Genomic DNA, 130159 nt, shown 5'->3' with positions numbered 1-130159 from the left:
GTAATCCATATAACTCCAGTGGTTAAATCTAAATCTTCAGAAGTGATATGATGTGTATTAGAATCAGATAAATATTTAAGTCCTTTTTTACTATCAATTCTCCTCCCTGCCCAGTAGGTGGCAATATGCACAAAGAATGCAAATCACTGAAAACAATAGTAGAAGAATGTTAAAGTGGAGATTTATGGTAAAACATGACTTAAATATTGATATTTTTCTTACCCACACCTATCATAACGCTTCTGAAGATTTGTATTTAACCACTGGAGTTATATGGATTATTTTTATGCTGCCTTTAAATGCATTTTGGACCTTCAAAGTTCTGGTCACCCTTTTTGCATTGTATGAACCTACAGAGCTGAGATATTCTTCTAAAAATCTTAATTTGTGTTCATCAGAAGAAAGAAAGTCATACATATCTAGGATGGCATGAGGGTGAGTAAATTATGAGATCATTTTGGGGTGAACTATCCCTTTAAGAAAGCACAAATTTCTTTAATAAATCATACAAATACCTGTAAGGTGGTTCGGGGCTAGTTGTTACACTTTAATTTTTTATCTTTCACATTTATTTTTTAAAGTTATTTTCTGTTTAGGGTCATAACTAATGATCATAAAAAAAATTATACAGTTAATTTAACACAAGTTAATGCTTTGTGACAACATGTCCCGATAAGTTACAATGGAAACCTGCCATTAAATAACTTATTGGATTTTCAGCCAAATTGAATCAGTAAAACAATTTAAAACACAAAGCAAAAGAGATTTTAATTAAACTGAATAAAAAGACATACAAGAATACACTCTCAGGGACTGTTTAAGGTACAATGACCATCACTGTGGTAGCACCCTTGTTGTAGGTACATACATATTTGTACAGTTAAGATGACAAAAGTACTTTTCATATAAAAATGTACCTTTAAAGGAGCACAATAGGCCCTTTGTGTAAAAATGTGTACCCAAAACGAGTTATACATTTAATATAGAAGCACAGAAAAGGTCACCTTGAGGGTACCACCCCAGTGATGGTATTTGTACCTTAAACAATAAAAAAAAATGTTCTGAGAGGGTAGATTCAAAACATATAAAACATGTGACAACTTGCCCCAACTTGAAATTTATGAAAAAAAAAAACTTGTCCTGAGACTAATATTATTGATTCTCAGTTTTCATGCCGAACTGTTGGTTAAATTCACTGTTGGTGGATGATTATCTTGCAATAAAAGGATTTCCATTGTCTTGCTTTCATTGGTAAGAGCATTATCTAAAATCCCTATTGTTAAAACCTCTAATAGATGACATAACTTAGTGTGGCAATGTGGGATTTCATGCATGCAACATTTAGATTTTCAGATAGAGTTCTACTCAAGTACTTGTTGAGGTTAACTCAAACAATAGCCTACACAATCTTCATTTAAAGCATGAAATTATATTCGATTTATATTGAAAATGTAAGCCTGGTAATTCAATAGACTTCATGGTTAATACATTTGAAACATCAGACTGGAAAGCGACTCGGTTACTAACGTAACCTCGGTTCACTGAGAGGAGGGAACGAGTATTGCGTAAGTAGCTTACGCTATGGGAAAACTCAGTTTCTCGAGAAATATTGAAGTCTTTATGTAAAACGCATTGCAGCTGCACAGCAGACAGCAATGAGCGAGGCAGCCCGGTCATTGGCTGTGCTGCGGCAACTTGCTCGAACCAATGACGGGGCGACTCTGAACGCGCGACCAATGAGCGGGCTTCACGCCCGCGCGCTCAGAGCCCGCCAAGATTAGCGTGGCTAAGGCTATATATTAGGTGCCCGTCATGAGAGTTCTTTAGGTTCAATCGACTGAAGCGACTGACCAAGCACAAGCATGGCAGCTTACGCAATACTCGTTCCCTCCTCTCAGGGAACCGAGGTTACGTTAGTAACCGAGTCGTTCCCTCTCGAGAGGTCTCTCCTATTGCGTAAGTAGCTTACGCTATGGGAACACCATGCAAAACGCCGTGCGTGCTGACTTCGCTCTATAAAGCCAGAGGCGGATGCCTGAGCCTTAAAGCAAAGTGATTATCCAACAAGCCGGCCAACGGCGAGCTATATAGTGGGAAAATACAGAGCGCCTTTGCCCCAAAGAGGTCCATGGTGGGGCGCTCATTGTAAAAACACAAGCACATAACTTATGTACTGATTTTTCTATGTATTGATATGCATAAAAAAATCCTCTAAGTCAGTCAGAGACGGACCTATAAGGGAGGAGATAATGCTCAGCATATACATACTCCAGTCCATTCTACAGTCAGGCTGATAGAATGTTGGAATGCAATGAGGGGACCTGTAGGTTATAAAACCTGATAAATGTCGAAGGCGAGGCCCAGCCTGCCGCCGCACAAATATCTTCAATGGGTATCCCACTCGACCACGCCCACGAGGAGGCCATGCTCCTTGTAGAGTGAGCTCTGACGCCTAAGGGGCATTGAAGGCCCTTGGCTTCATAAGCCAGCGCTATAGCGTCCACTATCCAGCGCGATATTCTTTGCTTTGAAACTGCGAGACCTTTAGTGCGGCCGCCAAAGCATACGAGTAATTGTTCCGTCTGTCTGAACGGGGCAGAACGTTCCAAATATACTCTGAGCGCCCTGACCGGGCAGAGTAAATTAGCGTCGCTTTCGTCCGCTGGGGACGATAGCGCTGCCAGAGATATCACCTGTACTCTGAAGGGTGTGGAGAGCACTTTATAATATACCCGTGCTTTGGCCTAAGGACAGCTCTGCAGTCGTTAGGTCCAAATTCCAGGCAAGCAGCGCTTGATGACAGCGCGTGCAGGTCGCCCACTCTCTTGACTGAGGCGAGCGCCAGCAAGAGCGCAGTTTTGAGCGAGAGCTGTTTAAGGTGCACGGTTCGGAGAGGTTCGAACGGGGCACTCTTGAGTGTATCCAGGACCGTGGCCAGGTCCCAGATCGGTACCGAGGGGGGGCGAGGGGGGTTCATCCTCCTAGCGCCTCTTAGGAAACGAATGATTAGGTCGTTTTTCCCTAATGAACGTCCTTTATCAGGATTGTGTGACGCCGCTATGGCAGCCACATAGACTTTGAGCGTGGAGGGTGTGCGGCCCGCCTCCAGCAGCTCTTGCAAAAGGCGAGTACACTTGGTATCTCGCACGATTTGGGGTTCAAGCTCTTGGTATCACACCAGTCACTGAACACTTTCCACTTTTGGGCATATAAGCGTCTCGTAGAGGGCGCTCGCGCCTCCGTGATGGTTCTCAAAACTCCACTATGGAGGTTCTCGGGAACCCGTTGAGGGGCCATGCATGGAGGGCCCACAGATCGGGGCGGGGATGAAGAATCATCCCGTTGGCCTGCCTGAGGAGGTCTAGCCTCAGCGGAATCGGCCATGGGGCAGATTGCATCATCTGCATCAGTTCTGGAAACCACGTCTGTTTTTTCCAGAGAGGGGCTACCAGGAGCACTGCACATTTCACTTCCCTGATCCGACTGATGACCTGAGGTAGCATCGCGATCGGGGAAAAGCATACTGAGGCGGCTCGGCCAGACTTGGGCGAGCACGTCCGTGCTCTTTGAGAAGAAAAGGGGCAGTGCGCATTTTCCCTGGAGGCGAAGAGGTCGACCTCCGCCTTGCCAAAGGTTTGCCATAACCACTGAACCGTCAGGGGGTGGAGAGACCATTCTCCTGGGAGAACCTTGTCTCTGGACAGCATGTCCGCTCCCTGGTTCAGGACGCCTGGCACATGCGCTGCTCTCAGCGAGCGCAAGTGGTGCTGTGACCATGAGATGAGCTCCCTGGCCATAGAGTGCAGGGAGCTCGACCTGAGTCCACCCTGGCGATTTATATACGATACTACCGTCATGTTGTCCGTTCGGACCAGGACGTGTTCGTTTTTCAGGTACAGAAGCCAAGGCGTGTTCGTTTTTCAGGTACAGCAGCCAAGGCGACCGCTTTCATTTCCAGACAGTTTATATGTAGGCGCTTTTCCGGGTTTGACCAAAAGCCGGAGACAGGCCTGCCCTCGTAAAGGGCCCCCCCATCCTATTTTGGAGGCATCTGTCGTGATCATTTTTCTCCGTGTGTTCATGCCCAGACTCACGCCGGTTCGATACCAGTCGACGGCTTTCCATGGCGTCAGGGCTTTTATACAGCCGTGATTTGCTCTGATTAAAATGTGGCCTGAGCACCACACGTGAGTGGGGACACGGCTCTTGAGCCAGCGTTGGAGAGGACGCATGTGCAACAATCGTAGCTGGAGTACAGCTGATGCCGAGGCCATGAGACCGAGCATCCTTTGAAATCGTTTGACGGGGGCGCGCACGCCCGGTCTGAATGATGTTGCAAGGTGTCGAATAGAGAGCGCGCGCTCTGATGAGAGGCGCGCCGTCATCTGCACTGAGTCTAGCACTATTCCCAGAAAGGAGATATTCTGGCTGGGGGATAGCACGCTCTTTGCAAAATTGATTCTCAGACCCAGGCATTCTAGATGGCTGATAATCCAAGATCTGTGCGTCGTTAACTGACTCTCTGATTGTGCTATGATTAGCCAATCGTCGAGGTAATTCAGTATTCGCACTCCCCGCTGTCTCAGGGGAAAGTGCTGCATCCATACATTTACGTGAATGTACGGGGGCCAATGATAGGCCGAATGGTAGTACTGTGTACTGGTATGACTGTCCCTCGAAAGCGAATCTCAGAAAAGGCCTGTGATGAGGCGCTATCGGAATGTGAAAGTAAGCATCTTTCAAATCCACTGATAGAAACCAACCCCCGGGGCGAACTTGCGCGAGGATATGTTTGGTCGTTAACATTCTGAACGAGCGAATCATTAAAGCTTTGTTCAGATGTCTGCGATCTAGGATGGGGCGGAGGCCACCATCTTTTTTCGGGACGAGAAAATAGCGGCTGTAAAAACCTGCCTCGCTCATAGAGGGAGGAACAGTTTCTATAGCACCCTTCTCTATTAGTTTGAGCACCTCGGGGCGTAGAACATGTGACACATCTCTCCTCACTTTCGTCTCGACCACCGCTGAAAAGCGGGGTGGTCTGCGAGCGAATTGAAGTGAGTAACCGTGTTTTATTATGTTCAAAACCCATTTCGGCATGTCGGGGATTTTTTCCCAGGCTTTTGCTCGCACAGATATGGGCTGAATGCTGGCTGGGGGCGTGTCGCAGTGACGTATGGGCCCCACCGGCAAATTGCCTTACAGCTGTCAGAGGCGCGGGCGCGCGCTGAGCAGCCTTGTTTTAATGCCGAGTGCAGGGGTGCAGGGGTGCGTGTGAGATTACAGGCATGCGCGCTATCTCCGAAATGCTCGCAGCATGAGCTGGAGAAATGTTTGAAACTGTATGGACAGTGTTTTCGGGTGGGGGTGCATACATCGTAATAGGCACGCGCGCCACTGTCATAAAGCTTCCCACTCTTAGCGGGGAGTTTCTTGGCTCACGCGTCGCATCCGTGATGCTTGCGGCATGAGACAGAGAAATGTTTGAAACTGTATCGACAGTGTTTACGGGTGGGGGTGCATACATTGTAATAGGCACGCGCGCCACTTTCATAAAGCTTCCGGCTCTTAGCGGGAGTTTCTTAACTCGTGCGTCGCATCTGTGATGCTTGCGGCATGAGACAGAGAACTGTTTGAAACTGTATGGGCAGTGCTTATGGGTGGGGGTGCATATACCGTAGTAGGCACGCGCGCCACTTTCATAAAGCCTCCGGCTCGCGGCGGGGGTTTTGGCTATGCATACAGTGTTTGTGTGTAGGGGTGCATGCAGGACAGCAGGCACGCGTGCTACCTTTATAGTATTTCCGCTTTTACTGGGGAAGTGTTTATAACTGTGGGAACAGTGCTTGCGTGTAGTGGTGCATACATGACAATAGGCACACGATCTACATATATGGTGCGTCCAGCTGGAGCTGGGGAAGTATTCGGCACTGTTTGGACAGTATTGATACGTGGGAATGCGCACTTTAGTGTGGACACGTGACCCCTTAGTGACACAGGCAGAAAATGACTCTTTTTGTGATTTCTGTGTGTTGCCGTTAAAACGGCGTTTGATTGCAGGTGAGCGAGTTCTGTGACTGGCCCATTGACTGCTGTACAGACATTTCCAGCCACCTGTAAGGGGACTGGGTAATGTTTCACACGTTTTAGAGAGAGTGGTCCGGCTTTTACGAGACACGCACTCTCTCTTTTTCTTCCTATTGCTAGGAAGACTTACGAGGCTCCGGGTTCAGCATGATCTTGGGCCGAGGACCCCGTTGCTCAGGCGGCTTCCTTCGGTTAGCGGAATGCGAGCGGCGTCGAGCGTCCGTTTCAGGTCTGCTCTTTGGCTGGGAGACGGGAGGCACCGCCCTGGCTCGCTGCTGCTGCTGAGGCGGTCTCTGGCGGCTCTGAGACGAGCTGGAGCGCTTGGGCAGGAAGTGACGCGTAGCCTGCGAATCCTTCCGAGCTTCAGTGAAGCGTTCAGCAAACTCTTTTAGCGCCGGTCCGAACAGGCCGCTTGGAGCGATAGGCGTGTCAAGAAATGGCGCCTTATCCGCATCCTTCATCTCTGTTAGCATCAGCCACAGATGGCGCTCAAGGACAGTCAGGTTAGCCATGGCCCGGCCGATGGATTGGGCGGTGGCCTTTGTGGCTCGCAGGGCTACGTCAGTGGCGCTGCACAGGTCCTTGAAAGCCTCAGGTTCAGGTCCCGACTCGTCCATGGTGCGGAGAAGTTTGGCCTGATAAACTTGTAGAACAGCCATGGAATGAAGCGCTGACGCAGCTTGGCCGGCGGCGGCGTATGCGCGGCCGGCGAGAGCTGAGGTAGATCGGCAGGGCTTCGAGGGATGAGAAGCTTTGGCTTTCCATCCAGCGGTGGAGGGTGGGCACAGATGGTTGGCCACAGCCTCCTCGAGGGGCGGGGTTCCCTCGTAGCCTCTTTCTCTCGCGCCGTCCACCGAGGAGAGCGAGGAAGAGAAAGAAGGCTTCAGGCGAGCAGAGTGCGGGGATTTCCACGACTTTGTGAGTTCGTCGTGAACTTCGGGGAAGAAAGGGGAGGGTCTCTGTTGAGGGGCCTGCTGGCGCCCCTGCAGGGACCACTCGTCCAGCGGCTGCGGGCGGGTTCTTCCGGAGAAGACCAGTCGAGCCCGAGGTCTTCCACGGCTTTGGACAGGATGCGGACGATCTCAGAGTCCATGCTGGTGCCCGTGCTCGTGTCCGCTAATGTCGACGGCGCGGGGTCGAAGGCCGAGCCCGGCCAGTCGTCGGATGCAGCGTCAATAGAAAGGCTGTCATCCTTTTCACCGTCATCCCCTGACGCGCTGAACGAGACGAGACCCACCGCTCTGTTGGAGGGGTGCTGGTCCGCCTGCGTGAAATGGACTGGTGGCGGGGAGATCTTGGGTAGTGGTGAAGCACGCGGGGACTGGCCCGGCGTGACGTCACTGAATTCCGCGTGCTCTGGCAGCCTCTGTGAGCGGCGCTTTTTCTTGCGCGGCTCGAACGGAGGAGACGGCAGCACGGTGGAAGCAGGCTCATTTGCGGCGAAGGCGGCAAAGCGAGCGCGCAGCTCGGCGAGGCCCAGGGTGTCACATTCGGGGCACCCGCCCTGAATGAGATCAGCTTCTGCGTGGTCAGGTCCCAGGCAGCGAGTGCAGATAACGTGACAGTCCCCGTCAGGAAGAGGGCCTCTGAGAAGGTCTTCGCTGAAGGAGATTAAATCTAAAGAACTCTCATGACAGGGCGCCTAATATATAGCCTTAACCACGCTAATCTTGGCTGGCTCGGAGCGCGCGGGCGTGAAGCGCGCTCATTGGTCGCGCGTTCAGAGTCGCCCCGTCATTGGTTCGAGCAAGTTGCCGCAGCACAGCCAATGACCGAGCTGCCTCGCTCATTGCTGTCTGCTGTGCAGCTGCAATGCGTTTTACATAAAGACTTCAATATTTCTCGAGAAACTGAGTTTTCCCATAGCGTAAGCTACTTACGCAATAGGAGAGACCTCTCGAGAGGGAACTCCAATATCATCCATATAAAACCTATTTATTTCACTGTAAATGGAATTGCCTATGGTGATATTTGGGTGTTAATTTCAATTCATGATTCTGCCCTGTACAGGTATAATGCGGTAATTCCACATTTTCAAAATAGAATTTTGACCGAAATCTATAATATAAGTGTTAGAACTGCGTTTTAGCTTTGTTGGACAGTTTTGACTGGTGACACTTTACAATATATTGTTAAATAGCTCTCAAAAAAGTTAAGAGCTTAGATCCATTAGACACTATATGGTAGCACTGTCCTGTGCATTCAGCACCGACTTTGTTAAAATAATTGTGTGACCCATGTAACCCATCTCCACCCCATTTACTGTACAGACTGTTTATATGGGTCAGTGATTCTCTCGGGTTAACATGGAGATAGCTGTGTTTTTAAGAGGATTCACTTTTTTCCCTAAATGAGCCTTAAAGATTCTCATCCAATGTCAGCCACTGGACTTGGTGTCTTTGGGCAGGAGATCAGCTTACCGGATGCTTTCAAGCTCTCTGTCCCACCTCAACACCATGTGTGTGCCTTGCCAAATACTAAGGGTCACGTTTAAATTACGATAAAAGCGCTCAAGCGGATGATCTCTTTCTGTCTGTTCCCCCTTGAAAGGTGGATGAGTATTAGGACAGTTGATTACATTTAATTTGATGGGGGGATTGTACTCTCCTCTGATTTAATTTGTCTGCATGGAAGATTGTGTTCCTCTCTGGTCTTTAGAATCTAGAGGTCTTTGAGGTACAGTATACATTTCTCATCCCTTAAAATGGGGTTTGGTTTGCATGAGCATTCTTTAAGGACTGTAAGGAGAATTAACGTGTTAATGCATGCAATTAATTAAAAAGTTTAACATGTTAATTTTATGACGCATTTACTGCTTATATAGCATGTAACAAGGTTAAAAATGGGAAAGGAGGAGGAGGGAACCGGCTGAATGATCAAAATAATATTTAATGGAACAAAAAGACACACAACACAAACACACACATGGCAGATGCATGTTGCTCTCTCTCTCTCAAACTGCTGCATCCCTCTGCACTTATCACACTCCTCGGCTGATTAGACAGATTGGGGGCCAGGCGTACATAGTCACTGCCGGAAGGCTTTTCAACACCTCTAGAGCTGGGGAGGGAAAAACAAAAACATCAAAAAAAGAAGAGAGGGAAAGGGCAAGACGGAGTGACAGTGAGAGAGAGAGAGGAGAGAGAGAAAAAAAAACTTGTTCGCCAGTTCTCAGACACACCGTCGCCTAATCCTCGATCACTCTTCCACCCTCTGATGGATGACAGCCACTCCTCATCAGGTGGACCGGAGCAAGTCCTCCGACACCTAGCAGATGGAACGCCCCTCTGAGTTTCGGCAGCCAGTAGTGAGCCTCTCCGCCCCTGGCATTGGCTCCACCTCTCCAGGCGGTCGGCAGCGAGCCCCTCCTCCCCTCTTGGACAGCGGCCATTCCTCCACATCCAGGCGGCTGACAGCAACTCCTCCATCCCCTGGCGGATGGCCGCAGCTGCTCCTTTGGGCGGATGGCAGTGGTGAGGACTCCACAACAGTGCATCCCTCCTTCCTGGGCTTCGGCACCAATGTTACAAGGTTAAAAATGGAAAAGGAGAAGGTGGGAACTGGCTGAAAGGTCAAAATAATATTTAATGAAACAAAAAGATACACAACACAAACACACACATGGCAGCTGCGTGTGGTTCTCTCTCTCTCTAACTGCCACATCCTGCTACACTTATCCCTCTCCTCGGCTGATTAGCCCTCCTCCTCATCACACAGCATAAACCAGCATAATCACTGGTTGGAAGGGCGGAACCATTATAATGTGTTCGTCTGGAGTCATTACACTGACCATTACACCACCACACACACACAGTGCTTCCATAATAAAATTATGAAGAAAGAACCTCTTAATGCTATTTGATGTACAAACAAAGCAAGCCCAGATGGGACTTGTGATTGAAATCAAGTATGTTTCAGCCTATGTTAGGCCCATTTTAATTACCACAGAAGCATGCCAACTTTCACCAGGCAGAACGAGACGTTTTTGAATGCAAGAGCTTTTCATGTGGAGTTCAAAATGGCGCTGTTAATAAAACATTATATTGTTACATATTGTAACCGGTAGAAAATTACCTAAGATGGAAAAAATACATTTTGAAAGAAAAATAAGTATATATAGTGCCAGAGTTCATCACTTTCCAAATCTGCAATTAACCATAAAATATTATGCATTTAATCACGATTAAAAAGACGCATCGCCTGATAGAACAAATTTTTACTTTTATAAAATTGCATCAACCTTCATGTTGATAATCAACCTACCATGTCCTTACATCTACATACTGTAAGGTCGTATGGTTGTCAATGTTTGATGTGTGTGCACAGTGTGTAAACTAAGGAACGCTTGGAAAACCCACCTGGCAGAAGGTAAACAAACTCCTATCAACAGGACAGGCCTATGGAAGGTGCGGGGAGGGGGCAGAGGGCTGGCAGATCAATGCCAGGCATTGAGAGAGGGGACAGTGATACTGTACAGTAACTGAGCTGATTAGAACACAGCCCCATGTGCCTTTGAGCAATCTTTTGGTCTCTGACATGTGAGCCATGATGACTAAGGAACTTTCCGATTCAAAGAGGGAATGTTACATAAAAGGGAATTGTGTAATTTGCATTTTTGTATGTTTATGTTTTATATAAGAAAAAATGCATTTTATAGTCATTTTGCAAACGTTCTGGATCTAAAGTTCTAACTAAAATCTAGTTTTAATAATAATTTTAGATTTGGGAACTGAAAACTGGTTCTAGTAGGAACCGGAATCGTTAAGAAGATTTTTTTTTACAATTCCCATACCTAATAATAATACACAGAAATTAAATGATAACACTTTACAATTAGATATATATAAGAAGAAGAAGAATAGTGAAACAAAGTTCTTAGTTTTCGTGGAAATGGAGAAAGCAGGAGATGCAAACCTTTTGAGCCATCTGCTCAAAGAGCTCCAAGAAGTCCTCCGGCTCGTCCAGGAGGCCCATTATGACTAATGGAACCTGGGGCGGAGCGGTCACGCGGTCCGGGGTCGCGGTGGTAGCACCCTCCTGGTGCAGCAAGCTCCGGAACATCTGCCGGTCCTTCGCTTGGGCCTGGAGGAGCGCAATTAATCACTGCTCCTGTTCGGTGCGCAGCTCAATGAGGGCCTGATGTTGTGTCTCGTGGATGCTGGCGAGGGTCTTGACCACATCCTCCAGAGGTGAGGGATCCATGGTGGCATTCTTCCCCCTTTAATCCTGGGTTTCGGCACCAATGTGACAAAGTTCTTTAACTCTCTGAAGGTGGTGGGAGCTGGGCAAACATCCAACATAAAACACTTTATTGTCATCACTTTTCAGTGTAACAAAAACTTTCAACACTACTGCTTTTCAGCATCACGAACACACATTAACAGGGTGCTTTTCAGCTCAATACAGACACACATAGATTTGTTGCATCTCTCTCTCTCTCTCTCTCTCTCTCTCTCTCTCTCTCTCTCTCTCTCTCTCTGTCTCTCTCGACTGCAGCGCTGGTTGCAGCTTTATCCCTCGTCCATCAACATTGTAATCACCAAGAGCTGGGTGAGATAATTACCTCCAGGTTTCCATCCTGGCCTCACTCCGCACCGTTGCTGCTTGGCCCCACCCTGCTCGCAACAAATAGCATTTATTAACATTATTTTCTACATATAGCCTGCTAAAACATTTTTAACATTAAAAGTTTGTGACAAGGTCTCTGACTTGTGAAAGAGGAAGCAGGTGCTGGATAACATTTATTTTCACACTTTCTAGCTTTGCACCACAATTTGTTTTTCAGCACAGCTTGAATGTTTTCACACACAATCACTCTGCTGCATGTCTCTCTATCTCTCCACTCCGGCTGTCTGGACACCCTTTTGAGCCTTCTCCGGCACTGTAACATAGAACAGCAGTTTGAGATAATTTCCCACAGGTGTCAATCCTCGCTCTCCACAACGCAATGCCCACATCACCACAAAGTTGTAAGTTAACATTAGTAAATGCATTATCATGAACAAATTATGAACAAGCGTATATCAATAATTTTTATTATTAATCAAGATTAATATGCTTAATTCTGGAAAATTTTTAGTTCATTGATAATTCATGAAACCTAATGCTAAAATCAACTTTTGTTAACACATAAATCCTTGAAGGTTTTCCCAGTTTCTCCAAATGTTTCTTTCTATCATAAAGGCAGCCATCCATATAAATTGCCACCTGCTCATGTTTGAGTTATGTCCATTGTATGAGTATGTGTGTTTGAATGTCAGTGTATTGAGCTTGAGAATAATGCTTTCCTTAAAGCCATCTCTGATTTATGAGGTAATTAGTGCAAGGTATGATTGTGATTGTTTGTGACTGAAACATATGTCATAAGAAGAGCAGGTCAGGTGATGTGAAACAGGTTTGTATTTGTGCAGTCTCTCTCTCTCTCTCTCTCTCTCTCTCTCTCTCTCTCTCTCTCTCTCTCTCTCTCTCTCTCTCTCTCTCTCTCTCTCTCTCTCTCTTCCTCCCTCACCTGCTCACACACAAAGAGAGCTCAGTGTTAATTAAAGGCAGGGTTGGCTTACATTATGCAGGCTCTGGTTCTTTTGTGCTGTTTGTTATGAAGAGGCTCTTAGCAGGAATGGAGAGTAAATGTAAAATGGTACACACTCATCTTATTACAGACAACAATTGCAAGAGGTCTAGAAACACATTGAGAACACAATATTGTGATATTACTTATTGTGCAATAGTAATATTGTCACGTTACTGGATGCTATGCACATTCAAACAAGCTAGAAGAAGTTGTTTGTAAATAAATGATGTAGATTAAGACAGATTAGTGGGAAAGGATTGGAATTCATCACAATCTGGCAGAGAGAATATGCCCATTCTAGACAGACCCCTTACTCAACCCATCCTTGTTCTGCTCATTTCAATTAGAGGAATTACACAAGCATGTTTACACACTATATAAATAGGGACATATTCTATTGTTTTTATATAAAGCTAACTATAATTACTATAAACTAACCCTAAACCACACCGTTAACCTAACAGAAAACCTTTTGCATTATTATAATGTTGAAACTCATTATTTATGTTTGGATTGTTTTTCCAAATGAGAAATTTCCAAAACGTCCACAACAGCAGGTTGTGTCAAATTTAGCTCACTTCTGCGTACAAACTTACAGCAAACCCCAAACTATAGCAAAGTGCACACACACACACACACACACACACACACACACACACACACACACACACACACACACACACACACACACACACACACACACACACATGTTGTGTTTCCATGTTTTATGGGGACTTTCCATAGACATAATGGTTTTTATACTGTGCAAACTTTATATTCTATCCCCTAAACCTAACCCTACCCCTAAACCTAACCCTCACAGAAAACTTTCTGCATTTTTACCTTTTCAAAAAACATAATTTAGTATGATTTATAAGCTGTTTTCCTCATGGGGACCGACAAAATGTCCCCACAAGGTCAAAAATTTCGGGTTTTACTATCCTTATGGGGACATTTGGTCCCCACAAAGTGATAAATACACGCTCACACACACACACACACACACACACACAAATGGGACTTCTGAATTACATAGCTGACTGCATGGAATCGCAAATAATTTGTTCTAATAGGGGCACATTGTGAAAAAAAATCATGAATGAATGTTACATTTATATAGCGTGTTTCTGACACAGCACTAAACAAACTTTACACAATGAACAGGGAAAAAAAAATAATAAAATTTTACCGCCTGCACAACTGGGATTTAAAACTGACTAGTCACCGACTATGTTGGCTAGCTACACATTAAATGACTATTCAAGATGCTAGATAACTGACTGGAGGTTAAAAGGACTAAAAACAGAGATGAAAATTAAATTTCATGTTAAATTGTACTTTTGCTACATGGCGATATCTTCTAAGGCTTTTCGAATTTGACCAAAAATCTCTATGGAGAATTGATATAGCAAGGGTTAAACAAATGATGTTTTGCCATACCAGTAGGTGTGGAAACTCTTAAACCATGTGTGTTACAACTAAGCCCACATTCGTGTGTGCCCGCTCTCCATTAAATGGTTTCATGAAATACATTTGAGAAATGAGTTGAATATTGTTTTGAAATGTTTACAAAAATTTAAACAGCTAGTTGCTATTGTAATTCATGATATTAGTGTGTAATATGGATACTGTATTGCTACATGTAACTACCAGTATATGTGCAATCCAACTGTTACTCAGTTGGCTGAACGGGTCTGCTTTGTCATTGTTGATTCTACTGAGAAATGGAAACACAGCATCTGTTCTATGCAAACATACGCTTTGCATTATAAATAAGTTCCTCAGGCCACTGTATAGTGTGAACAATAGCAAAATAATGTCTGGATTATAAAACAGAATTATTCAGAATATAATAAATTTAAGCATAAACAAGTTTATGGATCTGTAAGTACAGTGAGGGCCGTTATAGATGCAGTACACTTTACCAGTCATAAGTTTGGACACACTTGACTGTATTTATGTTTATCATGATCATAAAAAAAAAACATTTGATCTATGCTTAAATGCTTGAAATAAGTTTTGTACGCAAATCTAAACTATATCTGCATTACAATATAAGAAAAGAAAGAAAAAACATCCCAGTGAGATATCTCAAGAAGTTAGACAAAGGAACCTACATCTTACATATGAAGAACCTGAAATATAAGATTGTTTTGATTTGTTTCACAGTTTAGGTTACTAAATTATGTTATTTCATAGTTTTAATAACTTTAGTATTATTAATTGTGGAAAATTGTCCAAACTCTTGACTGAGTGCGCCCTTCAAACATTCACACATGCACAGTCATTCAAATGCAAGCTAATGAAATGTCTTTTCCTGTTTAAGCAGATTATTTAATGACTAATGGGTGCATGCCATTCATATGGGGTGCACACAAAAGGGTCATTTTAAGGTCTCCACTTCTCACAGAGCAAACATAAACAAATGCTATCAGCTGACACGGACTGCAGCATACATACAATCATATAAAAGCCTCCACTACATACATAGTGACACCCGCAAACAACCCCCAGCTATATAAGCACAGTAAATTTAGTCTATGTACACAAAATTAAAACCACCTGCCTAATATTGTGTAGGTCCCCCTCAACCCGCATCTCAGAATAGCATTCTGAGATTATATTCTTCTCACTACAATTGTACATAGCGGTTATCTGAGTTACTGTAGACTTTGTCAGTTCAAACCAGTCTGGCCATTCTCTGTTGACTTCTCATCAGCAAGGCATCTCCGTCCACAGAACTGCCACTCACTGGTTGTTTATGGCACCATTCTGAGTAAATTCTAGAGACTGTTGTGTAACTGTTGTAAAATTCCAGGAGATCAGCAGTTACAGAAATACTAAAATCAGCCCATCTGGCACCAACAACACAACATTCTATAGAATTTACTCCGAATGGTGCCAAAAAAATAAATAAAAACATCCAATGAGCGTCAGTTCTGAAGATTGAAATGCCTCGTTGATGAGGGAGGTCAACAGAAAATGGCCAGACTGGTTAGAAATGACAAAGTCTACAGTAACTCAGATATTCGCTCTGTACATTTGTGGTGAGAAGAATATCTTCTCAGAATGCTTATTTTCCATTCCACATGTCCACTGTAGCGTGTTGTGTTTGGTTACACACACGCGGGAACATAGACTTTCGTGTAAATGCCGCCAAACCTCGCAGAACCCACAATTTTTCAATCTGAATGTGAACAGCAATGAGATTTCAGAACTTCTGTGATGGGTGCGATTATCAGTGAATAAAGTTTATTTTTCAGTTCCTTACACAAAGTGATCATATGGCTTCAGAAGACTTGGAATACTTTTAATTAGGGCTGTCAATCAATAAAAAATTGTATTGAATTAATTACATATAATTTACAGTTTATTATAAAAAATAATTCATATCATTAAAATGCATTACATTATTGTGGTAGACAAGTAAATCTTTGATAAGACAATACAAAAACTTTAGAGGGCAATACATTTATTGTTCATTTCCATGTTATTGGACGTAAGCTTATCGTTGGCCTGCAGTCCACAGTTATCCATTTTGCAATTGAATTTGTCAATCTGTATAAGACAGATTTATTATAAGGACTTTTCTAAGAACGCATCAATGTACATATGCGTCAGATGAATGCTTTTGGAGCTTCTCGCTTTGGTTGTGTAGCATCATAAATGCAGCATTTTTATGTCAAGTTAAACTTGACACATTTAGCTGTGTTTGAATGCAAGAAAGCATTTTCATCTTGTGTTGTTGCTAGTGTCAAGCAAGCCTGAGTGTGGTTTGTTCTCTGCAGCTCCACTTTGCCTACAGCTGGAGTTTTGCTTACTGCCCCCTCCTGAAAACAGGTGGTACTTCAAGCTTGAATTAATCAGATGTTAAGAATATTCCATATTACATTCTGGGGACATGATTGAATAATTTTTTAAAGGTTACATCATTCAATCAACAGCCTTACTTTTAATTGCGTTTTGTTTGTTTTTTTGTCCTTTTTTGGTCTTGTCAAATGTGATCTCTTCTAACTGTCCATTTTTGAAACACTTCTTTATGTTTTTTGGCATAAATACTAGCATACAAGTTTGATGTGAAATGAGGATGAGATTAGTTTTTGGAAAATATGAAGAGGAAAGTTTCATTGTTCCATTATTGACAGGAGAGATAAATGAGCTAAAGAAGGCTCTGATGAGAGGCGGCTATAAGGACCTCAATGAGCTTTGACTGCACAAGCAGCTGGAAGATCAAGTGAAAAGAGAGATGAACGTGCCAGAGAGCACAATGCCGACATGTGGTAACCTGTGTCATGTGACAACCGACTACTCCAAAATCCCTCTTCTTGTTAAATGACATGCATTCCTACCTGATTCAATTTATGCCACATATGGATTTGTGGGGTAATCAATCAAGAAGATGTCACTGAATTTATACCAACTCTGAGTTCAAAGGTACCGGCTTGATAATATATATAATAGTTTTAATGATAAACTTAAAAGACAAACACACACATGACGGACATGTCTGTTAACGATCTCTCTCTCCTGCACGATCCTTGATTAGCCTAATACCAGACCGGGTGTGTAGGATCACAACCTGGCCCCGCCCTCCGCCCTGCCACAATACAAAATAGGTTATTACTAATAAGAAATGGTAGTGTTTACAAACACAAAGATAATACAACAATTCAATAAACAATTATTTGTCTCAGACTTTGTATAATAAAAATGAAATTCTATGTGATTTTTAAACAGTGGTTTTTAACGTTCAGAAGGAGAAAATAATCTCCAAAGCCTAACTGGTTTAAGAGGGTGAACAGATTCATTGAAGAACAGTTCAGTTCATTGCATTCAGTTTAGTTCAGCTTCATATATTGGATGAAATGCATATGTCCTTCTTTATAATGTCTGCCAGATAAGGTTTCACTTCAGACAACAGGCCGACCAGGTGCTGTACCTGTAGAAAGTGTTGGGGAGTAACGGAATACATGCAACAGGAATACGTATTTAAAATACAAAATATAAGTAACTGTATTCTACTACAGTTACAATTTAAATCATTGGTATTTAGAATACAGTTACATTCAAAAAGTATTTTGATTACTGAAGAGATTACTTTGCATTTTATTGTCATTTGTTTCATTTAATATTTAGTCCTTTCAGATGGAAAACATTTAAAAATATAAATGATGCGATACAAAGTGCATTTGAACAGCGGTGAAACATTTTCTTATTGACAAGTCATACGAGCAGACAGAGAATTAAGTTTTGAAGGAGCAGAAGAAATATAAATAAACCTTGTGTAATTGGCAGCTTATGCTAAGCTAAAAATCGCCATTTTATATGCACATGTTACCAGACACGATTGTATTTGTTATCAAGAAAATTCACATTGGAACATAATTATTTATATAATTATATATAATTAAATATTATATATAATTATTCCTTGATTATTAAAGACCCTTGATATTAGGGCAAAAATCATATTCTTGATCATTTTTGTATTGTTTTCCTGTAATAATATCTAAAAATCCTTAAAACAAGATCAGTTTGATTTATTTTGTTTTAGAAACAACACTGCATAAAATATTTAGGTTTTGCAGAGAATGTATTTTTAACATGTGTATTTTGTCTTACTGTGCTGGCAGAGTTTATTAGTCAAAACAAGTGAAACAAATCTACCAGTGCTGACGAAGTAATCCAAAGTATTTATAATACACTACTGACCTTGAGTAATCTAATGAAATACATTACAAATTACATTTTACATTTCATAAGTAACTCCCCCAACCCTGCCTGTAGATGAGAAAAGAAGGGAGTTGTGATCACTACCAAATGTCCTACCATGACTAATCTTTAGGATTAATGGAATATTAAACAAATGCAATTATATTTTTAAATATTTATTTTATTTTCTTTCTTCTAATTTTTATTAAAATCTATTCAGTACGTCCACAGCGTGAAGGTAGGATCTTTATTTATGAATGGACTCTTGTTTTAAAATCTCCCTCTGCTTCCAATTATGACTCCCCTTGAACACTTTTAAGGTGTCATACACTGAGAAATCAACTTTCCTTGATCTTTTTACATATAAGAGGTAATAGTATACTATAAAAACATTCTGCGAGTTTCAGAACTCAAAACTTATTTGTTAGTCTAAAAAAAAGGCTTTATTTAAACCAATATTCCTAAACAACTTCCTCGTCTCTATTACGTAATAGAGATGAATTCATCAGCACAAGTCTGCCTCTGCATTAACAGGTCAATGCCTACTTCTTCAGCTCCTCTTTGGCTCACCCACAGGTTCGGGGTTAGAGCGGTGATAAGAGTCGGCACAGCAGGGAGAATCATAGGGATTATTGGAGCAACAAGAGGTTCAAGATGCCATGCAAAGTTTACAAAACATTGTGCAGTGCCAGGCTGTGGAAAAACAGACTTTTTGCATTTGATTCCTAATGATCCTAACATTAGGAAAGAGTGGCTGACGTTTAATTTAAATGAAGTCCAGGATTGCGCCAGTAAGACATTGTTTATTTGTTAGCTTCATTTTACTGTGGATTATTTTTCAAACAAGACATAGTTCTACACAGTCTTTGCAGAGTGACTTCTAAAACAGTTCTCCCCTTTTCTCCCCAATTTGGAATGCCCAATTCCCAATGCGTTCTAAGTCCTTGTGGGGGTGTAGTGACTCGCCTCAATCCGGGTGGCGGAGGACAAATGTAAGTTGCCTCCGAGTCTGAGACCGTAAATCCATGCATCTTATCACGTGGCTTGTTGTGCATGTTACCGCGGAGATGTAGTGTGTGTGGAGGCCCGCGCTATTCTCCGCGGCATCCATGCACAACTCGCCACATGCCCCACCGAGAGTGAGAAACACATTATAGGGACCACAAAAATACATCAAAGAGCTCATCCTTAAACAGCCTTAAACAGTAAATCCACTAGATAGATAGCCTGAGGAAACCACACAATACTGCAAGTCATACACAGAGGCATTCTGAGAAAGTGTGCTGTGAGTTTTGAAACAGGGTTTGGTCAGCAACCACTTGCAATTTTCTAAGAGTGTAGGTGGATCACTGTCCCCAAGCAACATACGTAATACAGCACTGAGATATGTAGAGAATATATTCAAGAAATATACAAAATATGTAGTCTTCAGTTGCAACTGTGTATATATATATATATAAATAGTTCCCCAAACATGAAAATTTCCACTTTCATGCATGATGTCTATGACTTTCTTTCTCCTGCTGAACACAAAGACTTTTAGAAGAATATCTCAGCTCTGTAGGTCCTCACAATGCAAGTCAACAGGTTCCAAAACTTTAAAGCTTAAAAAAAGCACATAAAAGCAGCATAAATTTATTCTATATGCTTCCAGCGGTTTATACCAAGAAAAGATGTCTGGAGCTTTGAATTCTTGAAGAAAAATGGACACATCCTAGACACAAAATGCACAAAGATGTCAAAAACCAAAGAATTAAATATAAGCAGAAGCAATTCCGTGCAAAATCATCCATTTTCCGTTATGATGACATACATTATCAAGTGTATTGCATAATGAGGAAGTGGCTCATTATGATGTAATCTAGGAAGAGGGGGTTGAATCTATGCAGTCTTTCAGTTTAACTTATCCATAGCCATGTCCCATACTTTACACAGGTCCTCTTCCAGCTCATCCGACAACTCAACTGAAGCATCGCTATGTCTGAATTCTTGATGTGTCATCATCTAAAAGGCAACGAATGCAAATTTCAGACGAAGCCTATATTAATGCTGCTGTTTTGTTTTTCAATTTTACTTTAAGTAATTTGTCGTAGAGATTATTTAAAGCTAATATTTACTAGTTTGTTAGATTAATTGTCAACTTTAATGTGGATTGTGTAAAATATTGAGATCTATGTGCGATTGTAAGCTGTTTTGTTGTTTTGTGTTTTTTGCATTTGTGACCCCGTATTCAAATAAAAGTGAAAGAATAGTTATCTTTCGTCATCTCGTGTTCAAGATCCACCTATGGGAAGGGCATACGCACCTGACATCTGCAGAAGCATCCAATTGCACAAAGTCTGGCTTGACAGACAGGAGTGCATACCCAGTGCTGCTGTAAAGCCCCACCCTGACCTGAGGGCATGAAAGGACCTGTGCGCGCTACTTTCCTCAGTTGATATTCGCTTTTCGCGACCTATGCGAAATACTCACAGCTCGACTGTTTCTCAGGTTTGGCTCAACAGTCTTTAGAAGGACACATCCTTGGATTAGCATTCGCCAGGCATGACTGCCAAAGGAGTTCTGGTCAGTTTGCTGTTTTATTCAGCCTGCAAGCCACCCACGCTTGCAGGCCTTCGTATTTCTTTACAGCTGACTGCCTTTCCTCGTTGCCATTTTCCATGGGGGGGGGTGCATGGGGTTCAAACATGCGGAGGAGGTTCTCTCCTTCCCTGAAAATTGTAGTCATTTTATGTCCTTGCCATGGAAACTCCTGCACCATAAACTCGAAGTAGCTGCTACCCAAGGCAGCGAACTTGAGCATGACGACTCAGAGGGGGGAAATAGTGATGATGCTGCAACTCTGGGACTCTCGTCTGTCAGAAGAGTGCATTCTATCTCCAATGAATTGTCTCTCACTGTTCAAAGAGTGAGCGAGTGTGCAGTATCGCATTTGCCTCAGACTACAGGGCCTTATGGCATCAGCCATCCAGGTTGTGCCCTTGGGGTTTTTGAGAATGAGAATGGATTTGGTCTCTGCATCTCAACCTCCTACTTGATCGCTCTCAAACTTTACAGTGACCTGTGCTTTAAACACATGTGATGCCTCTAGGGGTGGTCATGTTATGAAAAGTTGTATCTACAGTTGTATCTGCTTCCCTGACCAGGTGTTGTGCCACCCAGGAGGGCAGCACAGAGAATGGGATGTGGCTAACTGAACTACGCTCAGCTTACATAAATTATCTAGAGCTCCTCACTATTTGGAAGACTCTAAGACACTTTCTGCCCTGCTTTCAGGGGCATCATGTCCTGGTGCACTGTGACAATACTACAGCGGTAGTTCACATCAATCGCCAAGGAGGGATGCACTCCCCTCAGCTTTACTGCCTAGCCCACAAAATGTTGGTGTGGAGCAGTCAGCATCTCCTATCGAGGGGGAAGAGTGGTGACCCCACCCTCAAATAGTGTGCATGATGTGGGAGAGGTTCGGTCTGGATTCCGTCAATCTCTTCGCTTCATGCAAAAATGCCCATTGTCCTACGTTCTTCTCGCTAAAGGACACTCCCATGGCACATCCATGACCCAAGGTGCTGCTCTATGCCTGTCCCAAACTCAGCTTGATTTTTACCACTGTAGCCAGAGTGTGGAAACAGAGCTTGACACTAACTCTCATAGTGCACAGATGGCCCGAAACACCATGGTTGGTGGAGATAATTCCTCTTCTTTATGCCATGCCTGCTCCCGTTGCACACTGACCTTTTATCTCAGGTTAACAGAGAAATATACCACCCTCATCCAGATACCCAGAGTGGCACTTCCCACTGTGGTGGTCGCCACCAAACAACATGCCAGGGGTTTTCCATGAGGTCTTTGTATGACTGTAAGTGGCACATTTTTGAGAAGTGGTATAATTCACATCATTTGGTGTCATATCAGTGTTCAGTCACTGACATACTATGCTTTCTACAAAACCTTCTGGACAAGGGTAAAACCTTTTCTAGCATCACGGCTTACCTGGCAGACATTTCTGTTTGCCACATTGGCATTCGCAACAGTGGGACAGCAGCCTCTCATTCATAGATACATTAAGGATGCTAGCTGTTCTGTGCCAGTTACTAGAAAGCTTGTTCCTTAGTGGGACCTCTCCATGGTGCAAGAAGCTCTATCACAGCAGCCTTTCGAGCCCTTGGAGAATATTGTTTTAAAGTCACTGTCTTATAAAAATACTGGTGCTGGTATCAGCCAGATATGTCAGTGATCTGTATGCCTTATCTGTTCATTCTTCTTGTACAAGATTTTACCCAGGCATGGGGAAGGTTTCTCTAAGACCCAATCCGGCCTTTATGCATAATTGCTTCCCTAAATTCACGGGCGAGGTGTTAGAGCTCAGCGCTTTCCACCCACCTCCTTTCACATCTCTGGAACACTAGAGGCTGAATGCTTTATGTCCTGTGCGTGCACTCCACATGTATTTGTGTAGGACTGAAAATATCAGAAAGAGCTACCAATTAATTTAATTAAAAATAATAAAAATAAATGTATTTGAATATTTTAACAGTTTGATTCTTGAGACTTTAAGCTTTCAAACGGTATATATTTTAGAGGATTGGTTCAGTATTTTGAGAAAATATTAATAAGAAAATTTAAAAAGTACATTTTAAAGTTCAAGGTCATTTTCAAGGTCAAGGCCACCTTTTGAATGGGAACCACTGGAATGATGAACAGTGCATAAGTGTTAAAAAACATTATTAAAAAAGGCCCCCACTCACTGAAAAAAACTATTTCCACACAGAAATTGCAAGTAAACAGACCATATGTTCTTTCAAGTAAAGGCTACACACAATTCTTGGTGTCTTTAATTAGAAATTCTTAAGTAAAGTTTTCTTTACAATACTGTTTTCAAGTACATTTTATTCACTCTTTGTTTGTTCATTTTACTTAAGTAATGTAGAACTGAATTAAGCCATGTTTTTGAAAGTGTACTAACTTTTCAATGAGTCATGTAGGGTGCGGAAAGAGGTGAATGGGCAAATATAAAAGGGCATATATACAAAATCAAGCATTATTGGAGCTCTAACTGTAGACTTCTCTCTCCTCCCAACATGGAGTGGAGGACATCTGCAGTTTGCATACTACTGTTGGCTCTTATATGTGACTTCCAGGTTAATGCAAAGAGGGGTAAGTGTTACCTTTCAGCTAACCACCTCGTTGAATTTAAATGACGAAGAAGAGGGTAACTATATCTTGTGTTTTTTAAATGTTGTTTTTATTAGCACCTGATCAAGTCTGTGCAAATATAGTCTGTTATATAGTATTACTTTACGCATTAGATAAGGTTAACAACGAGAAATGACTTAAAAGGGAAAGTTCACCTGAAATTTTACATTTTGTCATTTATTCACTCTTGTGTTGTTACAAATCTAAATGACTTTTCTTCCAGATTAACACGGGGAGATGCTTGGCAGAATGTTAACCTCAGACACCATTCAGTCATTGTATGGGAACACGATGCATTGAAAGTGGACAGTGACTGATACACATTCTGCCTAACATCTCCTTTTGTGTTCCATGGTAGAAAGAAAGTCATATGGGTTTGGAACGACATGAGGGTGAGTAAGTGATGACAGAATTTTTTGGGCGAAATGTCTTTTTGAAGACACTGAATCTAAATGTAATAATTAAATTGTTGTATTTTCATTAGGTGTCCCCTTTTTTTTTTTTTACATTATGGTAATTGAGAGATCTTGACAAAAAATATACCTATTGATAGCTTTTAAAAATATTTAAGATTCCATTAAATAAGATTCTAAAATTCAAAATGTTATAGCAATAGATTTATTCCAGATTTAGGGTATTAAATGATCATGCCTTCCCCCAAAAAGGATGTCTGTTAAGTAAAATAATCTTCAATAAAAATGATCAATTATAAACTGAATTTATCTTGTGACATGGCATGATGTTGGGGTTGGAAAATGATACATTATCATCATTACAGCAGCAGTAATATTAGTATCTTTAGTGTCTTTAGAGTGTAGATTAAACAGGAACTAGCTGTCTGTAACTAACAGTTGTGCAGATCATAGTTTCAACACCGTTTAACCTGAATCTGTTACTATCTACGTCATTGATAACTTGCTTTTACAGGTTACTAAACAGTTTGTTGAAGTTGTGAAAAGTGAAAAAAAAAGTCCATATACTTCATTTCATAGTGTCTTTGGAGTTTAGCTTGATAAAATTTGCCGTAACTCATCATGGCTCGCTTTTCTGGTCAGTGCCGCAGTAAGCAGCCTGTAGGTGCTATATTCAATGATGGGCCAATGAACTTGTGTTGGTTTATTCGATTTGTGAAATCACATTCAAAGTCAGTGGTACATCTTCCAAATGTTTTTAGGACAAATGAAAATGTAAGCAAATGTGATGGCCATGTCTTGTTATTGAAAATCATAAACATTTTCTTCACATGTGATGAAGCAAAAATAACAACTCTAGATACAGCGGCCCCAAAAAGTAGTTGGACACTTTAGCCACACTTTGCATTAAATAATTAAATATCAAACAAAGTTGCAACTGATATTTTATTTGCTAATGCAATGAAATGTATACATTTTAATTGTGGCTTAAATGTCAAAAGTAGGGCTGTCAGTGGATAAAACATTTACATGACATGCGGATTAATTAATTAATCGCATATATAATGTTTTGCTGAGAAAGGTCCCCAAATAAAGATAATTAAAAATTATTTATATATAATAATTAAAATAATTATACATTTAATATCTATGGCCTATAATAAATATAATAGTGCTCTCTATCATTTAAAAATTGTATTCGCAATTAATCACATACATTCTTGTAGTTAATCACAATTATTTACAGATTTTTGATAATGCTGAAATTTGACACTATATATACTTTTTCTGTCAAACTGTATTTATTTCCAGCTTAGGAAAGAAAACAAATGAATGTGTAGCAATATAATGCTTTATTAAAATTTTCCAAACAAAGCTTTCCACAGTATAAAGATAGAAATGGGCTAAAATAGCACTAATTCAAGTAACATAGACCAGATTCTGTGGAGGCGCTGCTTTTGAGGTTTTTTGAGGCGCTTAACTGCCCCCTACTGAAATGGCTTGTAAAAACACACTTGCTTCAAGCTTGAATTGCTTCAGTGGTATGACAATGCATACTTATATTACAAAATTTACACAGCGTGATTATTTGCATACATTTTTTAAATAATTAATTGCATAAGATTAAAGTGTTAAATCATCAGACATAGTACAAATATGTTCTGAGACCACTATATGTGTTAGGACAACCTAAAACCTTAAGCAAAGCTGTAAATAGCATTTTTCATACTTACATTGGTGTACATTTGCAAAGTATAATTTTTTTTTCCTCCTGTTCTAGATAGTAACCATGTAAGCAACATTTGCAGCATGTGGGGTAACTTTCACTTCATCACATTCGATGGGGACTCTTACCAGTTCCAAGGCATGTGCGAGTATAACCTGGTGTCTGACTGCCAAAGCCTCAGTCGCCAGTTCTCAGTTCACATGAAGAGAATGGAACACACCAGCGACCCAAATATCAGCAGAGTGGCGGTTACCATCAATGACGTTTCTGTCAAAATGACTCCAAACCAGGTCATGATCAACGAACATATGTAAGATTCTGGTGAAGATTTTGTTTAATTGTAGTCTAGTTAATTTGATTGCTTGATTAATTTAACCTCAAGGCAGCGGTGAACTCACCTGAGTATCTGTAAACGGTATATATACGGTAATTATATATACTGTAATTTCGTTTTTTTTTTTCTCATTCAGTGTAACATTACCCATCCATGTATCTGGCATCCTTGTGGAAGAGAATACAATTTACACCAAACTCCATTCCAAACTGGGGATCAGTGTCATTTGGAACAGAAAGGATGCAATCATGGTGAGGTTATAGAGCCCAATCCAGTCAATACCATTCATATTTTCATAGGGGATTTGATCATTAAAAATATCTTATAAACCTTTAAAGACCGTGAGCTCTGACATTGTTTATTGAAGGTATATGCTTCATATCCATCAGTCTGCATTATTTCAACTTCATTAAAGATGTTAAATATGCAGTCTTGTACCTTTTTCTTTTTGTCTGATTTGCAAATACATTTTTTGCTTCAAATCAATGTTTTTGTAATGTGGGAGGGACTTTCCTATTCAAGAGAGCATTTTATTGGACACAAATGTATAGAGTGCAAAATGAGTCATCGATATTTTTGGTACAAAACCCCCCCTATTTCTCTTCCCAGTCCAGCCCTGGTTATTAGCCACTGGCTTGTAAATATTCAGATTTCACCCACCAGTGATTGAACTGTCTAGTGGCGTAGCACTGAGATCCTTTTACTGAATAAATAGCTGGATTCATCTTAGTGTATTACTGCGTGTTGTCTTGTGAGTGTGCACTCTGAAGGAAAATTACCTTATTTGGCTGCAGTGGGTCGGGGATCGCGGTGTCACCATTGCTTTATTTGGGCCATAAAATGCCATAACTACATCTACATTGCATTAAACCATGTCAACTCTGATTTTGGTTAAACTTTTTCACAGACTGTTTTCACAACATGGTTGATACAGACCAGTAACATGCCTGTTGAAGGTCTGTTAGAAGGCAAAAGTGTTGCAAAACTCCAAAGCTTGTAGATTTGAATTTGAGAACTTGTAAAATCAATATTTGCAAGTCATACACATTATGCAAGTAAAAGATTCCTGTTGCTTTGTTCCGTGAATTTTGTGTCCAAAGATGAGATCAAGAAACATTCATTCGAATCATACATTGCACGGATGAGGAGAAAACAATCGTGCAACTTTTCTCTTGTTAATGTGCGCTGCGCTCATTTAACCATAAACATTTGCTCGTGGAGCTGCTGGCTCTCTTAAAGAGACAGTACCATTTTAGCACTTGTTATGCATATCAATGTAAACTCAATGTAAAGTGCATAAAAACATAAAAACAATTAGTAATGTAGTTAGTGTTAGTGTGTAATTTGTATATATATATAATTATTTAAAGGCATGATACATTATGAAATATTTTAACTTCAGAAAACACTGTAAATATGAAAGAATTTAACAAATCGGCTCTTGCAGCATAATATAGTAGTTTTGATATAGTAGCACTTAATATAAATTAACTTTTATTAAATGATTAAATAATTATTTCTGTAATATAATTATTAAATAATTGTTATATGTGTAATTACATTTTCTTTATTAGTTTCCATTAGGTTGTGAATATTTTCTAAAAATATTTGATTACAAATTTCAAATAGTGTCAGTATTCCAAATGCTATTTCATGACATCATATGAATTGATAGAATGTGAAATTAGATTTTTTTTAAAAAAAGCTAAAATGTGCGTCAATTGATGAAAAGTGACATTTTAAATTAAATTTACAATCCCTCTTACTATATTGTGTGAAGTCATATATATGAATACTATTGATATGTCAAAAGGCCCCCTTCTCGTTTTGCTTAATATTTTTTTTATTTTTATTTTTATTTGCATTCTGCTTACATGTCGTCAAAAGTCTGGTGAGTGAAAATAAAAATGTACTTGCCGATGTTGATTCTTTCTTCAACATGTCTGAAGAGGGTTGCACTTCTAACATCATGTTCTGTGATTGCACTGAATTATAAGGGACTTTGGTAATAAGACATTCTGCTAAAATGCTTGTGTAATTGTAATGAAGTAATTCAGTGGAATAAAATGTGATTTTATTATATACATTATACATTGTGAATAATTTATACAGTGTACGTATATATATACCATAAATACTTTGCAGTATGATTCGTTTGAAAGAGGTAGCTTATGACAGAGGAATGGGTGCCAACCATTTCAAAATTATGAAAAAACTTGCATCACCAACTTGCAAGGTAGTAGATAAAGAGTGAATGATTTAGCATATTGTGCAAACCAGTTAAACTTGGCAAGTGAATATTGCTATATAAGGCAATTCTGTGTAAAACTCTGAAATTCTGCATTTGAATTATTATTATAATAGACTGAGCATTCCTATCTCCTGTTGAATTTAGGTTTGCAGTGATATTCACCATTATATGCTAACAAAAAGTTCAATGGTATTACCATGTTTTTTTGAGAATTTATTTTAGTTGCTTTGGAGTACAATGTATAAGTACCGTTGTATATGAATATGGTAATAATTCTGTACCTGTTCACATTCACACTTATATTGATTCAGTATGCAAATTACGTATAGAGCCAAATGATGAAGATTTTTCTTTTAAAAACAACATTGTGATGTTTATTTTAGGTGGAGCTAGATGCCAAATATTCAAATCGTACTTGTGGACTGTGTGGCGATTTCAATAGTATTCCAGTTTATAACGAGTTTATTCAATCAGGTGAGTTGCTTTCACAGCCTGATTTCTGTCTATACCATTTTATTTAGAATAATTCCTCAGTTACTATATACAATAAAATCTCCGTCAAGTATCTTGATCAGATAAATAACCATCTATATCTTATTTAATATAGAACAAAAGGTTGGTCATATTGAATTTGGGAATATGCACAGAGTTCCCAATCCAGAGCATGTCTGTGAAAACCCTTTTGAAAACAATGATGAGCAAAATGTGCTGGACCAATGCGAAAAACATGTAAGTCACAGAAACTATCCTTATGGATTTAAAGGTGAATTTTTACATTCAAATCAAATTGAAAATCACTCCCACTAATCAGCATCTCAGAATTCCAATGTTGTTACTTAATGTGGACTTCTGAGTTTAAAGATACACCATATCTGTGTCACTACAGCGGGATTCTTGTGCAGAGCTTTTGGAGAATGAAGACTGGTCTTCTTGTACAATGGTTTTGAGTCCTGAGCCGTATGTCACGGCCTGTATGCATGATTTGTGCTTTCATAAAATTAGAGATGTTAACACACTCTGTGCGACTTTTTCGGAATACTCCCGCCAGTGCTCTCATGCGGGAGGGACTCCGCCCACTTGGAGAACAGAGCGATTCTGCGGTAAGAAATGCAAGATGTAGATGTAGAGGAAGTCACAGTAGATGCTTTTATCTTGCCTTTTTTTCTTCCCCTAAATTGCCTAATAGCTGCTCACTAATAGCTGCTTGAATGCTGGTCAGCTAAGAATTCAGCTTTCACAATTCAGACAAAGAAGCACCTCCTTCATGAAGACAACAAAACTAACTAAATCGTCACTTTGGGGACAAGTTTTAATTAGCTAAATTCAATATTCAATACATAAAAACTTGTCTTACTTCAAAGAAAATGTAAATGTTTAAGTTTGCAAGGAAAAGATAGGATTTTTTTCTCATCTTGATAATAATAATAGTTACAGTCAGGTCCATAAATATTGGGACATCGACACAATTCTAATCTTTTTGGCTCTATACACCACCACAATGGATTTGAAATGAAACGAACAAGATGTGCTTTAACTGCAGACTTTCAGCTTTAATTTGAGGGTATTTGCATCCAAATCAGGTGAACGGTGTAGGAATTACAACAGTTTGTATATGTGCCTCCCACTTTTTAAGGGACCAAAAGTAATGGGACAATTGGCTGCTCAGCTGTTCCATGGCCAGGTGTGCGTTATTCCCTCATTATCCCATTTACAAGGAGCAGTTAAAAGGTCCAGAGTTCATTTCAAGTGTGCTATTTGCATTTGGAATCTGTTGCTGTTAACTCTCAATATGAGATCCAAAGAGCTGTCACTATCAGTGAAGCAAGCCATCATTAGGCTGAAAAATCAAAACAAACCCATCAGAGAGATAGCAAAAACATTAGGTGTGGCCAAATCAACTGTATGGAACATTCTTAAAAAGAAAGAAAGCACCGGTGAGCTCAGCAACACCAAAAGACACGGAAGACCACGGAAAACAACTGTGGTGGATGACCGAAGAATTCTTTCCCTGGTGAAGAAAACACCCTTCACAACAGTTCTCTCTCCAGGAGGTAGGTGTATGTGTGTCAAAGTCAACAATCAAGAGAAGACTTCACCAGAGTGAATACAGAGGGTTCACCACAAGATGTAAACCATTGGTGAGCCTCAAAAACAGGAAGGCCAGATTAGAGTTTGCCAAACAACATCTAAAAAAGCCATCACAGTTCTGGAACAACATCCTATGGACAGATGAGACAAAGATCAACTTGTACCAGAGTGATGGGAAGAGAAGAGTATGGAGAAGGAAAGGAACTGCTCATGATCCAAAGCATACCACCTCATCAGTGAAGCATGGTGGTGGTAGTGTCATGGCGTGGGCATGTATGGCTGCCAATGGAAGTGGTTCTCTTGTATTTATTGATGATGTGACTGCTGAAAAAAGCAGCAGGATGAATTCTGAAGTGTTTCGGGCAATATTATCTGCTCATATTCAGCCAAATGCTTCAGAACTCATTGGACGGCGCTTCACAGTACAGATGGACAATGAACCGAAGCATACTGCGACTGTATAATTATTATTAGTAAAATAAATATTGCATTTTTACTATGCAGTGGTAATATATTTCAGTCGTAAAACTTCAATTTCATGCGCCATTTAAACCAAGCTTTTATTTTGATAGATCACTGTGTCCGTTTATCACTTCTACTATCTAACAGAGCGCGCCTAGTCATAATGTGGTGTTTTTAGTGGGCCAAAAGCTTCACACATAACTTTGAAGTGTGAAGCACAAGATAATTAGATGCTTCTTTAATGAAATCACAGGCTGTTATGATTTAATAATCATACTAGGACACATGTACAACACATGGTGACAACGTAGTACTAGCCCAAATGGTCGAAACTCTCACACTGGACTCATCCAGCTGGCTACACTTACTGTTGAAACATGATAATAAATGTTTAATTAGGCATATATAGCTCTCACTTTAAATTAAGTCATGCAAAATGCTTAGTTAGCAATTAGTCAGTGCTTTATTGCAACCTTTATTAAGCATTTATTGATTTAATATTAAGTGTTCCTAAAATATTATTAAACACATTAGACAAGATAAAGCAGAAATATGTATCTAATTTATTACATATTTGGGTAACACTTAAGTCTACTGAATGTTTCTTGAAACACTGTTTACTAGCTATAGCAAGTCAGTTGATTAGCTCATATTTTGCTGTTATACAGGCTATTGAAAGTCTACTGAATGTTTGTTGAAACACTGTTTACTAGCTATAGCAAGTCAGTTGATAAGTCACTTATAGTCAGTTGAGTATCTGTAGGGTGATCATCAAATTTGATATCTTTATAAACTATGAATTTATGCTTAATTAATGTTCTCAGAAAAACTTCTTTACCACCGGTTTGCGTCAAATAAAATACATCAGTTAGGTATGATTAACAAGTTGTTTACTAATGATAAAAAAAACATGATCAAAATAGTATATTTAACTTATTAAACAATAATAAATAATTTTCTACAGTGAATATAAACAAATAACATACTATTTATATGTAGATTATTAATGTATTAATAATGCAGGAACACTGAATTATAAATGATCAATTAACTATCAACTAATGCTTTACAAATACTTTATAACCGTGTACTTATTATAAATTGTTACCAAAATGTTTTTCAAATATTTTTTCACCACATAATAAGGAAGTTTAATTTTGTGTCATTAATGTCAGTACAACTTTCTAAAGAAGTGTAAAAATGTATAGTTTCTATTGTTAGAGTATAGTTAATATATATTTGGACAGTAACAGTATTATTTAATTATTTATATATATTTTTTCTTTAAGAAATTTTAAATTAAAAATATAAATGTATTGTTCTGATGTAACAATATGTTGCTAAAATAGCAATTATCTCCCACGGGAGTTTTCGGTAATGTTCCTGTGTGGTGTTTACATACATCCGCGGGCGGACATTTCTGTTGCCTTGCGGGAATTAAGTGACATTGTACACAAATTTGATAACTCCCATGTTAATGCTGTGGTTATAGTAGCTGGTGATTTTAATAAGAGTAATTTTAAAACTGCTTTTCCCAACTACTATCAGCATGTTAAACATCCAACTAGGGGAGCACATATCCTGGATCACTGTTACAGTAATGTAAAATCTGCTTATCAATCTAGTCTCAGACCAGCCTTTGGAAAATCAGATCACTCCTCTGTGTTACTTCTTCCTACATATATACAGAGGAGTAAACAATTAAAACCTTCGTCATGTATTGTTCAGTGCTGGACGAAGGAGAGTGAAGTGAAACTACAAGGATGCTTTGATGCTACTGATTAGTCTGTGTTCCGTTCAGAAAATTTGGATGAGTATTGTGATGCAGTGACTGGGTATATTGATTTCTGCATTGATTGCTGTGTTCCAAAAAAGGTAACAAAACAGTATGCTAGTCAGAACCCGTGGTACAATGGTGATGTGAATAAGAAAATACAACAGCGGGCCGTGGCTTTTAAATCTGGTAACGCTGCTGCTTATAAGTTGTCCAGATATTCTTTGGAGCGGTCAATTAAAGCTGCTAAACGAGCCTATGGAGCTAAGATAGAGGGACATTTCATGGAGGCGGACCCACGACGTATGTGGCGAGGGTTAAATTCTATCACCGCTTGGAAACCTAGAGGAGGATCCAGTCCCAATGTTGATCCATCCTTGTCAAACAAACTAAATAAGTTTTATTGTCGTTTTGAGATTGGGAATGTTGAACCTGTTGTTTTTCCTGCTTGTAATGAGCAGAGTTTTACCATCATTCAAGAGGACGTTCAAAGGATCTTGTCCAGGACAAAGGTGAGGAAGGCACCTGGACCGGACGGTATTCCTCCTCGTGTCCTTAAACTGTGCTCCGAGCAACTTAGTCCTGTTCTGACTGATCTTTTCAACATGTCACTGGTGAGGTGTACTGTTCCAGTTAGCTTTAAAAGAAAAGATAATTTATAATTCCAGTGCCCAAGAAGACACCTGTGACGAGTCTGAATGACTATCGGCCAGTGTCCCTCACATCTGTCCTGATGAAAACCTTTGAGCGGTTGTTGTTGGATTTTATCAAAGATCAAATCCCTGTGTCTGTGGACCCACTACAATTTGCATATAAGAAAAACAGAAGTGTTGAGGACGCCATTTCCTTTGCTTTAAACTCTGTCTATAAGCATCTAGATGTACATAAATCATATGCTAGAATGCTATTTATAGACTATAGTTCGGCTTTTAATTCAATGGTCCCTACAAAGCTCTTTCACAAACTGAAATGTCTAGGACTCGATGATGCCATTTGTAAATGGATTTTAAATTTTCTTACTAGTCGACCACAAAGGGTCAAAATCAATGGTTGCATTTCAGATGAGCTGTATGTTAGCACTGGTTCACCACAGGGGTGTATCTTGAGCCCCCTATTGTTCACATTGTATACTCATGACCTTGAAGCATCCAATGCTAATAATGTGATAATCAAATATGCAGATGATACAACAATCATTGGGCTGATCAGTTTAAACGATGAATCTCATTATCGTAAGGAGGTGGAGAAGGTTGTTCAACGGAGTAAGGAATACAACTTGCTTTTGAACACTTCAAAAACGTGTGAACTTGTTATTGATTTTGGTCACAATAGGAATCAGGTGCCTATTACTATCGATGATTCAAATGTGCAGATTATTGAGAAATGTAAATTTTTGGGTGTGACTCTCTCTCATGATTTGAACTGGAGCTCTAATACAACTAACATTGCTAAGAAAGCGAGACAGCGCCTTTTCTTTTTACGTAGGCTTCGAGAGTTCACCCAAAATACTAAGATTCTTCTGAATTTTTACTACTGTGTAATTGAGAGTGTTCTAACTAGTTGTATTACTGTGTGGTTTGGTAATCTCACCTTGAAAGAGAAGAAGGCTTTGAACAAAGTGGTTTGTTCAGCCAGCGGGACTATTGGCTGCACTTTGCCGCTTCTGGAGGTTACATATAAAGCTAGACTTTTAGATCGAGCTTTAAAAATTGTTAATGATGATGATTTAGGCCATCCTGCAAGGGCCTTCTTCGAGATGCTTCCCTCAGGGAGAAGGTATCGCTCTGTCAAATGTTCCACTGATCGTCATTTAAACAGTTTCTTTCCCCAAGCTGTGATCACTTTAAACAAAGCACTTTAAATCAGGCACTTTAAATCAATGTATGGATTTTATTGTACGGTGTTTTATTATTGAGTTCTATGTGGCATTTGCTTGTCTGTTTTATGTTATGTCCTTTTATGTGTTGACGTTGCACCTTGAGCTTCTTGCACATTTTCTTTTTCCAATGTGGTTTTATACTGCAAATGGCTAATAAAGTGAATCTGAATCTGTGAATTATTTTATTTATTTTAAAAAAATATGATAATTATTGAGCCCTAATAGAAAAATCTAAATAACTGCAATAATTTTAATGATAATTATACAATTAAAAATTAACATTTCTGTTCTAAATTGTAAAAAGTCATTGTGACATATTTATTTACAGCTGTGAAATGCCCTTTAAATATGGTACATTCTGAAAGTGGCTCCCCCTGTATGGCTACATGCTCAAACAAAGGAACTAACATAGTGTGTGAGGAACACAACATTGACGGCTGCTTCTGCCCACAAGGTCGGTACCAAATTCATACCATTATTGAATCCTAGTCCCACATATACAGCATTTATGTGTTATTTTAAATAAAGAACTACACAAAGTAAACTGTGTATTTATGTTTGTGTATTTGGATGAATATTATCTGTTGTAGGAACTGTGTTCGATGACATCTCAAACAAGGGCTGCATCCCAGTGGAACAGTGCCTGTGCAAACATGACAAAAACTACAAATCAGGAGAAGTCCTCCTTAAGGATGACATGGAATGGTAACACAATACATTTCACTCATTTCACTCATATTTTCATAGTATCTTTTAGAATGGATTCCATTTATGTCCATTCCAACATCTGTCTACTGTTTTTTGTTTTACAGTAGACTACCCCACCACATTCTATGAATTCAGACTATTGAGATTTCTGATGCATGCAACGCATAGAAGAAAAAAATATTAATTAGATTTTAATTGTGTCTGAAAGACCTAAATGAGGCTAAATGGGGGTTCTTACAATTTATATTGCATAGAGTAGCTGAAAAGTACAGTATTTTATTTCATTTCACCGGTAGACCTGAAGGAGTTTATTTACTGTGTATGTTTGTATTTGTATGTAAATCAGCATATGTGTGGAGGGGGACTGGAATTGTACGATTCTACCCAGCCCTGGCCTGTGCGCCGTAGAGGAAGGATCTCACTTTACCACCTATGATGGGAAAGAATACACTTTCCATGGAGACTGCACCTATGTTCTCTCCAAAGTAGGCAAATGTTAATTACTAATTCAATTCTGTAACTGTTGAAGCATCTGCATTTGAAATTATGCTGTTGTTTTACATTGCTCATTATGGAGATCGCCAGCTGCACCTAAACATATTCCACTATTTTTCCAGGACTGTGAAGACTCAAAGTTTATCATATTAGGTCAGATTGCACCTTGTTTTACTCAGAAAACCGACACCTGCTTGAAAGCTATAGTGGTGCTGCTTGACAACAATAAGACAAATGTATGTACATGCCAATACTTCCACAACAACAACACGATAATCAGCTAATTATTTACAGTACTGTGCAAAAGTCTTAGGCGCTTTATATTTTTCACAAAATTATTTGTCTTCAAACAGTAATATTATGTATTCTGCTTTTATTGTATGTAGGAAACATCCATTTTAGATTTCAACAATCCCTTTGCAAATAAAATTCAAAGAAGAAGAACATGAAGACGATGTATTCAAAAAATAATGACATAGATAGTTTTCATTTATCACTTAATGTCATACAAAGTCCAGTAAACATTAAAAAAAAGCTAAATCAATATTTGGTGTGACCACCTTTGCCTTTAAATCAGCCCACAATTCTCCTAGATACACCTGGACACAGTTTTTCTTGGTTGTTGGCAGATAGGATGTTCCAAGCTTCTTAGAGAATTCACCACAGTTCCCCTTCTGTCACTCACTCGACGTTGTGTCGATGTAGTGACACTAGGGGGCTCTCTTGAAAGCCTTGGTTACCTCTTAGTTCAGAAAACATTTATTTGTCGAATGGAGTCATGTGGATTATTTTGATGCACCCTAAATATGTGTTTTGGACTCTTGGATGGCCTGAGGGTGAGTACATTATCAGCAAATGTTCATTTTCTTCAGCTTTAGTGTGTCAATAGGAAATATAACTGTTCGACTCCCAAACATTACTTTTGCAAATAGAAAAGATTAGAATAGAAGAACAGGGAGCCCTGCAACAGATGGCCCCCCACTGAAGATGGTGTCAGTCTGAGACATACATAAAGAGACAGAAGCAGTTGCGACAGCCTAAATAGATAGAAGAACTGTGGAAAATTCTCCAAGAAGCTTGGAACATCCTATCTGCCAACAACCAAGAAAAACTGTGTCCAGGTGTACCCAGGAGAATTGATGCTGTTTCAAAGGTGGTCACACCAAATATCGGTTAAGCTTTTTTATGTTTACTGGACTTTGTATGGAATTAAGTGATAAATGAAAACTATTTATGTCATTAGTTTTGAAGACATTGTCACTATGCAACATTTTTCACATGTGCCTAAAACTTTTGAACAATATACATACATATATCAAACAGTGTGCTTATGAAAATATTTCGTGCTAAAATGTTCAACAAACTTCTCGACCCACATAAAATGCTTCTGTATCTTTCTTCTTCAGCCTCTGCTCATCAGACATGATGGCATGGTACAACACAATGCTGAAGTGCCACTTCCTTACAGCACAGGTAAAAGAGAGAGAAAGAGAAAGATATTTATTTCTTCATGATTAAAAGCCAATGTCCTAAAATGTAATAAATGATTGATTGTGAAGACCTTGACATTTTTTCGTGAAGGGTTTTGCAAAATGCTTTGATTTTTTGTCTCCTAGCTGACTTCAAGGTGTTCATGCCCTCATCGTTTCACATCATACTCCAGACCACATTGGGGCTGCAGGTGCAGGTACAGCTGGTACCCATTATGCAAGTGTACATCACTATGGATCAAAGCTTCCAGGGCAAGACTTGTGGTGAGAACTCTGTCCTAACCAAACAAGAAACAGTATAAACGTCAAGCATTTGGGTTACGTAGCAGGATTCAATTAATCCATCCCCTACTGTAAAATACAGCCTAAACCAGCCTTGGGTGGTTTGCTTAAGTGCCCAAACAACTCTAAAACCATCAAAACAGACCAGCCAAACATGCTTGACCATGTTTAACCTCCTGAGACCCGAGCAATACTGCTGTGTGCAATTTCCATTTCCCATTTTGATTTGTAACTAGTAGCAGCTATTAAATGAGCAAAAAAACTATCAAATTGTTTGTTTCAATGAGTGTTGGTTATTAATGTTTTTGAGACATTATAGACTTGACATCAGAAATCAGCATAATTAGTTCTGATTAAAAAAATGGCTAGCCTCATCTAATCACTGCCAACCATGATAAAATATACTGAATCTATGTACAGATTACTATTGTCCCATGTCTGCCAAACATGTTGAGTAGTCCAAACATCATCTGCAGCCTGAAACTGAACCTTTGATTGGAGGTTTGGATTGAATGCACTTAGCTGCATAGAGAGCTATAGGATGCTCCCTTGCTCCCTATTTAGTGAATGGACTTAACCTCCAGTGTGGTGTCTGTCTGCACTGGTATCAGAACAGTTTGAAACACACATTATTTTCATCCTAATTCCATATAAAGCCTCTGAAAGCAACATTTATCAGCATTTGGATGAACCCTTTGATTCACAATGTGAAAATCAACAGTGAATATAGAAATGCATTTATTAATGTTAATGAATAGAACCGTATTGTAAATCAAAATCCACATATGTGGACATCATGTTTATCCACACGCTGATGTGTGAAAAATGAATACATTTTTTAAAACGGCATATCAAATGAAATAAGAGATGCTACTCTTTACACCCAAACAGGCTTCAATGCAAAAACGTAAAGAGGTTTCTTACCACGGGGCCTGGGTTGCTCAGTGGTAAAGATGCTGACTATCACCCCTGGAGTTCATGAGTTCGAATCCCAGGGCATGCTGAGTGACTCCAGCCAGGTCTCAAGCTACCAAATTGCAGAGGTGGGGGACTCGAGTCACATGACTTGACTCGAGTCTGACTCGAGTCACAATTTTCAGGACTTGTGACTTGCTTGATTAAAGTACGAAAATGACTTGACTTGACTTTGACTTGAGAACAAGTTACTTGAGACTTGACTTGACTTGAAGTGGAAGACTCGACAATGACTTGAACTTATAATAAACAAACAGCAATACAATTAATTAAAAATATATATATTGTGACGTCAGCATCACTATCGGCATCTGTGCCTTTAACGCTGCTCAATTCAAACCGCGCCAAACATGGCAGACAGTAGTCGAGCTCCACAAATTGTCTCGTTTGGCTATACAGACTTTGAACTGGACCGTGCCTATAAAAAAAGATTTGCCAGTTGCAAAATATGCAAGGCACGAATATCCGACACGACAACCACAACGTCAAATTTCGTTCGACATATCAAGAAGAACCACAAGGAAAGGTAAGAAAGTAATCTCTTTATAGTCAGTTTCACTAAGATCTACGTTATAACGATTACTAATGTAATGATTTAATCTTTTCTGTTTGTCATAATTTGGCCTTGATGGCATATTATGTTTTTTTCTTATTAGAAATGTGACCATGGCATTATCATTATACTGTTACGTTTCGTAAATAGATGTAACTTATTGGGGAATTTGACTATACGTAACAGTGGCGTAGCCTGAATTTTTTAATGTTGATTGGCGTCTTAAAATGAGCGGGCAGCTCAATATTACATGTAGGTTATAATGTATGTATTAAATGTGCGCATTTTCAAGTTTGTGGACTGCGTGTGGAAACTATAAAGCATTGCGCATAACGTTACTGCATGACAGGCTAACGAGGCGCCGATGTGATCACTAGCACGCACCTAAACATTTCTAAGGGGCTGTTTAACTAGGGTTGCCAACCGTTCCGTATAATACGGAATCGTTCCGTATTTGACACATCAAAGTCTTGTTCCGTATTGAACTGATACGGAACGCACTTTGTTCCGTATTTTTGAGTATCAATTCAGTGCAAATCCATGACAGACACATAGCTTCTATTCTAATATATATGTCAGACAGACTATGAATGAACGAAGACCTGCTTTAATGCAAAATTCGGGGACTTGGCGCCCCCTTGGCGGGCTCTGACCCGCGCTCGCGCCATTGGCTGTTCAGTTGCCGCAGCACAGCCTATGAGCGAGCCAGATGGCATAGATATATGCAGCATAGATATATACACGGCTGATATATATAGGCTTCATTAAATCGAGGAAAAGGAGTTTCCGAAGACATTTGTTGGCTATGATAAGAAAAACTACTAAATTAAAAAAAATATATTTTTTTGCACTTGAAAGAACATTCTAGAAGTCTAATTCTATTGAATAAGTTCGCACAAGGCTACAGAAAACTGTTGTGGTTGGCAACCCTATGTTTAACGTTACACCTGGCCACTTCATGCGTTTTCTCAGATCGGATAGCTGATTCTGATTTATCAAAACGATTCCATTTACAATTGGTCACATAAATGTGGTTTTGCAAATTGATTTTCCTTAAATGACATTATTTTTTAAAATGTAAAGAATGTTTGTGCATACGAAAATATTTTTTTTTAATGTTTACAGGTAATGTTAATGTCTGAACGTTTTGTGTAAACAACACAATTTTATTTTATTTTCAGATATTAATGTAGCACAGATATGCATATGATTAATATGTAGCAAATGTATAATAAATAAGATAAATAATATATGTATACAAGTTCATCTTTTCTGTGCAAAAATAAATATGTATCGAAAAAATGTACCTCTATTTATTTTAGTAGTGTGACTTGACTTTACTTGAAACTTATCAGGACTTGACTTGACTTGCTTAGGGTGAACCCTTGACTTGACTTGACTTGCTTGATTTATCTGAACTGCGACTTGAGACTTGACTCGAGACTAGATGGTTAAGACTTGAGACTTGCTTGGACTTGACCATGTGTGACTTGTCCCCACCTCTGCCAAATTGGCCCAGTTGCTAGGGAGGGTAGAGTCAAATGGGGGTAACCTCCTACTGTGGTTCGCTCTCAGTAGGGCCTGAGGTGAGTTGTGCGTGGATGCCGTGAAGCATCCACACGTGCTATATCTCTGCGGCAACACGCTCACCGAGCCACGTGATAAGATGTGAGGGTTGACGGTCTCAGACAAAGAGGTAACTGAGATTCGTCCTCCGCCACCCAGATTGAGGGTCACTACGTCAACACAAGGACGTAGAGCACATTGGGAATTCCAAATTGGGCAGAAAAGGGAGGAAAAAAAGGGGGGTTTCTTACAAGAGGCACTTGTGTTGGCTCTGCATTAGCATAGAAGTGCTTCACAGAAATCAACGTCATGCTGTTGTGTCACATGAGCCAGAAGTTTAACACTTAAATGACAGTCTAGAGTTTTGTGAGCAGTATTCAGTCAGTTTAAATTCATTTAAATAACGCATTGCATATAGCAAAGCCAATATACATGTCCACACATGTGGATGTGGGGTTGCACAAGGTTAAGATGTTTTTTCAAGATGGTCATGATGGCTAGTTCATGTGTTTTGCAGGTCTTTGTGGAAATTTTAACAAAGTGCTGTCTGATGACCTGAAGACCCCTCAGGGTATAGTGGAGGGTATAGCGGTTTCCTTCGCAAATACCTGGAAGACCCAATCTAACTGCCACGACCATACTGAGAGAATGGACGATCCCTGTTCCAACAGCATTGACAGCGGTGAGAAAGTTTTAATTTCTCAAAGTCAAAATGGCTGTACAAAGAAAGCAGACCCTTTACAGTATCTAATTTTTTTATTGGTTTATACATACTGTATACAAATGTTTAATGGTACACAAATTATTTTTATTATTATTAAATGCAAAATGGGGTCTATATAAAGTCCAAGACCGCTGCTGTATCAGCCACAACACACAAACACTAAATTACTTGATGAAACTAAGTTTCAATCTATTTTATTTTCATTTGATCAATTCACTAATGAGTTTATAATCTGATGCTTTTGCTTGTAATACCATATTTTATGATGTCTTCAGGGCACTTTGCTGAGCATTGGTGTTCCAAGATGAAGGACAAGAAGAGCCCCTTTGCCAGATGTCATGCTAGTGTCAATCCAGAAAGCTACTACAAAGTATGGTCTGAAACAAAATCAAATGTAGCATTTTCTAAAACTTTGAATTGTAGGCAGCCTTTCCAATTACAGAAAAAGGCAATCAATTAAAACTTGAAATATCCCAAATCCAATGCAGTTTACCCCTACACCCACAATAGGCAATGGACATAACTTGAAAAGGTTTATAGTATGTCTATGCTTTCAGAGATGCAAATACTCTAGCTGTACCTGTGAGAAGAGTGAAGACTGTATGTGTGCGGTATTTTCCTCATACGCCCGGGACTGTGCGGCTAAAGCAATATTTCTCAAAGGCTGGCGTCAAGCAGTGTGCGGTAAGATGGCTGCAAATGACACTTTAAATGACATTATTTCGCAAGGCACATCATCTAAGTTAGAAGACTTAGGTGCTCTATGTATGCTGCTTACATGATTTACACAAGTAGGAAATGTTATTAGATCTAACATCTTATGTCCTGGAATATTATTAATTTTAACCAATCATTTGCCTCAGATTTTAGCAGTAGGTTCTAGGGGCAGAGCCAGGAGTTTTTCAAAAGGGTGACCAGGCAGGGGCAAGCGATCAGTCTGTGGTGGCACAGAAATGTTCAGGAAGCATTTTTATATAGTCGGACTGCGGGGGTGGGGGGAGGTTGTTGGGTGAATGGATAAAATGACACCCGGGACAGAGAGGTTTGGCGACATGTGTCGGAGAGGTTTTGGCGCACATGTCGCCAACTATTTGCACAGAGATAATAGTTCTAAAGAACTAAATTGTGCCAAAAAATTTCCAAAAAAATTACTAAACAGCAATTGCAAGTGGGGTGGCCAGTGGGGTGGCCACCCCCTAGCTCTGCCACTGGTAGGGTCCTTCTAAGTGGGGTGTGGGTTCATATTTATTTCATATTTATGCTTAGTAAATGTTGTTTTGCTACATGCACTTTTAAAGGATATCAAAGTCTCAAAACGGCAAAAAACAAAACTAAAATACAACAGCAGAAAGTGCCATAAAACTAGTCCATACGACTTGTGCGGTATATTCGAAGTCTTACGAAATTTCCTGAAGATATACAACATTTTAAAACATGTTAATTTTGTGTATTTTTGTTAACTATTCCTTTAAAACACATCTCTTTCTATCTGATACACATAGAGAAGTACTCCGAGAACTGCCCAGCAACACAAAACTACTACTATCAGCTGCAGAGCTGCCAGCGTACCTGTCTTTCTCTCAGCTCTGAGCATAAAGGCTGCAACATTGACTTTGTACCTGTGGATGGATGTGCATGTCCAGATGGACTCTACCAGGATGAGAATGGACTGTGTGTACCTATGAAACAATGTCCTTGTTTTCACAATGGGCAGAAAATCCATCCCGGCAGGTCTATTAGCCTTAAGGATGAACACTGGTAAGTGGATAATAATGTTAGTGTTTTTCAGTAGTGATAAGAATTTAAAGACATCATGGAATGGCGTGACTAGTGCAGTTTTGTTTCCTGTGTTGACATACACTCTATGAGCACTTTATTAAGAAGACCTGCACACCTACGTATTCATGCAATATTTAATCATCCAATCGTGTGGCAGCAGTGCAATGCATACAATTATGCAGATATGGGTCAGAAGCTTCAGTTAATGTTCACATCCACCATCAGAATGTCAAATGCAATTTCAGTGATTTCGACTGTGGCCTCATTGTTGGTACCAGATGGGCTGATTTGAGTATTTCTGTAACTGCTGATCTCCTGGGATTTTCAAACACAACAGTCTGAAGAGTTGACTCAGAATGGTGCCAAAAACGACATTTCTGTGGACAGAAATGCCTTCATGATGATAGAGGTAAGCAGAGAATAGCCAGGCTGGTTCGAGATGACAGAAAGGCTATGGTAACTCAGATAATCACTCTGTACAATTTTAGTGAGCAGAATAGCATCTCAGAATGCACAACATGTCGAACATTGAGGTGGGTAGGCTACAACAGCAGAAGACCACTTCTGTCAGCCAAGAACAGAAAGCTGAGGCTGCATGAATCCATGGACCCAACCTTCCTTGTGTCAACAGTCCAGGCTGGTGGTGGTGTAATGGTGTTGGGAATGTTTTCTTGGCACACTTTTAGCCTGTTAATACCAATCAATCATTGATATATGCCACAGCCTGCGTGAATTGCTGCTGACCATGTGCATCCATTCATGGCCACAATTTACCCATCTTCTAATGGCTACTTCAAGCATGATACAAAACAAGAGTTGTCTCAAACTGGTTTCATGGACATGACAATGAGTTCACTGTCCTTTAGAGGCCTTCCCAATCAACAGATCTGAATCCAATAGAACACTTTTAGGATGTGGTAGAATGGGAAATTCGCAGCTTGAATGTGCAGCTGAATCCACAGAAATTACATGATGCAATAATGTTAACATAGGCCAGAATCTCCAAGGAAACGAAGAATTGAGGCTGTTTTGAGAGCAAAGGGAGGCCCTATACATGAATAATATAGTGTTCATAATAAAGTGCTCAGTGAGTGTATTTCCTATTGAAACAGGAAGTTTGGGCTGGACATGTCGAAGGGCTCATTTGTATTTTTATACTGTATAACCAGTAGGCTTTAGTTACATCACAGCCATGAATCAAGATTTTTTACTTGCTAGTTAATTGCAGATGGTAGGCTATTAGAGGGAGGGAAAATCTCATTCTAGAGAATTTCTAGAGAATCAAACAAATATTAATATTTCATAAAGTCATAAAGACAAGAAGTACAGATGAAAGAAAAAAATCATAATTAAAATAAATAATAAAAATACTATTTTTCACAATCCGATGTTGGCAGACATGGTTAACTTCTGTGCATTTAACAAACCATGAATTTAAACCTAAGAATCTGATCTTGTTTCTCTTTCCAGTGTTTGCATAAATGGAAAGTTCCACTGTCGGTCATCGAAAGCTCATCATCTGGGTATGAAAAATTATTTTAGGCTATTGCAAACATTGAATGAGGTTAGTGTTGCTATACATGGGCTACCATGATCAATGCTGGACACAGATCCTACAAAAAAATCCATAAACAAGCTTATACAGAATGGAGTTATTCAGTCAGAGATGATGTTTACACAATAAAACTAACCAAGGCTTTTTGATACTTCGTGATCAACAGAGCTGTTCTGTTTATTATAGACAGGAAATGAAGGGGTCAGAGAGGTGGGACAAGAATGGGAACATAACCTGACTCAAACCGAGGTCTCACATTAGCATGACGGCTCAATATATAGGTGCACTCATAGACTACAATACCACTGCTTCAACAGTTTATTGTCATCAAATTGTGAAGAAAATTAGCATTTTTGAGCATTTGGGTTTTTTGGGGGGGAATTTTCTATGTTTTTTATTCAAGGGCAAAATAAGGTCTCTTGAAGGGACATTACTGTTTTGTTCTACAACATTACACACAGTCATACATCAAAAGTGAATTTTGAATCCTCGTGTTTCGATTCCTGTGGTTATTCAACTATTCTATTTCTAGTGAATGGAGACATGTTTTGAGTGCAGCATCTGTGATGATATCTTTTGCAGAATGTTCCCATCCAAAGGTTTTCTTCAACTGCAGTACAGCAGGCCCAGATGAACATGGACTGGAGTGTGCAGGCACTTGTTTGCAACAGGAAGTTGATTGTGTGAGTCCGTAGTTTCCAGTCTCTCTATTGCTTGGTCCTGCTGGTGATATTTTTTATTTTTTGTAAGTGTAAGAGCATTTTGCTTGTATTTGTTAATAATGCTCTTTCTCACCCTCTTTCCAGTTCTCGCTGGACTGTGAATCTGGGTGCCAGTGTCCTGCTGGTCTACTGGATGATGGCAAAGGGCATTGTGTTAAATCGCATGAATGTCCATGTCCACACAATGGACAGATTTATGCAGCAGGGAGTGAAATACCCATGGACTGCAATAAATGGTGTGTACCAATCAAATTCATTGCTAATAATATCTTACGTTAAAGTTACATTACCATATAACCGCTGAGAAGTAAAGAAGTACACTAATTTGCTTTTTATGATCTATTATACTGTGGGTTATTATAGTTTATTATGAAATTTTGTATAGTTTTTATTTCCATTTTTTTTTCTTCTTTAAATGTATTTTTGTGTTTGTTAGTTTAAGATTTTCAGGTATATTTAGTGCATATAGTTTATACATATCTATGTATAAATATGTTTAACAATGTTACATTTCTCCAGTCTAACACACTAGAGTTAAGTCTACTTGCTATATTACTCCATGTTAACAGCACTTGCAAATGGGGAAAATGGTCATGTACAGACAAAAAGTGTCTAGGCATCTGCAATATATATGGTAGTGGACATTATCAAACATTTGATCAACGAAGATTCGGCTTCAGGGGAGACTGCAGTTATATAGCCATTCAGGTATGTACTATAAATGGTACACATTCAACATAACACAACAGCATTTGGTTAGAGACATTTCAATGAAAATAAACCACTTTATTCAGGAGGATGAAATAGTGTATGCTTTTATTGCTGTTGTTGTTTCTAAAGCAACGCTCACTTGTTTTTCAGGACAAGTGTGGAAATAAAACTGGCAGTTTTCACGTGATCACTGAGAATATCCCTTGTGGAACAACAGGAACCACGTGTTCAAAGGCTGTTGGGATCCTTTTGGGGGTAAGGCAGAGGTTTCTTATTCAATGCACTATGAATTTATATTTAGCAAAACATATTGCAAAATGCAACACTACATTTCACATTCAGCATTTAAAGGTGTTTTAAAGGGTCATCATTTGTGGTAATCAACATCAAAGGCTGTCGATTGATCTGAACTTGTTTTGACCCCTGAATATCCCTTTAATGTACAGCAATGTTAATATAAGTGTTGCACATGATGCAGTACAATGACAACGCTCATATTTTTTTTTTAAGTGTCATTATTGCACCTCCAGTGTCACAAAACGGAAGTGCAAAATAATTACTGTTCATTTTTATTGAAGTATTATTAGTTTTTGCATTTTTCTAATTTTTGGGGAGAACTGACCTGTGCTGAATGAGGGGTTTCATGACAATAATATCTATCATGCAATATGTTGGGGTTAGATAAGTAGTTCATTTTTTCTCTCTAACTTTTATCCCACACGCAGAGAACTAGGCTTGAGCTTTCTGAAGGCACTGTAAAAGCATATGATATTGGAAGTGGTCCACTGATAAAGTACAAACAAAGAAATGTTACTATGAACCTTGTCATTGATGCTGACATAGGACTGACAGTTGTGTGGGACTTCAAAACCACTGTCCGCATCATTCTGCAGCCTCAGCACATGGTGAGTTGAGTTAAGGCATAAGCCACAATTGTTTCCACTGTTGCATATACTGTGAACAACCAGTTTTAGCTTTCTTTTAGTGAACAAACATTAAGTCCACACTGACAATTCCACTTGAATTGAAGGTGTTGTTGCAGCACTAGTGTCCTTACAAATCAACAGTAAATTCTCTAGTTATCCTACTTGTTATCCAACAGGGTCATGCATAATTTACAGTAATTATAACAGAGAAAGCATTTCAGTTGGGGATTCTGAATCTTGCAGTTGCTTGAACTAATATGCCTTGTGTTTTCACAGGGAGAGGTTTGTGGCCTTTGTGGAGATTTCAATAGAAATGTAAAAGATGACTTTACTACTCAAGGCAAGTTGCAAACCACAAATAAATTAGAGTTTGTGGACAGCTGGAAAGTGTTAAGCACTTGCCCTGATGCAGAACAAGACTCTGAACCATGCCTTGAGACTCCCAATCGAGTTGCATGGGCAAAAAGGGAGTGTAACACCATAAATGAAGATACATTCAAAGATTGCCACAGCCTGGTACAGTTGGAAGCCCTTTTGATTCTATAACTGAAGTTAAAACCCTGCATAATGTGATATACAAAAGTCCCCCATTATATTTTTAAGAATGGAAATTTATATTCACACAGGTGGATCCGAACCCATTCTACGAGAACTGTAAGAAGGACACATGTGCATGTGACACAGGTGGAGATTGTGAGTGCTTATGCACAGCTTTGGCAGCTTATGCTCAAGCATGCATTGAGGCAGGGGTATGTGTGCACTGGAGAACACCTAAGACCTGCCGTAAGCATCTTCTATTCCAGTACACAGCTGTCAATCTTCCTGTAATCCCTTGTAATGTGATATGGTGAATTCTGTGATGTCATCTTGTTTAATTTGCATGTACATGTTCGTTCTTATGTCAATTTTTCCAAATCAGCTGTGTACTGTGACTACTACAATGGTCCAGATAACTGCACATGGCATTACAGTCCTTGTCATACACTTTGCTACAAAACCTGTCTCAACCCGGAGGGTATCTGCAATAACACTGTACCTTACCTGGAGGGTGAGTTATCATCCAAGTACACTGGTTTACATGATCAAATATTGAGTAAGATATGTAGATATTGTATATTTCTGGGCCTATTTTTACATGGTTGTCAAGTTTGGGGACCACAATTTAGTAACATAAATTATATGTGCAATGATTGTGCAGGATGCTATCCAAAATGCCCAGAGGACAAGCCTATTTTTGATGAGAGAAATAATATCTGTGTGGAGGCATGTAATCTTACATGCAATGTTGGTGGATTCCAGTACAATCCTGGAGAGGAGATCCCATCTGACAATCCCTGTCAGAAATGGTATGTATCCCTGACATAGTACTAAATCTGTGGGTGGTTATCCCACCCCCTTTAAATTACTGAAAAAGAACTATTATTATTATTCAGATTATATAATAATATTTTTTAAAAAAATAACTATTCCTTTGACAGCATCTGTGATGAAAATGCCAAACTAAACTGTTCTCAAAGACCCGGTAAGCAAAAATGAAAAAAGAAAAAAAAGTATTTGTTTTTACAACAATATAAAGGTGCAAATTATCTTTTCCCTATGTATTTTAAGGGTCTTGATTAACTAAGGATTATGTTGTTTTGTGTCTAACAGGATGCTGTTTCTATAATGGAACAGAATATGGTCACAATGACACCATTTACAATGTTACAGATGGCATGGGAATGTGTTACTACGCAATCTGCATAAACACCACTGTGATAGAATTTCAGCAACCCTGCTCAACCTCAACCCCAACCCCAGTCTCAAAGACACAATCAACTTCTACAGTATTAACTCAATACACAACTACAATTAAAACTACATCAAAAACCCCAATCAATACCACAACTAAATTTACTGAATCAACAACAGCGGTAGAATCTACTACACAAACACCCAAACCACCCATCAGTTCCACACCTTTAACTACACTAAATAGTGGTAGTCCAACAACTTCATCAGCGGTTTTTGAGACTACGTCACCATGTGTTATATGTCACTGGTCTGAGTGGTTTAATGTGTATAATCCTGATACAGGAGGAGGGAATGACATTGAGACATATGAACAAATAACAGGAAATGGGATAGAGATCTGTAAACATCCAGAAGATATTGACTGTAGGGCTGTGGGCAAGCCTGACATGAGCTTTAACGATTATATCAATCAAACAAAACAAGTTGCCCACTGCAATATTTCATATGGCTTGGTGTGTGAGAAAATAAAACAGGTTAACCGTCCCTATAAATGTTTTGACTATAAAATACGGGTTCTTTGCTGTTTTCCTTGTTCTACACCAACAGGAAGTACTCCAACTAAAATTACTGAATCAACAACAACAGTGGTAGAATCCACCACCTCAGCACAAACACCCAAACCACCCACCAGTCCCACAACTTCATCAATACCAACAGCAATTACTACAACAACAGGAAAACCTCCTATTTCATCTACTACAACTGGCAGAACTCCAACAATTCCAACAAATACATTTTCTGAATCAACAACAGTGGCAGAATCTACAAAATCAGCACATACACCCGAACCACCCACCGGTTCCACACCTTCACCTACACCAACTTCATTAATAATTGTTACTGGGAGTGAAAAAACATCATCTTCATCTGCAACAGATAAGCAAATTATTGAAGTAACTACCTGGAAACCTAGTACTACAACACATTTTGAGGTGACTGAATCAACAACAGTAACAGAATCCACCACCTCAGCACAAACACCCAAACCACCCACCAGTTCCACACCTTCAACTACAGCAACTAAAATTACAACAACAACAGGAAAAACTCCTATTTCATCTACTACAACTGGCAGAACTCCAACAATTCCAACAAATACATTTTCTGAATCAACAAAAGTGGTAGGATCTACAAAATCAGCACAAACGCCAAAACCACCCACCAGTTCCACACCTTCACCTGCACCAACTAAACTTCCAACAACAACAACAGGAAAACCTCCTGTTAAATCTACAACAACTGGAAAAACTCCAACAATTCCAACAACTAAATTTACTGAATCAACAACAGTGGTAGGATCTACAAAATCAGCACAAACACCCAAACCACCCATCAGTCCTACAACTTCATCAATACCAACAGCAATTACTACAACAACAGGAAAACCTCCAACAACTAATTTGACTGAATCAACAACAGTGGTAGAATCCACCACCTCAGCACAAACACCCAAACCACCCACCAGTTCCACACCTTCAACTACAGCAACTATAATTACAACAACAACAGGAAAACCTCCTGTTACATCTACAACAACTGGAAGAACTCCAACAATTCCAACAACTAAATTTACTGAATCAACAACAGTGGTAGGATCTACAAAATCAGCACAAACGCCAAAACCACCCACCAGTTCCACACCTTCACCTACAACAACTAAAATGACTGCAACAACTGGAAAACCTCCTTTTACATCTACACCAACTGGAAGTACTCCAACTAAATTTACTGAATCAACAACAGTGGTAGGATCTACAAAATCAGCACAAACACCAAAACCACCCACCAGTTCCACACCTTCAACTACAGCAACTATAATTACAACAACAACAGGAAAACCTCCTGTTACATCTACAACAACTGGAAGAACTCCAACAATTCCAACAACTAAATTTACTGAATCAACAACAGTGGTAGGATCTACAAAATCAGCACAAACGCCAAAACCACCCACCAGTTCCACACCTTCACCTCCAACAACTAAAATGACTGCAACAACTGGAAAACCTCCTTTACATCTACACCAACTGGAAGTACTCCAACTAAATTTACTGAATCAACAACAGTGGTAGGATCTACAAAATCAGCACAAACACCAAAACCACCCACCAGTTCCACACCTTCAACTACAGCAACTATAATTACAACAACAACAGGAAAACCTCCTGTTACATCTACAACAACTGGAAGAACTCCAACAATTCCAACAACTAAATTTACTGCATCAACAACAGTGGTAGGATCTACAAAATCAGCACAAACACCAAAACCACCCACCAGTTCCACACCTTCAACTACAGCAACTAAAATTACAACAACAACAACAGGAAAACCTCCTATTTCATCTACACCAATAGGAAGTACTCCAACTAAATTTACTGAATCAACAACAGTGGTAGAATCCACCACCTCAGCACAAACACCCAAACCACCCACCAGTTCCACACCTTCAACTACAGCAACTATAATTACAACAACAACAGGAAAACCTCCTGTTACATCTACAACAACTGGAAGAACTCCAACAATTCCAACAACTAAATTTACTGAATCAACAACAGTGGTAAGATCTACAATATCAGCACAAACGCCAAAACCACCCACCAGTTCCACACCTTCACCTACAACAACTAAAATGACTGCAACAACTGGAAAACCTCCTTTTACATCTACACCAACTGGAAGTACTCCAACTAAATTTACTGAATCAACAACAGTGGTAAGATCTACAAAATCAGCACAAACGCCAAAACCACCCACCAGTTCCACACCTTCACCTACAACAACTAAAATGACTGCAACAACTGGAAAACCTCCTATTTCATCTACACCAATAGGAAGTACTCCAACTAAATTTACTGAATCAACAACAGTGGTAGGATCTACAAAATCAGCACAAACACCAAAACCACCCACCAGTTCCACACCTTCAACTACAGCAACTAAAATTACAACAACAACAACAACAGGAAAACCTCCTATTTCATCTACACCAATAGGAAGTACTCCAACAATTCCAACAATTCCAACAACTACATTTACTGAATCAACAACAGTGGTAGGATCTACAAAATCAGCACAAACACCAAAACCACCCACCAGTTCCACACCTTCACCTCCAACAACTAAAATGACTGCAACAACTGGAAAACCTCCTTTTACATCTACACCAACTGGAAGTACTCCAACTAAATTTACTGAATCAACAACAGTGGTAGGATCTACAAAATCAGCACAAACACCAAAACCACCCACCAGTTCCACACCTTCAACTACAGCAACTAAAATTACAACAACAACAACAGGAAAACCTCCTATTTCATCTACACCAATAGGAAGTACTCCAACTAAATTTACTGAATCAACAACAGTGATAGGATCTACAAAATCAGCACAAACACCAAAACCACCCACCAGTTCCACACCTTCAACTACAGCAACTAAAATTACAACAACAACAGGAAAACCTCCTATTTCATCTACACCAACAGGAAGTACTCCAACTAAATTGACTGAATCAACAACAGTGGTAGAATCCACCAACTCAGCACAAACACCCAAACCACCCACCAGTTCCACACCTTCACCAACAAGAACTAAAATGACTGCAACAACTGGACAACCTCCTTTTACATCTACACCAATAGGAAGTACTCTAACAATTCCAACAACTAAATTTACGGAATCAACAACAGTGGTAGGATCTACAAAATCAACACAAACACCCAAACCACACACCAGTTCCGCATCTTCACCTACACCAACTAAAATTACAACAACAACATTAACAACAGGAAAACCTCCTATTTCATCTACACCAATAGGAAGTACTCCAACAATTCCAACAACTACATTTACTGAATCAACAACAGTGGTAGGATCTACAAAATCAGCACAAACGCCAAAACCACCCACCAGTTCCACACCTTCACCTACAACAACTAAAATGACTGCAACAACTGGAAAACCTCCTTTTACATCTACACCAACTGGAAGCACTCCAACTAAATTTACTGAATCAACAACAGTGGTAGGATCTACAAAATCAGCACAATCACCAATACCACCCACCAGTTCCTCACCTTCAACTACAGCAACTAAAATTACAACAACAACAACAGGAAAACCTCCTATTTCATCTACACCAATAGGAAGTACTCCAACTAAATTTACTGAATCAACAACAGTGGTAGGATCTACAAAATCAGCACAAACACCCAAACCACCCACCAGTTCCACACCTTCAACTACAGCAACTATAATTACAACAACAACAGGAAAACCTCCTGTTACATCTACACCAATAGGAAGTACTCCAACTAAATTTACTGAATCAACAACAGTGGTAGGATCTACAAAATCAGCACAAACACCAAAACCACCCACCAGTTCCACACCTTCAACTACAGCAACTATAATTACAACAACAACAGGAAAACCTCCTTTTACATCTACAACAACTGGAAGAACTCCAACAATTCCAATAATTCCAACAACTAAATTTACTGAATCAACAACAGTGGTAGGATCTACAAAATCAGCACAAACACCAAAACCACCCACCAGTTCCACACCTTCAACTACAGCAACTATAATTACAACAACAACAACAACAGGAAAACCTTCTTTTACATCTACACCAACTGGAAGCACTCCAACTAAATTTACTGAATCAACAACAGTGGTAGGATCTACAAAATCAGCACAAACACCAATACCACCCACCAGTTCCACACCTTCAACTACAGCAACTAAAATTACAACAACAACAACAGGAAAACCTCCTATTTCATCTACACCAATAGGAAGTACTCCAACTAAATTTACTGAATCAACAACAGTGGTAGGATCTACAAAATCAGCACAAACGCCAAAACCACCCACCAGTTCCACACCTTCACCTACAACTAAAATGACTGCAACAACTGGAAAACCTCCTTTTACATCTACACCAACTGGAAGTACTCCAACAATTCCAGTAGGAAAAATAACTTTATCAACAACAGTGGTAGGATCTACAAAATCAACACAAACACCCAAACCACACACCAGTTCCTCACCTTCACCTACACCAACTAAAATTACAACAACAACATTAACAACAGGAAAACCTCCTATTTCATCTACACCAATAGGAAGTACTCCAACAATTCCAACAATTCCAACAACTAAATTTACTGAATCAACAACAGTGGTAGGATCTACAAAATCAGCACAAACGCCAAAACCACCCACCAGTTCCACACCTTCACCTACAACAACTAAAATGACTGCAACAACTGGAAAACCTCCTTTTACATCTACACCAACTGGAAGTACTCCAACTAAAATTACTGAATCAACAACAGTGGTAGGATCTACAAAATCAGCACAAACACCAAAACCACCCACCAGTTCCACACCTTCAACTACCGCAACTATAATTACAACAACAACAGGAAAACCTCCTGTTACAGCTACAACAACTGGAAGAACTCCAACAATTCCAACAACTAAATTTACTGAATCAACAACAGTGGTAGGATCTACAAAATCAGCACAAACACCAATACCACCCACCAGTTCCACACCTTCAACTACAGCAACTAAAATTACAACAACAACAACAGGAAAACCTCCTATTTCATCTACACCAATAGGAAGTACTCCAACTAAATTTACTGAATCAACAACAGTGGTAGGATCTACAAAATCAGCACAAACGCCAAAACCACCCACCAGTTCCACACCTTCACCTACAACTAAAATGACTGCAACAACTGGAAAACCTCCTTTTACATCTACACCAACTGGAAGTACTCCAACAATTCCAGTAGGAAAAATAACTTTATCAACAACAGTGGTAGGATCTACAAAATCAACACAAACACCCAAACCACACACCAGTTCCTCACCTTCACCTACACCAACTAAAATTACAACAACAACATTAACAACAGGAAAACCTCCTATTTCATCTACACCAATAGGAAGTACTCCAACAATTCCAACAATTCCAACAACTACATTTACTGAATCAACAACAGTGGTAGGATCTACAAAATCAGCACAAACGCCAAAACCACCCACCAGTTCCACACCTTCACCTACAACAACTAAAATGACTGCAACAACTGGAAAACCTCCTTTTACATCTACACCAACTGGAAGCACTCCAACTAAATTTACTGAATCAACAACAGTGGTAGGATCTACAAAATCAGCACAAACACCAATACCACCCACCAGTTCCACACCTTCAACTACAGCAACTAAAATTACAACAACAACAACAGGAAAACCTCCTATTTCATCTACACCAATAGGAAGTACTCCAACTAAATTTACTGAATCAACAACAGTGGTAGGATCTACAAAATCAGCACAAACACCAAAACCACCCACCAGTTCCACACCTTCAACTACAGCAACTATAATTACAACAACAACAGGAAAACCTCCTGTTACATCTACACCAATAGGAAGTACTCCAACTAAATTTACTGAATCAACAACAGTGGTAGGATCTACAAAATCAGCACAAACACCAAAACCACCCACCAGTTCCACACCTTCAACTACAGCAACTATAATTACAACAACAACAGGAAAACCTCCTTTTACATCTACAACAACTGGAAGAACTCCAACAATTCCAATAATTCCAACAACTAAATTTACTGAATCAACAACAGTGGTAGGATCTACAAAATCAGCACAAACACCAAAACCACCCACCAGTTCCACACCTTCAACTACAGCAACTATAATTACAACATCAACAGGAAAACCTCCTTTTACATCTACAACAACTGGAAGAACTCCAACAATTCCAATAATTCCAACAACTAAATTTACTGAATCAACAACAGTGGTAGGATCTACAAAATCAGCACAAACACCAAAACCACCCACCAGTTCCACACCTTCAACTACAGCAACTAAAATTACAACAACAACAACAGGAAAACCTCCTGTTACATCTACAACAACTGGAAGAACTCCAACAATTCCAACAACTAAATTTACTGAATCAACAACAGTGGTAGGATCTACAAAATCAGCACAAACGCCAAAACCACCCACCAGTTCCACACCTTCACCTACAACAACTAAAATGACTGCAACAACTGGAAAACCTCCTTTTACATCTACACCAACTGGAAGTACTCCAACTAAATTTACTGAATCAACAACAGTGGTAGGATCTACAAAATCAGCACAAACACCAAAACCACCCACCAGTTCCACACCTTCAACTACAGCAACTATAATTACAACAACAACAGGAAAACCTCCTGTTACAGCTACAACAACTGGAAGAACTCCAACAATTCCAACAACTAAATTTACTGAATCAACAACAGTGGTAGGATCTACAAAATCAGCACAAACGCCAAAACCACCCACCAGTTCCACACCTTCACCTACAACAACTAAAATGACTGCAACAACTGGAAAACCTCCTTTTACATCTACACCAACTGGAAGCACTCCAACTAAATTTACTGAATCAACAACAGTGGTAGGATCTACAAAATCATTACAAACACCAATACCACCCACCAGTTCCACACCTTCAACTACAGCAACTAAAATTACAACAACAACAACAGGAAAACCTCCTATTTCATCTACACCAATAGGAAGTACTCCAACTAAATTTACTGAATCAACAACAGTGGTAGGATCTACAAAATCAGCACAAACACCCAAACCACCCACCAGTTCCACACCTTCAACTACAGCAACTATAATTACAACAACAACAGGAAAACCTCCTGTTACATCTACACCAATAGGAAGTACTCCAACTAAATTTACTGAATCAACAACAGTGGTAGGATCTACAAAATCAGCACAAACACCAAAACCACCCACCAGTTCCACACCTTCAACTACAGCAACTATAATTACAACAACAACAGGAAAACCTCCTTTTACATCTACAACAACTGGAAGAACTCCAACAATTCCAATAATTCCAACAACTAAATTTACTGAATCAACAACAGTGGTAGGATCTACAAAATCAGCACAAACACCAAAACCACCCACCAGTTCCACACCTTCAACTACAGCAACTATAATTACAACAACAACAGGAAAACCTCCTTTTACATCTACAACAACTGGAAGAACTCCAACAATTCCAATAATTCCAACAACTAAATTTACTGAATCAACAACAGTTGTAGGATCTACAAAATCAGCACAAACACCAAAACCACCCACCAGTTCCACACCTTCAACTACAGCAACTAAAATTACAACAACAACAACAGGAAAACCTCCTGTTACATCTACAACAACTGGAAGAACTCCAACAATTCCAACAACTAAATTTACTGAATCAACAACAGTGGTAGGATCTACAAAATCAGCACAAACGCCAAAACCACCCACCAGTTCCACACCTTCACCTACAACAACTAAAATGACTGCAACAACTGGAAAACCTCCTTTTATATCTACACCAACTGGAAGTACTCCAACTAAATTTACTGAATCAACAACAGTGGTAGGATCTACAAAATCAGCACAAACACCAAAACCACCCACCAGTTCCACACCTTCAACTACAGCAACTATAATTACAACAACAACAGGAAAACCTCCTGTTACAGCTACAACAACTGGAAGAACTCCAACAATTCCAACAACTAAATTTACTGAATCAACAACAGTGGTAGGATCTACAAAATCAGCACAAACGCCAAAACCACCCACCAGTTCCACACCTTCACCTACAACAACTAAAATGACTGCAACAACTGGAAAACCTTCTTTTACATCTACACCAACTGGAAGCACTCCAACTAAATTTACTGAATCAACAACAGTGGTAGGATCTACAAAATCAGCACAAACACCAATACCACCCACCAGTTCCACACCTTCAACTACAGCAACTAAAATTACAACAACAACAACAGGAAAACCTCCTATTTCATCTACACCAATAGGAAGTACTCCAACTAAATTTACTGAATCAACAACAGTGGTAGGATCTACAAAATCAGCACAAACGCCAAAACCACCCACCAGTTCCACACCTTCACCTACAACTAAAATGACTGCAACAACTGGAAAACCTCCTTTTACATCTACACCAACTGGAAGTACTCCAACAATTCCAGTAGGAAAAATAACTTTATCAACAACAGTGGTAGGATCTACAAAATCAACACAAACACCCAAACCACACACCAGTTCCTCACCTTCACCTACACCAACTAAAATTACAACAACAACATTAACAACAGGAAAACCTCCTATTTCATCTACACCAATAGGAAGTACTCCAACAATTCCAACAATTCCAACAACTACATTTACTGAATCAACAACAGTGGTAGGATCTACAAAATCAGCACAAACGCCAAAACCACCCACCAGTTCCACACCTTCACCTACAACAACTAAAATGACTGCAACAACTGGAAAACCTCCTTTTACATCTACACCAACTGGAAGTACTCCAACTAAATTTACTGAATCAACAACAGTGGTAGGATCTACAAAATCAGCACAAACACCAAAACCACCCACCAGTTCCACACCTTCAACTACAGCAACTATAATTACAACAACAACAGGAAAACCTCCTGTTACAGCTACAACAACTGGAAGAACTCCAACAATTCCAACAACTAAATTTACTGAATCAACAACAGTGGTAGGATCTACAAAATCAGCACAAACGCCAAAACCACCCACCAGTTCCACACCTTCACCTACAACAACTAAAATGACTGCAACAACTGGAAAACCTCCTTTTACATCTACACCAACTGGAAGCACTCCAACTAAATTTACTGAATCAACAACAGTGGTAGGATCTACAAAATCATTACAAACACCAATACCACCCACCAGTTCCACACCTTCAACTACAGCAACTAAAATTACAACAACAACAACAGGAAAACCTCCTATTTCATCTACACCAATAGGAAGTACTCCAACTAAATTTACTGAATCAACAACAGTGGTAGGATCTACAAAATCAGCACAAACACCAAAACCACCCACCAGTTCCACACCTTCAACTACAGCAACTATAATTACAACAACAACAGGAAAACCTCCTGTTACATCTACACCAATAGGAAGTACTCCAACTAAATTTACTGAATCAACAACAGTGGTAGGATCTACAAAATCAGCACAAACACCAAAACCACCCACCAGTTCCACACCTTCAACTACAGCAACTATAATTACAACAACAACAGGAAAACCTCCTTTTACATCTACAACAACTGGAAGAACTCCAACAATTCCAATAATTCCAACAACTAAATTTACTGAATCAACAACAGTGGTAGGATCTACAAAATCAGCACAAACACCAAAACCACCCACCAGTTCCACACCTTCAACTACAGCAACTATAATTACAACAACAACAGGAAAACCTCCTTTTACATCTACAACAACTGGAAGAACTCCAACAATTCCAATAATTCCAACAACTAAATTTACTGAATCAACAACAGTGGTAGGATCTACAAAATCAGCACAAACACCAAAACCACCCACCAGTTCCACACCTTCAACTACAGCAACTAAAATTACAACAACAACAACAGGAAAACCTCCTGTTACATCTACAACAACTGGAAGAACTCCAACAATTCCAACAACTAAATTTACTGAATCAACAACAGTGGTAGGATCTACAAAATCAGCACAAACGCCAAAACCACCCACCAGTTCCACACCTTCACCTACAACAACTAAAATGACTGCAACAACTGGAAAACCTCCTTTTACATCTACACCAACTGGAAGTACTTCAACTAAATTTACTGAATCAACAACAGTGGTAGGATCTACAAAATCAGCACAAACACCAAAACCACCCACCAGTTCCACACCTTCAATTACAGCAACTATAATTACAACAACAACTGGAAAACCTCCTTTTACATCTACACCAACTGGAAGTACTACAACAATTCCAACAACTACATTTACTGAATCAACAACAATGGTAGGATCTACAAAATCAACACAAACACCAAAACCACCCACCAGTTTCACACCTTCAACAACAGGAAAACCTCCTATTTCATCTACACCAATAGGAAGTACTCCAACTAAATTTACTGAATCAACAACAGTGGTAGAATCCACCACCTCAGCACAAACACCCAAACCACCCACCAGTTCCACACCTTCACCTACAAGAACTAAAATGACTGCAACAACTGGAGAACCTCCTTTTACATCTACACCAACTGGAAGTACTACAACAATTCCAACACCTACACCTACTCCATCCTACAACTGCCCGGAATGGGGGAAAAATGTACATCTTAACATATTTAGCTAATTTCTGACTAAATAAACATGGTATAGTAACATGTTAAAAGTGTATTTCATCCAAAAATGATAAATCCATTAATTTACAATCACACTGTCCCAAACCTATATCACTTTCATTTGACCTAAAAAAACACAGAGACAACATTGAATTTAACATATTTATTTATATTGAAATTATGCCTTTTGGCAAAAGTCCCCAACCGACAGTTTGATTATAGGTAGCTGCACAATGGTCATGTCCTGCCGATGGAGGAAGGCAGGGAGCCTTTTCCTTGACAGCGGACAGGAACCTAGCTAGTGGCGGTTGAGCAGTGGAGATTGCAGGGAGGTGGATAATGTGGGTTAATATAGGACCTGCAAAATAAAAGTAAGAAAATATTTGGGTGAAATAAATCAATAAAGGAGTTACGTAAATGAGAAGTCTTCCTGATAGAACTACTGCTTATGCTTCCAAGGAGATGATAAGTAGAATGTTAGCATCAGTCCATTTACCATTTACTTTTAAACAAGAAGCAATGAAAGTGAATTGTGACTGAGGATAACGTTCTGCCTGACATCTACTTTTTTCCCCAGAGTTTTCATTTTTGGGTCAACTATCACTTTAAGGATTTACTTAACAAGGGTCTTATGCTGAGTGTCTTTTATGCCATTTTTAAATAGCCCAAGGAAACAACACTGAATATGACACAATTTTGGATGAAACAGTCTCTAAATTTAGCACTTTCTCCCTTATTACCAGACAAACGAGACATTCATCTTGTGTAACTGTACCATGGCGAGGTGCATAGAGGACAACATCGTTGAGATTATCCCATATAAATGTCCTCCACTGCAGAACATCACCTGTGCTAATGGAAAGAACCCCGTGCAGGTTTATGATGAGCATTTATGCTGCCAGTATTACGCCTGTGACTGTGAGTAAACTGGTCCACCTCAACCTCCATATTTGATGCCGAAATCAATTATATTAATGACGTCCTTCTTGGCTAAATGTGCATGATGTAGCATTGTGCTTATGTGCTTGTTTTTAAACCATGCCTTAAATAATGTATGTCCTTAGTTTCCACACCTTGAGCATTCAACATCCATTTAACATCAGCCAATGCCCAAATTTACAGCTCTGCCCTTCATGCCTTCAAATGTCAAATGGTGATATATGCATACCTAGTATACCTAGCATTGCAGCTTCTGCCAAATTCAAATAGAATAGAATATATATATATATATATATATATATATATATATATATATATATATATATATATATATATGTATACATACTCTCATTCTCTCCTTAGAATATATTCTCATTCTCTCCTAATCTTAGGCTTTTGTGAAGGCTGGGGTGATCCACATTACATCACATTTGATGGACTTTTCTACAGTTACCAAGGAAACTGCACTTATATATTAATGGAGGAAATCAGACCTCAACACCACTTGAAGATCTACATCGATAACGTCTATTGTGACCCTGTGGAGCCTGTATCCTGTCCCAGATCCATTATTGTGTCTTATAACAATCAAGTCATTACACTTAATAATCACAATTTCATAGGAGGTGCAGACCTAGAGGTGAGACGTTCTGGACTTGCAAAACGTTTTTGAATTTGATTAATATGTGTTTAGTCAGTAATGTAGTGTGTAATGTGTGGTCATCTCCTTAAAGGCTTTGAAGAACAACGTTAAGCTAAGGCTGCCTTTTGCCAGTAATGGTGTGAAGGTTATAAGTTCAGACCTAGACTTGTTCCTGGAGATTCCACAGCTGAATGTTACTGTAACGTTTGGAGCCACTGGATTCAGCATCAATCTGCCATTCAAGCATTTTGGAAACAACACACAAGGGCAGTGTGGTAAGTTTGCAGTGAGCTCAAATTGTGAGTTCTGAATTATCTAAAAGGTTTATGAGGTCATTCTAGGGTTTAATTTTTTTGTTAAAAGAGCAGTTGAAAGATTCTAAATTAGACAATTGATTAGGCAGAATCGAGGACCCAATGAACACTGCAAGTGAGCGAGGCGCAAAGAAGCCAATCTGAGTGAAAATATGAGCAATTACTTTGTAGCCTTTTTGCAAAGCAAGGAATTATCACAGTGCAGTGGTTTTATGTAACCATTGTACACCATTCTTGCCTGTTCTATTGAAGGGGTTTGTGCAAGCATTATTCATCCAAATGATTCCAAATAATTCTCTCTAAGGAACATGCAACAACAACAAGGCTGATGACTGTATGCTTCCTGGAGGGATCTTGGTGGACGACTGTGCGACCATGGCTGATTACTGGTCGGCCAAGGGTGTGAACAGTGAAATTTGCGCCCCACCAACTGTGCTACCTACAGTTGGGTCTGGCCTAAAAAAAAACCTTATGCCATGTCAAGCCCACCCTGACTGCAAGCTCCTCAAGAGCGAGTGAGTAGATTCTGTGATGTGTATTTACAATAGTGCAACATAATTTGTGTGGTGAAATGCTTACAAAACTATATATTTCTATCATCTGTTCTTCATTTTCATCTTCCCCAGGTTGTTCCAAGAGTGTCATCCCCATAAGTCCCCAGAAAAATTCTTTTTAGGCTGTAAATATGATAGTTGTCATATGAGAAACCCTTCTGTGGTGTGTTCCAGCCTGCAGAGCTACGCTAGGGCTTGCTCTCAGTTTGGCATCTGCATACACTGGAGAAACTACACTAAACTCTGCAGTAAGTTATTAAAACACATTCTTTCTTTCCTAAGACAACTGTTTATTTATTTTTTGTAACGAGGAGGAGGGCGTGACTGGGCCGTGAGAGTGCATGGCTGGTGCTGAGCCAACTAATCAGCGTGAGAGAGAGATAAATAGGAGACAGAGTAGAGAGAGAGATTTCTCCAGTTAGAGAGAGAGAGACACACATACACGTGGCCGCTGTGTGTGTGCGCACCTATGTGTATTATGTTAGTTTATAAAATAAATTATGTTTATGTTAATTTAAGTTTATATCATTAAAATTTACGTTGACTGTTCTGTCAGTTCCTGCCTCATGCTTGCCCATCCCTTATCCGTAAAATTTTTACTAAGGCTGTCAATTGAACACAATTAATCGCAATGCCCCCGGAACGTAGTAAGGAAGATTCCTGAGAAATGCAAGCTTGTAGTACCACCTGTTTACTCCAGAGGGCAGTAAGGGAAACTTCAGCTGTATGGGTAATGCACAGTTTATACAGTGAAGAAATCAACCAGTCAGCAGGCAGAACAACACAAACATGCGTTACATTCTTGTGTTCAAAACACTTGATGGAGCGCAAATTCGAACTAAGGGATCTCAAGATGTGTTCAAAGTATTTAACTATATTTAACTTGACACAGTGACCTAAACATTTTACATTTATGACGCAACGCACCCGAGACGCTACACAAGCATGTCTGACGCAGGTGTACATTGACGGGTCCTTAAACAAGCCCTCACAATAAATCTCCAACTGCCTGACAAATTTACTTGTGAAATGGATTGCTGTGAACTGTGTGCCAATGATTGACTTATGATAAATAATATGGTAGTAAACAATACATTGTATTCTAAAGCTGCTTTTTGTATTGTCTTATCAATGATTAACTCTTCTGCCACAAGTATGTAATGCATTATAATTATCTGAATATCTTTTATTTTATATATATATATATAATTTTAAAATATTTTAAGATAACTAATTATATCTTATATAAAGATAATTATTTCATCATTATATATTGAATTATTTTGATATGAGGGGCTTTCTCAGCAAATATTTGTATATGCGATTAATTTATCGGGACACCATGTAATTAATTCAATAAAAAAATGGTATCCATTGACAGCTAAAATTTTACTAATCATAGGATTTTTTTTTTTTCAATTTTATTTCCTTTTCTCCCAATTTGGAATAACCAATTCCCACTACTTAGTAGGTCATCATGGTGGTGCGGTTACTAACCTCAATCCGGGTGGTGGACGACAAGTCTCAGTTGCCTCTGCTTCTGAGACAGTTTTTATGTGTATGACACCACGGAGACTCACAGCACAGGAGGCTCATGCTACTCTCTGCGATCCATGCACAACTTTCCACACGCCACATTGAGAGCGAGAACTCCTAATCGCGACCACAAGGAGGTTACCCCATGTGACTCTACTCTCCTTAGCAACCGGGCCAATTTGGTTGTTTAAGAAACCTGTCTGGAGTCACTAAGCACGTCCTGGATTAGAACTTGCGACTCCGGGGGTGGTAGTCAGCGTCAATACTTGCTGAGCTACCCAGGCCCGAAACTAGCTCCAGTCTCATGGGTTCCCTTGGGTTCACGGTTCATGGTTTTATAAGAGAAGTTTTGGACTTACAAGTAAAATAAGGTCTGTGTTGAATTTTGAAGCAAGTTGCTAAATAAGAACTTCCGTTATCACAAGGATGTGAGAGTACATGCTTGATGAATCCAACAACCATTATCATCCATATGTAGAAACTTGATAACAACTTTTTTTTTTTAGGACAATTTGTTTAATTTATGTTGTAGAACAAAACATGAAATGTTCTTTAAGTAAAGTTAACCACAGATATTATATTACTCATAATTTGCTATTCTAAAAACCAATTGGAAGTTCAGAGTGGAACTCACGTTAGCCTACAAATTGACATCCTGACTGAACATCTCTGTTTCTAGTACAGGTCATGTTTCAAGCTGAATCATATTCCTATAAGATATAAACATTATTCAAGTGCTACATTTCACTTTCATTTTCAGATATTGAATGTTCAGATGAAAAAGTCTTCAAGCCTTGTGGTCCAGCTGAACCACCAACCTGCGACACTGAGTATGTCCTTTAGTCTGCATTAAACCATTTTCAAATAATTTTGAGAATTGTACAAAAGATACAGTTTAGTGCTTGTTCAGTGGCGTAAATTGTACAGGGGGTTTACGATAGTTCCGATGACACCAGAAGTTCAGGTGGGACATATCAAGGAGCTCATCCATTTCTTTTAAAATAGCCAATAGGATTACGTCACAGGTACGAACATGCTTGCTAGTCAGTTACAGGTGGTATTTGATGGGACAAAAATCTGTGTAGTGCAATAAGAGTCATCAGAATTTTATGTTCATTTTCCAAGAAGATAATAACTGTAAATTGTACATTTGTATATCTGCTAAAAGATACATTTGTCAAAGTTTAAGAGTATGCTAGCACAACCCTGCCAGGTCTCCTAAGCCACCAAATTGGCCCAGTTGTTAATTCAAACCCCAGATTTGTGTCAAATGTTTATGGGAATTAATTTTACATAAGATGTTAAAGGAATATTACATATTAAATACAAGTTAAGCTCATGCCACTGATATGAACCTGGAATATTCCTTTTATTTCACTTTGATTTAGAATATACATATGTGTAAAAAACTGTAAAATCTTTGCATTGTAATCTTTGCATTGCAGAACTGCACATAAGCCCATCACATTGTCCACTGAGGGCTGCTTTTGCCCCGAGGGGAAAATTCTCTTCAGCAAGCAGTCTGGAGTGTGTGTGGACAAATGCGGTGAGAAGCCAGTCAGTCAAGTTTGTGTGTGTGTGTGTGTGTGTGTGTGTGTGTGTGTGCATGTGTGTGCGTTTGTGTGTTTGAGCATTTGTGTGTACATCTAAATACTCCTGGACATTCAAATTGAAACACATCAGGATTTAAGCCTTAACTGTTTTTAAGAGTGTTTGTCTGATTTTGTTTTTCCCTTGTAGGATGCCTGGACTCCTCAGGGACACCACGTGAGGTGTGGTAGTGTTTAAAACAATTATTTTAACCACTCACTCATGTTATTGTTTTTATAAACTTTCTTGTGCTATTGATCTTTCCATCTTTTAATTGGATGATGAAATAAACTTCTAGACTCTGTTCCAAAACAATAAAGCAATAGATATGTAAATTATTAAAAATACTTCCAGTTCAATTAATACTGAAAAATGTTGATTAAAAAAATCTGAATGTACTGTTTTACACAATATTTGTGTCCGAAATATCCATCCATCCATCTTCAACCGCTTATCCTAAGTCGGGTCGCGGGGGCAGCTGCTCCAGCAGGGGGCCCCAAACTTCCCTATCCCGAGCCACATTAACCAGCTCTGACTGGGGGACCCCGAGGCGTTCCCAGGCCAGTGTTGAGATGTAATCTCTCCACCTAATCCTGGGTCTTCCCCGAGGCCTCCTCCCAGCTGGACGTGCCTGAAACACCTCCCTAGGGAGGTGGCCAGGGGGCATCCTTACCAGATGCCCAAACCACCTCAACTGACTCCTTTCGACGCAAAGGAGCAGCGGCTCTACTCCGAGCTCCTCACGGATGACTGAGCTCCTCACCCTATCTCTAAGGGAGAAGCCCGCCACCCTTCTGAGAAAGCCCATTTCAGCCGCTTGTACTCGTGACCTAGTTCTTTCAGTCAAGACCCAGCCTTCATGAACATAGGTGAGGGTAGGAACAACAATTGACCGGTAGATCAAGAGCTTTGCCTTTCGGCTCAGCTCTCTTTTCGTGACAACGGTGCGATAGAGCGAGTGCAATACCGCCCCCGCTGCCCCGATTCTCCGGCCAACCTCCCGCTCCATTGTCCCCTCACTCGTGAACAAGACCCCGAGGTACTTGAACTCCTTCACTTGGGGCAATACCTCCTCCCCTACCTGGAGTACGCACTCCATCGGTTTCCTGCTGAGAACCATGGCCTCAGATTTAGAGGTGCTAATCCTCATCCCAGCTGCTTCACACTCGACTGCCAAGCGATCCAGTGAGAGCTGAAGGCCACGGACCGAATCCATGTCCTAAATATTTTTATGCTTATTAGAGTATCGCAGTGTTAGCTTAGCAACATGCTAGCACCAAACCTTTTACAATTTGTACGACTCCCATCAGTTGCTGCCTATGAAGAGCATTCCAAATTGGTCACTTACGAGGTTCCATTTCAGTAAGAATTTTGCCTTAAAGGGATAGTTCACCCAAAAAATGTTATTCCGTCATTGTTTACAATACACTCCTGTATTGTTATAACCCCAAAACTTTCTTTCTTTTTCTTAACACAAAGGGAGAAATTGTGAAAACCTTTTGTTCTCAGTGATGTCATACAATGGTAGTTTATGGTGACCACATCTTCAAGCTTCAAAAGAACACAAACGTATAATTCAGAAGTCTAATAAATTATTTCATGAGACTCATAATTGTTATGAAGGCATACAATAAGGATTGGTGTGAAACAAACCAAAATCGAATGCATTATTTAGTACAAATTTTCACTGACCGTTATTTTCCTGTACAGGTACTTGATAGGGCACGAGAGCTTAGCTGCACACAAACCAGAGAACAGAACTTACAAACACGTCTGAAGAGTTTGTAGTGAAAGATTAGATGCATTTTAATATCCAGCATTATTTGTTTTAACCAGAGAACCAAAAGTGTGATGGAGGAGGCTAAAGGTAGCTACCAGTACAGCCGCTCCCAGACACGGTGTGACTGTACTTTCAGCCCCATCTCTCTGTTTGATGGAGGACTCCGCTTCAAACAGACTGGAGATTGAAATGCATCTACTCTTCCACTACAAACTCTTAAGACATGTTTGTCAGTTCTGTTCTCTGGTTTGTGTGAGGTGAAGCTATGTTATGTTTTCGGTTGTTAATATTGCTGGTGGTCATCCAGTTGAAGCGAAACAAAACAAGTTTTCGCTTGAGCTCCCCATCTCACCCGTGTTGCATCTACTGATGCTCTCAAAGAGCTCTAAAGCTTGCGTGCAGACTCATGGAGACTAACGGTCAGTGAACATTTTAACTCAATAATAAATTTGATTTCGGTTTGTTTTGCATCAAACTTTATGATATGCATTCATAACAATCATTAGTCTCATGGAATAATTTATTAGACTTCTGAATGATACTTTTGTGTCCTTTTGAAGCTTGAAGAGGTGGTCACCATCAACTGTCAGTGTATAACATCACTGAGCACAATTTGTTTTTACAATAATCCCTTTGTATTAAGGAAAATAAAGAAAGTCATAATGGGTTATAACAACACAGGGGTGAGTAAACAAGGGCTGAATGTTCATTTTTGGGTGAACTAATCCTTTAAGGCGCTGTCACACGTCCGACGAAATTCTGTGGGCGGACGTTAAGCATCTGAAACTGCAAAAATATAATTGTCAAGCAGCCTCTATATATTGCTGCTCTTTATACTCATCGCTAAATTGATATCCTTTGTATGTATGTAATATTCAGTGTAGCTGTGTACAAAGCACCACCCATTCAGAGGTCAATGCCAAACCCAAACCAACCAACTTCCTATTGGTCAACGCTGTGAAATTTGCCTGTCAAAGTTCACCAAACCTGAACTCCATGCGATGTCCGCAAGGGGAAATTCTTCACTACCAGAAGTCCATCGCATGAAATCCATCAAATACAAACCTTTGCTGCACACGGCACTCTTACTGACACTGAAAAAACAGCGTGACATGCCGCAACGGTCCATCTAGTGCACCTTATAAGAAAACAATTGACATACAGCATAAAACGCATTTGGTGCGAATGGCCACTTAGAAGGCAGCTGCCTATTTAGGCAGTACACAGTTAGGCAGCTCATTAGGTTCATAAATGTATCCCCATGTATCATAAATACATTTGCACCTAAAGATTTACTAAGGTGAATATTGACCAAACAAGGCTTTCAACTGAGTCTTCTTGACTTTTTTGTGGCAGTTTGATGAGGTTTTCGAGTACAACTGTGAGAAGTGTGTCTGTGAAAGGGACAGAAAATCTGTGATCTGTAAGCACAAGCAGTGTCCTGATCCTAACCCTCAGAGATGTACTGAACCGGGCTTCATGCTAATCAACACCACCAATCACTCAGACCCATGCTGCAACAAACAAGTTTGCAGTAAGATTCATTTGTTTACTTTCTTTTAAAGGGATTTGCATTAGGTTTGTAGCTTCCTTCTCTTAAGTCCTCTCTCTCTGTGTTTTTATGTTGTAGATTGTGACATCTCTATGTGCCCACCAATGGATAAAAAGTGTAGCATTGGATATTCTCCAGAGATGAAGGTGTCGGAGGGAAAATGCTGTCCAGAAATCAAATGCGGTATCACTGTTTGTCTTCCACACTTGGAATAATTCTTACATATTCTCCAGAATATAATTTCATATTGTTGTTTTTCATATGTCTGTGTTGCATCCGCAGTGCCAAAGAGAGTGTGCGTCCACAAAAAACATGAATATGAGGTAACTTAAATGGCTCTAAATGTACTATATTACACTAAATGTAGAATTTTCTCACCCCTTACTCTATTCAAAATGTAAATATATTTTTAAGTATTTAAAATCAATTTAAATGTAATAATGTTTGTTAAACACCCCATGAAATCACTCAACGAGCTCAGTTTTCTTACCTGTGTTGTATTTCCTTATAAAATAGGAAGTTGAAGTTGAAGTTGGGGTGGGACATAAAAATTAGCCAATAGTCTATGGTTTACATCATAGCCATGAACCATGAACCATGATTTGCTATTGCTAGTCAGACACAGCTTGTTTAGGGGTAGGGGACGTTCTCATTCTAAAAAGCATGTCGTTGGACGAAAAACCAGAGCAACCCATGAGTGCAAGATGAGTCATCAATATTTCTGGTCCATATTTCTGTTAGAGAAAGACTGTGAGGGAACACTTTTAAATAAAGTTGTGTTCATTAGCATTAGTTAACTACATTAATTAACATGAACTAACAAAGAACAATACTTTTACAGCACTTATTAATCTTGATTAATGTTGATTTCAAAATATACTAATGGAGTTTAAGAGTTTACTAATGCAAATTAAAAATGGTTTATGTTAATATAATGTATTACGAACTACTGTAAAATGAACTAAAAATATATACAAGATTTATAAATGCTGTAAAATATATTCATTGTTCATTTACGATACCGGATTAATTTAGTCAAGCAGACTGAGGAAAACTAATTTCATTTAAATTTTTTCATCCTTAAAATCTAAAAATAAGCTTAATTTAGCTAAATTTGATTGCTTAATAAACTAACTGCATCTAATTTGAGATAGCTGTTAGTATTTACAGTGGTAAAACACAGTGACATTCTGCTCCAATGCAAATTGATGCTATTTTACATGATATTATGATTGATTCATTTTTTTTTTCTTCACATGTATAATTACCTTTACTTTATCTTGGAAAATTATTGTATTTTAATAGGATTTCAAAACCTGAAAGATTTAATAAAAATATTGTTTTCACTAATTTATATTTCTGTATTTCTATTCAATTGAATGTGTTTTTTTTTTGTTTTTTTTTAAATTAAAGCTGGCTGTGGCTCAGGTGGTAGAGCGAGTCGGCTGCCAATCGCAGGGTTGGTGGTTTGATTCCCGGCCCACACGAATCCACATGCCAAAGTGTCCTTGGGCAAGACACAGAACCCCAAGTTGCTCCCAATGGCAGGCTAGCACCTTGCATGGCAGCTCTGCTTGCAATGGCTCTGCTGCCATTGGTGTGTGAATGGGTGAATTTTACCATTACAGTATTTGATTTTGATATATATAAATTACATTATTTAGTTTCTTGAGTGTTTTCAGCTTGTAATGTCAAAAGATAATAAATGGCAGACAAAACTTTATTGTAAAGGGTAACTGACTGTAAATTTGAAATATATTATATGCGAAACATTTTACTTTAAGGAGTACACTAGAATGTCGATGACCTCAAAACTAACAGACAGGGACTAAAAGCCACAAAACTACCATTTTGATTTCTTGGGATCTTGGATGACTTATTAATGAAGTTATTACAAAGTTCTACAGACTTTAAATTTAAATAGCACACTCTCAGAGACCCTACAGTTATTTATGCATCTCTTTTCCCTCACGCCCATAGCCTGATACCATCATCCCTGTCACTGACTGTCAAGAGTGTAACTGTACAAGGGACGTGGATCCTAACACACAGTTGTTCAAGATCCGCTGTCGACGTGTGCAGTGCAACAAGGCTTGTGATCCTGTGAGTTGTATCTCTTAGCTGAGCTTATGTTTGGTTTGTCTCAGCCCAGTTTCTGTTTGACCTGTAGTTGTAATTATATTGTCTGTCTTCGTTTAACTTTCTCAGGGTTATGAATATATTAAGTCAAACAATGATGATTGCTGTGGGAAGTGTGTTCAAATTTATTGTATTGTCAATGCCAATGGCGGCCATTATATACTGGAGGTAAGAACAAAACAAAATCACAATAAACATAGTAAACATAGTAACAATAGTAATATATGACTTGTGTGCTATATCCCAAGTCTCCAAAAGACATATGATAGCTTTAAGTCATAATTCACAGAAAATCATAGCCCTTTCGGCACCTTCTTGATATCATCAAAAGTTTTTAAATTGATCTTGAGTGTGATTTTTGAGATGAAACACTCAAGATATAGTTCATAGGTCTTGACCTATTCCTCTTAACAAATCTAATGTTCTGCAATTAAGTCTATTTTTAATATGACCTTGTTTTCTTTTTGATTGTAGGATGGAGCGGTTTTGCCCATCACAAATGAGGGCTGTGACAGAATCACCTGCACTAAAAGTAAAGGACAGTTCATCACCAATAACTACAGAATCCAGTGCCCTCCTTTCAACAGTTCCAACTGCCAGCCTGTCAGTACTTCAAACACAAACTCACACATGTACACATTTCAGTGGAGGGGATTCACTGAAAATTGTGCCTGCTGATAATGTCGTTTTAGCACCTAATTTACTGAAAGAATTATACAAATCATGGAACAGTGACAACACACTTAAAAATGCTTAAAGTACTCAAATCGGGAGTTGCGTGACACCAAGTGAGGATTGGACATGTGAACGGCGAGCTCTTTGCACTTTGCTAGTTTTAATACTTTTAATTGCATAAACCAGTGAGATGCGATACACTCTGTTCCATAACTGTCCAAGGAGGACCATATGTCAAAGAATTCTAAATCCTAGGGCTCTGGAGACATTAGAAGACACTTACATGGGGCCTGGGTAGTTCAGCGAGTATTGACGCTGACTACCACACCTGGAGTCGCAAGTTCGAATCCAGGGCATGCTGAGTGACTCCAGCCAGGTCTCCTAAGCAACCAAATTGGCCCAGTTGCTAGTGAGGGTGGATTCACATGGGGTAACCTCCTCTTGGTCGCTATAATGTGGTTCTCGCTCTCGGTGGGGCTCTGTGAATAATACGGATAATAGCGTGAAGCCTCCACACATGCTACGTCTCCACGGTAATGTGCTCAACAAGCCACGTGATAAGATGTGTGGATTGACGTCTCAGACGTGGAGGCAACTGAGATTCGTCCTCCGCCACCCAGATTAAGGCACTACGCCAAGTGTGGCTTTACGAGTGGCTTTAATGTATCCCTTTTTCAAAATCCTGAATTCCAACAAATGTTAAAGGCTAAAAGCAATGTCTATATGGACTGCGGTCGCTGCCATCTCGATTGACCCCAAAAAAGCGTTTGATGTGGTATGTCTTTTGTGATTATCTTTTTAAGATTTTGGAAATGTATGGGTTCAGGAATGGATTAAGTTACTTTATAGACACCCGATAGCGGCGGTTCAAACAAATTGATTAATTTCAGATAATTTTACCCTAGATAGGGGCACCCAGCTGGGTTGTCCTCTTTCCCCTTCTTTGTCCTGTCTTGCCCTTGAACCATTAGCAGCCACGAAAAGAAAGGTGGATGATTTTCCAGGGGTTGTTGCGGGAGGTGTGGCGCATAAGGTGACTGTGGCAGGGCGGAGCCGGGTCGTGATCCTACACACCCGGGACCGGTGTGATAGCTGTGCAGTGTGTAAAACCTCACTCTCCTGACCTTAAGAGGTGCACTAGCGACTGACACTAGAGGCTGTAGCCTTTAGCCTCCTTATTAGCACAACTGCCTCCCACGCCGGTGACGGCGGTTCGAGTTCCGTTCAGAGCGAGGCGATCAGGACCGGTTACAATGGCATGGTGCAGTGCTATACCAGTGCACACAGCTCCTGGTTAAACTGGATTATGGGTAGTTTGTGAATAAGATTACTCAACTGAAATGCTGTGAGCAAATATATTTAGTGAATATTCCCCATCGTGGTGTTTCGATCAGAGATGTCATTGTGCTTTTTTATTCACTCTGCAGGGCACGATCCAGAAGTCACCTGATGGTTGCTGCCCCGTTTGTGAGTATTTTTATTAGAAAAACTATGCAGCCACTTCAGAGTTTCCTCAAAGTTTTACATAAGTATCAAGGTTTCTTTGGAGATAACAAGGAAGTACTATCTGTGGAAGAAAAAAGAGCCTAAACCTGGTCTGTTGGCTGGTTTTCAGTTTTCTTTACTGGTAGACCAGCTTGAACCTGCTAACTCTAGAAAGCCAGTTTAGGCTGATTTATGCCGTTTTTCATCTGGGATATTTCTAAATAATAAAAGAAACCATGTGAAATGTGTTGTTGCTAATAAAGAGATGTTTATTGCAGCAACTTAGAAGACAAAAAATGTCACCCTTGGTTCTGTTCTTTAATCTTTTAATGCAAAGCTAGAACATCTGATTAACGTGCTTGTTTGTGCTCTGTTGTCTGTGTTTGTAGGTGTGGACAAGATTAAAGGATGTCAAGTAAACACTGTTCGTAAAATCATACATATCAACAACTGCGAGTCAGAGAGGAAAATAGACTTGACTTTTTGTAGGGGAGATTGTTCCACATATAGTGGGTGAGTACACAATTAGGCCCTGTTCCAAAACCTTTTGTGTTTTTATGTTTGGGTGAACTATTCCTTTTGATCATGATGCAACAAAAGTTTTTGATTATATTAATATCTGTCTTTCCCTCTTTCACATGTGTAGGTACCATGTGCCTGGAGCACCCACTTGTGGCTGTTGCAGTGCAACTCGCACAAGTAATCGCACAGTATCTCTTGGTTGTATAAATGGAGATATTGTATCCCACACATACGTCCATGTTGAGCAGTGTGCATGTAGTGAAACTAACTGTCAAGGTAGTGGGGTGAGTCGGCACATACTTGTAGAAAATCCCAGAAGGAAACGCAGCCTCATATTACCGTGAGCACCAGTAATTCCAGAGGTCAACAACCCTAGCATTCTGAAAAATCAAATGACTCCAGTATCAGTGAAACTTGAAATGAATTTGAATAGCATATGTTTTACATTTCTAAACTTTAAACTAAGAGCTTTTAATTTTTCTTAAATTTGTTCTTTGATAAATACAATATGTACTCTTCTGCTTGTTTAAATTAAAAAACTATTAAAAAGGCAACCTGAAATTCAAACTTAAATGTATGTGTGTTGACTTCAGCTTCATGCACTGAGAATTTTGTTCACTATATTCATATATTGCCCCTAGAACGTATACCTTACTACCAGTGGTGGGTATAATCTGATTACAAAGTACTTAGTTACTGTAATCTAGTTACTTTTTAGTCCAAAAAGTTGTGTAACACATTATATTTTAGATTCATGCATTAAAATGATTTACTGGCTTTCAATTTAGTTAACTTCTTTTAAGTGCATTACTTTGGTTACACATATTACTAAGATAATATTGTTTATGTGTAATGCATATATGGACATTTGTTTGTGATTCTATGACAATTAATTGTTTTTATGGGAAAAGAAACATTTCTGTGAAGTGTTTTAGAAAGTGATTACTTTTTCAATAGAGTAATCAGTAAAGTTATACATTCACAGTTTTAAAGAACCAATTAGTTATTCACAGTCATGTTGTTCCAACATAAAAGGAGATGTTAGGCAGAAGGACAGCCTCAGTCATCAGCATTCACATTCATTGTAGGGAAAAATAGATACAAGGAGGCGTATTTGTGCTTAAAAGAATGGCATGGTGCAGCGCTATACCAGTGCACATAGCTCCTGGTTAAACTGGATTATGGGTGGTTTGTGAATGAGATTTCTCAACTGAAATGCTGCGAGCAAAAGTGTTACGTGAAAATGCCCCATCGTGGTGTTTCAATCAGAGATGACATTGTGCTTTTTATTCACTCTGCAGGGCACGATCCAGAAGTCAGCGGATGTTTGCTGCCCTATTTTTAAGGATTTTAATTAGAAAACATAAGCAACCACTTCAGAGTTTCCTCAATGTTAACATAAGTAGCGAGGTTTCTTTGGAGGTGACAAGGATCTACAATCTGTGGAAGAAAAAAAAAAAAGGCTAAACCAGGCTAAGCTGGTTTGCTGCTCTACCAGTCTGGTCTGTTGGCTGGTTTTCAGTTGTATTTATTTACATTTACATTTATGCATTTGGCAGATGCTTTTATCCAAAGCGACTTACAGTGCACTTATTACAGGGACAATCCCCCCGGAGCAACCTGTAGTTAAGTGCCTTGCTCAAGGACACAATGGTGGTGGCTTTGGGGATCGAACCAGTGACCTTCTGATTAACAGTTATGTGCTTTAGCCCACTACTCCACCACCACACTAATTTGTTATATCTAATAGTTGTAGTTATATCTGTAGTGGTAACTTACCCAACACCGCAAACAAAAAAGTATCTGTCCGAACGATGTAGTCTGCTGTTTAAATAACTTTTTACTAGCTGCATAATTTATATTGCTTTAAAAAGGAACTCTAACATCAAACAAACTGAAAGCACCCTTAAGTGTATACAGTTTCTATGCACACAACAAGAGAAACCAGGAGTATTAAGTGTCAAACAGGATATAAATGTACATACAGATCATTAGGTAATTAAATAGAAAAACATTGCCTCAATAAGCAACAGTGGACCAACTGATCATGTTACAATGTATTCTGTCAGAAACATTGTATGTCTTCGGCTGAATATTGACTTTTTGTAGAAGCTTATCAAACGTTAATCTCTCTAACAAACATTGGGTGATTAGGTAGCAGAGTGGGATAAACAAGGCCAGGGTGTCATTTACAAAACATAATTACGATCACTTTTAATTAGAGATTCAATGGATTTGATCCTGTGTAAAAATGAAAAAGAAAAAAAGGGAACAACACATGATGTATAAAGGCATAAAATGCAAACTTTGATTGCCTTCTCTGTTGACATATGATGACATATTGAAAATGCCCACACTCAGTTGTATGTATGGCAACCAATTGTGATTATAAACTTAATTTGCAATGCTATAACGAAAAGTCTATAATAATCAGTTATTGTACAGCTAAAATAATCAAACCAAATGAAAATCTGTCACGCTCAGAAGTGTTTTTGTTCATGTTTTGTGTTTATGTCTTTGATTTTGAAAATTTGTTCCTTGTCATGTTACTTCCTTTTTCCCTCCATGTTCATGTTTTCATTGGTTTACTGTTAACTCATTATCAATTCTAGTTGTAGTATTTAGTTCATTGGTTTAAGTTTATTTGTCTTGTTATCTTATTTATAGTTATGTCTGTTCATTGGCTGTCCATGTATTTATTCCCTCATATTTGCTGTGGTCCTTGGTCAGGTATTATGTTTAAGTACAGGTGAAGTCAGGTGAAGTCAAGTCAAGTCAAGTCAGGTCAAAGTCAATGTCAGCCACACATACAAATTTTGGCCCTGTGAATTTTAGTGATTTAGAAATTACTTTGCAATTTCTCTACAAAATTGATGAACCCCAGTGTCAGGACTCACATCCTTGTTTAGTTTGAAATGATAACAGAGGTAATTACTGTTGTGAGTATTGAAAGGTGTGTCTTACCAGCAAGGTTTACATAAATCCTGAGACATTAAATGTTTATTTTAGTATTCAAATATAATTTTCCATGGTAATCCTGGTTTACACCTTCTAAACAAAGATTTGACTTTTCCAAAGAAAAAGAAATATTCACTATAAAAAGTCAAGCACTGTTAGATAGGACACATTAGCTCAAGCAGAAGATGGATGTTGTTTCCATGGGGACCGTGAAGATGTCCCAAATGTGGATGGTGAGATTGGCCGTATTACTAATGGGGTTGCTGTCAGCACAAGCAGGTTAGTAGATTAAAAGAAAATGTTAAATGTTTTCTTCTCATTTCAAGAAAAGCTCCACTTTGACAATTTGCATTATTATTTGAAATATGCATCTCTGTCCTTCTCTGTTGAAATATTTTATGACCAATTATGACTAATATGTTGTGACAGATCCTACAGATGTTATGTTGCCAAAAGTAACTGGTAAGTTTTCCATTGTACTACATGTACATTACATGTACTAATTGCATTGTGATAAAATAATACATTCCTTAACAAACTACATCCTCGAACTGTAACACCAGCACATTTACCAATGTCTGAATGAATTGAAACACTGTCTTGTGCAATAAATATCCTCAGCAATGAAATAATGATGCTGATAACACGAATAAATGAATCTTAAAAATGTAATTAATGTGTTCAAACATTTCAAAATGCCCGATGACAAATGTTCTACCATTTTACAATGATGTTCCTTATGGTCTTCTATTTTTAGTGTTCCCGACCATGAGAAATGTGATGGTAACTAGAGGTACAGTATGAAGTTCTTCATAGATTTTTAAATCGTTGAAACTGCTGGTTCAGTGTCAGTTTAGTACACAACAGACGACATATTTATAACCTCTTTTTTTCTGTTTTAGCTGAACCAAATCCCGATCATCAGTCCATGGTCTGCAGCACATGGGGAAATTTCCACTTCAACACCTTTGATGGTTATTTCTTTCAACTGCCAGACACATGCAACTACGTTCTGGCGAGGATGTGCAGCAGTGTTTCTGATTTTAACATCCAAATGAAAAGAAAGATTGTAAATGATTCAATAATTTTCAGCAAAATCTTTATAGTGTTGGAGGGGACAGTCATCAATCTCAGTAATGGCAACATCTTTATGGATGACCAAGAGTGAGTTCCTTTTTACTATTGCTTAAGACTGCAACCAAAATGTTTGCATTTCATTTTTCAATCAAAATTAATAGTATTTTGTTTTTCCTATTCATCAATGTTGTTGTAATGCATTTGGATACATTACAATTTTAAAGCTTAAAGTTATAGATATAACTGAAAATATATACTAATATAGTTTAGAGTATGATTGCATTAAACACTATCTCATCAGTTCACATGAGTGGTTTGTTTTAGCTTTATTAATAAATTCATAAATGTATTAACTTTATACAGTGAAGACGGTAAAACCATATACAGTGGTTAATTTTAAGTAATTAGTTTAAACAACAGTTCAAACACAGATAAAATCTCCTTCAAACATTTTTCTGATGATGAATTTTCTGCAACTTGTTTTGACAGGGTGACTGAGGCAACCTATAAGAATGGAATTACAATCGAGCTAGGCACATCAAGTGTTAAGATCTCAAACAAACATGGATTGACTGTCTTTTGGGAGAAGCACGACTCGATATTGGTATGCTAGTTCTCTGTTCAAATATGTATGATTATTTTTATATTTGTGATGAACCGGAGGCACATTTGAACAAATAAGGCATGATTTCTGTCCTCTTATAATCAAAGACCTCATTCAAATATGTGCCTTTTGCACACAACAGAGAGAAGAAACATTAAATATAACAGGATATTAATTTATATACATTTATATATGCATTTTGACTTAAAATGTAGAAAATGTGTTTTATCTCTGACAATATTTTATTATACGATGTTCACCAGATTGAACTTCCCACAAAGTACCAAGGCCAGACCTGTGGACTCTGTGGAAACTTCAACGGCAACAAGACTGATGATGACCATGGTAAACCTCACATTTTTGATTAAATCACATGTTAACGCCTTCTTAATAGATTAGATTAGATTCAACTAGGATGACAATGCATTAAAGTTCTGATTTTTAAACATCTTTCAGCAAATCAGTTTGCAATATCCTATCTGGCTGCCTTAACAATAGACCTTATGCACAAATTAAATTGAAAGCATACCTTTTTTTTTACTGTATCTACAAAAACATTTCTGGTGTGATTTAGAATATTTTATTAAGATGAAATTGGTATTGATATGCATTTAAGCAAAGAGGATGGTTGAAAAATTTAACATAAAACATGGTATATTATACATTTATTCTTGATTTATTGATTTTTTGTATTCATAAATGTAAATGGTCATTGCAGAAACCAAACTTCATACACTTCAAAATAGATGTAAAGTATTACTTTAAAATTTTAGCAAATTTAGGGGCTCTATAGCAGCTTCACCTGGCCAAGAACCGCCCGTTTAGACAGGAAAATCTGTCATGTTTTTTTTTTTTTTGTATTGCATTAAACATATATACATTATATATACATATATATATATATATATATATATATATATATATATATATATATATATATATATATATATATATACACACACACACACACATACGTTGAATAACAACAGTGGGGACATATTGCTAACAAAGGGACAAATAAAAACAATACATAAGATATCACATATAAAGATTACATTTTCAATGTGACATCCTTAAGGATGTTATTTGTTTTTAAAGCCTTGGCGTTCAGAGGTTTAGACATATTATTAAAAGAGGCAAAAAGCGATTTTACATCAGCAGAAAAAATTCTAAAATGAGGTTTCGATTGTATTACTCTGGCTTTGTGAAGATGAAATTTACCTACAAGACAAAGTAACAATAAAGAACCATTCAGTACAATGAATATCTGAAAGAAAAATCATAGTCTCTGTAATCTGCACCAATTTGTTTAAACATAAAAATAATAAGAAGGTTATTTCTGTCCAAAAAGATTTAGAGAAAGTACACTGATAAAACAAATGCGTGTCCAGCGACGTGACAAAGTTGAGAAACGTTTAAATTTATGCAAATGAAGAGCGACTTTCGGGAGCGACAGCCAATATGAGAGAAGATAGTAGAGCTCACGTGATCCTAATATTTTAATAATAATATTAATTGTAAAGAAACAGTGCTGTTTAGACTCTCCATACACACCACTAACGACCTCACCGCCAGCCACTGGCGACATGCAGCGGCAAAGTAGCTGGCAGTGTGAACGCCGCTTCACTTTCTGCTCAATGCCTCAAACTAAACTCTGAATAAACGAAATAAAGATTTGATGTCACTAACCTGGGAAACTATATGCATCAGTTGATTAGAGAACAGACTGAGGGCGGTGAGTGGTGGTGCTGTCTGAGAGGATGAGAGTAGCGTGTTACTTGCGTTGGCGTTGAGCAGTGCATTGACACACCAGCATCAAGCACCGCTCTAAATTACACATGATGAGAAGCGTTGCAGATAACATCATGTAGGGGCCATTTTAAACGGAAGGTGTGCACAGTAAACATTGAAAACATATTCGGAATTAAAAGAAAAAAAAGTCCTGGCAATTTATGTTAAGGTCTTTTTTAAAGTCAAATTTAAATTAGATATGTGGTCTGTGGATGCTATAAGGCAAATACTTGTGTGAAAATAACTTTTGCGTTGTTGTGCTGAAATCTGACTCCCAGATTATTACTTGGTCCTTATCCTAAAGTCCACCCCTAAACATAAGGATACTAGGTAGTGAAAAATTGTCATGACAGCCCTACTAAATACAATGTCAACTTAATCTATATTATCATGTGTTAACATACTGAATAATTCTCAGATGTGGCGACAGAGAAGGAGTCTACAGAATCCTGTGGGGAAATTGAACTTCATTCAAATGATCAATGCGGAAACCAGGTATAATGAGTTAAAAGTCAATGTTGTAACTATTTGAATGTTTGTTTTTCATTATTGCCTTCACATTTTTTTTAAATGAAGAGGATCTAATTTTCTGATCGAAACATCAGTAGCCTACTTTTGTTTGTATTTATTTTATATGATGTAGAAAAAAATTAGATTAAAATGTGTTTATCTATTATTCCATAAAAATGATTTTTTATTTTATTTATTTATCTTAATTGAGTGGCCACTGGCCTAACCTCACCAATGGATGCAGTAGAGTTTTTTCTTTCTATCTCCTAGTCAAGCATTTGTCAGCAGTATCTCAGCAGTTCGGGGTTTGATGATTGCTGGCATGTGCTGGACATGAGTTCATTTGAAAAGGCCTGTGAAAACGACCTGTGTCAATGTTACGGGAAACACGACTGTCTCTGCAACACACTCACAGAGATTTCACGACAGTGCACGCATGCAGGTGGCAGACCGGGAACATGGAGAACAGACCAGCTCTGTCGTGAGTGTGATTTCTGGAAGATGATTATGAAGAATCCAGTCATTGGAATAGTATGACAGTCTCACCTGAGGGTGACATCAGTTACCATAGATTGAAAAGACAGAAAGAGAGAGAGAGAGATAGATAGATAGATAGATAGATAGATAGATAGATAGATAGATAGATAGATAGATAGATAGATAGATAGAAAAGACAGAGATAGATAGATAGATAGTTAGATCGATCGATCTTTTGTAATACTATGTATTGTTCTGTCAAACAGAGAAGAATTGCCCACTAAACATGACATACTTGGAGTGTGGAAGTCCATGCAAGAAAACCTGCAAAGATCCAGAAGGAAGCAAGTTGTGTAAAGATCACTGTGTGGATGGCTGTTTCTGCCTTGAAGGTGAGAATTTATTTACAATATCAGTAGAGACAGTTTCTTGCACCTTGACAAAAAGGAATTTTCCTCACCATTTGCGAATCAGACAAATTGGGTTCTTCATAGGTTTTCATCACGTTTTGCCTTCTCTTTGTTATAGGCACTGTGGAAGATGTTATCGGTAATAGCGGTTGTATATCTGTGAATGACTGCCCATGTGAGCATGATAGCACAATATATAAATCGGGAGAATCATACACACAAGCGTGTAAAACATGGTGAGTCAGTTGTGATATAAATCACACACACACCAGCCACTTCAATTTTACAGAATTGATTCACAATAACATGGCTGTCATATTGCACCAGTGTGTGTGCTGCTGGATATTGGAATTGCACAGGTCTGGAATGTCCCGGAATCTGCTCTATTGTTGGAGGGTCTCACATCACCACTTATGATGGAAAAAGCTTCACCTTCAGCGGCAACTGTGAATACATCCTCACTAAGGTGTGTGATTCTCAATACAGCAATTGCTCCTTAATTTATACTTAATATATAGTCACTGAAATGACAAATGATCTGTTTATTATTATTTTTATTATTTCAGCACTCTATTGGCAATGATATTGCAGTTCTGGGCAATCTGGCAAATTGTGATCCAAGCTTAAAAGACACATGCCTTAAATCTGTAAGCCTTGTCATCTCAGGGACCATTGTAAGTACTGTGTAATTTTTTTATCTTTAATAATTTACAATATACCTGATATCTTCATTAAAATCTTTATTATATCTTCAAATTCTAAAATACACTATACTAACAACTGATATAAACTGAATGTAAATTAGTTACTTTTTCTTACCTTCTGAGATAAAATAAATAAATAATAATAAACACATGTGACATCATGCTCTGAAAATACATGTGTCTTTAAAATACATAATTTTGTCAAATACATAAATTTGTTGTTGTTTTCCTTATGAAACAGATTAGTTTTTCCTCCAATGGGGATATAACACTAAATGGAACGGAAACAAAAAGCCTTCATGTCAAAGGTATGTTGTCAAATCAGAATAGGTTTTTATTGGCCAGGATATATATATATATATATTTAATTTTTTTTTTTTACTGGTGGGCCCTACCCATAGGGCAAAAGGACAGTGAAGGGACTTATAAGGGTCTGGAAGACCACTGATTTATATTAACTAGGGAACATTGATATTAATCAAAATATGGCATTATGGTTGTATTTGATTGTGTGAAAATATGGTTGTGTTTGAAACTTTGATATAATGTTCCCATATTTTTCTGTCTCATCGGGTGGTTTTTAATTGTGGGTTGGGTTGTAATAGGAATAGAAAAATTGACATTTAAAATTTTGTGCATGCTTTTTTTTAATTGTTTAGCCATCCCCTGTACCATTTTATAAACATATAGGAAACAATGTAATTAAAATGTATTAACACAATATCAGAAAATTGACAAATACAATTGGAAACAAATATTGAAATGCATACAAACATAGGCTAACAGTGTAGGTGTGTGGTGTTAAAACTCACTCAGTTACAATCCCCAGTCTCCCTTACAGTATATAACAGTAGATCAGAAGAGAGTACACAGCCTGAGCATAATAGCATTAAATACCCCTGTGATACTTTTCTTTAAACTATAAGACCAAATTCCCTTCTCTGAAAATAGCACAAATCTATTACATATCAATATATTGTGTACTTCATTGTTATTAGCATAATAAAAAGCACAGTTGTGAGTCAATCTTAAGTGACTTTTTCTTCATTACCGACCCACTAATTTCTTAGTCACAGATGGTGCGGTCATCTTCCAGCCCTCAACCTCCTTTATCATTGCTGATTTGAAGAGTCTTCGTCTAGAGATCCAGTTGGCTCCAGTCATGCAGTTGTATATTGTAGCCAGCCCTGAAGGGAAAGGGAAACTGAGTGGTGAGCTTAAGCATAAAGTGATAATTTTGTCATTTTTATGCATGTGTATATCAAAATCAGCTTCAATACATCACAATCACAGTTGTTTTGGCCTCACGATCATTCCATGTTTCAGAAAAAAGTGGTTAAAAGATTAATCACAAACTGTAGACAGTCTGTGTAGTAACAGGATTACATGATTACTGTACTGTGGAGTACAGGATTTTATTTAAAGTTGCATTGTTAATATTGTGTCTCTCTAGTTAACTTCCTTATACATGTTTTTCTCAGGTCTTTGTGGAAACTATAATGATGTCCAAAAAGATGACTTTAAAACCGAATCAGATATTATAGAGGGGACACCAACAACCTTTATCAATTTTTGGAAGCACACGGACAGTTGTCCAGATCTTGACTTCATTTTAGAAAATCCATGTAGCGTGAATTTGCAAAAAGGTACTTTTAACTTTCTAAACTTTACACTGGAAAAACTGTTATATTTCAAAGTGACCATGCACCCTTTGCTGAGATTACAGCTCTGCACACTCTGGCCTGTCACTCAACCAACTTCACAAGCTATCCACCTGGCCTGCTTTTTAAACAGTATTAAAAGAGTAACAATTAAAATTTTACAGCAGTGCTGATGTAGGGCCATATAGCTCAATTGCTAGTGTGATATTGCTTTTATATACAATGACCAATACAATGGTTCAATGACCAAGTAAATAAAAAAAAAATTAGGACGAGTACGGTCATAGAAACGCATTTGAGAATGGAACTACATTCTTACGTGATGGATCAGAATCTGCCATTGCCGTTCAAAACAAATGATGCGTCCAAGACTTCGTTAGTAGTTAATAAATGTCACTTCAGAAATAGTATCATGGCTTATGCTGTTTTGAACAAGTTATTGGATAAACAAGGATTGATGGATGTGTGTGTGTGTGTGTGTGTGTGTGTGTGTGTGTGTGTGTGTGTGTGTGTGAGAAGAGAGAGATGAAGCATGTGCGATAACCTGTTGCCACTCCCAAGCAGAGATGCTGTCAGCTTTCTGAAGGTCAGCTATCTCAGTGGAAAAATGGCATCCAAGCGGGGGTATTCCTCTATATTTCGCGGTAGCCGGTGCGCAAGAGTCATTCGCTATAGAAACCGTAATGTCCTCTGCCATTTTAAACACTGTGTATCCAATGTGGAAACTCTGGTAAGCGCCTTGAGTTCTGTAATCAATCAGTGTGTTGTGTCTCTCAGCTGTGATGAGCCTTAATGCTGAAGTTGTTAGTTTAAAGCCGTTTAATTTCCTAGCTTTAGTAGTAATCACGGAGCACTGTTCTATGTAAACAATGACGGATTCACCTCACGTCACCAACTGGCTCATATTACACACAAATATTTTGCCACCATCTACAGGCTAACAAATGTAATGTAAAAAAAAAAGAAAGATGTTTTTTAGATGCTCTTAACAGATCTGCACTGCCCTTACACTTTAGTTTAGAACGGCACGAACACAAGCGGAGTGATACACACACACAGTAAAGTGTCTGAGTGCTAATGGTGAATAAAAATTTAGAAAAGTGTGTCCTAACATTTGACTGATCATGTATGTTGCATTCGGATATTTCTGAACCACCTTTCTTGACATACTTGACCTAATTTTGTTTGGATGAAAATCTAGCTGTGCTAAACAGGGGGGTAAGCAAAACATATTTTATTCCATTTCATTTAGATCAAATGGCCAAAGAATGGTGCATCCAGCTTACAAACCCAAATGGAACATTTGCCTCATGCCATTCAGTAATATGTCCTGAGATTTACTATCAAGTGAGTCCTTTTGCACACACACACACACACACACACACACACACACACACACACACACACACACACACACACAAAAAAACCGACTCTTCTCATTTTAATATATGGTACATGAAATATAGTATATACAAGTTTAAAAAGTCACCTTCATATGTGCAATTTGGCTTTCATCCTTTGCAGAGGTGCGTCTATGACACCTGTAAGTGTGAAGATATTAAGAAGTGTATGTGTGCAGCCCTGTCCACCTATGCCCATGCCTGTGCTGCCAGAGGAATCATTCTCCGGGGATGGATGGATTCCTACCCCTGTGGTGAGAACTTTATGTACTTTTGTTTCCTTGTATGTATAGTTTCTCAAGCCTGCTCTTTTAAAATGCTGCCGGTCTGTCTCTGGCTATACAGACACTATTTCGGATTGTTCAAACAACATGAAGTACTCCTACCATGTGACCAGCTGTGGCAGCACCTGTCGTTCTCTCAGTGGGCAAGATTACACCTGCAATTTATCCACACCTGTATATGGATGTGTCTGTCCTGAGGGCACCTACCTCAATGATGCAGGCAGCTGTGTGCATGCTGACCAATGTCCTTGTTACTCTGGAAGCCAGGTCATAGAGCCATCAGGGATAATCTACAAGGATGAAGCAGAATGGTACACCCAATGTATTGTCAATATAAACCATGGTAAAGGAAACTCTTGATGACCATATACTGAAGTAACTCTTGATTTTCAATATTTTGTCATATTACAGCACCTGCAATCATGGCTTTTTAGAGTGCTCCAGCCCAGAAGGTAAACTACAATACTACTAGCTAAATTCCAGATTCAAACTTCTGAGATAATGTGACACTTGTGTGACTTGGACAATTTTAACACTCTTTATCAATGTGCCTGTTCTCAATTTAGTCTGTAAGGATCCAATGGTCTTTTTCAACTGCTCAAATTACGAACCAAGACAAAATGGAAAAGAATGTCAGAGGACATGTCAGAACCAACAACTAAACAATTGCGTGAGTTAGGATGGATGGGTGAAAGGATAAAAGCATAACAGATTTTGTATTAGTTTTTGATTCTGTATTTTAATTTATTGTATATAGTTACTGTTACTTACTTGAACTTGCAAGTAAAGTAGGGAACAAGATGGTTGATGATGTCCCTCGTGCTTTTTTTTGTTTCGTTTTTTTTGGCTATAGGTGAGCACAGCGTGTAAATCAGGGTGTATGTGCCCAAATGATCTTCTGGCTGATGGTGAAGGTGGGTGTATGCATAAAGAAAACTGTCCCTGTGTCCTTAATGGAGACACATATTTACCTGGGAAACAGATTAAACAGGACTGTAACATCTGGTAAGCTAATCACCCATATTGTAACACTGTTATATGTCTTTATCAGTACTTGCATGTAATGCTTTATTATTAATCACTGTTTATATTCTGTATTTCAGCAAATGCAAAGATGGCATGTGGACTTGTACAAATAAAGAGTGTTATGGCACATGTACCATCTATGGTGAAGGTCATTTTAAGACATTTGACGGAAAGAGATATTCTTTTCAAAAAGACTGTGAATACATCTTAGCTCATGTACGTGTCCCTCTAGCTAGAAATAACCTTTTCTTAAGGGTCTTAAAAATATTAAATTACAAATATGTCCCCTTGTTGTCTTAGGAAAAGATAAACAAACAATTTAAAAAATCTGTGTGGCTGTTTCAGCAAGTCCAATTATTCACTGCCTGACACCGTATGAATGTGTTTTATCACTATAGGATTATTGCAATATGCAACACAGTCCCTCTTTCCGCCTCATCTCAGAGAACGTGCCCTGTGGCAGCACCACCACTATTTGCTCCAGGTCCATCAGTCTCTTCATTGGGGTGAGGTATTTTCATAGCTCAGTCAGTGGATTTTGTTATGTAATTGTGATCATAAATTATTTCTTTTGTTAATGCCACTAATTATTCAAATCCTGCAGAGAGACAAAGTGATTTTATCCGAAGAGAAAGGAGTCATTGTTGAAAGCAACAGCACTGATTATGAATATAAAATCCATTCTGCTGGAATCTACATTATAATCGAGGTCAGAGATTTTTTAAACTTAATCTGGGACAATGAAACGAGTCTGATGCTCCAACTCCATACCAACTTTAAGGTATGCACTAATCATAACTTAATTACCCTTACCCTTTATTTACCCACTTACCTGACCATCCACATGATCTCTATTGCAGGACAAGGTGTGTGGACTGTGTGGAAACTTTGATGGTAATGCGAATAATGACTTTGTAAAGCATGATGGAGAAGAGGTCACTGATGCAGAGGAATTTGGCAATAGCTGGAAAGTTAATCCCAGCTGCCCAGATGTGACAAACCCGATGGACATTTGTGAACCAAATCTTCATCAGCATGCCTGGGTTGAAAAACAATGCGCCATCATCACAGGTGCCGTCTTTAAGAACTGCACTTCTCTTGTAAGTAACAGTACAACATTTTTTTGTTAAAGGTGATATGTTTTCTATAGGTTAATATGTAGAGACAACTACTGTATAAGTAAGCAATTCATAGGTTGATTCCCCTGAAAAGTGTAAACACTGCAGCTCTGTAGCATGAATTTGGGGCCAGATCTTAAGGTGGCCCAGGGGTGCACAGCACAACAAAATTAGCAAAGCCAATAATGGCTGAAAACACAATGGAAATAAACCACAGCACAACAAAGGTAAGTTGTGGCCTACAACTAGGGCTGCAACTAACGATTATTCAATTATTTGGCGATTATTGCAACGATTAATCATTAGCACTTAATTGGCTCAGGTGGTAGAGCGGGTTGGCCACTAATCGCAGGGTTGGTGGTTTGATTCCCGGCCCACATGACTTCACATGCCGAAGTGTCCTTGGGCAAGACACTGAACCCCATGTTGCTCCCAATGGCAGGCTAGAGCCTTGCATGGCAGCTCTGTCATAGTTGGTGTGTGAATGTGTGTGTGAATTAGTCACATTGTAAAGTGCTTTGAATACCGCTAAGGTTAAAAAGGCGCTATAATAAGTGCAGACCATTTACCATTTATATTCAAAATTCTCAGATAACAATTTTTTCTGCTTTAATATAGCTGATAAAGAAAATGTACATTGTTTTAAATGAGTTTTAGATATTTTTAAAAACAAATCATAAATGTATTTTGTTGCAGTGTATAATGGGGCGAAGACTACCCTCTCTCACCTTTCTGTTCACTTCAATCCATCTTTAACTCACAAAAAACTCTCTCTTATTAATAAAGCTGCATATTGCCACGTATTTCTTCACGATAAGAAATGCACAGTGACATATTTTATGATTCAAAAAATCACGAGCATCGCGTTATAATCTAGCATTAGCAAGTGTGGGCTGGAGGGACGAGCGTCCCCGCGATAGAGTGTGAATCAGCCGGATGATCAGCCGGATGATATTATTTTAACTTTAATAAGCTATAACGTATTAATATAACTGCATTTAAGATGTAACACCGGGGTGTTTCCTTTAAAGAGCTCCGACTCCACTTGTCACTTGAAGCTGTTTGGAAAGTTTAGAGAGCACCTGGACTGTGGTCTGTGTAATTCTTCCTCTCCTCAGTCAGGAGCAAACTGCAGTGTGGCTCTAGCTCATCATCATTAGAGTTTAATTTGATCCCATGTTACATTAAATGAGATCAAATGACTATTCGACAATGTCATTTTTGGTTGACAATTTTTTATTGTCAATGTTTTCAATAACACAGCGGAAAACCCACAACACAACAAAATTTAGCCAGAGCATAACAGAAAAGCCACCGCACAATGCAATTAAGCCACAGCACAACAGAAAAAAACACAGTTTAATGAAATTAAACCACAGCGCAATGAAATTGAGGCACAACACAAGAAAAAAAGAAGGGGAAAAAATCCAGAGATTAGGCCACAGCAATTTTCTGACAATTATGTTGTTTTAACAGCTTAATTTAATTGTGTTGTGGCGTAATATTTTCTTGTTCACCCCTGGGCCACCTTAGGACCTTTTTATCCGACCAATAGAAACCAATGGTTATTTGAAATAAAGTCATTATTTTTGCAATTAATTTAGTAAAATCACTTTCTTATGGTATTACATGATGGAAGCTTTGAAATATTCTGTGCCTTTGTCTCTAGGTGGACCCTTTACCATACTATGATGCCTGTATAAGTGACACCTATGCATGTGTTGCTGGGGGTGATTGCAATTGTTTCTGCACTGTGTTGGCAGCCTATGCTGCTGAATGCCGTAAAAAGGGAGCTTTTGTGAAATGGCGGAGCCCAAAGATTTGCCGTAAGTCCCAATATTTCAAAAAGCTCTCTCTCCTTTTTTTTTTTTTTTAAACTTTTGGCTATAAATATAAACACACACTATAAGATAGAATTTACTATCTGTCATCTGTGAGTATTCTGCAGGTTTATGTAAACTTGAACTATGATTTCTTGTCTGCTATTATGTTGTCATAACTAAAAGTGGTTGTTTTTGCAGCTTTATTCTGTGAATTCTACGACCCTTCGGAAACATGTGAGTGGCACTATAAACCCTCTGAATCGCCCTGCATGAAAACCTGCAGTAACCCATTAGGGACCTGCTCTGATCAAATTCCTCCTGTTGAAGGTTAGATTTTAACAATGGGTTTGACATTAAGGACCTGCTCGTGTGTTGTTTTTACATTTACTGTATGCCTTAATGGGATGGTTCACCCTAATGGTCATAATTTACTCACCCTTATGGTGTTCCAAAACAATATGACGTTGTTTATATCCGTGGAACACAAAAGAAATGTTAGGCAGTAGTGATGTCAAAAGTATGTTAAAAGATGTCAGAAAATACTTAAGTACCAAGTGGACACTAAAATTAAAAAGATGTAATGATACCAGTGTTTCTGCAGTACTGGTAGTACCGAGAACCAACTCAATTCAGTCCCCGCCGACTGACAGATGACCGCTTACAAATGCTCACATGCTTATTTGAGCGCTTGTTCTATGACTCCTTTTACACTGAAATGTAAGTCATGAATTCAATTTTGTGAAATATAAAGTCTGCATGTACTGTGCACTGCAAAGTGAATGTATGAAGCCGCTCATACAGTATGCTAAAAACACATTTTATGAGAATCACACATTGTGCTTCTGGTAGTAGATGACAGAACAGAGCACTCATTCGCTTTGAAGCATGCAGTGCATGCAGACAATTTATTTATATAATTAAATCATTGCATTTTGCACTTCAATACCCAAACTGGCTCATAAAACCAAAGTCTTATTCGAAGTGTGAAACTACATCAAAAACACAGAACCAGAACAGCCTTCATGTTAAAATAGCAGTTAAATTGAAAACAAATGCATGTGTAACTTAAGAAATTGCGACAGAAATATATTACAAGTGTTTAGTAAAATGCATTTTATTATGTTATTATTGGCAGCACTTTGTTTTTGACAAAAATAAGACCAATGTGGTGTATTAGATTATGCTGTAAAGATCTTTACTAAAGCACTTCATTTTATAATAAAATGCAATGGTATGTTTAAAAGATCTTTATAAAAAGTCATTTTCATTTGATTAAAGTTTGGATTAATTTGATTAGACAACATTTTGATGATGAAATTGAACTTTAAAAATGGAATTTAGAAAAATATTGAAAAACGTTTAATTTGAAAAATAAAATAGAATAAAAAAAACTGATTTCATAGGGTCCTACTGAAATTTTTACATAATTGAGAAACAGCCGAAGGAAACATGCTATTGTTTTAATTGATTATTTACACTGAGATTTTACATTTTAATAGGCTAAAGGTGTTAAATAGCATATTACCAATTTTTTATGTGGTTATGAAATTATTATAGAGAATCATGAAATTGTACTGTTATCTATACCAAGTACTGATATTTTGGGCAGATGGTTCAGTCTCAGTCACCATGAACTCTATTGAAAAATATACAATGAAAGGGAATGGTGACAATGTCAGTCAGTACCTTAAATTTGTTATTTTCAAGGCAAGTCCACTTGGCGGCAATCTTGGGAGAGCTCTCAGGCAGCCATTGTCTAAGGATACAAGCATCTTAAAAGTACAGCTACTATCTACTGGAATGGGGAAAGTCCAAAGCCTCCAAAACTGTTGGACTTTTTTCAGGCTGGTCCAGCAAATGCGCTCATGCTTTCTCGAGTTAACTGACATATGATGTCTGTATCTAAAAGATGATTGGCTCTTTTACCTGTAAGACTTCCTTTTCTACAATTTCAATTTCTCCCATTCATTTTTATACAAGTGTAACAAAGCTTCTGGATGGGGTTCGGCTAAACACTTTTGAATAATAAAATAATAAAAAAGAGACTCAGAAGTTCCATGAACGGTGCACACTTTTAATTTTTCCACCTCACAACTACATGTCCTGCAGGGACCAACAGTATCCTCATGAGCATGCCCATCCCTCTCTTGCCTACGGCAAGTCCCAAAGGACAGAATGTAATACACACACATAAATGCAACATCCCTATAGCCTTAACTTCGATTCAGAATTTAATCTGTTACACAAGTTCTTTGTCTTGGGCTAAACTGTCTCTGAATATACCTAAAGGCCCATTCATACTGTCAGCAACTCACAGTCACAAAGCGACAGGAAACCATTTAATTTCAATGAGATCTGGCGACTTCCGACTTCTACACGAGCAATAGCAACCGTTGGCCGACAGGATGTGGGCATGTGAAGAGATGATGCAAAGCTGGGAAAAACGCAACTTTATTCAAAAGCAGAGCGATATTGCGTAACGACAATAAATAGGAGTGATGACAGTGAAGCTCACATCATCCATCCCATTTGAGAGACTGGAGTCAAGTGCAGGCAAGATGGAGGTTTTTAAATTTGTCATATATTTCAATGTTCTATATAATTTGTCTTTAAACACATACATGCATTTAATAAAAAAATGGTGCGTGGAAAACTATGGGTGCATGTCTATCAGCTCCCTAGTTCAGTAGTCAGGGCACTGATCAGGTAGTCTGACTTTTTTAGGTCTGTCTCAATCGTGAAATTGTCCCACTGCACTGAAACATTTGCTCCCTAAAAACTAAAAAAATGCACTGTAAAACCAGGGCATTGCTGCTCACTATGTTCCATTACTGGAAATGGTTCAGGTCATCTAACGTTTCTCAATTTGTTAGAGGACGAGCACAAGTGTAAATATATGATTTCAAAACCTTATTTTCTCTTTAAAAGATAATTATATTTAATTTTTAATGTTCATAAAAGAAAAACAGATAAAGAGTAGAAAAGAGTAGAGTAGAAATAAAATTAGAGTTGAAAAAGATTATAAATGCACTACTTTGTATATTTATTTTTTCATTTGCCATTATCATTTATCTTTAATAATGAAACTGTTTGTTTTAATATCTACTACGAAAATGTACTTCTCATTATGCAGCGATTTTGCTGATTAATACCAACAGTGTTTCAATGCGCAAGCTCGTTATCGTGTCGCAGGTCATAAGTGTACAAATTCTCAGTGGATGAACACCATTGCCAGTGCCCAAATTCGTGTACTGTTCAGTACTGTATATCATGTTCACGATATAATGATTCACGACATAGGGAGCTGATTGAGACACAGGACGTGTCAGAAATGTCCAGCTTTCTGAGTATGTTTGATTTATAAATTGGTAGACCATTTGTCTTGTTCATGATATGATTTTGAACATTGTGCACTGCTTCAGTTTATATCAAAACTCCCCTGCAGAATTTTCATTTTTTAGTGGTAACAAATTATACCTTGTGAAATAAGAATGATATCTTATTGCCAGTTGTAAAGCCAACCGATACAGCAGTAGGAACGCCCACTAGTGAAAGAGACTAGTGACATCCAGCAACAAAGTTGCTGACTGTGTGAACATTTTTGTTTTGGTTCCATGGCAAAAAGAATGTCATACAGGTTTGAAACAAAAAGAGGGTGAGTAAATGATGACAGCATTGTCAGTTTTGGGTAAAAAATAAAAATAAATGTAACATCTGCTGCTGCTAAAGATCTCCGCTCTGTAGGTCTGTACAATACAAGTGAATGGTGGCCATAACTTTGGAGGCCCAAAAAGCATGAAAGGCAGCATAAAAATGTAATCCATAAAACTCCGCTAGTTAAATCCATATACTGTATTCAGAAGTGATATGATAGGTGTGGGTGAGAAACAGATACATATTTAAATCCTTTTTTTACTATAAATTTCCACTTTAATTTAATAATTTTCATTAAATAATTTTTTTTATTATTATTGTTATTATAATTATTTATTATTATTATTTTATGGAATGGTATGGAGAAAATATTACTACATCCTAAAAGATATCACTGAAATACAATAAGCGTCCTGAGATACCTCATCAGTCTCTGTGACAGCACTAGACTGCTCAAAAAGCAAACAAAAATGTCTTTCTCCCTGGTTGTGCTAAATAAAGTAGTGAATAATAATGTCTGATAACACGTAATTAAATAAAACACAATCTGGCTACTATGAACTACAATACATAACACAACATTACCTTTTTTTCTTTCTCACTCTCCCTCTTTCTTAACTCGCTTTTCCTCCATCAACTTGACCTTGAATTAATATATCCAAATTAATAAAAAAAATGTGGCATGTTTCCAGAAGGCTTTGATCAACTTTTACATTTGAAAACAAAGTTTACAGTGAGGGAAAAAAGTATTTGATCCCCTGCTGACTTAACTTATCAGTTTATAATTTTAATGGTAGGTTAATTTGAACAGTGATAGATAGAATAACAACAACAAAATCCAGAAAAACACATGTAAAAAATGTTATAAATTGAATTGCATTTTAATGAGGGAAATAAGTATTCGACCCCCCTCTCAATCAGAGATTTCTGGCTCCCAGTTGTCTTTTATACAGGGAACGAGCTGAGATTAAGAGCACACTCTTAAAGGGAGTGCTCCTAATCTCAGCTTGTTACCTGTATAAAAGACACCTGTTCACAGAAGCAATCAATCAATCAATCAGATTCCAAACTCTCCACCATGGCCAAGACCAAAGAGCTGTCCAAGGTTGTCAGGGACAAGATTGTAGATCTACACAAGGCTGGAATGGGCTACAAGACCATCGCCAAGCAACTTGGTGAGAAGGTGACCACAGTTGGTGCGATTATTTGCAAATGGAAGAAACACAAAAGAACTGTCAATCTCCCTCGGTCTGGGGCTCCATGCAAGATCTCACCACGTGGAGTTGCAATGATCATGAGAATGGTGAGGAATGGATGGGTATTCCACCATGACAATGACCCAAAACACATGGCCAAGGCAACAAAGGAGTGGCTCAAGAAGAAGCATATTAAGGTCCTGGGGGCTAGCCAGTCTCCAGACCTTAATCCCATAGAAAATCTGTGGCGGGATCTGAAGGTTTGAGTTGCCAAATGTCAGCCTCGAAACCTTAATGACTTGTAGAAGATCTGCAAAGAGGAGTGAGACAAAATCCCTCCTGAGATGTGTGCGCAAACCTGGTGGCCAACTAAAAGAAACGTCTGACCTCTGTGATTGCCAACAAGGGTTTTGCCACCAAGTACTAAATCATGTTTTGCAGAGGGGTCGAATACTTATTTCCCTCATTAAAATGCAATTCAATTTATAACATTTTTGACATGCGTTTTTCTGGATTTTGTTGTTGTTATTCTGTCTCTCACTGTTCAAATTAACCTACCATTAAAATTATAGACTGATCATTTGTTTGTCAGTGGGCAAACGTACAATATCAGCAGGGGATCAAATACTTTTTACCCTCACTGTATCTATATATATATATATATATACACACACACACACACTGTATACAAGTGTCAACACCTAGATCTTAATAATCATCAACACTATGTATTGTTGACTTTAGTGAGTGCTGGGCTCATGGACGCAGCGGCAGCTGGCAATGCAGTCTGCGCAGCAATCTGATCTGTTCGGAAAGACAGTGTTACCTTGATTCTGTTTAATTTATTTCTCCACACAAATACAAACCAATCTTAACTAGCAAAATACAACCGAGTGTAAGGTGAAATCACATGGAAATGTCCAAGCAGTTTGGTTCACTTTCACCTGTTTATGAACTTGTGTAGGCACATAAAAACTGTACCATTGCAGCCCTAGTCAATACAAATGTATGTTGTCATTTATCTATAAAATACGCATGTATTTTTATCTTTTTCTAATTATTTATCCAGGATGTTTTCCTAAGTGCCCTCCAGAGAAGCCATATCTTGTGGACCATAATATGACATGTGTTACAATATGTAACTGTATGTACAAAAACACGGAATACCGTCCTAAATCAATTGTGTACCGAACCTCAGATGGGAATGGTACATGTTCCGAGGCAATATGTAAAGAAAATGGGGAAATATTAATATTCAAAATCAATTGCAAAAGCAACCACAACATTACTACTACAACTAATACAGTGACAACCACAACTCCAACAATTACAACCACTACTATACCCACACCTACATCAACACCTATAATTACTGCAACCACTACTACGACCACTCCCACAACTACTGTAACCCCAACACCTACCGAGACAGAAAGAGTGTCTTCAACTTCAACAGCTACAACAACACCTACCTCAACCGAACCTCCATCTACAACTACAACAACCACTGTTACATCAACATCTACAGAAACATTTACTACTACAACTAATACAGTGACAACCACAACTCCAACAATTACAACTACTCCTATAACCACACCTACATCAACACCAATTATTACTGCTACGACTACTACGACCACTCCCACAACTACTGTAACCCCAACACCTACAGAGACAGAAACAGTGACTTCTACTTCAACGGCTACAACAACACCTACCTCAACTGAACCTCCATCTACAACTACAACAACCACTGTTACATCAACATCTACATCAACAGAAACATTTACTACTACAACTAATACAGTGATAACCACAACTCCAACAATTACAACCACTACTATACCCACAACTACATCAACACCTATAATTACTGCAACCACTACTACTGTAACAACAACACCTACCTCAACCAAACCTCCATTTACAACTACAACAACCACTGTCACACCAACATCAACATCAACACCTATAAGTAATACTACCACCTGTTGTCTTTGGTCAGATTGGTTCGACAACCAAGAACCCAGCACAGACAACACAGGAATCGAAATTGAATCCATCAATGAATTGTGGGAAAATAAAAAAATTACCTGTCAGAGACCATATGATATTGAATGTAAGGCAAAAGATTATGAAAATATAGACTTGGCAACATCGGGAGAAAAAGTCTCTTGCAATACATCATTTGGTCTGTTATGTTCCAATAAAGATAATTTACGAAATGTGAACCACCCATTATGCCGAAATCATAAAATACGTGTACTATGTTGCCCACATATTTGTACACCCCCTAAAACAACCACTTCTACATCAACACCTTTAATTACTACTACCACTACTACAACCACTCCCACAACTACTGTAACACCAACACCTACCAAGACAGAAACAGTGACTTCTACTACAACGGCTACAACAACACCTACCTCAACCGAACCTCCATCTACAACTAAAACAACCACTGTTACATCAACATCTACATCAGCTGAAACATTTAATTCTACAACTAATTCAATGACAACCACAACTCCAACAATTCCAACCACTACTATACCCACACCTACATCAACACCTATAATTACTGCAACCACTACTATGACCACTCCCACAACTACTGTAACCCCAACATCTACCGAGACAGAAACAGTGACTTCTACTTCAACAGCTACAACAACAACTACCACAACCCAACCTCCATCTACAACAACCACTGTCACACCAAAATCTACATCAACAGAAACATTTACTACTACAACTAATACAGTGACAACCACAACTCCAACAATTACAACCACCCCTATATCCACACCTACATCAACACCAATTATTACTGCTACGACTACTACGACCACTCCCACAACTACTGTAACCCCAACACCTACCGAGACAGAAACAGTGACTTCTACTTCAACGGCTACAACAACACCTACCTCAACCGAACCTCCATCTACAACTACAACAACCACTGTTACATCAACATCTACATCAACAGAAACATTTACTACTACAACTAATACAGTGACAACCACAACTCCAACAATTACAACCACTACTATACCCACAACTACATCAACACCTATAATTACTGCAACCACTACTACGACCACTCCCACAACTACTGTAACCCCAACACCTACCTCAACCAAACCTCCATTTACAACTACAACAACCACTGTCACACCAACATCAACACCTATAAGTAATACTACCACCTGTTGTCTTTGGTCAGATTGGTTCGACAACCAAGAACCCAGCACAGACAGCACGGGAATCGAAATTGAATCCATCAATGAATTGTGGGAAAATAAAAAAATTACCTGTCAGAGACCATATGATATTGAATGTAAGGCAAAAGATTATGAAAATATAGACTTGGCAACATCGGGAGAAAAAGTCTCTTGCAATACATCATTTGGTCTGTTATGTTCCAATAAAGATAATTTACGAAATGTGAACCACCCATTATGCCGAAATCATAAAATACGTGTACTATGTTGCCCACATATTTGTACACCCCCTAACACAACCACTTCTACATCAACACCTTTAATTACTACTACCACTACTACAACCACTCCCACAACTACTGTAACACCAACACCTACCAAGACAGAAACAGTGACTTCTACTACAACGGCTACAACAACACCTACCTCAACCGAACCTCCATCTACAACTAAAACAACCACTGTTACATCAACATCTACATCAACTGAAACATTTACTTCTACAACTAATTCAATGACAACCACAACTCCAACAATTACAACCACTACTATACCCACACCTACATCAACACCTATAATTACTGCAACCACTACTATGACCACTCCCACAACTACTGTAACCCCAACACCTACCGAGACAGAAACAGTGACTTCTACTTCAACAGCTACAACAACACCTACCTCAACCGAACCTCCATCTACAACTACAACAACCACTGTTACATCAACATCTACAGAAACATTTACTACTACAACAATTACAACCACTACAATACCCACACCTACATCAACACCTATAATTACTGCAACTACTACTACGACCACTCCCACAACTACTGTAACCCCAACACCTACCGAGACAGAAACAGTGACTTCTACTTCAACGGCTACAACAACACCTACCTCAACTGAACCTCCATCTACAACTACAACAACCACTGTCACACCAACATCTACATCAACAGAAACATTTACTACTACAACTAATACAGTGACAACCACAACTCCAAAAATTACAACTACTCCTATAACCACACCTACATCGACACCAATAATTACTGCTACGACTACTACAACCACTCCCACAACTACTGTAACCCCAACACCTACAGAGACAGAAACAGTGACTTCTACTTCAACGGCTACAACACCTACCTCAACCGAACCTCCATCTGCTACTACTACAACAACCACTGTCACATCAACATCTTCATCAACAGAAGCATCTACTACTACAACTAATTCAGTGACAACCACAACTCCAACAATTACAACAACTCACTATACCCACACCTACATCAACACCTATAATTACTGCAACCACTACTGCGACCACTCCCACAACTACTGTAACACCAACACCTACCGAGACAGAACCAGTGACTTCTACTTCAACGGCTACAGCAACCCCTACCTCAACCGAACCGCCATCTACAACTACAACAACCACTGTTACATCTACATCAACAGAAACATTTACTACTACAACTAATACAGTGACAACCACAACTCCAACAATTACAACCACTACTATACCCACACCTACATCAACACCAATAATTACTGGAACCACTACTACGTCCACTCCCACAACTACTGTAACACCAACACCTACCGTGACAGAAGGAGTAGCTTCTACTTCAATGGCTACAACAACACCTACCTCAACCGAACCGCCATCTACAACTACAACAACCACTGTCACGCCAACATCTACATCAACTGAAACATTTACTACTACAACTAATACAGTGACAACCACAACTCCAACAATTACAACCACTACTATACCCACACCTACATCAACACCTATAATTACTGCAACCACTAGTATGACCACTCCCACAACTACTGTAACACCAACACCTACCGAGACAGAAAGAGTGACTTCTACTTCAACGGCTACAACAACACCTACCTCAACCGAACAGCCATCTACAACTACAACAACCACTGTTACATCAACATCTACATCAAAAGAAACATTTACTACTACAACTAATACAGTGACAACAACAACTCCAACAATTACAACCACTACTATACCCACACCTACATCAACACCTATAATTACTGCAACCACTACTACGTCCACTCCCACAACTACTGTAACACCAACACCTACAGAGACAGAAGGAGTAACTTCTACTTCAATGGCTACAACAACACCTACCTCAACCGAACCGCCATCTACAACTACAACAACCACTGTTACATCAACATCTACATCAACAGAAACATTTACTACTACAACTAATACAGTGACAACCACAACTCCAACAATTACAACCACTACTATACCCACACCTACATCAACACCTATAATTACTGCAACCACTAGTACGACCACTCCCACAACTACTGTAACACCAACACCTACCGAGACAGAAAGAGTGTCTTCTACTTCAATGGCTACAACAACACCTACCTCAACCAAACAGCCATCTACAACTACAACAACCACTGTCACACCAACATCTTCATCAACAGAAGCATCTACTTCTACAACTAATTCAATGACAACCACAACTCCAACAATTACAACAACTCATATACCCACACCTACATCAACACCTGTAATTACTGCAACCACTACTGCGACCACTCCCACAACTACTGTAACACCAACACCTACGAGACAGAACCAGTGACTTCTACTTCAACGGCTACAGCAACCCCTACCTCAACCGAACTGCCATCTACAACTACAACAACCACTGTTACATCTACATCAACAGAAACATTTACTACTACAACTAATACAGTGACAACCACAGCTCCAACAATTACAACCACTACTATACCCACACCTACATCAACACCTATAATTACTGCAACCACTACTACGACCACTCCCACAACTACTGTAACACCAACACCTACCGAGACAGAAGCAGTGACTTCTACTTCAATGGCTACAACAACACCTACCTCAACCGAACCGCCATCTACAACTACAACAACCACTGTCACGCCAACATCTACATCAACTGAAACATTTACTACTACAACTAATACAGTGACAACCACAACTCCAACAATTACAACCACTACTATACCCACACCTACATCAACACCTATAATTACTGCAACCACTAGTACGACCACTCCCACAACTACTGTAACACCAACACCTACCGAGACAGAAAGAGTGACTTCTACTTCAACGGCTACAACAACACCTACCTCAACCAAACAGCCATCTACAACTACAACAACCACTGTTACATCAACATCTACATCAAAAGAAACATTTACTACTACAACTAATACAGTGACAACAACAACTCCAACAATTACAACCACTACTATACCCACACCTACATCAACACCTATAATTACTGCAACCACTACTACGTCCACTCCCACAACTACTGTAACACCAACACCTACCGAGACAGAAAGTGTGTCTTCTACTTCAATGGCTACAACAACATCTACCTCAACTGAACCTCAATCTACAACTACAACAACCACTGTCACACCAACATCTTCATCAACAGAAGCATCTACTTCTACAACTAATTCAATGACCACCACAACTCCAACAATTACAACAACTCATATACCCACACCTACATCAACACCAATAATTACTGCAACCACTACTGTGACCACTCCCACAACTACTGTAACACCAACACCTACCGAGACAGAACTAGTGACTTCTACTTCAACGGCTACAGCAACCCCTACCTCAACCGAACCGCCATCTACAACTACAACAACCACTGTTACATCTACATCAACAGAAACATTTACTACTACAACTAATACAGTGACAACCACAACTCCAACAATTACAACCACTACTATACCCACACCTACATCAACACCTATAATTACTGCAACCACTAGTACGACCACTCCCACAACTACTGTAACACCAACACCTACCGAGACAGAAAGAGTGACTTCTACTTCAACGGCTACAACAACACCTACCTCAACCGAACAGCCATCTACAACTACAACAACCACTGTCACACCAACATCTTCATCAACAGAAGCATCTACTTCTACAACTAATTCAATGACCACCACAACTCCAACAATTACAACAACTCATATACCCACACCTACATCAACACCTGTAATTACTGCTACGACTACTACGACCACTCCCACAACTACTGTAACCCCAACACCTACCGAGACAGAAAGAGTGTCTTCTACTTCAACGGCTACAACACCTACCTCAACCAAACCTCCATCTACAACTACAACAATAACATCTACAGAAACATCAACTACTGTCACTTCTTCAACAATGTTCACTGTATCACATTTCAGTTACCAAACACCTAAAGAACAGATTGTAAATACAACACAAAGTTCTACAATCATCACTCCCAATTCCACATGTTACTGCACATACAACAATGAAAAATACCTACCAGGTAAGTGCCACTATTTAGACAATTCTTATTATATTTATTATATATATATATACAAAAATATTTTGTCCATCCATTTAGTCCATGTAAAATTAGTCATTATACAGACTGAATTTAACAACTGACATTATGTTATACTTCTCTGTTATTTAATGTTTGTATTGTTTTGCTTCCTTGCAAATCCTTTGATTGTAATAACAGGGTCTACAATCTACAGTAAACCTGATAAAGAGCACTTGTGCTATATTACATACTGCAACTTCTCTTGTTATATTGTGGAAGAGATTCGAAATTGCAGTAAACCCCCTCCAGCATGTCTCAATGGCACCCATATGGTAACCTAATAAGAGAAGCTAAAAACAGTACTATTTTTATTTGTGTTTCCAAAATACAGAACATAAGTAGTGAATAACTGTTACATTACTTATTCTTATCTGTCAACACTGTGTTATTCTAGTGTACAATCAGTGCAGCGCAACATGAAATTAAACAAATAATGTAAAAAATGATTAAATAATGTACATGTGTGATTCAAAGACATCTTAAATTACTTATAATCCTGTTTTTTTGTTGTTGTTGTTGTTCATCAATAATATTTAACTCTGCTATTTATCACAGACAGATAAATGCACAAAACCTGCATAAATGGGGAAGTCATATCAGACCTCCAAAATGTGACCCAAATCCTGCTGTCATGCCTCAATGTGTCAATGGATTAGATCCTGTGAAAGTGTATTATAACAATGGCTGTTGCTTCAAGTATGAGTGTGAATGTGAGTTTAATCCATGACTTAAATCATGTCAAATGAGTTGATAATTTTAATAATTTTAAAGAAATAGTTCACTTAAAATTGTTATAATGTACTCACCTTCATATTTTTCAAATCCCGTCTGACTTTTTTCTTCTGCGCATCACAAAATGAGATATTTGATGAATCACTTTCATGAAGCAGTGATCTTTTTGTTAAAGCAATGTGTCAGTAGACTATGTAGTTCGATACCATAATGTGATAGCTGCAGTTGATCTTTAATGATATATGATTACTTTTGTCTGTTATCATTCAGAAGTGATAGTAAGACTTCATATGATACTTTGTGATTTTTTAACTGTATGTATTAAAATAGTATAGTGCTTAATGTATTCGATAATAGCTACATTCTAAAAATATATTTTGTGTTTTACAGAAGTTTTAATTTTTGGATGAAGTATTCCTTTAGTTTGAATGATGCCATGAAAAAGTATATTGTCTTTGATAATGCATTGTTTTAACCTTTGTTTAACTTGTTTCTTGGCCAACAGGTTACTGCAATGGCTGGGGTGACCCTCACTACAGTACATTTGATGGGAAATATTATACTTTCCAAGGAAACTGCACCTATGTGCTGGTCCAAGAAATCATTCCAAGATATAATATCAGCATACTATGTTAAAAATTATTATTGTGATGTTATAAATAGTCTTTCTTGTCCTGAGTATGTGATTGTGAATTACAAATCCTATCAAATTAAGCTCACAAGTGATAGAAAAGTGGTTCAGGTAAGTGTACTTTAAACAAATTTGTTCACAAACACTCTCAGAATCTTGAAAAATATGTTAAGGATTCAAAATGTATTAAATTGCTGCAACACTTTCTCTTAAGTACATTACAAGATGTTATTTCAATGCTAATATTACTTTACCCTTTAGGACTGCACTGCAGTGTTTTTCACAGGATGTTGCAATGTAAAACACAGCATAACAGTGCACAACTTTCATAATAAATAAAAATGCCTTATTTCCCATAGGTCTACATTAATGGAATAAACAAGAAGCCAACAATCATAAATGAATTCTTCACCATCACCAGTGTTGACATGGCAGTGCTTGTGAACATCACTGAAATCAATGTTGAGATTAACGTCAACAACCTAGGCTTTAGTATCAAACTCCCATTCTCCTACTTCCATGGAAATACAGAAGGACAGTGTGGTAAGTACAGATCCAGGGCTCATAGGTGAAACATCAATCAAGCGACTTAAACGCTTCACCACGGTGTGTGTTTAACTGCATTATGTCTGGTTAAAGGGTTGTCTATTCATTCAAATGATATTAATATTTGTGGAATAATGCCTCCACAAAAGATAATTCAATATATACGTAATAATAATCAAAATAATTATAAACATTATATAATAAAAAATGTAATTCAGGTAATTCAAAAGGCATTACAATTACTGTGGCAGACGAGAAGAGCATTGATTAGACAAATTAAAAAGTTGCTTTTGAAGTCAGTCTATTGTTTGTTGTTTTATTTACATACACGTTTTACTGGCCTACAGTCCACAGCTCAGTCTCAACTGGAGCTGCACTGACTCTCCCCCTTCTAAATGGGACTCGCAAAAGCATGAAGTTGGTACTTCAATCTTGAATCAAGCATTCATTTCTCAGTTAGTAGGAAAATTACTGGTAACGGCATTTATGTACAGTGAGGGGCATGATTAGTTCTGTAATTCATTACACTGAATTAACACGTTAAGTAAACAGACTCAGTTTTATTATATTTACACTATATCATAAATATATTAGTATAGTTACATTGTGCTATTATATAAATAGTGAGTAAGGGTTAATTAGGCCTTCAAAACTAAACACTTCTAAACAATATAAAACAGGTAGAGTAACAATAAACAGTCACAATCATTTATTCTGACAAAAAGACTCTTGAGCTCCACATCTTCTAAATGATTTGTGTGTTATGGCAGATTGGGAAGATTGCCAGTGAATAAAGAGTTACATATTGGACTGTTCATAACACAAAGCAATCTTATGGCTTTAGAAGACTTGTTATATACAGTAGTGCACAAGTCATTTGGACAACGTTTATGATCATTTTATTCATTTTATTTGACGTTTGAAATAGGCTACAAAAGTGACGTTTTGACAGTGCATAACTACAGTGAGATTTCCCTATGAGCAGGTCCAGATGCAATCTATATACTATATAATAAATCTATGAATAACAACTCACTGCAGAAAGGCATCTCTGATTTCCTCGGGAGTGAGAACGGGTTGATATAAATTACACACATTTTGGATATGTACTATTTAGGATTGGTAAATGTAACATTTTAATTCATGAGAACAATTTGTATCTTTCAAATTTAAATGCAATTTTTTTATATTTATATTTTTATTTAAAACTGCAACTGTTTCATTCTGTCCTGTTTAATTTCTAAACACTGTTCTGCATAATCTGAATCTTTGTAAAACACCAGCAGAGATGTCTTTACTCAATACATGGCAATCCCAGGTAGACCTTTCTTATCAGTAAAAAATAGAGAAAGTCCTAATGACAAAATAGTTATTTGTAATTTATTTGTTAACCCAGGTTTCTTAATTTAATAATAGTTAAATTAATATGATTAATTCCTTATCTGAGAACCCTGCCTGAATATTAACAGGTTAGTATAAATTGGTCTCATTCTGAATTTATTGTAACTGAAATTAAAATTGTACTTTCTCCTTAACTGGAACACGGAGACACGTTCAAGGGAGTGCCTTGTTTTTCTGTTCATTAATAATATATATATAATATATATTTAACAAAAAACATTTTTGTATAATTTTTTTTTAATTCTGTTGACATTTTGTAGGCTTTTGTGACAACAAAACTGAAAATGACTGCAGACTTCCTAATGGAACAGTTGATAAATCATGTGAGCATATGGCAAATTTTTGGATGGTCCCCCCAGGTTGCATCCCCCAACCTCCCCCTTCACCTCCACCTACACCTACACCTACACCCCCGCCTATCTGCAAAGTCATCACGAGCAAGTAAGGCAAAGCCAACAGTTTAAGCACACACACATCAATGATGTGAACTGAACATTATAATTTATCACAAGGACATGTGACAAACAGATTGTATGTTTTGTAGTTTGTTTGTAACACTGACTAGTACTACATAAAGTATGATTAAACCATGATATAACAAATACAAATATACAATTTACATACCTCATTTAAAATTTGTATTTTAAGATCAATGTCCTTCAAATTGAAAGTTTTCGGTTTGTTTACAGATTGTTTGAGGCCTGCCATGCGGTTGTTCCTCACAAAAACTATTATGAGGCATGTAACTACGATGTGACCAGAATGAAAAATGACTCTTTTGCCTGCTCCAGTCTGGAGGCCTACGCTCAACTATGTGGCCAGAAGTTTGTCTGTGTGGACTGGAGAAACTCACCTGAGCTCAAAGGGCTATGTGGTAATAATACTGTAATGCACTCTAATAAGCCCCCATCGACTGTAGCAGTGCATAATGCTGATATATGTACAGTGGCAAGAAAAAGTTTATGAACCCTTTGCAATTGCCTGTATTTATGTATTAATTTGTCTTAAAATATGGTTTGATCTTTATGTTACAATAATGAAAAACACAATCGGTTTTAACAAATGGCACACAAATTATTGTATTGTTTTTTACATATTGAATACATCATTCAAACATTCACATTGTGGGTTGGAAAAAGTATGTGAACCCCTAGGCTATTGACCTCAACAAAAACTATTTAGAGTCAAAAGTTTGCACACCTGGAATCCAACTAATGAAATGAGATTGAAGGTGCGGGTTAGAGCTACTTTGACTTATAAAAAGCATTACTACATTTTGAGATTGCTATTCACAAGAAGCATCTACCTACATGGACCATGCCTTGCAAAAAAAGAGATCTTAGGAGATCAAGAATTATTACTTTGCATAAAGCTGGAAGAAGGGGTTACAAAGTTATCTCAAAGATCTTTGATATTCATCTGTCCACAGTTAAACAAATTGTCTATAAATGGAGACAATTTAGTTCTGTGGCTTCTCTCCCTAGGAGTGGCCATCTAGACAAGATGCCTCAAAGGGCACACCGCAGAATGCTCAATGAGGTAAAAATGAACCCTACTGTGACAGCTAATGACAAAAATCATTGGAACTGGTAAACATTTCAGTTCATGAGTCAACTATACGGAAAATATTAAACAGGCATGATGTCCATGGCAGGACACCAAGAAAAAAGCTGCTGATTTCCAACAATAACACTGCTGCACACCTAAAGTTTGCCAAAAGATCACCATGGAACTCCACAACGCTACTGGGAAAATGTTGTGTGGACTGATAAAACTAAGGTTGAATTGTTTGGGAAGAACACGAGGCACTACATATGGCATAAAAGGGCACCGCATACTAGCATGAAAACATCATCCCAATTGTGAAGTATGGTCGATGGACCATCATGATTTGGGGCTGCTTCGGGCTGGACCGCTTGCCATCATCGAGGGAAAAATTAATTACCAAGTTTATCAAAATATCTTATAAGATAATGTCAGGGTGGCTTTGCACCAGCTGAAGCCAAGTAGAAGATGGGCAATGCAGCAGGAAAATGATCATAAACATTAAAGTAAATCCACTACAGAACGGCTTCAAAAAAAGGAAATCCACCTTTTGGAGTGGCTCAGTCAGTGCTCAGACCTTAACCAATAGAGATGCTGTGGAATAACCTCAAGAGAGTCGATCACAGACATCCTAAAATATGTCTGAGCTGAAGCAGTTCTGTAAGGAAGAATGATCCAAAATTCCTTCAGAATTTTCTGAAGGTCTAATCTGCAGCTACCGGAAATGCTTGATTGAGGTTATTGCTGCCAAAGGAGGATCGACCAGTTATTAAATCCAAGGGTTCACTTACTTTTTCCACAGCACTCTGAATGTTTAATGGGATTTTTTCAATAAGGAAATGAAAGATTATAATTGTTTGTGTGTTGTTAGCTTAAGCACATTTTGTTTTTGTGTATCTATACTTCTGACTTTGATGAAGACGAGATCAGATTATATTACCAATTATTGCAGAAAAACAGCTAATTCCAAAGGCTTCACATAGCCACTGTACATATTGTTGCACATATTATCTAAGAGGACCCTGAATCTCTTGTTTGTCTTTCAATTTAATAACAGAATACAAGTGCCCCGTGCAAAAGGTCTACAAGGGATGTGGGCCTAAAGTGGAAAAATCCTGCAGTACAAGGTAATACTGTAATCTCTATCTATAACAGTTCATATCCATAACATTGCTTAAAAAGTGGTGGAAATGTAATACTGCATGCTCCAAATATCTCTGTGTTTAGCCTTCTTTTTGGTGTGCTTGTCTTTTTGTATTTACAACCAGTTCCAATAATCTGGTTTTGGGGACAGAATGTCAAGGAGAAAATTGTAACAAAGCAGTGACAGAAGGTTGTTACTGCCCTGATAACACATATCTGGTTAATCTAAATTCAGATAAGTGTACAGCTTACTGTGGTAAGAAATCGTACTTAATTAATTTACTACCGGTAAATATACTTGTAATATTAATGCACCCTGATGTCATGTTTTTGTTGATTTTGTTATAATTTCCTCCTTAAAGATTGTACTGGCCCTGATGGATCACCTAAACAGGTATGTGTCTTCATGGAGGGGTAATCGCTGAGAATATATTTGAATTAAAATTAACTTAGAAATCTTGTGTTAGAGTTTTAATCTTTATACTGTCACAATGAACTAAGGGTTCTTAGTTTACAGAAACAGTTTAGTAAACTGTTTTGAATCCATTTTAGTCAGAGAAGTCAGACTTCACTCATTCTTACTATTATTTATAATCATAATTAACAATGATTACCATAGTAGCTAACGAAGTGCAACTAACCTCTGTAGCCTGGGGATACATGGACCGATAACTGTGCTACATACAATTGCACTAATATGGGCATGCGTGTGAAAGTGCATTTCAAGTGTCCACCTCAAAAAGTCTGTGGCGTCGGATACAAAAGCACAACTGAAAACTGCTGCCCAACCTGTGGTGAGTCATTTTTTTTAAAATTTTGTTTTACAAATTTTACACTGGAATTGCTGGTCAAAAGATTATCTCATGTTGAACAGTGACCATGAATACAGTAAAAGATTTTAACAAGTACTGTCGTGACATGGTTCTTCATAACAGGCAAAATAATCAATTGGAGACACATAAATACTTATAAGACATTCAGGGGTGAATTCACTAAACTGTTTGCTGCATTTGCTTGTGGTATATTAGTGCAAAACATGCATCTTATTGGCACGGTCAGTGCTGAAAAAGTGCAGTGTCTTGAGTATTTAAAATACGTATTTGTCATTCCTTTTCCTGCAAACATGCCTCATTTCTATGTAAATTAGGCACATTATAGATTGTGCTTCATTTACGAAACTCTGTGCTACTGTATTTGCCTGGAGCAATAAACACTGCACTATTACTGTCTGAGGAAATCAGGTGGTAAACTAAATGAATGAATGTTTGTGGACAATTTCTATTGATCATAGCTTTTAGCATGAATTTTGTGGGTGCGTTGGAGCCGTTGCCTGATCTGCTTAATTCGTTTAGTGCAACGAATGCTAATAAACAGCACTTTTACTAGCAATTCATTCTACGTGAATTCCCCCCTCAGACTGTCTCTAACTTGTGGTTGCTGGTGATGCCATAGAAAGTGACTGAGCATGTAACAACTTAGAATTTGTGCCAGCTTTAAACTAAAAAGTCAAAAATGTATAAAAATGCAAAAAAAATAAATAAATAATATGTAAACAAGAATTCATGCTCCCCCTCTCCCCACTCAGTGTGTGATTTTGAGGAGTGTCTTAAGAAAAGATGTGATGTGGGATATGAGTTTGCAGTTCATACACCTGCGGACAGTTGTTGTCCACCCTGTGGTAAGTCTGAAATGTAATTCTATTTTATTGATCCACAAACGTAATATATAATCTATAAACCCGCAGTCTAAGTAACTGCTCACATATCATTGCAGTTCTACAAAAACCTTTAGTATTTCTAAGACAGCAATTGTTTATGTAAATTAAGCACATATTTTATGCCCTACAAAACTGCAAATTGAATTAAATGAATAGTTCACCCCAAAAAGAAAAGTTTGTCAATATTTAAAAAAAAATTAGGGACATGCTGTTCCAACTGCAAATTAATTTCTCCCTTCCATGGAACACAAAAGGAGTAATGCTGTATTGGTCAAACTTTTCCCTATATTTACAATTAATTGAGGTGAGGTGGGGGGGCTTTCTACCTTTAGAAAGGACACAAAAGTACCCTGAATATATGATGAAAGTGGTTCATGCAACTTGTGTGCCAAGTCTTCTAAATCCATACAATAGCTGTGTGTGATGAATAAACAAAAATGTAAGTTGTTATTCATTGAAAATCTTGACATTCAAGCTAGCTTTCCTCGGGCCGGCCATAAAAGAAGTGGCGATGTTCAAATCATGAAGGAATCATTCTTTTGTGTCTTCTGACACAACGTCTTTTTTTTTTTACCTTTCAGCGAATTAATTGATCTGGTTAAAAAAAACTGTACTGACTGATTTGCATAAAAACTGGACTGATCCTGTTTTACTCTCTGGACTCAATGATCTGGTTGTGTTTGTTAACAGCTCACTACTCTTGTGTAGCCAGACCTTTGACATAACTTGAGGTCATTGTAAGTGTATGGAAAAGACTTATCAGTAAATTTTTTTACATTTCTCCTTTTATGTTCCACGGAAGAAGAAGAAAATTTAAATGGGTTTGGAACGGCATGAGGGTGATAAATAATGGAAGTAAATAATGACAGAATTTGTGTGTGTGTGTGTGTTAACTATTCCTTTAAGCACATTCTAACATAGTTTATTTCTTTCTGATCAGTGCCCAAAGATGTCTGTGTGTACAATAACACAGAGTACAAGGTGAGTTTACTGCAGGGTTCATTCATTATGATTGGTAAAAAGCTGTATTTTTTTAATTAAGCTAAGGCAAACGCCACTATTAAATGTTATATACACATGTATACTGTATATATACACTCACCAGCCACTTCATTAGGTACACCTGTACATCTACTTATTCATGCGATTATCTAAGATGCCTTTCTGTGATTGTTTTCTTTACTGTTTTGGGTTAGATTTTCACAGGTTTAATCTGGTCCTAAACTATGAATCTTTTTAGCATTAAAAGATCACTTTGTTCTTCTTTAGCCTGGCGTTAAAATCCCCTCAGACCCGTGTGTGGAATGTAACTGTACAGTGAAAAAAGGCCCGCTGACTAAACCACATAAAGTGACTTGTTATAATAAAGTCTGCAAAAATTGCTCTGAGGTAATGATGACAGGCAAAACTTTTAAAGTTTCTTATTTGAAAATAAAGTACAGCTGCCACTGTTCTATTAAAGATATACACTTGTGTTTTGTAATCTAAGGGTTTTGAATATGTGAAACAAGGAGGAGAGTGCTGTGGAACATGTACGCCTATAGGTTGTGTTTATAAAGCACCAGACAACACCAGCCGTATTCTCAAGGTACAAAAAAAAAAAAACACTTAAAACTGTTCTTCATCCATTTATATTAACAGACAAAGAATCTTTGTTTTTCAATCCTCATGTTGCTTGTATTTTTTTAGGTTGGAGAAATACAAAATTACAAATGTCAAAACATTTCCTGCCACAAAATTGATGGCTTATTTGTTATGGAAAGCACCAAAATGAACTGCCTTGTCTCAACTTCCACTGATTGTGAGCCTGTAAGTAGAATATGTTGTAATAGGCTGTTGTTTTCTGATGTATTGCAGTTTTTCTTTGCTAAATTTACACATTTCTTTAAACTAATGTCAATTCCTTAAAAACAATGAACACAATCGTAGACACAGGTACTTCATTTCTGAAAGTACTGTGCTGTTGTAACCACTGAGGAAGTTTTTAAAAAATGCAACATTACATGCTCAGATTGTGATGTTCCCTTCTTGTAGACCAGCAACATTGTGGCTCGTTAACCAATGACATCCCTCTCCCTTCTTTTTGTTGTTGTTGATACTGAAGCCTCTGTAGATCTTTTAATTATAGACCACGATTCACACCAGTGTTAATTAAATTGCTTCTTATTTAATTAGTGTCAAATCTCTCTCTAATATCATCTCTCACCATGCTGTCCCCTTCTCTTTCACCATCACCTCTTGCTCTTTCCTCGATACTTTTAAAAGGTAGTTCTCAAAAAGTCTAAGATTTGAAAATGCCCTGAAGCTGCAAATTAATTTTTTAAAACTTGTTTTTGCATTCCAAGGGTTCTGAATATGTGAAACAAATAGAAGACTGCTGTGGAACATGTAAGCCAATAAAATGTGTTTATTATGCCAAAGACAACACCAGCCATGTTCTCAAGGTACATTTTTAAAACTCTCATTTACTTTTCTTCACACTTTCATATTAACAAAGAATCTTCTCTGTTCTTCCGTCCTAATGTAGCCTGTCTATTCTTTTGTTTAGGACGGAGAAGGGTACATCGAAAATTGTACAACTGTTACCTGCCATGAGATTAATGGCTCATTTGTGATATTTGAGACTGAAAAAGACTGCCCTTACTTTAATCAAGATGACTGTAAACCTGTAAGTAAAATCTCTGTAGCTCGAGCTCCACACATGACACATTTGGTCTGTTTGTATTTTGTACGGCTGTTGTTCTCTGATGTATTGCAGTTCCCCGTCTGTCGCTCACTTCGACGTTGTGTCGAAGAAGCGACACTAGGGGTCTCTCTTGAGTGCCGAATATGCCTCTGATCTATGAAAAAAGGCCAATGAGAAGTATTTGCATACCCCGCCCCCGGACATATGGGTATAAAATCGGGGAAATACGTCAAGTTCATTCAGAAATTTTCTTCGGGGCCGATGGTCGTGCATGCAGTCAGCTGCGAGTCACTCACCTGTTCCTGTTCCTCTTCCTCTGATGCTTTACCTGCTGTTGGATCTACGGCACACTTCAGCTGCTTTTCTCCTTCTCTGCACGGCAGTGCAGTTTGCCCCTTGGGCGATTCAACAGAGCAAAAAACTTAGTTTATTTAAAAGAGTTTTTTTTAGAGAAAAAACATTTTCTCTAAAAGAGCATTACACAGCACCGTTGAACGTCCTTTTCAGGACGCGTCTTTATAAAGATGCCTTTCCACCCCTGCGTAGTTCCTGGATGTGGTAGAGTGGACGGTTCATGTTCTCACTGCGAGAGCATGACCATGGCAACGTTGCGGTCACAGAAAGCATGCCACTCCAGCCGCCCCCCGCATTGCTGCTCCTTCCCACGGGATTGAGGATGATGCGGCTGGCGATGGAGGCGATCTGGGGACTGCAGCGGGTGCAGCTCCGCCGGGTACGCCCCCTTGCCTCACAGCAAGCCTGCCTATCCTCTGGAGCTCGAGTTGGATGAGCTCGCCGCTGCATCGGAGAGTGCGGCACCTGACACGGATGACTCCCCTGGGCTGCCGCCTTCGGGCCAACACGCCCAGGCTGAGGCTGATGCACAGATGTCCGATATGCTGCTCGGGCCCCCGACCAGCGTGGGGCTGGATTGGAACCCTCCGTCCTCCCCACAGCCATCGCGGTTGGATGACTGGTTCCTGGGGCCTCCGCGCCATTCACAGCCACGCCCCCCCCCTGTTCCATTTTTCCCGGAAGTGCATGATGAGCTGACGTCTTCGTGGAGGGCACCCCTCTCCACTCGTCACAAAGCCATCCGCTCTCGCTACCCTCGATGGCGGAGCGGCCCACAGGTACACGGCGATTCCCCAGGTGAACAGGTCTGTTGCGCTCCACCTGTGCCCCGGGAACCCTACCACCTGGCGGGGTTGCCCTGTGTTCCCCTCCAAGGCCTGTAGGACAACGTCTTCACCGACCGCCAAAGCCTACAGCACCACCGGACATGCCGCTTCCGTCCTGCATGCCATGGCCCTCCTGCAAGTCCACCAGGCCAAGGCACTTAAAGATCTGCACGGGGGTAGCCCTGATCCCGACGTGCGGCAGGATCTGCACTCAGCGACCGCCCTCGCCCTCAGAGCCACGAAGGTCACAGCGCAGTCACATGGGCAGGCGATGGCCACACTCGTGGTCTAGGAATGTCATCTGTGGCTGAACTTGGTTGAGATGCGTGTGACCGACAAAGTACAATTCCTCAACTTTGCCCAGCAGTTCTCCGCGGTGAAGAAGCAGACGGAGGCCATCTCGCACATCCTGCCCCGCCGCAAACCTGCCGCCATGGGCCATGCCCCGTCTGCTTGCCGAGGGTGTCCTCCTGCGGCGAAGAAACACCCTGCTCCGCCTCAACCCGGTCCCAGCTCTCAGCCCGCGTAGAAATCGCTACTCTCTTACTCAAAGACGCAACAGAGCCTGTCCCTCCAACCAAGATGAAGAAGGGTTTCTACAGCCCTTACTTCATCGTACCCAAGAAAGGCGGCAGCTTACGACCGATCTTGGACTTGCACGTTTTCAACCGGGCTTTGCACATACTCCCATTCAAAATACTCACGCAAAAACACATCTTAAATTGCGTCCGGCATCTACATTGGTTTGCAGCGGTAGACCTGAAGGACGTGTACTTCCACGTCTCAATTCTGCCTTGACACTGACCCTTCCTACGGTTTGCGTTCGACGGCCAGGCGTATCAGTACAAAGTCCTCTCCTTCGGCATTTCTCTGTCCCCTCGCTTCTTCACGAAATTCACAGAGGCAGCCCTTGCCCTGCTCCGAGAAGCCGGCATTTGCATACTCAATTACCTTGACGACTGGCTCATTCTGGCCTACTCCAGAGAGTTACTATGTGCTCACAGAGACCAGGTGCTCAGGCACCTCAGCTGTTTGGGGCTTCAGGTCAACTGGGAAAAGAGCAAGCTCACCCCATTTCAGAGCATCTCTTTTCTCGGCATGGAGTTAGACTCAGTCTCAATGTCAGCACGTCTCGCAAACGAGCGTGCGCAGTCAGTGCTGAAATGCCTCGCCACCTTCAGGCCAGGCACAGTGGCCCCATTATAACGTTTCCAGAGGCTCCTGGAGCACATGGCATCCTCCGCGGCGGTTGCGCCGCTGGGGTTGATGCATATGAGACCGCTTCAGCACTGGCTTCAGACTCGAGTCCCGAGACAAGCATGGCGCCGCGGCATGAACCGTGTGACGGTCATCCCCCGTCTGCCGCCAAACATTCAAACCCTGGACAGACCTCTGCTTTCTGCGGGCAGGAATACCCTTGCAGCAGGTGTCCCGATGCGCCCTGGTCACGACCGACGCCTCAAGATTGGGTTGGGGCGCCGTGTGCAACGGGCATGCAGCCGCGGGCCGTTGGAAAGGGACCCCACTGTGCTGGCGCATCAATTGCCTAGAGTTTCTAACTGTTTTCTTTGCCCTGTGGAAGTTTCTCCCATTAGTTCGAGACAAACATGTCCTAATCAGGTCAGACAGCACCACCGCGGTAGCGTACATAAATCGCCAAGGCAGCATACGTTCCCGCCACATGTCACGGCTCGCCCGTCGACTCAAGTCGCTGTGCACTACTCACATCCCCGGCAACCTCAATGTGGAAGCGGACGCGCTGTCACGACAATGCTTGCCTGGTGGAGAGTGGAGGCAAGGCCCAGGTAGACCTGTTTGCCTCCTGAGAGACCTCCCACTGCCTGCTCTGTTATGCCCGAACAGAAGCTCCCCTTGGGGCAGACGCACTGGCACACAGCTGGCCCTTGGGGCTGCGCAAGTACACATTTCCCCCAGTGAGCCTTCTTGCACAGGTGCTGTGCAAGGTCAGATAGGACAAGGAACAAGTCACCCTAGTGGCTCCCTACTGGCCCACCCGGGCCTGGTTCTCCGACCTCGTAGTCCTCGCGACAGCCCCTCCCTAGCGAATTCCCCTGAGGAAAGTCCTTCTTTCTCAGGGACGGGGCACGCTCTGGCATCCGCACCCAGACCTCTGGAACCTCCACGTCTGGCCCCTGGATGGGACGTGAAAGATCTAGTTGGTCTACCACCTGCCATCGTAGACACGATCAACCAAGCCAGAGCCCCCTCTATACAGGCAACTTTACGCCCTGAAGTGGCACTTTTTCGCAAATTGGTGCTCTTCCCGGGCTGAAGACCCACAGAGGTGCGCAGTTAGGTCAGTGCTCTTATTTCTGCAGGAGAGGCTGGAGGGGAGGCTGTCCCCTTCCACCTTGAAGGTGTATGTTGCTGCTATCGCGGCCCACCACGACGCAGTAGACGGCAAGTCTTTCGGTAAGCACGACTTAATCATCAGGTTCCTAAGAGGTGCCCGGAGGTTAAATCCTTCCCGGCCAAGCCTGTTCCCCTCATGGGATCTCTCAGTGGTCCTCGCGGGCCTTCAGAGACCCCCCTTCGAGCCGTTAGAATCAGTTGTACTCAGGGCTCTCTCTCTAAAGACGGCCCTGCTGATCATGCTCGCCTTCATCAAGAGGGTTGGGGAACTGCAAGCGTTCTCTGTCAGCCACACTTGCCTGGAGTTCTGTCCGGCAGACACATATGTGATCCTAAGACTGCGACCGGGCTACATGCCCAAGGTTCCTACCACGCCCTTTAGATGCCAGGTAGTGAACATGCAAGCGCTGCCCTGGGAGGAGGCAGACCCAGCCCCTTCGTTACTATGTCCGGTACGCGCTTTGCGTACCTACTTGGACCGCACACAGAGGTTTAGATGTTCTGAGCAGCTCTTTGTCTGCTTTGGTGGACAACGGAAAGGGAACTCTGTCTCCAAACAGAGGCTTTCCCACTGGGTGGTGGACGCCATTTCATTGGCCTATCACACCCAGGCCGTCAGATTGTGATGTTCCCTTCTTGTAGACCAGAAACATTGTGGCTCGTTAACCAATGAAATCCCTCTCCCTTCTTTTTGTTGTTGTTGTTGAAGCCTCTGTAGATCTTTTAATTAGAGACCAGGATTCACACCAGTGTTAATGATATTGCTTCTTATTTAATTAGTGTCAAATCTCTCTCTAACATCATGTCTCACCATCCTGTCCCCTTCTCTTTCACCATCAACTCTTGCTCTTTCCTCGATACTTTTAAAAGGTAGTTCTCAAAAAGTCTAAGATTTGAAAATGCCCTGAAGCTGCAAATGGACTTTTAAAACTTGTTTTTGCATTCCAAGGGTTCTGAATATGTGAAACAATTAGAAGACTGCTGTGGAACATGTAAGCCAATAAAATGTGTTTATTATGCCAAAGACAACACCAGCCATGTTCTCAAGGTACATTTTTAAAACTCTCATTTACTTTTCTTCACACTTTCATATTAACAAAGAATCTTCTCTGTTCTTCCGTCCTAATGTAGCCTGTCTATTCTTTTGTTTAGGACGGAGAAGGGTACATCGATAATTGTACAACTGTTACCTGTCATGAAATTAATGGCTCATTTGTGATATTTGAGACTAAAAAGACTGCCCTTACTTTAATCAAGATGACTGTAAACCTGTAAGTAAAATCTCTGTAGCTCGAGCTCCACACATGACACACTTGGTCTGTTTGTATTGTATTTTGTACGGCTGTTGTTTTCTGATGTATTGCAGTTTTTCTTTGCTAAATTTACACATTTCAATTCCTTAAAAACAATTATCACTATCATAGACACAGGTACTTCATTTCTGAAAGTATATTTATAAGTACTGTGCTGTTGTAACCACTGAGGAAGTTTTTAAAAAATGCAACATTGCACACTCAGATTGTGATGTTCCCTTCTTGTAGACCAGCAACATTGTGGCTTGTTAACCAATGACATCCCTCTCCCTTCTTTTTGTTGTTGTTGATACTGAAGCCTCTGTAGATCTTTTAATTATAGACCACGATTCACACCAGTGTTAATTAAATTGCTTCTTATTTAATTAGTGTCAAATCTCTCTCTAACATCATGTCTCACCATCCTGTCCCCTTCTCTTTCACCATCAACTCTTGCTCTTTCCTCGATACTTTTAAAAGGTAGTTCTCAAAAAGTCTAAGATTTGAAAATGCCCTGAAGCTGCAAATGGACTTTTAAAACTTGTTTTTGCATTCCAAGGGTTCTGAATATGTGAAACAATTAGAAGACTGCTGTGGAACATGTAAGCCAATAAAATGTGTTTATTATGCCAAAGACAACACCAGCCATGTTCTCAAGGTACATTTTTAAAACTCTCATTTACTTTTCTTCACACTTTCATATTAACAAAGAATCTTCTCTGTTCTTCCGTCCTAATGTAGCCTGTCTATTCTTTTGTTTAGGACGGAGAAGGGTACATCGAAAATTGTACAACTGTTACCTGCCATGAAATTAATGGCTCATTTGTGATATTTGAGACTAAAAAAGACTGCCCTTACTTTAATCAAGATGACTGTAAACCTGTAAGTAAAATCTCTGAAGCTCGAGCTCCACACATGACACACTTGGTCTGTTTGTATTGTATTTTGCAAGGCTGTTACTGTCGGGGGCGTCAAGTTCATGAATGGACGATGCAGAAATGAAAGCCATTTGCTTGAAAACTATGTTCACCCTTAACTTTCAATGTATGGCAAAGACCATCTTGGACACTCTGATATAAATACTGTAACTCATTTTGCACTCTCAAGAAAGATGAGTAAATGCTTTGAGATTTGAATAAGTTGAGAAGTTTGTGTGCAGTGTTTGTGAAAATTAAATATGTCATGCGTAATTTGTGTTAAATCAATAAAAAATTGACAATACATTTGGGAAAATCGCATAGTGCTCAGTTGGCTGTGTGAATTGTTCTGAGAGCTTTTACCAGTTTTTTGTTTAGTTTTTTTAATCAGTTGTTCTGCTTGTGTCTTTACAGGGAACAGAGCGATATGACATAAATCAATGTTGCAAGATCTGTAAGATATTGTTTCCTTTCCCAAAATATACATACATGATTAAAAATGTTTTAATTATTATGTCCACCCTACCATGTTTATGCATTTAACTTATGTTAAATAATTTACATAAAACACAATGCATGAGACTTTGTTCATGAGAGAGAGTCAGACACAAGCTTACCTTCCTCCTTTAGGTGAGCCCAAGAACTGCGTTCTAGTGCAGAACACCACCAATGTGCATGCAAATAATTGTAAATCCATTGAGGCTATTGAACTGACATCCTGCAGTGGCCACTGTGACACCCAATCAATGTAAGAGCACCTATTTCATCACAAACATACAATGTTTTTAAACATCTGATGAACTGTACAGTCAAAGAGTTGAATTACAGTATAATTATTTCACATGTGTAACAGCATGCACATTTATTAGTGTTCATTGTAGCAAGAGAACTAGAAACTACACTTGAATATTCATGTTAGAAGGAATATATTACTGTACCTAATGAACAAGGTGTTCCGCCACAGTTACACATCCTGAAAAACAGAATGCTGATTTGTCAGTCACAGAACAGTAAACTCAAACAGATAGACCTTGTGTTTTCAGATCTCAAACTCACTAAATATCAGAATCCACTGTAAGATCACTTCCAGCTTTTTACATTCATCTGACTGGTGTTTTTTTTGTAAACCTGCACAGGTATTCTATGCAAATGAATGCCATGATGCACAGCTGTTCTTGCTGCCGGGAGGAGAAAACCAGCCATAAAAATGTGACGCTGAAGTGTCCCGATAACAGTGAGATCCTTTATCACTACGACTATGTTGAAAGCTGCAGATGCACTCCTACAGAGTGTGAAAACCAGAAGACTAACGGATAAATGATCATGTTTCATATCTGCCTGATCTTAACTTGATTATTGCAGATTTGAACATGACTGAATCAGTCACGCTGAGAAATATATAACAGAAAATTACAATACTGATGATTTAAACTGTGTGAGACTTTTAAATGGCAACCATTATTAAAGCCATAATATTTTATTCACTTTTTTAATTTAGGTGTATGGTTTACTCTAATGATAATATTTTTCTTACATAAAAATAAAATAAAACATACTGGGACCGGGGTCATTTTGAGATTAATTTCTTCTTTCTTACTTTATGCTCTTTAATAATGCAAAATATAATGATACATATTTGTATTTGTATAATGATACAAAATTGTAATGAAATTGATTATGATTACAATAAAGCATAATAAACTGCATCACAGTTCATTGTATATCTATTTTTTTTTATTATAAGTCTGCATGCACTAAAAATAAAACTGGAAAACTACTCACTAAGTCACAAATGTGTACAATGTGGTACAGCAACACCACATTGAAGCACACTCTAAAAAGTATTATGTGATAACTACTTAAAAAAAGTATGGAAACAATATTACACGTAATCCTTTTTAAGAACTTTTCAATCATTCTTTTTTTATTATTAAATCTCCTTAAATAAATCATGTAAAATCATCAAAATTATTTAGTATTTACAGCTTTTTTTTATTTTATGGAATTTCCTTAAATCATGTAAAGTCATCCAAAATAGTTAGTAATTAAGCCTTGTTTATTTTTTATGAAATCACATTAATTACATCTAACATGCTTTATTCTTCTAATGATATTAAGCTAATTTAGTGATTTTTATAAGCTTAAAGATTATAAAAGTGCCATTTTACCACCTTAAAACACTTTTAAATTAAATTACACGATGCATTTTTTTTTAACACTTTATCCATTTATTTATTTTTTCATATTATTCCTACTCAAAGCATTTATATATGAATTTATATATATATATAGGCATATCAATAACTTGTACAAACACCCAACAAGATATAAAACCCAAACACACACACAAACATGCAGTTGCTGAATTTATTCTATCAAACAGTAAGCAGTGTACATTACACTAAAACTGTTTGATAAAAAAAAGGAAAAGAAATACACAGTTTAATTAAAATACACAAATGAATGCACCATTAATGAAAAAAGGTAAAGTTTACAAAGGTCAACTTACTGTCAAATTTGTGCTGTAGTCAAAGTTTTATTATGACAAGCCTCCACTAAAAGGAATAGTTCAGACAAAATTTAAAAAATTCTCACCATTGAAAATATTAGCTCTGCAGGTCCTTACAATGCAAGTGATAGGTGACCAAAACTTTGAGGAGTCTAAAAGCACAAAGACAGCCTAAAATGAATCCATGTAACTCCTTTTAATATGAATTATGTCTGTTCTTTATTTTAGTATGTTCTTAAACAAAACAGATTAGATGGCTTCAGAAGTATTTTTAATGAATTTAACATATTTAAAAGGTATTCAAATACTAGTGCGCAATTTTAAGATGTTTTAATGTCTATAAACAAAGTTGTTTTTGTGGGAAAAAATTTTCTGGAATAAAACTTGGTAAACAACTTGTCTTGCAAAACTAATTACAGTTATGCTTGCTATACGTTTGTATTAATGTTGAACTATTAAAGAACAAATCCCTCTATTCAGTGCATTCTGGACCAAAAACAAATGCTTTGCTTGCAAAACTCTATAAAATATGTTTGTTTTTGGTGGATAACATCCAGTTCTAATAAGATCTTCTGAAAGGCCTCAAATGTATACCTCAGTTGTTTGGGATAGCTGAGGTTTAGGGCATATGTGAGTCCCAGAAGAATCGAACAGGCTTTAGCCATATTTTCCAACCCAGTCATGGTGTCGGTCTGGGTGGGCCAATAAGGAGCCAATAGGAGGACCTGCTCCTCTTCCTCCCTGACCTTGCACAACATCTGTGTAAGTAGGTTCACTGGGGGAAACGCGTATTTGCGCAGCCACAGGGACCTGTGTGCCAGCGCTTCTGTGCCGAGGGGAGCCTCAGTCAGAGAATACTAGAGTGGGCAGTGGGAGGACTCCCGGGAAGTGAACAGGTCTAACTGCGCTTGACCGAATCGACTAGAAATCAGCTCTCCCCTGAGCGTGACATGCCGCAAAAGCACGTCTGCTGTGCTGTTGAGGTGGCCCGGAATATGAGTGGCTTGCAATGACTTGAGTCGCTGCTGACTCCAGAGGAGACAGTGGGCAAGTTGTGACATTCAACGAGAACGTAGGCCGCCATGGCAGTTCATGTACGCAATCGTCACTTTGTTGTCCACCTGGACCAACACGCTTGCCCCAGATTTGTGTGTCCCCAAGAACATGTTTGTAAACCACTGGTTTAAGGTTTACAGACTACCTTTACCTAATTTTTCCCAGACATGTCCTCTTTTTTGGACCTAAAAAAGGCGTCCGGCCGGGATTCGGCTTGAGTTGCATTATGATGTGCATCTGGTCTAATGCTTAATTGTGTGCGCGCGCATATTTGCATCGCTTTAACTCCTCGTTGTAAATCCCGCATTTCGTACACCAATTGGTCGATTATAAAGGGCTTGCAGCAACTATTGGCCAAAATTCTGCCTGTCAATCTCTCCGCGAACGCGTGAAGCGCTGTTGTGTTCGGCATCAAACCGTTGCAATGCTCAAATGATTTGCACAAAAAATTCCCATGCTTTCGTCCAGGTCGAGATCCGTGGGAAGCAGAATGTATGACATGTAAAGCTGGCACTTTTTTTATTAGCAAGTTTGCTAATAAAGGTAGTGTTTTATAAGTACACATTAGCTCTGCGAACCATAAAGCGTCATCAAAAGGTGAAAGTTCATCGGGTAAATTAACGGACTACTTTTGGCGACCAGGTAAAATTATAACATTGCTTCATTTTCCATGGCCATTCAAAATAACAGTAAGAGCAAATGAAGCTACACTCATGGCATAACATATTTTATTTTAAAACATGGACGTTCAAAAGAATGTTGGGCATTTTTATTTATGTAGCCTATATATATATGTTATACTAATAGTGTGTCTTTTGCGCTGTATTAAAATGTGCATTCATAGTAACACTTATCTTGAATTGTCTTTTATTTTTCGGGTTACATTAACATGGTATGAACTCCTTCCTGTCTCCGCGCGAATGGGTGAAGAAAATAAGTATTATAAACGACATCGTCTACATTTTCTCCACTGAACACCGCATATTTAGATGTCTCTTATTTTACACATCTGATTCAACTAGCTCATTAGGACCGGCTTCGACATAAACTGGGAATATAAGGGTGCCCAAAATATGCGACGTTAGTGGTGCTCCAGAACTGGATTGAACACACCTTGTCAGCATTTAACGAGACAATTAAGAAATAAAAGGAAATTACAAATTATTAAGGTTTCTTTTAGCGTACATGTCGACCAGTCTGACAAAATGCCGTAAAATCAGCAGATGTTCATTTTCAAATTAAACTACAAAAGTGCACTTATTGTCTTCTCTCTTAAATGTAGTTGTTAAATGTACCCAATATATTTTATACAATGCAAAGTCATAAGTCAAATGCACATTAGATTTTCAAGTAAATTAACATGAAGACCGTGAAACTGTTCAAATTAAAACTTACAAACTGGAAATGTAGCGCACGTGCCAAAAAGCCCCATTCACTCTGTATGTGCCAGTGGCGGGAATTTGGTAGTCGGAGTACGCTTGTGAAAAATGCTTATATTTTTGCGCCAAAAAAATAAAAATACGATTTATACACTTTTTATGAATAATTTTATTATTTGATTAACAACTTGAGTGAAACCTTTAATTTTGGTGACAGTAGTATCGACTTCAGTTTTTGCTAAATCTGAGAATCCAAATTATCCCAGCATGACCTGGATGAAAACAGTCCAGAGAAATGAAATATGACCTTCGTAGTTCGTACAACGGAGTTAACATGGTAAATGTTCCCCCTGACCACTTCAGTACCTCAATCTCACCGCCAAACTTTATTTTCAACGCAGGAGAGAGACTACAAAACGACTCTGGTATATGTTTTATGCACTTGCCATACAGATGTTTATGCAAATTTCTACAAACTGAATTTCACTACTATCTAGTAGTATTTTGCTAATAAATATCATAAGTTCGCTACTATCTGTAAATGGAATGTAGACTCTGAAAACGTTGTCAGAGTAAAAGATGGATTTTTATTGGAGTGAACCTGGTCATATATTAAATAACGGTGAGTTTTAAAGATAGTCTTGCTTTAAAGAACAAATCATGCAACCAAATTAAGGCCCCGCTGAGTTAATTTTAAATTAACTAGCAGTAACAATGGCACTATTGTGAATGTTACATCTGTTAAGTTACAATTCAAATGAATTCCATTAAGTGTCATACATTATGTGTGATAATCAGCCATGAAGTCTTAAAACAAAAATATGTTTGTATTCACAATAACATTGTGAAAAGCAGAGCTTTTCTTTATATAAGAAGAAAACAAAGGCAAAATAATAAATATTTTTTATTCTGCTAACCTGCTTCTGATGACTGCATCCCCATTAGTAGTATATGGCCAGTATATGGCCCATCTCAGCATCCACATCTGAGACATCATCACAGTCCCCATGAATACAACATCCATGTTCTGCTCATGAGCTCCTACCTGTTAGTGCTTGCCCTTTTATAGTGCCATTTAGTTTACTTGGGTAAACTGTAATCTGTGATCAGAAGGTGGAACCCAGGGTTACACATATTTGTGGTAGGCTATCTTTTACTCAAATACTCATTTGATATCTAGCTGTGTTTGAGTTTAAACAAAATTTGTGCAAACCTTTGTTGTAAGAAACACTTGCGGTCATTCACAATATTGAATTTATCTCTGTCATCATCTCAAGTTAAACAAGGATGTGTGTGGGATTCAATTATTTTGAAGGAAAGATACACAGTATGACACACTAAAATGTATTGACACCCTAAATGTCTATACTGTTGTTGGTTCTGTCATGCTAAAAGCGTTTTTGGAAACTTAAGCCATTTAAAAATGTACTCTCTTCATCATACTGTGGCTTCTGCAAACAAATGCAAGACATTTTCTTAAATATCATTACTTATTTTCAAACTTATATAACTTATCTTAGACTGTAAATGTTGTGTAGATCTTTTCACATGTTCTTGTTGTTAATATGGCTACAAATCATGTTTGCACACCTGTCCAACTTGATGATGGACAGATTGTACCACTGCTGACCTATTATGGAAGCCTAGGAGTGCCATTTACAAAAGAACGAAGGAATAAATGATCAATCTATTAATTTGAAAATAAAATGTGAATAAATAAATCAAATTATAAATGGGCAAATAAATAGACATATTTAAATGTGTTTATTTAATGAATGTTTAAAATGTAATTATATTTAACAATTAAATTGTGCATTAAAAAAACGTCATGGTTATTCAATTACGTCATGTGAGAAAAGACCAATGAGAATTGGCGAGTGGAATTTGCATGCCATTCCCCCGGACATACGGGTATAAAAGGAGCAGGAATGCCCACTCCATTCAGGTTTTGTGCTGAGTAGCTGAGACAAGGTCCGTCCATTTTAGCGGCTAGTACAGTGTTGTGGCAAGAGGGACACAACATCTCCTTCCCTCCATCTGGGAATGGAGGTTACGACAGTAACCATGAATCACTCAAAGTTGTGTCGATGTAGTGACACTAGGGGTCCCTATAGAAAAACGCCACAACAGCTGAACCGTGTAACATGAACTGCTGATGCAGGTGCAAGAAGGCTGCTGCGTGTGTAATAGCAGGTGCATCAGACTGCACATCATGCAGTTCCCCACATCCCTGAAGGGAGGAAGTGACGTAACTAGCATGGGAGAGCCAGCCGCAGCCTTTTATCTCTGTTTTCTCTCCACAGAGTATTAGATTTGTCTGAGGCCATCTAACTCTATCATACACATCAGGAATTTATTATCAGGACTTTCAGGGGGAAAAGACCCCGCGGAGACCACATCCTGCCCAAAAGGGAAGGTCAACATGTTGCAATACGACACATGGGCTCAGCAGCTGCACATGGTAGAAGCACGGTGGTAGGTCCCACCATGAAAGGGGGACTCAACAAACACAGCGTCCGGGGGCAGAGAGAGCTCTGCCTAAGGGAGATGCGGGTCCGCTGACAGGGAGACCATACCGCGGAATATACATCACAGTTACTGTAGAAATCGGCACCTGTGAAGCACATATACTAGTACAGGGTATATTAGACCCAGTAGTGGGGCTGGTTGCGAACTCCTCCACCGAATTCGAGAACCATGGGGCTAGGGAGGAAGGACATCCAGGGTCCACGACTTCGTGAACTCGACTGGGGGTAAAAGCACACATTTTCTCCTCAGGGGAGGGGAAAGGCGCGATACACCCGGCAAGCTGTTCCGTATTACCGGACTATCTGTTCATACCTGAAAGAACACGGGACAAAACCGGCTCAACCCGGAGATTGTAAAATCTTGCGAAGGTATTGGGTGTTGCCCAGCCTGCTGCTCTGCAGATGTCTGCTAGAGAGGTGCCACTGGCCAGTGCTCATGAGGATACCACACTTCTTGTAGAGTGTGCTCGAACCCGCAAGGGGCGGGCACGGCCTGGGTCTGGTAGGCCAATGCAATGGCGTCCACAATCCAGAGGGCAAGCCTCTGTTTAGAGACAGTGTTCCCTTTCCGCTGTCCACCAAAGCAGACAAAGAGTTGCTTAGAGCGTCTAATGTTCTGCGTGTGATCCAAGTAGGTGCGCAAAGCACGCACCGGACACAGCAACAACAGGGCTGAATTAGCCTCCTCCCGGTGCAACGCTTGCAGGTTCACCACTTGATCCCTGAAGGGGGTTGTGGGAACCTTGGGCACATAGCCCAGTCGTGGTCTCAGAATAACATGAGAATCTGCCAGACCAAACTCCAGGCAAGAGTCGCTGACAGAGAACGCTTGCAGGTCCCCCACCCTCTTGATGGAGGTGAGCGCAATCAGGGCTGCCTTTAAGGAGAGGGCTGTCAGCTCGACTTACTCTAGCGGCTCAAATGGGGCTCTCCGAAGGCCCAAGAGGACCACGGAGAGATCCCATGAGGGGAAGAGGCATGGCCTTGGAGGATTCAGCCTCCAGGCGCCTCTGAGGCATCCACTGCGTCTTGGTGTGCGGCTATAGTGGCTATGTATATCTTCATGGTGGAGGGGGACAGCCGCCTCTCCAGCAAGAAGAAAAGCACTGACCGGACTGCACATCTGTGGGGGTCTTTGGCTCGGGAAGAACACCAATTCACGAACAAAACGAATAAAGCTGCCTGGTAGAGGGAGCTCTGGCTTGAGTGATCGTGTCTACGACTGCTGGTGTACACGTGGGCCAACCCGCCATCGAGGGTAGTGAGAGTGGATGAACCCGGAAGTGTTTTTCAGGTAGTGAAAGGTGTCCTCCACAACCTCGTGAGTTCTTCATACACCTCCGGGAAGAAAGGAACTGGGGGGCGTGGCCGTGAGCGGCGCCCCAAACACAGGAACCAATCATTAACCCACGAGTGCTCAGGGGAGGGCAGAGGGTTACAATCCAACCTGATGCTCACACGACCCGGGCAAGCATGGTGGTCAGCTCTGTGTTAGTGCACTCTCCGTTGCAGCGATCGAAGACACATCCTGCTCGCAGGCCCGAAAGAGACGTCATGCTAGCCATGAGGCGGGCTGGACTCATTTTGGAACCGGATGGCAGCAAACAAGCATGCTGGGGAACGAGAGGTTTCATAGTTCTGAAAAGTCCATAGGCTTTCTCCAGCAACTCGAGCTGTTGCCCTTGCTCACCTCTGTCGCCTGTTTCAGTTTGGGGTGCTGGTAGGGAGGCTGGTTCTGTTGACAGCATCACGATTACCAGCTCCCATCCTGGACATGTATCAATGTGCATGCTCATGTAGGGCCGTGTTCAGCACTTCACAGCAACAGTGAATGAGCCACCATTAAATTCTTATATGGTTCACATTCATTTCTTGTGCGTGGGATTCACAGATCCAATATCACATCACATAAACTGCTCATAACGTCGTCCAATGACAGGTGGTCTTACATTCTCTTTGAGTGGCACGGGGGAGAGGGGTATGTCTTATAACCGAAAGTCGAAAATTAATTGGTTGCTCCCACGAGTCAACAGTCCAATGGCATTTTTTTTTACTTGATTCTCAATTATAGAAAGATACGGAAAAAGATTAGGAAAGGCAAAACGAAAAAGAAAAGCCATTGGCAAATGAATTAACAAAAGCAATTTCCAAATAGCTTTTTAAAATGCAATTTAAAAGGTGCTTTTAAAGTGCATTAAATAGTGCATTTAAAAGACTCATTAGTGTACTCATTCATAGTTACATTTAATGAAACATTAAATAAAAGTGATTTATTAATGCACAATTTTGTTGTTAAATATAATGACATTTTTAAACATGAATTAAACTAAACGCATTTAAATATGTCTTGAAGAAAATTAAAATAAAATGAAGAAAAGCAACTGGCAAATGGATGAAGAAAAGCAATTACAAAATGCTTTTAAAATGCTTTAAATGTGCATTTAAAAATTACTTATGAATGTGCTGTTTTATTGCTAAATAGAAGTACATTTTAAATCATGAATTAAATAAACATAAATAAATGTGTCAATTTGTCCATTTAGAGATTGATTTACTTATTCACATTTAAATGTGTTTATTTATTTGTCCATTTATGAATTGGTTTATTTATTCACATCTTTATTTTCAAATGAATAGAGTGATAATTTATTCATTCATAAATGGCACTCCTGGGCTTCCATAAGCAATAAGGAATAATATTGTATAATATAATAATAATTAGTCTATTTAAAATTGTAATTATATTGTATTATTATAGCCCTAATATCAAAGGTCTTACTACAAAAAAATGAATTATGAATAATTTTCTTGATAAAAAATATGATTGTGCCTGGTAACATGCGCATGTAAAATGGATAGAATGGCATTTTAGCTTAGCATAAAGCTGACAGTTTACACAAGGTTCATTTATATTTCTTCTGCTCCAAACTTCAAACTTACTTCTGTGGCTGCTCATATAAGAAAGTGTTTCACCGCTGTTCAAATGCACTTTGGATTGCATCATTTATATGTATAAATATTATTCTGAATAAACATATTCTGAATAAATCTGTATTCTAAATACCAATGATTTAAATTGTAACTGTAGTGGAATACAGTTACTTATATTTTGTATTTTAAACACGTAATCCTGTTACATGTTTTCCGTTACTCCCCAACCCTGATTATAGTTTACAAAATAATCCAAAAACATAAGGCCTACAGTATATAAGAACATTACTGGATCCACTAGCATTTCAGCAAGTTAATTGTTTATGCAAAGCTTCATCTCTCCCTGTTTAATATGTTTGAGAGCTAATCTTTGAAACCCAACATCTGACCCGTCATGTAAGATCCATCAGTAAACAAAGATTGTCAAATGTTGGAATGTTTTTTTCTTCCTTTTACCACATATTGCACATGCATTTCCTGGTGTATTTACCAGGAAATGCATTTACTGTATTTACTGTAGATGATGCAATTATTAAACAAAATTAGCTTTTCCTGAAAGAAATGGCAGTGCTTTGAAATAAAAAAAAATAAAGAAAAAAGACAAAAAATAGATAGCTGACCTATGACTGAAATTATCCAAAAAACTTTTGTTTTGTCATTAAAACGTTTTATAAACGGTATTTGTTAAATGGTTCCTGCTGAATGAATGGCAGATGTGGAGAACACAAGAATAATAAATAGAAAGAGCAATATTAGTATAGTGCTGCCTAGTAAGTACTGTAATAGGTAAAACCCTTTTTTTAAATTAAAAAACTATTTTTATTTTACTTTAATTTGCCCAGGTACGCATTCGAGTGGAAATACATAAAATATATTTATATAAAATATAAATGATAACAAAATGTATTCTGCAGATCAAAGAACATTTCACTGGCAGCATAATCCTATTATCTAAATCGAATCATAATATCATAATGTGAGCATGATGTACGTGCAGAGTAAACAGGGAAATATTTAAATGCTAAACAATGTTTGCTGTTCCATCCTAGAAGGATCCTTCTTAGAATAAACATCAAACAGGCGGAAACTAAGCATTCAGTATACAATTACTGCAACTCAGCCAAAATATCATAGTATCAAGAAATATGTATATACCGTATTTTGTGTTATTATTTGGTCAGAAATTTGTACACCATCACATTTTGACAGGTTTTGTAAACAAGACATTATGAAATAATTTTTACACTCATATTTTTACATTTTGTTCTTTCAATAAACCATAAAACTCTTTAGTAACTGACATCTTATTGAATATGATTCATTGACATGCCAACTTCTCAAATAAAAACAGCAAAGACATCAAAAATGCGCATTGTGCACTTACACCTGTACATC

General features: G+C 38.9%; 2 protein-coding genes across 2 annotated transcripts; both read left to right on the top strand.

The window, feature by feature from the left end:
* The first annotated feature begins 23434 nt into the window (after positions 1-23434).
* LOC127638068 (mucin-2-like) lies at positions 23435-74363 on the top strand. The gene is made up of 44 exons (XM_052119403.1): positions 23435-23527; positions 25760-26015; positions 26176-26290; positions 28674-28764; positions 28898-29019; positions 29177-29390; positions 34822-34947; positions 35084-35198; positions 35548-35686; positions 35819-35932; positions 37103-37169; positions 37313-37450; positions 41080-41244; positions 41562-41656; positions 41844-41970; positions 42789-43044; positions 44536-44588; positions 45203-45303; positions 45427-45578; positions 45912-46050; positions 46204-46308; positions 46779-46958; positions 47256-47495; positions 47606-47762; positions 47899-48027; positions 48178-48325; positions 50886-60069; positions 60826-61000; positions 61414-61661; positions 61756-61939; positions 62283-62493; positions 62605-62780; positions 64829-64898; positions 65514-65614; positions 65809-65840; positions 68795-68972; positions 69069-69173; positions 69273-69313; positions 70971-71093; positions 71199-71297; positions 71604-71732; positions 73232-73271; positions 73679-73802; positions 73936-74363. Exons 1-44 carry the CDS (start codon positions 23452-23454, stop codon positions 74153-74155), a joined length of 15060 nt encoding a protein of 5019 aa, XP_051975363.1. The 5' UTR covers positions 23435-23451; the 3' UTR covers positions 74156-74363.
* A 2660-nt stretch (positions 74364-77023) lies between these two features.
* Positions 77024-119915, top strand: LOC127638067 (mucin-2). The gene is given in 51 exon segments (XM_052119402.1): positions 77024-77048; positions 77527-77562; positions 77672-77933; positions 78336-78450; positions 78714-78795; positions 80660-80736; positions 81022-81232; positions 81495-81620; positions 81757-81874; positions 81966-82104; positions 82205-82312; positions 82584-82650; positions 83419-83553; positions 83824-83988; positions 85256-85350; positions 85528-85657; positions 85749-85998; positions 86099-86139; positions 86254-86357; positions 86541-86692; positions 86791-86929; positions 87112-87219; positions 87318-87494; positions 87574-87813; positions 89501-89657; positions 89853-89981; positions 95574-99188; positions 100410-102137; positions 102336-102469; positions 102757-102907; positions 103435-103556; positions 103558-103671; positions 103920-104103; positions 105768-105948; positions 106197-106381; positions 108110-108179; positions 108321-108451; positions 108558-108589; positions 108845-108989; positions 109781-109873; positions 110853-110893; positions 111182-111301; positions 111402-111500; positions 111602-111721; positions 112258-112356; positions 112461-112580; positions 117102-117200; positions 118207-118326; positions 118776-118815; positions 118992-119109; positions 119498-119915. Coding segments are annotated over 51 exon segments (11430 nt in total). The 3' UTR covers positions 119679-119915.
* The last annotated feature ends 10244 nt before the right edge of the window (positions 119916-130159 follow it).

The sequence above is a fragment of the Xyrauchen texanus genome, chromosome 46, assembly GCF_025860055.1.
Source record: "Xyrauchen texanus isolate HMW12.3.18 chromosome 46, RBS_HiC_50CHRs, whole genome shotgun sequence".
Classification (NCBI taxonomy): Eukaryota; Metazoa; Chordata; class Actinopteri; order Cypriniformes; family Catostomidae; genus Xyrauchen; species Xyrauchen texanus.
Note: the sequence above shows the minus strand (reverse complement) of the source record. Positions and strands in the feature narration are given on the sequence as shown.

Coding starts and splice junctions, on each gene's coding strand:
- LOC127638068 (XM_052119403.1), top strand. CDS start 23,452: ATGGAGTGGAGGACATCTGCAGTTTGCATACTACTGTTGGCTCTTATA. Junction 29,391..34,821: donor GAGAACAGAGCGATTCTGCG/GTAAGAAATGCA, acceptor ATTTATTTACAG/CTGTGAAATGCCCTTTAAAT. Junction 44,589..45,202: donor ATCGAAAGCTCATCATCTGG/GTATGAAAAATT, acceptor TATCTTTTGCAG/AATGTTCCCATCCAAAGGTT.